The 144,179-nt window shown below is 36.0% G+C and overlaps 3 protein-coding genes across 5 annotated transcripts; all 3 read right to left on the bottom strand.

Moving 5' to 3' along the window:
* Positions 1 to 32,901: 32,901 nt before the first annotated feature.
* LOC127851389 (stimulated by retinoic acid gene 6 protein-like) lies at positions 32,902 to 75,828 on the bottom strand. 3 transcript variants are annotated; one of them, XM_052385139.1, is made up of 18 exons: positions 75,677 to 75,828; positions 68,943 to 69,084; positions 68,534 to 68,619; positions 58,073 to 58,200; positions 54,070 to 54,190; positions 52,841 to 52,901; positions 50,553 to 50,702; positions 47,288 to 47,373; positions 46,881 to 47,028; positions 45,022 to 45,094; positions 44,502 to 44,577; positions 43,820 to 43,901; positions 43,381 to 43,429; positions 43,046 to 43,163; positions 42,655 to 42,771; positions 38,701 to 38,864; positions 37,865 to 38,038; positions 36,896 to 37,539 (listed from the first exon to the last, which is right to left on the bottom strand). In XM_052385139.1, the coding sequence occupies exons 2-18, from the start codon at positions 69,075 to 69,077 to the stop codon at positions 37,190 to 37,192; spliced, it is 2,118 nt and encodes a 705-aa protein (XP_052241099.1). In that variant the 5' UTR covers positions 69,078 to 69,084; positions 75,677 to 75,828; the 3' UTR covers positions 36,896 to 37,189. The 3 variants fall into 3 exon arrangements, with proteins under 3 accessions (XP_052241101.1, XP_052241099.1, XP_052241100.1); XM_052385140.1 differs by lacking the exon at positions 75,677 to 75,828 and adding an exon at positions 73,150 to 73,491; XM_052385141.1 differs by lacking the exons at positions 36,896 to 37,539; positions 37,865 to 38,038 and adding an exon at positions 32,902 to 33,108.
* Positions 75,829 to 132,657: 56,829 nt separating this feature from the next.
* On the bottom strand, positions 132,658 to 138,302 carry LOC127851017 (uncharacterized). The gene is made up of 2 exons (XM_052384444.1): positions 138,128 to 138,302; positions 132,658 to 134,239 (listed from the first exon to the last, which is right to left on the bottom strand). The coding sequence occupies exon 2, from the start codon at positions 134,204 to 134,206 to the stop codon at positions 132,971 to 132,973; it is 1,236 nt and encodes a 411-aa protein (XP_052240404.1). The 5' UTR covers positions 134,207 to 134,239; positions 138,128 to 138,302; the 3' UTR covers positions 132,658 to 132,970.
* On the bottom strand, positions 134,748 to 136,857 carry LOC127851229 (uncharacterized). The gene is made up of 2 exons (XM_052384845.1): positions 135,499 to 136,857; positions 134,748 to 134,942 (listed from the first exon to the last, which is right to left on the bottom strand). Exons 1-2 carry the CDS (start codon positions 136,855 to 136,857, stop codon positions 134,748 to 134,750), a joined length of 1,554 nt encoding a protein of 517 aa, XP_052240805.1.
* Positions 138,303 to 144,179: the final 5,877 nt, after the last annotated feature.

Raw genomic sequence — 144,179 nt, forward strand, 5'->3', positions numbered from 1 at the left:
TATTAATATTAAAATTATTATTATTCACACACAAATATAATAATCATCCTCATTATTATTATAATTATTATTAGTAGAAGTAATAGTAGTAGAAGTAGTAGTAGTAGTAGTAGTAGTAGTAGTAGTAGTAGTAGTAGTAGTAGTAGTAGTAGTAGTAGTAGTAGTAGTAGTATAGTAATAGTAGTAGTAGAAGTAGTAGTAGTAGTAGTAGCAGTAGTAGTAGTAGTAGTAGTAGTAGTAGTAGTAGTAGTAGTAGTAGTTGTAGTAGTAGTAGTAGTAGTTGTAGTGGTAGTAGTAGTAGTAGTAGAAGTAGTAGTAGTAGTAGTAGTAGTAGTAGTAGTAGTTGTTGTAGAAGTAGTAGTAGTAGAAGTAGTAGTAGTAGTAGTAGTAGTAGTAGTAGTAGTAGTAGGAGTAGTAGTAGTAGTAGTAGTAGTAGTAGTAGAAGTAGTAGTAGTAGTAGTAGTAGTAGTAGTAGTAGTAGTAGTAGTAGTAGTAGTAGTAGTAGTAGTAATAGTAGTAGTAGTAGTAGTAGTAGTAGTAGTAGTAGTAGTAGTAGTAGTAGTAGTAGTAGTAATAGTAGAAGTAGTCGTAGTAGTAGTAGTAGTAGTAGAAGTAGTAGCAGTAAAAGTAGTAGTAGTAGTAGTAGTAGTAGTAGTAGTAGTAGTAGTAGTAGTAGTAGTAGTAGTAGTAGTAGTAGTAGTAGTATAGTTATAGTAAAATTATCATTATATTATTTTTTTTATTTTTTTTATTATTATTATTCTCGCAATTAGAAACTATATCCGATCTAAGATACAGTGGAAAGAATCCTATTGGGAAAAAATCACATGGGATTTTTATCACTATTAAACCCATTACAATCGAATAGATTGTTCATCATTTTATGTAATATTTTGTTCCCGGATGCCACGCGAAATAATCGCGCAAAATAAGAACAAGATTGTTTTTTCAAATTAACAAAAGGAAATTGTTTCTATCAAACAAAATTGAACGAAAATCAACATTAATACTTTTACAGTGCTTACAGTCGAATCCAATCAGAAAAGTTGGAAAAATCCCATAGGAAAATTTTTTCCATAGGAAATCAGAACGAAAAATCTCATGGGGAAAAGGAAAAAACCCACGGGAAGAACAACTTTGCAATAAATTCCTTTGTTAAAAAACGAATTAAGAAGCAAAAGTAATCAATCATTAATAAAACAAATTAGACATTCATCGCGTACCTTATCTCAAAGTTTTTTTCCGGTGGCCGGAAAATATGTTTTCATTATTATTTATTCATTCATATGAAATCGAACGCTTGCAAGTCTGTTACTTGTCAGGAATAAGTTATGCAGTATATTAATATTTTGCAACGTATATCAGTGGGGGTTTCGGGATATTTTTGTTTACGACTTTGCGGTTGAAAACATTGTGTTCTTTGGAAAAAATACCCGCACATTCTATTTATACTTGTAAGCACGTTGTTTACTTTTAAATCAATCAAATTCACAGCTAATTAATTTTGCAAGTACACTTAATGTCAGGATTCATCTTAAATTGTAAAATTATTAAGCGCATTAACAAGTGATTTTATGTGCATATTCGATGGTTGTCGGGAAAGAATTTTCAAGCATCGTTTATTTCCTTAGTATGTAATACCATTTGTTACGTTATGAATATTCTCGAACATCATCATTGTGTCACTTAGATCTTACTTGTAAATACAGTTCTTTGAGAATATACACGTATATTGCTATGTAGCAATACACGTTTATAGCTATGTAGCAGTACACGTTTATAGCTATGTAGCAATACACGTTTATAGCTATGTAGCGATACACGTTTATAGCTATGTAGCAATACACGTTTATAGCTATGTAGCAATACACGTTTATAGCTATGTAGCAATACACGTTTATAGCTATGTAGCAATACACGTTCATAGCTATGTAGCAATACACGTTTATAGCTATGTAGCAATACACGTTTATAGCTATGTAGCAATACACGTGTATAGCTATGTGGAAATTCACGTGTATAGCTATGTAGCAATACACGTTTATAGCTATGTAGCAATACACGTTTATAGCTATGTAGCAATACACGTTTATAGCTATGTAGCAATACACATTTATAGCTATGTAGCAATACTCGTTTATAGCTATGGAGCAATACGCGTTTATAGCTATGTAGCAATACACGTTTATAGCTATGTAGCAATACACGTTTATAGCTATGTAGCAATACACGTTTATAGCTCTGGAGCAATACACATTTATAGCTATGTAGCAATACACGTTTATAGCTATGTAGCAGTTCACAAATTGGTGAAGCTATTATACATTAAAAACTGATTTTATCGACACGCATACAAATAGACCGTGCTCTATGAAAAACAGGTGTAATGCATGTGCGTTAAGTGTCGTCACAGTCCGCACAGGCTAATCAGGGAAGACACTTTGCGCTTTTATGATAATTTTCGTTTTAAGAAAATCTCTTCATAGCAACAATCAAGTTTATGCGGAACGTGTCGTCCCTGATGAGGCCGTGCGGACTGCACAGGCTAATCTGGGACGACACTTTAAGCACATGCAGTAAACCCCATTTTCACAGAGCGCGGCTTAATTGCTAGACAGAATATATGTATTTCTACACTTTTGAAGGAAAAATAAATGTAAATATGTGTTCATATATTCATCAAAAATTGTTCACAGCGTTTCATTGATAAAATCGCACTATATGGTCTCTTTGATCTGAACCGTTGGGAACCAAAACTGAATGTATTGTCGTTGGTCCACATATCATTACTTAGTATATGGGAAGGTTTTTTTACATGTTTGTAACTAATAACCAAAACTGATATAATTGATTGTTAAAAAAACTTATTTAAACTATAGTAATTTCAATTTTTGCAAAATAATATCAGTGTCAAATTTGCTTGTCAAATATCTCTGTTATATTAACAACAATTTACACAAACAAAATAAATTAAACTTTATATAAAAAAGCATCATCTGTTTATCATATCATTTTTGCTGAGTTGAATCGTATTCGATATTATATTAATTTGAAAAAGTCGATAACTAAAATAAAGATTCGATTATTATGTTACGTGCAAAATAATCAAAATACAGACCACTTAATTAAAAAAAAACAATGACACATCATTGGATCATTAAAGAGATATACTATATTGACATAATGCTGTGACTCCAAGAATACTGATAAAACAACTGATATGTGTAGCTTCATGAATACTAATGTAATATTGCCTGAAATCAAGCTTACCAATCGGCATATAAATCGTTCCGCATTTCGGAATGACCATAGTTAAAGACTGTGTGATGCAGCCATATGATACTATGTACTAGTAAATATAAAAGATTTATAAGACATATGACACACAATTCACGCGGTGAAAAGTGAATAAGGTATCATATCAAGTTTGTGTAAAAAATGTTATTAAACAGGTCTTCGACTCTTTGATAACTCCACGACTTTGGAGGTAATGTGGAAATGTGTTCATCTTTGAACTGTTTTTATTGCTAACATCCATAATATGAATCCAGCGCACAGTGCCAGTCTGAAAATTGCGGCTCGAGATAGTGTTTACCAGTACTCACTGTTTACTTACTTTTAATGTTGATCATACATGTAACAGTATTATTGATTATTTATATTAAAATAAAATTAAACAAGGATGAAGAATAAAATTAATAACAATATGGGTAAGCACGTAGTTTAATAGCCCCTTCCACCGTAAAATGAATATTATGACGACATATTTTATAGACGGCTGATAGAAGCATTTCCCGAGTAATTACAACTGCATTCCGTAACATACATGCTATTTAATTATAAAATCGCTGACTGTCAGTTTAAGAGAATAAAAACGCCATGTTTGGCGTATATGATCACGCATGATATGTTAGGTGCTCTGTATAAAAGCGTACATTAATTTAAAATTAAAATCAATATTGTATATAATACGAATAGCAATGTCACGATTAAACAAAGTAGTTTTTTTTTTAAATACGCACTCAAACTGCATTCTGTTGCATTAGGTTTTGATTTCAATCAGTTTTTTGAACAACATAATCAATTTGGGCCGTGCGCTGTAAAAGAGGGTTTGCTGCATGTGCTTAAAGTGTCGTTCCAGATTAGCCTGTGCAGTCCGCACAACTAATAAGGGAAGGCACCGCTCATATGATATTTTTCGTTTCAAGAAAGTCTCTTCTTAGCCAAAATCAAGTTAAGACGGAAAGTGCCGTCCCTGATTAACTCGTGCGGACTGCACAGGCTAATCTGGGACGACACTTTACACAGATGAATTAAACTCCCTTTTCACAGAGCGCGACTCAATTATATTATTTTTTTCATAGTCCAATAAATTCGGATTAACAGCGGCAAGGTCCAAATGTTTCGCGTACGTAACATTATAATATGCCTATCAATACTATCTGCTGTGTATTATAATCGTTCATGTTCACGTGTGCGAGCTACTCTCGTTTATTTGAGACTTACGCCCACAAAGTAACGTATTTATTCTCCTCATATGGAGATAGTACCAGTCCACACAAAGCCTTTCCTACACTATTTGTTAGACAAGTGGATTAAGTTCAAGATTTACATTGCCAAAACGTCAATTGTGCATTTTCCTATTAAAGGAGTTTAGACATTATGAGTTGCGTTCTGAGGAAACTGGGCATAATGCATGTGCGTAAAGCGTCGTCCAAGATTAGCATGTGAAGTCCGCACAGGCTAATCAGGGACAACACTTTCCGTCTAAATATGATTTTTGCTAATAAGAGACTTCATTTAAACAAAAAATGTCATAAAAGCGGAAAGTGTCGTCCCTGATTAGCCTGTGCGGAATGCACAGGCTAATCTGGGACGACACTTTACGCACATGCATTAAGCCCAATTTTCTCAGAACAAGAAACATATAATCCTCTACATGTTACAATAATACACATAGAATAGTAGAGAATCGGGGTAAAATGGACCGTGTGCAAGATGGACAAAGGGTAAATGGTATTTACAAAAATAATGCATTAACTCAAAATTAAGTCACTTATAGCATGTTTAAATAACATAAAAATTTTCGTATACTATGGATAAATAAAGCATATTATAGGTTACACTAGATTAAAGGGGCACATTTCCTTTAAATACTTATATGCATTAAATCAGTGCATTCTCATACGTTTCATTACTTACAGTTTATGTTTATGATTGGCCAGCTAATTGTAAAAAGGTTGGTATTTCAATATACAAATTACAATTAAATGTTCATTGTCGCATGCTAGCATCGTTTTATTAGACTCATATACCGTAACAGGTAACAGAGTCTCACTGTAGGGAAATTACTGTAGGGGAGTTTGCTGTAGGGAAATTTGTATTGAAAATACAATTGTCAGCCCGTCGAGTCAGAAAGGGCAGTGTGCTGCAAGAAGTGAACAATAAAATAATATATGTTTAATGTCAGTATTGACAGTCTAAAAGATCATATATATATATATATATATTTTAAGTACGTACTTGAATGTGTATACAATACTGAACCCCATTTTTGTTAACGATAATCGTGCGCTGACCCCAGGTCTAAAAATATTTTAACGGAACTGATAGGTAATAACTTTCTGCACATACTTGTTACAATTTTCAAACGACTAAACCATTATTATTTGTTAAGTAAAATATTAAATTTTATGACATGCCTCGTATATCAGAGTTACTGATCGCACGTGAGTGCCAAAGAATGCTTCACACAAATAACATGTCGGTAGCATGAAATGCATTCGATACAGAGTTATAAATCACTTTGGACAGCTAAGGAGTGCTACGCAAAAATTACTCGTCGACAACATCAATTATTTTTTTAAATCCAGTTTATTAGCAGGTAACGTGCATCAAAACTTCCCTGTCCGATATTTTTGGTAGTTTATTGCAATGTTTTTTTTTACTAATGAAACATCACATGGCATTATGTTTGATTAATTATTTAAGAAATTAAAAAAAATACGAGTGCATTCTCGATTCTTTTCCTACCTTTTTTATAGTCATTTGAAAAATTCATTTAGACGCAAATACAGAGAAGATACATGACGATAAATTTCTCTTCTGCCAAAATTAACTAATCGTTAATCGTGTACACGGATTTATTTGCAAGAAGAAAAAAACGTTTAAAGCTAATATTATATTGGATAAATGACAATGCAAAGACGTGGTTTAATACTAGCTTACACAAGCTCATATTGGACGACATTTTACTAACATACATTAAGCGCTGGTTTTCCAGAACGAATAATTGCAGTTGAAGCATGCTCGAATTTTAGTTAACGAGTGGTTTAATAAAAAAACACACGAATGTACGGGTAAAAAATACGTGTTTCTATGATCACGAGTACGCAAAATGTAAATTGCATATAAAATAAAAGAAAAATATAATTGCTGAAGAAAAGCTTGATTTTAATAATTTGTGGTAAATTGTAAGACAGAACGAACAATTAATACAATATTTCGATAACTAAATAATATTAATTAAATTTAAATAAAACGAATGCATTCATCATTACGCTATACCTATACTACCTCATTAATTAAGTTGAGAAAATGTAAGGCGACTTTGGTATTCAAAATCCACAGTTTATTATTTAAAGTGAAACTATACGTTGCCATTATGTTTTTCATATTTTGAAATTGATTAATAGTGTCTTCATTTAAACACATAACGCATTAACAGTAAAGTAATCATACATTTACAGGGAGATTACAATATTAATACTAACATTACTAGTTTTTGTGTACATGAGTGTGCAGCTACATACAGAAAGGCAAACGCATAGTTAACAAGGAATAAATGACAAGGTTGACATGTTTTCAGTGTAATGGCAGAAGTAATTTGATAAATATTAATAAAAAAAAAATAACAAGCAGTTTTTAAAGACAAGTTCATCCAATTAGCATTAAACTCTTGCTTCTGACTAACTTACAAGTCGGTTTATCTTTATTTTCATTATACATGATTGCCATCAACCTTTCTGTCCAGCTGCATAGCTCTTCAATCACAGGCCTGAAACAGGAAAGTATCTATAGTTATTGCTTTATCAGACACACTTTTTCAAAGGACTTTATTAAATTTCTAACTTTTTCACGATTTTATATATATGTATTATATATGTCATGAATAATAGTAATACAGTAATAAAACATTTTCTTGACAATTAAATCTGTCGGGGCTTTAGACTTATTTAATCTGACGTTTGTATTATATTATACACGTAGGATTTGGCACGAGTTTTCATATAATACCATATTTTATTAAACGAGTTTAGGAATTTAGCTAGTAAGCGAGGCTTTGGCGAGCTTACTAACGAATTTCCTTGACGAGTTTGATAAATATAGGATCTGGCACGAGTTGTCATATCATACCATATTTTATTAAACGAGTTCAGGAATTGTGTTAGTAAGCCAGCCTTTGGCGAGCTTACTAACCGATTTCCTGGACGAGTTTAATAAAATATGGTATGATATGACAACGAGTGTCAGATCTTTTTTATCACATGCGTTTAAATGAGCAAATTAAATAAATATTTACGTAAACATAATGATAAATTCGGAATGTTGTTTACATTTCGTGACGTCATTTGACGTTGCAACGTTATTTCAGCAAAATAACAAAAGGCGATTGGTCAATAAACGAAAACTAAGCCAATGAAAACGCTTAAAAATGTTGTATTACACATGTGTAATAAAAAAATACGTAATGGTTGTATTACATGGGAAACAGGGTATAGCATGTGATAAAATTTGGTATGATATGACAACGAGTGTCAGATCATTTTTATCACATGCTTTCAAATGAGCAAATTAGATTATTATTTACGCAAACATAATGATAAATCCCGAATGTTGTTTACATTTCGTGACGTCATTTGACGTTGCAACGTCATTTCAGCAAAATAACAAAATGCGATTGGTCAACTTTCAGAACGGACTCTCGGATTAAAACAAACCTTTTAAATAAAAATAGATTACTGTATATGGTGTTCTTCAATTGGAAAACACTCTATCGCGATGTGTACTGATGGTATTAATATGAACTTACATTTATATAAAACTGTTGCTGTATATATGCCTCGAACTGCAAGATTGGTCTTTTTATAACAAAACAACACCGTCATGTTCATCTGACGGTTGTTGTTAATGGTTATATATGTGATTAATAAGCTAAGTTGCTGAGTAAAAAAAACCTGCCTGCAAGGGTATACGCTTTCTCCAGTGTTTTCAAATGAAACGGAAAATACATCTTGCTGTTAAAACGTTTAATATCGATTCCATCTGAAAAGATTTAAAGCTTTAGCCAGTAGACACGTATTTCATTTGGATTCAAAGCCACTCTAGACCGCCCCCGTGTATAAATGCATTACGGTAGATTGTGGTCGTGTGCTCTATCGCCAGATGTCATCAACTGTATACGTTGACTGCTTTGTCAGGTAACTGCTAAAAGAAGAACCAAAATTAATTACTTTTTTCACTAATTAATTGCGTATCTCTTTAAGAGATAACAACGAGAGAAAATGTGTTTCCGTATCACCAATTAGACTTATCGAAATACTGACATTTGCTGTCATACACAGATATCATCAGCAATCATTTCATAACAGCAGTGAGTTATGCTTTATCGGAAAACAGTTCGTTAAACAAAAGGAAATCATATTACTCATGCGTTTGAACCTTGTTCATGTTATAACCTCGATAATAAAAAATACTTTTTATATTATATATATTATATCATGTATATATATATATAGGATCTGGCACGAGTTGTCATATCATATCATATTTTATTAAACGAGTTCAGGAATTTTGTTAGTAAGCAAGCCTTTGGCGAGCTTACTAACGAATTTCCTGGACGAGTTTTATAAAATATGGTATGATATGACAACGAGTGTCAGATCTGTTTTATCACATGCTTTTAAATGAGCAAATTAAATAAATATTTACGCAAGCATAATGATAAATCTCGAATATTGTTTACATTTCCTGACGTCATTGGGAATGCCTCGGCTTTTACAAAGCAAAATAACAAAATGCGATTGGTCAATAAACGAAAACTAAGCCAATGAAAACGCTTAAAAATGTTGTATTACACATGTGTAATACAAAAACAATATGTAATGGTTGTATTACATTGGAAACAGGGTATAGCATGTGATCAATACAAGTATTATCGAACCATTATTTTATATAAAGACATGTTGTCGTTGTCTTTAAAGTGGGTTGATTGCGGTATCAATAAATGAAATTTGTTGATTGTGAACAAGTGTTAACAATTATATGAATTACCAAACAGTACTTCCAACTGGATTATGTAATTGTTTTAAAGACTTTTAACATTCCAATAAATTTGGATGAACATAGAGAAACACCGATATTATTCAACAAAGGCTTCAATATTTCCGTTGAAATCCTCAGTCGAGTATTGTAAATAGCTATCACGTTTTCGAATTTTAAATATCATTGGTTTGCGTATTTTTTTTCTCTTTAAAGTGGGTTGATATTTGCTGTAATCATGGTGTGAAGATGAAATAATGTTGACTAACGAGCTGTAAAAAAAGAACGCTAAAGAAAATTACTTTTATTTACTGCATAGTTATTCGTTTAAAAAAAAATAAACATGTACACATGGTTATGTTCAAAAGATCTTGATGTTAAATATTTCACCGTATTCTTAGTAAAAAGGTAGTTTGTCCAGAGGAATATCACTGTATCTCGTGTATGGAAACAATTTGATCGATTCTCCGTATCAGTATTTAAAGTCCAATATCATTTAAGTTTGTTGATCGATTACATTTAGAATGGACATTATTTATGCGAAAGTAAATGTTTAACAGTGTTAGTGGATCGGAACGCGGCTTTGAATGAAAACGACTTGTGAAATTGAATCTGATTTGAGCAAACTGCACCAATCGAGGTGCTTTCTTTTTTAAACGGACCGGACCATAATTATTTTTTAACGTCCGACGTATCACAACAACGAATGTGTTTAGCATAGTTTATGAAGATTTGACAACACCACCACCCCCCTTGGTCGTAATGTTTTGCAACCAACCACAACCATTTTAAACTCCGATACCAATAGTTGGATCAACTTTAATGAAAATGGGACGTAACATGTGACTTTTATCATGTTTTATACTTTTTCTTTAATTTGAGCCAGTGACTTATTTGTTCTCTTATTACCCGGTTTTAAACTAGGCCGAACGGCGGCCGACGGACGATCACAAAAGCTCGAGATGAACACGTTGTGCTCAGATGAGCTAAAATTTCGCGGTGTCATTATGGATAAGGTGACTCACAACTGCTTAAATTGCTCGTTAATTGGGTACATTTGTTACAACATGTCATACACTATTTATTTCAGCGCAAGTTGTATAATACATTTGTAAATCGCAGCTTCACGTTATCGCAGCACATTTACATTTTATTTTTCTGGCATCTAAGAGAAACAATTAAACGGACAATACTATCGTCCTCTGAAGCAAATTTTGAAAATTTCCAGGAACAACGTGCTCACTTCAATCCTCGGAAATATACAGACAGCGGCCATTTAGAGTATAACAAAGTCCTCAGAAAAACAACAAATAATGTAGCTGCGAACATTTTAGCAGCAATGGCACCAAATGGTTGCTTTTTTTTCGAAGCAGATGTAGTGGTCAGAAGTATTTTCCATAACGGTATTAACGTGAAACGGGCGATAATGCGAATGATGATTTACATAATATTGAGCACCACGATGTTAACGAAATATTAAGAGAAGGGTTATAATACTCTCATTGTAGCGTCTGCCCGCTGCAACCTGACATACATACTCATCAAAGTGAACAATATTGAATAGTTTTCCGTAATAGAACATTTTAAATATAAAGGCGGATTGTGTATGTGTTGTGACATTGTAGGATATAGATAGACTCTTATTTTCCTCCGTTCATGAAGAGCATAACATATAATACATATTATAAATAATTACATACAATCGATTATATACACATACAAAAGATCAAAGTGAAGCAACTCAATACCTTATTTACAAAGATAAGTAACATAGAAGAGTATATATATAAATGTATCAATAATTATTTGGTCAATGACATAATCAGGTCCAATGATAATGATTTTATTTCATTTATTCAATAATACACACGCACGCACGCGCGCACGCACGCACCCGCACACACGTACAGGCACCATACAACACATACAACCATGACAAGAGAAAACAGATAAGGACAACATGAAAACATAACAATTTAAATATACACTAATTATATAAGAATACCTAGAATAATGCCGCATGATTAAACACCAATGCGCACGTTTATAGAGATCGAGTTTTAGTTTAAATACTATGATACTATGTATTCGCCTAGAATATGTCTTAACGCGAAAACGAAAGTAAAGACATAATTAGCGAACATATGTGATTTGCAAATATATGGAATTTTGACACACGACCAACTAAACACAAATCACAAGTGTTGCCTTCCATAGAAGACTTTTATAGCCAAACGTTTACAGTCAAAGTAGTTCCTCATGGGAATATCATATGTGTCATACACTACATATATACAATCAAATACGCATACAGATATTTGCTATATCTGCAATATAGTAAAAAGATCACATTCAAAAAGAAGAACAACACAAAACATCTGGACATGTTTCTGATCATTGGCAGCATCATCATTGTATTAATGTAGCAATTTGCAAATTGAGACGGCAATATCAAGGTGCAAAAAATGCTTCTGAGATGAGTCCAACTTTAATATGCTCACACATTGCTTAAAGGCACTGATCTGGATGTAGCGTTTAACGTCATCAATCCCACAAGTCTCAAGAATAAGTGTCCACAATTTCTCACGTTCGGCTTAAATAGCAGTACAATAACACAACTTGTGGATAATCAGGCTTCCCATTCCGAGATTACATAGTTTGCAGATCTGCTTGAACTGATTTGATATTAATAAGCCGATGCCATTCATTAGGGTTTTGCACAAAGCTAAGAGTTTCTTATTGTCCTTTGCGATTAACCATAAAGGGGATTAACCGTTAGTTTCAATTACATGCGCCGTTACGCGCCATGGGTCTCTATCTTTTAAACGTTTTACCATGTCTTTGTTGATACGTGTCACGATATTGCTTTCGATGATTTGCGTCCACTGTCCTTTGGAAGGGAATATTCCGTGTTCAACATATGAATGTAGATAGTTGGTAAGATTGTATCTTTGTAATATTTTGTACACGTCAGGTATAAAGCCGAAACATTGACGGTCTAAAGCAAGGAATCGTATAAGTCTGTTGTTGAATAGATCTTTTGCAAGATACTGTGGATTTAATCTGCAAATTCGTCCTAGTAATTTGAGTTTTTGACACTCAAGTATGTAAACTATTGGTATAGCATTAATTGTAATTAAACAGAAATCCGTAGAAATGCATTTCTGGTATCCTTGCTGTTCACATATATATATATATATATATATATATATATATATATATATATATATATATATATATATATATATATATATATATATATATATATATATATATATATATATATATATATATATATATATACATATAAATATGAAACACACTATTGCTTGTGACACTGTGATTGTCTACTTTTATTAACATTCTGGTAAGATTAAGAGGTACGTGCCCTGTTTACGTTGGATATGTAATGGTTAGATTGAGTACTACTTCAATGTACCACGGGTTCTCTAAAGTATACTTAAATGAACTCAGGGCACGGAAGATATACCAGCACGTAACCGGCATACTTAGACTGTACCCGAATTGTATTCGCGCCAAAAATACGATGCCGTAAAACGCGCCACGGAATACAAAACAAAATTCTCTTTGAGCAAAACCTTTCTCAACATGCTTTTTGCAAAAAGTAGTTTCGATAATATAGAGGCCATTTCACAGAATATTAATATTAACATGAACCGGAATAATTTGAAAAACCTAGCCATTTTAATATCCGGTTACGTTTCAGTGTTTTTTCCGTACCCGGGATACATTTAAGTAAACTAATAGTACCCGGGGTACATTTAAGTAGTACCGAGTCGACAATGACCAATCGAGCCTTGTTTAAAATTGCACTCTTCAAATAAACACATTGTTGTGTATTTTTTATTTTAATATTTCAGTATCATCATTAATAGCTATTATCTCTTTTATTTGGACAATATGTCATTTTAACATACAATAGTTTTCATCTAATAATTTACTTAATACTGTATTCTATTTGTTTCAGACTTCAATGTCCTAACATCTGACTTTGAAGATTGATATAGAATATGTTGAGTACAGTCACGGTTTATTCGATTGACTTAGGGCTGCTCTTCGATATTTCTTCGATTTGATGTATCAGTGGACTGATTATTATTCAAGTCAAAGTTAAGTCAAGTAATAATTATTTACAAAGTCGGGTATTTCAAACATGATAACACAAGCTCTGAAGAGCTTTTAAAGCCGACTTACACATTACATTGCATGATAACAACATGATATATAACACATACAATGAAACATAATTATAACATTCCTTTAGTTGAAAAACAACAGAGAACATGGGTTTGAATGAAGTATTGCTTTAAAAGACTAGAGGTAAATTAATATTACTTTAAATGACTAGCGTTTACATGTACTTAAAATATCAGACAAATTTAGTAAAACAGAGCTTAGTAATGAATTAATAAATATTGTACAAAGCATACACACATGAAAGGACAAACATTAAAATAAAAAGCAGTACAAAAAAGGAAAACCAAAGAACATAAAACACATTTAACATAACAAGACAACCCAGTACATAAAGGGACATATTATGAGCAAGCTAAAGCATAAGATAGCAGCTAACAAAAAATAATATAGAACATAAAATTCAAAAGCTATATAATATCATTAAGAAAACACAGCTAAAACGATGTTGTATAATTTTAAGAGTACAAATAAAAACATTAATACTAAAAACTTTGATTAATTACATTTCGTACACAAATCCATCTACGATACGCATGCACTACACGATTATAAGTCACTGTACGTGGTGCATTTGAAGTACCTGTTCACAAGACAAAATACTTGTTATTATTACGTTTGGTCTTTTACAAATACGTTTATGTAAAGTTTACTTTTAAACTGTTTTAGTATGCCAATTATCTTTGGAGGAGGAACGATGGTATTTGACATGAGAAAAATAAAGCTGCTGTTTTTGCTTCGTTCGAAAGTTTTGTTTTATTTTGACATTTGTTTCCAATTGCCGAAATATGAGTGTTTAAATCATCTGGTACATGGATACCTTTCTGTTAAAATCATGCAAGCATGGGTGAACTAAAAAAAATTGTACTGAATAAATTTTTTTATTACCGTGTCAAACAAAGTTCGTTTAGTTCCTTGTTGAACACTTAGGTCTCCTATGTGGTAGTTGGAGGTTCGAACACTGACTCAACCAACTTAAGTTAGCTTGAATTTCTCTTTTATGGGTGACACAATAAAATGTACACTATTCTATTGTCCTGCAATGATATGCAAAGGCGAGTCGTTGGCAGATCACATTTGTGGTGGCAGCGCATTAGCTTATAGCGCTTTGCGACTGCATGTGGTTTACTGTTATCGGACTGTTTGGATTTTCGTTGTTGCTTTCCGCGCATCGATGGTGAATCAAATGCATGATTTCTGAAAACAAAGAAATGTACACCCAAACATAATACAACAATGCATACATCTCACAATAATCAAAGCAAATTGTAAATTAATCTAGCGGTTAATTGGAATTTTAAAATTAGACATGAGGTACTAGTGATATGACATTTCATACATGCTTTAATCTCTATTGCGCAATACCTGCTTGCTACTATTATAAGCTTTTCTTACAAGAACATACGTGCGTTACAAATATCTGCGTTCAATGATTAAATTGTTTGTCACCCAGTTTCTAGAAACCTATACACGCATATTGTAAAGCACCTTAGAACATCGAGACTGTCCGGTTAGCGCAGTGGTTGGCACACCTAATCGTCGCTTCCGATGTATGTGAGCTTGTTTATTAGTAGCCATATCGGACTGGTTGGGTTGTTTGAAGGCAACTTTTCTGAATCAATCAGGCGCATCATGTTATAAATATTTCCCAAAAGGCCGGCTTCTTTTAGCTTGTGTAAAACTGACGGCAGCATATCAGTTAACTCTTTCACAATGTGTTCGCTTACATCGGCATTAACAAGTTTCCCCTTCGCATTTGGGAATGCAACTTTCCGTTTCCTGTGCGCCTTCTTCAATGACGCTGATACTGGTTGGGTTGCTGTTTTATAGAAGACTGGTGTAGATATTTTTAAACTTTTACCTGACTATGATATATGTTTGGTTCATCTGTTTTCGTTTGTTTTGAAAAACAATTTTATTTTCATATCGAATTTTGAAGTAAACCAGTTGCTGAAACGCCATTATGTTCCTTGAGCAATAGTATTTGACATTTTTGGTTTTGTTGCCATTTTTACTTCCAATGGTAGGCACATCCTGAAATCGCCTTGTTTATTTTCTGATCCTGTGCCGTTTCGCGTATTAGCCGGAATTGTACGAAAGTTTATGGTATTATCCGTATTGGTTAGGCACCGTGATCAAGGCGAGTTCAATCGACATGTATTTACCAACAACGTCGAAATAGCGCAATAAACTAAATTGCTTCAAAGGATTACAGCTTGAAAACGCCCGAATATATCATCTGTAGGGAAATTAAGAAGTTTTTTTTAGAAAACCAATCACACCTATTTTATGAAAATCGTTTTAAGGACCGACTTTCTTACATGTTTGTAAATATGCATTTTTGTTCAAACAATTATTTATGTAAGATAATGGTTAGAACTAACAAAATCTACACAAACTACGCAATGAACCTCTTCAACAATATAATTATAAAAAAGGTAGCTAACTTTTCAAATATAATATGGAGATATATAGGGAATAACAGGTAACTGCCTGATCTTTTTGTAATATATTAGGCAAGGCTTAGAATAATATAATTTTATTCGTGCCGAATACAAAAAGATCAGGCAGTAATCTGTTTTTCTGTTTATCATACCTCTTCGCCCTCGATTTTAGAGAAACAATGAAAACATCGCTATAAAGCTGCATTTTTAGCGGGAAAGAAAATGATTTTTGTCGTTTGACGTGTTAATAATGACGTCATGAGCACTTGCGTTTAATATTTGTAAAACGTGTTTTCGCTGTTTGTGTTTGTGTTTGCCGTCGGCGTTTATGCAAATTAGGCGTAATTTTCCCGACAGTTCATACACCGATGAAATGCGAAAAAATGCTGTTCAATTCTTAAATAGTTGATTCCGAGTAATATGACTTACCTCTTATCATCGACTGATATAAGAACTTCCTGTTAAACTGATATTAAAAAAATATATCATGCAGCGTTATATCTGGCAGATATCAATGCGGTGTATTATACATCTGTTTTATTTAACAACGCTGTGAATAAATTCACATCCCTTTAGCAAAGTAATGTGGTGTTAATGCCTGATGTATTTGAATCTGTTAATTGATTTTAACGTGTGTAAACACTTTATGTGCAATGTTTAAATTCAAAGATATTATTTCAATAGTAATAACTCCATTTACAAAAACAAAACACCCACACGACTCAATTTTCCCATAAAAACTATTAACTATAACGCTTATGGCACTTATTGCAGAACGTTGACTTATAATTATGTAAATTATAATGATAACATAATGGAAAAAAAAATCATTTCATAAAATATCGTAAATGTTAGTGATTTGCATATCACAAACGTTTGCTCTTCAATATCAAAGGATTCAGCAGGTGTACAAAAGGTTTTTATCTAGTAATAAGAGTAGAACATCACCAGAAAACGCAATTTCCTTGAATACAATATTGTTCGAACATATACACGTACTGCAATAATTAGTTGTCTTTCTGTACTACAGTTGAATGCTTTGGTGACGATACATGTACGAAAAACAAATAAAAACAGATAAGGTCACACCACCATCTTCATCATATAGATAATACTTATTTTTGTATAAATAATAATGATTACATAAAGGAGAAAAAAAATCAATACAAATTTTACCCGAACATGTTCTTGATTTGCATATCACAAACGTTTGATCTTCAATATCAAAGGATTCACGAGGTAAACAAAAGGTTTTGATCTAGTAATAAATGTTTAACATCACGATAAAACACAATTTTCTTGAATACAATATTGATCGAATATATATCAGCAATCCCATAATAAATTGTCTACAGTTGAGTGCTTTGGTGTCGATACGTGCACAAAAAAAACAACCACAAATATAACAAATAAGGTCTCAACACCATTTTCATAACATAGTTAAAACTAACTTGTGTTGACAGTTTGAATGAAATATTGCGACTTGATTGTTTTGTGGTTAAGCGAATTAGTTGCTGATATTGTTCAGAAAATATTTAAACTAATGGCGATGTGAATGTAACAAGGCGTCTCGGTTAGCGTGTCTACGTCAAAAATTAAACACATTAAACTATACAGACCGCAGCAAGTGCATCAATTTCCGGCGACTGTGCAGTCTGCATGCCGCAAACATTTAGTCTCAAAATAAAGAGACTTCGAGTGCGCATCTTGTGAGATTCATGAGCAAATGTGTGTGATCACTGGCATATTGCAACTCTTCACGCGAATACTAAATTGATCGGTCTTTGTTTATTTTCTTAACAAAAAGTATCTTCGTATAATGATATTGGGTCGCATCGTGCTTCAAACTTTAAACGAATAAAACAACACACAACATGCACACAAAGTTGATACACCCATAATGTTCCAACAACTTGTTTATAATTAAACACATGAGTACATACCTCTAAACTCTACAGATATTCAACATCATAAGCTTCGATGATTTAGCGAATGCTCCATTTTTGCCGCTAGTGTTGATAATATGTAAACAAAATGTTTTGACATTTTGAGTGATTGAGTTGCGAGGTGAAAATTGCGTGCACAGATCCATCTACGATACAAATGCACAACACACGAGTATTAGTCACTGCCCGTGGTCTGTATAGAAATACTTGCTTAACACATGTATGCCTTGTGGACTCTCCCATCCTTCAAAATTGGATCAATTTATTTCCAAAATAAGGGATGTCTGGTATATTTATTTCTTTATTTAGAATATTTCATCATGTGGCGTCTCATCTGGGTTTACGCTGTTTGCTAAGGCCTTTTTTCTAGACTCTAGCCATAAATGGGTTAACACTTTTAACTGCTGTAAATTAATAAAACTTACTTTTTGTTTACTTTCTCAGCATACATGTTGAAGAGTTCCTGTGCGAAAATGCATACCATATTCATATGCATGAATGCTACAATTATTGTGTGCTAGCTTTGTGGTGTTGTATGTCTCCATTTAGTGAGTTTTAACCCGACGCAATGGGTTTGTTATGGACCGTTCTAGCGCGACGATCAGTGTTTATTGTATATTGATTCTTTAAATATTGAACCGTTTTAAAGAAACATTGGTAATTGTTTTAAATATAAGACCATCATTAGCGCATTTTTATAATGTCTCTTTATTTTCATTATACAAGTATGTTCAATTATTGTCTAAGGTCACATCAACAATAAAATTCATACATGTGATGAGCAGATTTAACGGTCTAAACTTGGTCATGTTAGAGGAAAAGTTGTGTGGCGGCCCGGTGAGCTCAGTTAGCGAGGTGTCCCGGGTTCGGTTTCCGGACTGGCCGCACAATTATCTCACCCTGCGACATTTGGAGCACAACGGGGGACCGTGACGTTACCTGGGTATACTCCTACGGAGGCCCATTGTTAATTATATATCACCCCGAATCCCTGTATTCGAGGACAAATACATATTCAATTAGGAATGTATGTCACGTTCTGAACTTGATCACCTTAGGGGAGAGGTTGTGTGGCGGCCCGATAAGCTCAGTCTGGAGAGCGCTCGCCCTGTAAGCGAGGTGTCCCGGGTTCGAGTCCCTGACTGGCCGCTCATTTTTCTCAACCTGCGACACAGGCAATTTAATTGTGGAAACGTTTGCACTATCCCAGATGACATGGGGGAACGTGTTCACATGCATATATAACACTGAGTCTGTGACATTTTGCAACATTTCACAAGCATCCATGATTTTCTGTTAAAGTATTTTGAAAAACAATATTGATACAATTGATAAACGTGTAACCTACTATAATGAGATTCCGTGCTTGGTGGCTTTACAAAGTCTGTTTCATGTCAAATTATTGTAATTCATCAATATTCTGCAACTTTATGTCTGTTGGACTCTGTAATAAAGATAAAACCTCTCAAAATTTTTTTGGCTCGCCTATTTGCTTTGAAAATCCTTAGTGTCTTATGTTGTATTTTTGTGATTACTTAAGATGATAGTGATATTAGTTATGTACGTTACTTTTCACACAAATCAATGAGTTGGAACTTTTTCACTTAACATCGACCAAGACATTGTAGTAAAGCTCAAGTTCGACCAATTAAAACAAGAGGGCCATGGTGGCCCTGTATCGCTCCACTGTTTTTTTATGCGAAAAAAAGCGTGCAATGCGCATGGGTTGAAATGTACTCAAGCATGTGACTTTCTCTTTCTATCCCTCGTCCCACTGGGCGCTTAAAGTTGGAAGGGTGAGCATTTTTTATATATGTAAAACGTTACTACGGTGTTAACTAAACAGACTAAAAAGTCCGGGCATTGTCGCACAGGTCTTTTGCTTATAACGTAGGTACATTTATCTCTCCAAAAGATATTGTCGTTCTTTCTATTTCACATATTTTTAGATGCTGAAGATCAAATCTAAGCATGTTCTACAAGATTAATGAAAGTTCCTTCATTCAATCATGAATCTTTTTCCAAAATTCCAAAAAGTGTAGGTTTCAAATTTTCTGTTACTTATATAGTTCATGACATATGCAAAATACCTAATGACGTAGATCACCTGAACTTTACTTCATTCTTAAGGCATTAGTGAGTGTAGAAGGATTTTTAACGTGGTGAAGAAATTGTTTATTGTACAAAGAAGATATTTGCCTGAGGAAACATAAAGTTACGAGTTTTTCAGGTTCAAGAGGTGCCGAAAGGCAGTTGGAATGATAACTTTGTAGAGGTTGTTTGTTAAACAAAGTTAATGTTTATGAGACAACAAATTGAATTATAATTCATCAAGATGTTGCGATCATGGCAACACTACTTGCATATGGCGTGAGGTTTGAAGAGATATCATGACAAACAATAAGCTTGACTTAACTTTCCTTTACTTTTTCCATCTGACATTGGTTACCTGTCATGTTTGTTTTTGAAAAATACTAGGATTGCCATATATTGAAATAAGGTATCCGACCTTTTCTCTGATAGGTTGCTAGTAATAGACTTAGCGGCAGTCATGTTTTAAACAAGGGGATTGTTCACAGCATTGGTAGAATATACTTTTAATAGATACATCTTTTTTAAGTTGGATTCTCCTTACTTTTTTGCTACTGAATATTAAAATCACTTAATTTCAATGTAACAATTTGTTGTTAAGTTTATCTTGAACAAATATTTTTTGCAATCTGTTTATAAATCATAAAATGATGTCATTCAATTTTTTTTTCATAAATAGGGCCTATAATAAAAACAAAATTTTGAGAATGTTAACATAAAACAATAATACTAACCATTTGGTGAAAACAAACAAAACAATACAATTTTTTTATAAAACGTTATATACAAACAAGGTTAATGGACTAAATATAAACAAACACACTTGAGTGTTCTTCTTGTGTTAATGATGTATTAAACTGAGTTAAATTAATATATATATATATATATATAATTTGTTTATCTTTCAATATCTTGCATTTCACAATTTTAGTTCAATGCTATTTCAATTAACTGAACAGCGTGACAAACATCATAAAGCAGAATATGCATATGAATCTGATTATACACAGATCCACTATCATATATATCAAATCATGTTTGTCTATTTTCATGTTCGAAAGATCCTCTTCTTAGTTGTTTTACTTCGCGAGTAGACTGAACTCCCAATTTGCAAACAGAAACACTGGTTTCCGTGACACAAATTCACTGTGCACATTTCTAAACAAAAAATGTGTTTCTTGTATCTAAAACGTAGTCTTTTTCGTTGACAAACACATTTCATTATTCCTATCAAACTATATGATGTCAGTCGTTAATTCGATTGATATTTGTCATTTCAATAATCTTAATTTTCGTTTCACAACGGCGCAATTAGCATACGAAATACCAAACACATTTTATGAAACCGATTTTAATTGGAAGAAAGGGAAACGACAGCCAATTAAATCGATCGTTTTAAAAATGCTTAGGCAGAATCTACCAGTGTAAAATGCGGAGAGATTTCGCGGGCTGCGGATATATTAAGCATATGTTCATTTTTGTGACCCCCGGGGCAGGGTCAAATTTGACCCCAGGGGCATAATTTGAACAAACTAAGTAGAGAACTATTACATGTCACTACATACCAAATTTGGTAGCCCTAGGCGCTACGGTTATGGACAAGAAGATTTTTATAGTTTGCACAAAATAGGCTTTATATAAGCATTTGCTCAATTTTTGTGACCCCCGGGGCAGGGTCAAATTTGACCCCAGGGGCATAATTTGAAGAAATTTGGTAGATGACTATAAGATGTCTCTACATATCCAATTTGATAACCCTAGGCCCAATGGCTATGGACGAGAAGGTTTTGAAAGTTTTCACAAAATAGGCCTTATATAAGCAAATTTTCAATATTGTGACCCCCGGGGCGGGGTCAAATTTGACCCCAGGGGCACAATTTGAACAAATTTGAAAGAGGTTCACCCAAGGAACATTCCTGAGAAATTTCATCAGAATTGGACCAGTACTTTAGGAGAAGAAGATATTTAAAGAAAAATTTAACGCACGCACGGACGGACGCACGCACGCACGCACGACGGACACACGACCATGACATTAGCCTCGCTGGCCTCTGGCCAGTGGAGCTAAAAACGACTGCAGATACTTAATAAAACTGATTTGCACTTAATCGTTTCCCTGTTTGTTCCAAAAATTATATAAGAAATAGAAAATTAATTAACATTCATGCCGACAATGGCAATTATATTCGCGTGCAAAAGGAATGTGCAAACTTGGTATGAGTGAAACAATACAAAATACACACAGTGCACATGTTATGCAATTATTTTAAATAAATTTAACACCCAACGTGCACAAATTATATTTAGTGCGACCCATGCGAGGACCTGGACAAAACAGTTGATACAATAATAGCGTGTATATATTTCCAATATGAATGAACATTATAAAATGCAGTCTAAATATATTAACTGAAATCCTGATGACAAGCCGAGGTTGACAAAGGACTCTGAAGTAGCTTAACTGGCTAAGTACGCGGTATTACGAGAGTTTTCAGCGACTATAATTACGAAATAGATACTCAACGCTATGTAACGCTCCGAAGAATTCGAAGAACGTGTTCGGCAAACAGGAATGAGCTGATTTTATCGCGTTATCATCCAACGTTAATTAAAAAGGCATAACATAAACAATATGTATATTCCTTCAATACATTTAGGTACGTTGCATCATTATTTTAATAACTTCTTGTAAAGAAAAATCAGAAGTTAATATTCGCGGGCTATATTCGGGCGGGTATAAATAACTGTAGTTATCAATTATATTATTATTTTGAGATAGGGGACAAATATTTCGTGTTAAACTCAAAATAATGTATGATCTTGAATAACATCATAATAATTTGTCAGAAAAACAAAAGACAGTGGTATAGCAGTATGTTTTAAAATACTCGTGCTTTATTATATTTCTACCGTTATTCCTGGCCCTCGTTTATTCGACAACAAATTATGGAAGAAATAAACTCTTACTTACAGATACATTTATCGTTAAACCGATCAATTGAAGTAAGTATTACTTTCTTGAAAAGAGTACAGCGATGATTGGATCGGCACAACGTGTTTTTATCATAATCTTACAACACTGATCCCCGCAATTGAATGACAGACAGACAGACAGAAAGACAGACAGACAGACAGACAGACAGACAGACAGACAGACAGACAGACAGAAAGACAGACAGACAGACAGACAGACAGACAGACAGACAGACAGACAGACAGACAGACAGACAGACAGACAGACAGACAGACAGACAGACAGACAGACAGACAGACAGACAGACAGACAGACAGACAGGCAGACAGGCAGACAGACAGGCAGGCAGGCAGGCAGACAGGCAGACAGGCAGACAGACAGACAGACAGACAGACAGACAGACAGACAGACAGACAGACAGACAGACAGACAGACAGACCAAAATCAATATACCCCAGATCATTCGATCCGGGTGCATAACAACAAAAAATCTTATTTAATGTAGATTGTGTTTATGTTCTGTAAAGATTTGGGCAGGCAGGCAGGCAGGCAGGCAGGCAGGCAGGCAGGCAGGCAGGCAGGCAGGCAGGCAGGCAGGCAGGCAGGCAGGCAGGCAGGCAGGCAGGCAGGCAGGCAGGCAGGCAGGCAGGCAGGCAGGCAGGCAGGCAGGCAGGCAGGCAGGCAGGCAGACAGACAGACAGACAGACAGACAGACAGACAGACAGACAGACAGACAGACAGACAGACAGACAGACAGACAGACAGACAGACAGACAGACAGACAGACAGACAGACAGACAGACAGACAGACAGACAGACAGACAGACAGACAGACAGACAGACAGACAGACAGGACAGACAGACAGACAGACAGACAGACAGACAGACAGACAGACAGACAGGCAGGCAGGCAGGCAGGCAGGCAGGCAGGCAGGCAGGCAGGCAGGCAGGCAGGCAGGCAGGCAGGCAGGCAGGCAGGCAGGCAGGCAGGCAGGCAGGCAGGCAGGCAGGCAGGCAGGCAGGCAGGCAGGCAGGCAGGCAGGCAGGCAGGCAGGCAGGCAGGCAGGCAGGCAGGCAGGCAGGCAGGCAGGCAGGCAGGCAGGCAGGCAGGCAGGCAGGCAGGCAGGCAGGCAGGCAGGCAGGCAGGCAGGCAGGCAGGCAGGCAGGCAGGCAGGCAGGCAGGCAGGCAGGCAGGCAGGCAGGCAGGCAGGCAGGCAGGCAGGCAGGCAGGCAGGCAGGCAGGCAGGCAGGCAGGCAGGCAGGCAGGCAGGCAGGCAGGCAGGCAGGCAGGCAGGCAGGCAGGCAGGCAGGCAGGCAGACAGACAGACAGACAGACAGACAGACAGACAGACAGACAGACAGACAGACAGACAGACAGACAGACAGACAGACAGACAGACAGACAGACAGACAGACAGACCAAAATCAATATACCCCAGGTCATTCGATACGGGTGCATAACAACAAAAAATCTTATTTAATGTAGATTGTGTTTATGTTCTGTAAAGATTTGGGCCTTCGTATAAACGTTGAAAAGAAAATTAGATATAGAGGATATTTGTTGGATTCGGTTGATTATCGATTTTAATTCACGAGTTATCATAGAAATTATATTTTCACGAGTGGCGCAGTCACGAGTGAAAATATATATTTTCTATGATCACGAGTGAATTAAAATCGATATTCCACCGAATCCAACACATTTTCTTTTTATTTTATGCATTTTGTCACCGTTTATATACATTGTTAAAGCGTTAAACTAAAGAATTTCGATATGATAATGACGTCATTTCGTCGAAAAAAAATGTAAACAGTGAAAATTATCGATAATTTTCACTGATAATTTTCACTGTTTGAAACAGCTAGATAATCAGTTTTAATTTACTGATATTTCTCTATAAACCACCGAAAAGCATTAAATAAATAACAAATAACATTAGCTATCAAATGCACGTCATGTGATAAGGTTATTGTGATACGACTGTTAATTAATTCATCCTATATGGCGCCACCTCCTATCATAAGCGCCATCTCCTTAGCATTGGCTCCATCTCTTTTGAAAAAAATGCAAAAGTATCTCCTACGTCGGCAAGAAGTCTATATTATTTTTTGCATGCAGCATCTTATGTATGTTGTATGCAGACGTTTGATGCCAGTAGAGATTTAATTGGGTGAAAATGTTCTTGTCAAACAAGGAAAAGTCATCAAAATGCTTTTTAAACTTCGCAATGCCACAACTTATAAAGGTTCTCACGTTTTTAAATGGGTTGAGCATGTAATTGTCTGTACATTTGATGTTAACCTTAACGTTATAGTTGTATTACGGCTGTAGAACGTTATCTTTGACCATATTTCTCCTATCGAAAATTGATAATACACGGTTCATATTAGTTTGGTTAAGTATGACACGTCGATAAATAGAGTTGGGAAGTGCAATTCAAATGCCATAAGTTGACATCGTATTTATTTACTGTTTCTCGATGTTTATTGAGAGATTGCATGGTACCCGGCCTGTATTAAGATAGTTCGCCTGGCACTAACCACAATAATGTCGGAAGCGATTTATTTTCGGCAGTTTGGCATTCTGAAAAAACAAACAGGTGTTTATCAAGAAATCGCAAAGCCTTATTAAAATAAATATGCATTAGATTGTATAAAACGATGCTACGTGGCAAAGGTTGACCGGCTAATTCTTAACTCGAGGAGACCACAAGTGAAGTATGTATATTTATAATTTACTCATATAAAATATCCGCCAATAGAAACTCCACACAATTTGTGTCACATTTTTAAGAATTTTAAATCAATTAAACATTATATTAAAACTTCCGGTAAGATGCTTATTTGTTATTTTTGATTTTTAAACGCTTGATCTGTTCTATTATATGAGTTTACTTTCATATACATGGGAACTATTGGGATCGTATCATTTAACAAGCTAATACGCAAGAAGCCGAGATATTGAATATCCACTGTTTTTTCAATCATGATTCACAGCTATATATCAACATAGAAATAAGTTACGTTGCAACAGAAGATAAGCTTAAGCTTAGGCCGTGTTCTTAAAAACATGGTTGCGACTCAGTTATGATACTTACTTGTATTAACCTTGAGCCAGAACCATAAAATTAATTGGTTTGAAACAGTGATTGTATTGCATTTTTGGGGCGATTGCCGTTTGCACTATGCCCCATAGGTAACATAATATACGTATACCGAAGAATGTAGTCCGTTACTGCTTTTAACCTCTTTGCATCCAGATTCTGCATTCGCAAACAAAATAGATCCGATGAGCACTTTCCATCCACACGACCGTTTATCACGCGCGCCATATCTTTTTTGAGATGCATTAATCAATGAACAAATGCAACTTTCGAGGTGGCGCTCAGGCCCGGATGTTTTGAAATTTTACGGATAATTGTACAGGGTAATCAGGTTTAATATGTTTTTTTAACGCATTTCGCAATATTAAAGAAATCGGCCAATGTAGTGCGATTCAGCGATTATAAATTCATTTAAAAATGTACAGAAACATACAATCACAACCCGTTTGGAAACGTGTGGATCCTTATAAGTTGTGGCATGGTGGAATTCCTAGAAGCAAATCGATATTTTTTGCCTGTTTGACGAGCAAATTCCCTGCCAATTAAATCGCACATTACATAAAACGATTGTTTGAACCTGTACAAGTTAATGCTTGCACAAAAACATCGGCTTCTAGCCGATCTAATAGATAAATTTGCATTTTTCAAAAAGAGATGGAGCCAATGCCACGAAGGTGGTGCCCAGATAAGGAGGTTGCGCCAATGCACATTTATAGCTATTCTAAATTAAATATTTTATGATATGTTTTATATTATGTTTATAGGAATTACATTATTTTTTGTAAGTTGACTTCTTCAGCCCATTTGAGTCGCGTGCGTTTTTAATTATAAAAAGTAGTTTTCTAATAATGTATTGATGTATTTAAATGTTCGTTATTGTAAGATGGCAACATTTAACACGTATTATACACAAATGTTAACGGAAAAAGACCGAGCTTTCTTCATTTTGTTGGAGTTGATAGTGGGAAAAACAACATAAATGAGCCTAATTATGATTCGTTGACCTTGACCTTCGTATGTTCGTTGAAAAATAAATTTAATATAACAAATAACATAAGCTATCAAATATACGTCATGTAATAATACCATTGTCATACGACTGTTAATTGATACATTCTGCATTTGCGCCAACTCCTATCATAAGCGCCACCTCCTAAGCATTGGTTCCATCTATATAGGAAAAATGCAAAATGATCTACTACGTCGGCAAGAAGCCAATATTTTTGTGCATGCAGCATCAAATGTATGTTGTACGCAATCTTTTGATGCAGTTAGCGAGTTAATTGGGTGGACATTTTCTCGTCACAAAGAAGAAACTCATCGAAATGCTTTTGTTAAACTTCACCATGCCACAACTTATAAAGGTTCTCACGTTTTTAAATGGCTTTAGAATGTACGTGTCTGTACATTTTTGGACGAATCAATCTTCGCTGAATCGCAATCCATTCCCCGATTTGAAGAATAATGCAAATTATGGTGAAAAAAACAACAACATATAAAACCTAATAACCCTGTAAAATTGTCCATACAATTTCAAAACTTCCGGGCCTGAGCGCCACCTCGGAAGTTGCATTTGCGCATTTATTAATGCATCGCATAAAGGATGTGGCGCGCGTGATTAACGGCCGTGATCCATGGCAAAGTCTTTTCACTGTTGCATTAGAAGCCGAGTAACACGCAGTCCTCTTGGGAGGTGTATAAAGCGACGAAATATCGGTTCAATACTGAACCATCTACACTTAACCGATACAGCGCATTCATGTTCTTTCGTTTTAAGAAATCAACTGCGTTCGCGATATGGGCGACGAAATTTAACTACCACGCGCTACAGTTTTTACTGTCAAAGTAAACTCAATGTTCTCTGCGCTACAAAGTTTAAATATGACAATTCGCCCGTGCTTTTCATGCCAGTTTCGAACTCTTTCCTTACACACGAAATACATTTTGTGGTTGTCACTTTTACAGCAGCTAACAAGTTTGCGTTTATGTTTTACAAGTAATCAAAACAATCTGAAATATGTCCATTTAACAGTAGAACATTACCAACATTTATGTGTGTTCCCATAAAGTCGCTTTATTACCTACACTGTGTTGGTGTGACTTAAAATCCAGCAAATAAATTAATTGAATATGTATAATAATTGAAATAACATGATGTATAGAAGTCTTATGACAACGTTTGCTTTCACGAAATCTCAGATACATATAGCAATAAGTCAAGACTTAAACCTAAGTCACCAAGTCAAATGATAATAATAAAAACAGTGACTTGTTTTTAAAAGCAGCATTTACTTTTAACCCCAATAGCTAAATCATATATTAAGTTGTCACCCTTCCTTGATTCCATCGGTTTTATTCACCAAAGGTGATATGTTGGCATCACGGTGTATAGTGTTTTTACGACACCAAACTTTGAACAAAATCGCCCCACCAGTTCTTTAAGTACTTTGATTAAATGATGTGTCAAACGTTGAACATTTAGTAATGCAGTTGTTGTTTACAACATTTTTGACACATACTGCGCTCTGTCTTTTAGGGAATGTCGACATGTCAATTGAAATTTCAGTTATAATCGGAGAGACTTTAATTTTGTTCACATATATTTTAAGAGTATTGTTAAATCGCTATGAACTGGGTTTCAATTATAATGTCTTTCTGCATTGTGGTTTAATAATTATTAAAAAGTGTATAGTCTCCGTGGCGTAGTGGATATTGTGTCCGCCTAGCGAACGGGGAGTCACGGGTTACTGATTCTAGTTCCAGGAAACGGACTCGAAAGCGTTTAAGCAAAACAATGAGCTGAAATAAATACAGGTTTATCTATGTTTAATTGTAGGTTTATTCTAAACTTTATTCTCAAACGACTTGACAATTTTAAATAAGAAATTGAAAAGTTATGACAGCGTACAGAAGGCAGTCATAAGCGAATAAACACTTTTCTTCATAGTTCTTTAACATAAAGAGATCAATGAAATGATCATGACAGTAAGAGAAAAAGCAAATAACTTTGAAAGAGATTATACGCTTTGAATATACTCAATGCAATCCACCTCTACAGTGAATTCCTTTCAGACAAATTTTAATTCAAGCCTTACAGAAAATATATTTTATTTACAACTTCAATTGAGAGGACAAAACGTTACTGAACATGAGGCACTGCATTAGTGGGGCGAATCGTTGAAGTATTGTTTACAGTTACTTTATTCAAAATATCAGCACAACATAATGAAGTGATGTTCAAATTATCATTTGTTAAAATCACCAGGAAGTCTTATGAAGGGATGACCTTCAGAATAGTTCATGGCAGACAGCTCACGGACGCTTTCGAAGTGAGAATCGGAGTAAGGTAAGGCTGCTTACTCACACCTTTCCTGTTCCTGCTGGCAAAAGACTGAGTAATGAAGACCTCTACGGATCAGAAGCGGAATGGAATTATGTCGACGCTCAGGAAACAGTTGGAAGTACTCGACTTTGCAGATGATCTGGCTCTTCTATCCCACACCCTACAACAGATGCAGGATAAGACAAACATGATAGCGAGCAACTCAGCTTCACTGGACCTCACCATGAACAGAGGGGAGAGAAAGGTGTTCAAGGAAACGCATCCAACAACACACCCATCACAGCCCAAGGCGAGGCGCTGGAGGAGGTGGACAGCCTCGACAATCAGCTGAAGAACATCTTGGGATCAGGCGCAATTGACATTACAACCAAGACTCTTCAATACCATCGTGTAGTCAACACTACTCTATGGAGCAGAGACCTGGGGAACCACTGTCAACACCATAAAGAAAAAAAAGGTCTTGATTAATACCTGCCGTAGAAAGGTCCTTATTATCCGATGGACAGACAATATCACAAACGAAGAATTATGGAGAAAAACAAAGCAGCAGCCAGTTGAAGAATGAAGAAAACGTCCTTCAGAGACGTTTTCGGTGGGTAAGCCACACCGTTCGCAAGCCTTCATCAAATTCGACAAATCAATTTCTAACATGGAACCCCAATGAAAAAGGAAAAGAGGGCGGCCTGGAAACACCTTCGCATTGTCCTGGATGCAGAAGCTAAGCAAATGGGCCAGCTGCAGAGATTCACACAGAATCGTGATATCTGGATGAAAGCTGGTTGGTGGCCTATTTCCAAGGCAGGACCACATGCAAGGATGAGATTAAGATAAGGTGTTTGTTGGTCCACAACTTTTTATCAAAATCAAATACAAAAATACTGTTATTTTTTATCATTTTTTATAATCATCACCTGTAGCCTGTAATTAGCCTGTAACTAAGGAAATACCTGATATCAACCCATGCAAAAGACTTCGGTTCTCTGACAATTCCGATAAAATTTCCTTAATTCCATTTTCTATTCCAGTTAGAAATAAAAATTGCACTTCGAATGCTTTAAAAATATATACCTGAATAGGTTTATTTTACTTCTATATATAATTTTTATACAAAATTGAACGGTACATTACCAAAAAGTCGAGCTTGCATGGATTTTATGACGTAAGCGAAACACAACAGGTTTATATTTGTTGAAGTGACCTTTACTTGTTTCAATCCTAGTTATGATTGTTAAGCAAAAGCGCGAAACGATTCCAATTTCCGCTTTTCCTTGATCTTGTCAGCATATGATGCCAAACATTTCAAACGGCTGTTAAGATTCGCCGATTACTATAGGGCTATTACTGTTAAAAAATACTCGAAAATTAAAAAAAATACACAGATTTCTTCACTTTTAATAAAAAAAAATAACCATACTGTAAATGAAGACGTCTCAATTTAGTTATCATTTTACAGCTTTTCAGTCTTTTCAAAAGAGTGTGAACGTCAATATTATAGAAGTAAAATGAAGAAACATAAGGTACGGTTAAATCTTTATGAGGTACAGAAAATTAAAAAAAATTACCAGACTTCATGTGCTGTAAGTAGTTGCAATGATCAATCTCCCAGCTAATTACTTCCTGTGCTTTTTTTCGCATGCATAGCCTCTAAATAAGTTTGCCCTTATTTTATTGTAGCCATAAAAAACAAACGCAAATTAATCACTGTATCACTTGTGTTGAAAATGTTTGTATTCATTTAAAAAAAGTTAAGTTATCTTTTAAGTGACCGAATATGCAGAAAAAGAGGCTACTTGTGTTGAAATCGTTTTAATTCATTATACACAGTCCATTCAACTCTTAAATTGAATTACACGGCCGAACTAATGGACGGTTTTGCTTTTTTCTTGGCTAATTTATTTATGCAACGCAAACAAAGTGGCGCCAGTGACTAACAGCAGTGAATTTGTAAACAGGATGTTGACCGCATCGTAGTGGAGTATTTAACACCGAATGTTGTTTAAGAATTATGCGAATAAACCATGGTAAAGTATAGTTGTAGTTCTACATGAAGAAAAATGCATAGCAATAGCAATAGTATTTTGATAAAGGACAGAATCGTTGCTTACCTTAGATTGCAATCTACCAATTTTCACGCAGCTTGATTTTATTCCACTGCGCATCCGCAGTTATCTGTGTTTTTCCGGTTTATCATAGGGTTTGCACAGTACTGGCTATATTTATTTAAAACTTTAAACGACGTTATGTACTGATGTTAAGATTCGTAAAATGTTTTTTAACATAAAAAATGTGTGAACAATTCTCTTTACAATAATATATATATATAAGTTCTCAATTCCAATGGACACACGTGATGAAATACCTTTGGAATACTGTTAATTTCCATGATAATAAAAAGGGTCTGTACAATTGTGTTTATTCGTTAGTGGCATGTTCAAAAAACACCAGTTAAGCCGTTTTCTTTTTCTCAAACGTATCAAAAAATATATACTGGTCTAAATAAAAATAAACATAAAAATAGTGTGTGTGTACGCAAGACTTGTATACTTTATATTTGTTCACTTTATGTTATATTGATTGAACTACTAGTGGTGCATTTAAATTAAATTAGGCTGTCCCTCGCCGCTCCAGGTCCAAGATTCACTGGAATAAAGTGTAGCCGGTACGCGGTCTCTGGTTTTCAAAAATATCGAAGACTTGTGACTGATTAAATGTCCCAGGCTGAAACACATCCCCGATTCTAACGCTAAACTTGATTCATAATAAACAAAACCAAAGTTATTTAGGGTTGCAACGAGTAGTCCGAAATCTGGAAAGTTGAAATGTAGCTTGTATTTCACGTCAAAATCAATCGCAATGACTTGTTAAAATTCCGTACTTTGCTCTGTATCGATTTGCATCGGTTAATATACATATGAATCGACATTAATAATTTGAGGTCTTTATCACAACTGACCGTCAAGTTATTGTTTATTGGCTTGTGAACAATACTGTCTTGAATTTCTTGGATATTGATTTTAATAGTGATACAAAATCTTGAACAGTATTTTTATACTAATAAAACAATTTTAAATGAAGTTTATGCAGCACACACGATTTAAATTTTAGCATCACTCATGAATTACTTACTATCAATTTGTTTTTCATTTAATATCATGCATACTTTTATATATAAAAATTATAAGAAATTAACTCGAAGGCGATTCGATTGTATATTATTCTCAGCTGGATTGAGTGACTCGCATATTCCATATGTGCCATAAAAATATCGTATGCTTTTTTTCTGTGTTGGTAAGATCACTAAATAGCATTACAATGAACACAGTAAGTAATGCGTATTTACAAAAGTAAAGTTTGAATAAACACATTTTCAAATAATGGATTTAAAAAATTATCCTGGTAAGGAACGGAGTAGTATACAATAAAAATTAAAAAGACTTGTTTGAGCACCATCAGAATATTCGAGCAGTGTATTGTGAATTTTATTTACAAGTCCATCAGAATCATTACACGTTCATGGATATTGATGGTCCTGCTTCTGTGAACTTTCAGGGAAAAAGTTAATTTTGACCAAATAGGACATTAACCGTTTCGATTGCCGATTTTCCAAAGAAGTCTTCAAGAGATTCCTCTGCGGTTGGCTCCCGCTCCGTTCATGGCCTGCACGCTCCAGCTAAAAGCATATTCAAAGGGCAAATCAGTTTTATTTATACTTACTTCAAGTATGAAGGCAGTTCGTGGAAACACCATATCGTAATTATGCTGATCAAAACGGATCTTATTCTAAATAGTCCGACGCGAGGAAATTGAATAAAGAATGTTAGTATGTTTTAGTTTCTTGTTTCATGCTTACTTGTGACGAAATGGTGTTAAACAGTATTGCGTCGCTTTTTATTTCTCCCGTATACATGTATTTTCGCATAACGGAACTCTTTAAGTGTGATTTGAATGTGTCGACAGAAAACTGCGTGATAATCAAATATGTTGATAACATATATTATAATTAACTTATAATAAGCCTTTTGAGGACAAATATTATGTGATCTCCCGTAGTATAACTTTTATCTACGAACACTATTGTGTGGTCAACGTGCACTTAATAACACACATTTTATGCGGTGGATATGCGACTATCAAGTAAAAACCAGAACAATAAAACCTTGTTAGAAACGTAAATTTTCTAACTTTATTTCATTGAAAGGATACGCCATAAATACTTTAAATATATTTCTTGCTTCTAATAAGTTACTAAAATTACTCAACAAATGAATTCTTGTTGCGAACCAATCGACTGCAGCGAAATTTGCATTTTTGGTGTAGTTTTGCAAAATAAATTTGTATAGCAGAATGCCTGAGATAATCGATTTCTCATACTAAGTTGATAATCATTCGTCCTTTCTCTACAATCATCTTTTTACGTTTATATAAATACGCATGTCTTCGCTGTAGTTTTCAATAGAACGCAATATCAACTTAGCATTTTATTTTAACACCATGTGATAGAGAAGAGTGTTTAAACGCGTTTAAGTATAGTTGGCTGGACTGATGTAACACTTGTGGTATTGAGCTCTGTTACTAATAAAGTGCCACGTTGAGCAAACGTGTGTACATATTTCGCCAAACTTCATGAACATCTGGGTCCGGTTTAATGAAAAACTACAAAACCCGACTGTAGTCGGTTGACTGTGTGGTCGACCGACGCTCGTCGGCCGCCAACTGACCATTCGTCGCGTTCAAGAAGCAAGTTGCCGCGACTGTGGTTGCACGACGGTGTGGTAAGTCTACTGCGGTCGTGGTAGTCGCTATTTTTAGGAAAATCACCACTTCTGCCATCAACATCCGACGGCGAAAATACACGCGCAAAATTGAAGACGAAGACAGCACTGATTCGGGTCAGTGCCATTCGTGGTACAAAAAAGAGATTGGTATCCTTTTAGAGCTTGGTATCGAGAACAAAAACCTGCTGGAGGGAAAGCACGGGCCATTGGTGACCGAGGCAAACAAGCGAAAAAAAACGGCAGGAGATTGTGGCAGCCATAAACGCGCGTTGGTGGAGTTGATGACAGCAGGCAAATGTAAAATAGCTACTGGAAATAAAGAGGAATACACTTGACTGACCACTCGTCGCGTTCAAGATACCAGCAGGAGACTCCCAGACAGTCTGAGACGGTGCCAAGACCGCATTGACACCTGCAGGCTACTCCCAGACAGTCTGCGACGAAGCAAGACAGTTTCCCAGACCGGCGGAGCACCAGCAGGAGACTCCAAGACAGTCTGCGACAGTGCCAAGACCGTCTGGGTACCTGTACTAGACTTCTATAAAGTCTGCGACGGTGCCAGACAGTCTCTCAGACAGGCGAGGCACCTGCATAAGACCCCCAGACAGTCTGCGACGGTGCGAGGACAGTCTCACAGACCGGCGAGGCACATGCAAGAGACTCATAGACAGTCTGCGACGGTGCCAAGACCAGCTGAGCACCTGCAGGAGACCCCGAGACAGTCTGCGACGGTGTCAGAAAGTCTACCAGACCGGCGATGCACATGCAGGAGACTCCTAGACGATCTGCGACGGTGCCCAAACCGTCTGGGCACCTGCAGTAGACTCCCAGACAGTCTACACCGATGTCGTGACCGTCTGGGCAGCTGCAGTAGACTTCCAGACGGTGCTAGAAGTCTCCCAGACCGTCAGGGCACCTTCAGTAGAATCCCAGACAGTCTCTCTGCGATGGTGTCTGCGATTGTGCCAAACAGTCTCACAGACCAGCGGGGCACATGCACGTACATTATACAACGTGCCAAGACCGTCTGGGCAATTTCAGGATATTCCCAGACAGTCTATAACAGTGCCAGACAGTCTCTCACTCCGTCGAAGACTGTTTTGGAATCTCCTGCAGGTGCTCAGACGGTCTGTGCACCGTCGCAGACTGTCTGTGAGTCTTCTGCAGGTGCCCCGACGGTCTGGGAGACTGTCTGACACCATCTGGGTGTCCCCTGAATGTGCCTGGGTGGTCTTGGCACCGTCGCAGACTGTCTGGGAGTCTATTGTAGGTGCCCAGACGTTCTGGGAGACTGTCTGGGAGTCTCCGGCTAGTGCCCAGACAGTCTTGGCATCGTCGCAGAGTGTCTCTTGCAGGTGCCCCGACGGTCTGGGGGAATTTCTTGCACCGTCTGGGAGTCTCCTGCAGGTGCCCTGACTGTCTTGGCACCGTCGCAGACTGTCTGGGAGTTTCCTTCTTGTGCCCCGACGATCTGGTATATTGTCTGGAACCGTGTGCGAGTCTCCTACCGGCGCCCAGACGGTCTTTCCACTGTCACACACTGTCTGGGAGTCTCCTGCCGGTGCCCCGACGGTCTGGGAGACCGTCTGGCGCCGTCTGGGAGTCTCCTGCAGGTACCAAGACGGTCTTGGCATCGTCGCCGACTGTCTGAGAGTCTTTTACAGGTGCCACGGAGGTCTGGGAGACTGTCTGGCACAGTCGGGATTCTCCTGCAGGTGTCCAGACTGTCTTTGCACCATAGTAGACTGTCTGGGTGTGTCCTTCAGGTGCCTCGCCGGTCCTTAAGACTTTCTTGCACCGTCGCAATATGTCTGAGTGTCTTCTGCAGGTGCCCAGATGGTCTTGGCGACGTCGCAGACTCTCTTGGAGTCTCCTGTAGGTGTCCAGCTGGTCTGGTAGACCATTTGAAACCGTCGCAGACTGTCTGGAATTGTCCTACAGGTTCCCAGACGATCTTGGTTCCGTCGAAGATTGTCTGGGAGTCTCTTGGCACGGGTTTTGGGTGCCGACAAAGCGTCAAGCGACGAGCAGTCGTGGTGTAAGGGGTGGACTGCGGTCGCTCGACAGTATGTCGAACAACGCGCGGTCGACTGACGATCGTCGCTCTCTATTAAACCCGGTAATCGTCGCACGACGATTATTCGCTGGTACAACCATAGTCGCCAGACAATGGTCGCTCTCATTAAACCGGACCCTGGCAAATCAGCTCGATTTATTTTAAGAAGGTACACTTCACCGGTTTATAAAAAAATGTAGGTATTATAAACAAATCATAACATAACTTTTAGTTGGTATCATAACATGTTAATATGGCATGCAAAAACTTATAAATATTATTATAGGAGTTAAAATGTAAATACATAATATAATAATCGTAGCATATTAAACGGTTTCTTCCAGTTTAAAGGTCATAAGTATTTGCTATGTTTTATTAGCTATGTGTTGGGTGTTTTTTTTAATCTCCACTGGTATAAGTTTTTATCTTGTCAAAATTACTGTACAAAAAAATATTGTTGTTCAGTGTTGCAAGTTTATATTATTTAAATATTGCAATCAAGTATAATTTTACTTCGTTTTCCAATTTAATGCATCAAAATTGAGAAGAATTTAATTTATTTTCATGTTACACAACCACTAAAAATGTAAAATGTCACACACATAAACAAAAAACAACAACACATATTTAACAGAAGAACTTTCGTATTTGTAATTTGACATCATGTCATTTGCTCAACTAATTGACTGGCTGTATCCACACGAAATACCAACAAGTGTAGTATTATGCATGTGTTTGTACGACGTCGAATTTATTTCAACCAAAATGCACCATCATGATGTTATAATAAAGAAAAACAACACCCACTCGTATGGTCTCGGTGCGTTGCGTTTGCAAAAACCACTTGCATGTAAGTTTGTATGCGACAATACGTTTGTTTTTAAAGGGATACATTTACAATTAAGAAGAAAATAGCTGGCTCAACCATGGCTAAATTGCCTCAACAATTGGCTAAGCGTATGCAATAGCACTGTATTTTCTGCATACCACATTATACATAACACGATCACAACGATTACCAAAACGTCGGTGGCAATATTGGGCGGAAAACTAAATTCCCTGCATTTCGCGAATTTCCGGATGACGGAGTCCAGAATACCACGCGTATCCGAAACAATGATCTCTCTTTCCTCAGACTGGCATCCGGACAGGGTAACATTTTTGGGGTTTACAGCATCTTCGCTTTTCCCGTGCACACGGTACTTATGAATATCGGGATTTTTTATCAATGTGTATGCGAGATCCCAGCGGCGTTTAGCAAGAGTTGTAGCTGAAAATATGAAACGGCGAATACCTTATGGTGTTCAAAAAGCCTTTATTTTGGAGAAATCTGCCACGTTTTAAATGTTTTCTGCGTTATAACATTATAATTGAAGACAAAATGTTTATTTGTGTTTTGTATGATAATACGCATTTTCCCAAGTAACAGACAAACCTCAGTTATGTAGTCAGATGTAGCGTGTTATTGTAAAAGGATTTGCACACATGCATATAATACTATTATTTTGTATTTACCTTAACTTATGTAACATACAACGCTATGTCAAAAATGTCAAGCATCATTATCCAACATGTCTCAGAATAAATAGACCTACTTCGACCGAATTGCGAGCTTCCTTCGATAAGGGCGACAGTTTGGTTTTCCGTTACCATTTCATTCGATGGCGCCTTGGAAGCCACGGAATCGTGTACCAAGCGACAAAATACACGTATCACAGGATGGTTGTGTGAGACGTGCAACAGAATCATGCTGATATAGCTTTTGTAACCTCCAAAGAACAGTTTATTTAGAATATATAAAACATAATTAAAGTTAAGGCAGACAACTACACATTTAATTATTGATTTCTTTCGTTTTTTTGGTGCGCGTTTGTTAAACAACTCGGGCTTGATTCTCATTTTTAATTCATCTTATCACGGTTTAAGCATATTCTGCTGAAACATGTACTTATGGTTTAATACTTCTGTATTCAGATTTTAGTGTTTTTTTTTGCGTTTTATTGACTATATTTACAAATTTAGGTCTGTTATTTGTCTCTAAAGTTGGTCAATGAATATCATGTTAGAACAAAAGCAAAGTGTACGATTCGTACTTAAACAAGAACTGTCACCATAGGATGACTTATGCCCCCTATAAACGCTTGATAGAAGTTATGAGCTTTTTTCGAAACCTACACGCAGATTATGAAACCTAAACGCGGACCCTAAGTTCAAGGTCAATGTCACAGTGGCCAAAATTTGTGTGCGTATGTTCTTGTCCATATACACATGCATGCCAAATTGCTATCTGAAGCGACAGTTATGAGCATTTTTCGAAACCTAAACGCAAAGTGTGACGGACAGACGAACAGACGCACGGACGGACGGACGGACAGTCCGTTTACTATATGCCCTCCTTCGGGGGCATAACAAGTTATATCTACGAGCTTACATTCATCCTTTGTTTCGTAGCCAGAAAGTAACAAACTGCGATCCATCCGGGCAATTAGAAACACTCCGTAGAAAAAGCTGACGAAAATTCTTTTTAACACCCGTATCAGTCCGATGCATGCGTTGAAAAATACCATGACGAACGCGAAAACGTCATACGCCACCCTACAAAAAGATCACAGATGTAATCTTTCGAAACATGTCTATTATAATCCGACAGAATGTGAAATAGACCCGGACTTTCTTTGTATAGTAAATGTTAAATGGATGTTTGGTTGGAAACATATTCCCAATAATTTCTCTGAATGATGCCAGGCTTGTATCATTGAGGGTTTTGAGAAATTAAAGATGGCGTCGTCTTAGCATTTTCATCTTTTTTGTGATAAAACCTTGTAAACCTAAAGTAGAAAGCGGTTATGAAGGTTAATGTATTGGAAGTTAGTTGATCGTAAAATGAGTCAATATTGTACACAAGATGGCTGCAAATAGTGTCGCTTATGCAAATAATTGCGCTTAAAATTCTATTCCACTAGATTGGATCTGAATGTCATGCTATACAAACTGCAATAATTATCTTTCTGAATGACATTTCGTAAATTCTTACAGACATTATATATTATCCACCTATTTCCCTTAAATGTATTATTTTACCTATACATAAAGAGACTAAAGGCAAGTACACTTAAAAATCATATTTAACATTCACATGTACTACATAGTAGATTTTACACTAGTTGTGCCAACATTATGTACACATATTCGTTCAGCACAAATGATTTACATGATAATTTAATTCAGCTCGGGTAAGCATGGGCTACATTGAATACGTTTTTTCCACTCGATATATTTTATAATATTCGTAAATAGGTATTTGAGGGTCTAGGGCATCCCACTCCACACCGCACATAGTTTTAAAACAATTGATGCATATAATATTAGACATGTTATCTGCAATAGATTTTACATCACATTAAGCTAACATGAACAATATTTGTGTGGGCATCCAACTCCACACCGCACATAGTTCGCAAGCAATGTTTGTATAGTGTAAAAAATTATACACAATTGATCATCAATAGCTTTAACATCATAGAACAATATGTGTTTAGAAAATAATTGACAATACATGAATTGTCAAGTCTCTATGACAGCTACTGCAAAAGAGCAAATAATAGTTCCGTATCTTTACGTTGACGTAAATCATTTAAGCAGTTTCATTTAGTACATGATAATTCAAGACCAGGTATTATTTAGCTGCATTAAACGTGGGTTTAGTTTTGTTCATTTTACAATTGTAACTAAACATTTCGATAAAAATAAACATTACATTTTAGAGTCCATTTGTGTGTGCGTGTTCCAATACAAAGGAAAAAAATGTTGTTATAAATTTATTGACATGCTTACGTTCCCTATATAATTGTTCTATAGTTGCACATTCTGTTTGACAAAAGATACAGTTGGCTGAAGTGTCAATTCCAACTTTGAATAATAAGGACTTTTTACCTATGATTCTATGTTTAATTGTATATTGTAAGTATTGTTAATTGGTATGGTATCTCGTGTGACATGAAAAGCATAGAGGAAATAAGTCGCCATTCTTTTGTTTTAATACAATTAAACATAGTCGATCATTTATATATACATACTGGCGTGGACTTCTTTTCTAATTTTTGGTAATTATATCATACATTGGTTCTTAAGCCTTTACAGTTTAAATGAGTAGTTCCAAGTGTGTTATTCCTCTTGTATCTTGTAAATGCATAAATAAGCTTTGAAAAAATAAAAAATTTGGTTAGAAGTAATACACTTGGCATTTTTTAAAACTGTAAATGGTTAAAAGTTCAAAATTGTGCATCAAGTTCCCAACAAAATGAATGCCTTTGTCTAACCAGGATTTACAATAAAACACATTTGTTATCAATTGTTATGTCTGGGTTATAGAATAGTGGATTCTGAAGCCAAAGCTGGTTTTGAAAAGGTTTTGTTCTACTCAGTTCAGCAAATGATTTCCATATATATTCCCAACATTCATTTTGTTATTATTTAAGTTTTAGGATAGTGACTGCCACGTTTGAAAATTTTTGAAAATCAATCAAACAAAATTTAACAGAGCTTTAATCTTTAAACCTCCTTCTGTATATTCTGTTATTAAACTATTTTTGATAATTCTAGGTTTAACATTCCACACACAATGAAAAACAGTTCATTGATATCTGTCAACAATCCATGTGGAGGCTTTGGCAAAGATACAAAGACATGATTTAACACCGGTCATGCTAAAGTTTAAAGAACTTGAATTTTTCCTATCGATGTTAAATTCTTTTAGACCTGTTTTTTTTAAAGCCTTTATTTTAACAATTTCATCCACGTTATTAAGTTCTAATTAAGGTCAACTTGAAATTTTAAGCCAAGCATTCAAATGCTTGATTTAGTTTTCATCTAGGTTCAATCTTATCGGAGATAATCTTGTTTTTACTTTCGTTTTGTTGAATTGGTTAATCCTGAGTAGTGTGAAAAGTGTGACAGTACAACTAAAGTATCATTAAGAAATTCTGCAGAGCCATCAAGAAGTATAGAAGTGTTATCGATAAAATTGTAAATTTGTATTCTGCGTAATTAATTTTGATTTCCCTTAATTTTATTTTAAACCTTATTTAAGTAGAAAATATTTTAGCGCAAAGTATGGCAATGTAGCAACAGAGCGAATTTCCCTGTCTTCTCCAACGTTGTATAGGGAAACATGACTTAACACCACGTTGCGTGTCAGCCGAAACTCAGTCTTATACAATGCATTAAAGCATTTTATAATGTCATGACACCAATTAAACCGTGATAGAGACTGATTTACAGTCGAAGGCCTTCTCAATTTTGTTAGCAACAACAGACACGGAATAACAGTTTCATCTGTGTAATTTAGTATATCGTAATGAGCCTTGTTTTCTCTCCTATGAACCTACCCTTGATAAATCCAGTGTTATGATCACATCTATATGTAGTTTTAACCTGTTTGCAATGCATTCAGAACCGATTTTATATACAAAAATAACAACATTAATGACCGCCAGTTCTGCAAATGGTTTTAGGACCCATCTAGATTTTGCCAGCCGTTTATGATACCATCTCTATTTTGTGTGTAATATAACATTAGTGTACACTCCCTTATTCATATATAAAAAGTATACTTCTATCAAAATGACATTATAATACATACTATTATGCATTTGTATATGATAAACCAAATAAGACTGAAAATGGCAGCAATCTTGGACGCCATCTTGATTTTCACAAAACCCTAAATAGTGCTAGACAGGTATAATTTGGAGTATTTATCGTAAACATGTCTACTAAACAAACACTAATATTTACTATACACCTCATGCCGGGTCAAGAGAAAATGGCCACTTTTCTGCCGGATAATTACGATGAATATTTACTGAAACATATTGTCAAAATAAAATAAACAAAACATAAGATACTATCCTATTAATATTGGACACATTATAGCTCGACTTACTAGACAAAGGTACGTAGATTTACGTCTTTTGTAATGGAGAAAAAAACGAGATGAAAAAAAAAGAATTGTCGATGTTACCCAATGTATTTTAGTTTTTGCTTTCATTGTTTAAGAACTTGAATATATCCAATTATCAACGTGTAAGAACAAGTAAGGAAGAAACAAAGCATAAATCGCCTTAAAAGAAACAAAATTTGCGTACAATGTGCCTTAAACTTGCACATATTTTGACATAATTTGCTTTTAAGATTGACATCTCATCTTCATGATAAATGCTATAATTTTTGCAATCGTTGTAACAGATTTATATTATTAATAGTGCATGTGCAGTTCTTTCTATGATACAGACTACCACTACTACGTGTATAGTTTTTTAAAAGTCATTTCAGGAGTCTTCCATCAGCGCGATCATTAATACCAGTTGTTAGATATTATACGCACCTGTTTCTGATAGCAAGTGGCCTATGGTCATCATGGATGTTGATTCGATCTTGCAAAAATATCTTATTAACCAATTCCACCTGGACTTTAAAGATAATCAACAAACTGACCGGGAATCTGTTAAAAAATATTAATATTTATTTTAATAATCTATATAAAAAAATCAACATTCGAGGGTTATGTTGTTCATCTTACAATCAAGGTGACCTCTCGAGTTTTACCTTAATCACGCGTTTACGTATGCATGACAATATAGGTTGCACTAAAGGACACTATTTAAAAAACACCATAAAGGTAAGACTTGTGCACATGAACGCAATACGGATATATATTTACTGTTTCAAATTATGCAATATATTATTCATATATTTTCAATAGAAAAATCGCTTACATCAACCAGAAAAATTCTGGCCAAAGGCTATGTAGTTCCCCCGTTCTATCCAGCACAGTTAATACCAACAAAGTCATGAATAGCGGCACAAAGAGGACGAAGAATGCCAATAGGCTGCCTGGAATGGCCCATTATCAAATAAGTTTCTACACCACTATTTGCCACATTTAAAATACACGTATATTTTAAATAAAGCAGTCAGATTACAACTGTACGAACAGGCTAATTTTAAATAGTTTGTATGCATATTGCAATCTAAGAGCTATTTATGGATTTAAATCATTGTTAATCTCTGTGCACAAAACTATTTAAAACAATACATAATACATACTTACCCAAAAACGAACCGACTAGAGAGAATCCGATATATTGCAAACCCTGAACCTGCAATACATCAATTAATGTGTATTACATACATGTACAGCATAACACACCATGGATTAATATCAATAAAAGTGCGCGTAATTTACAGACTTTTGTGACCAAAAAAAGCCAACCGAAATATCTCTGAGCCAAAATTTCAATTCAAATAACATATCTGAAGAATGAAAGCTTGACTTCTATTTTATTTTCAAATTTTAACGTCTTAGCGATGACAAAAATACAAATTTTATGCATTTTCACCGTAAATATTTGAGCAACGTGGACGAATCGCTAACAAAAATGCTTTTGTGTAATAGTACATATCGATTGGAAAAGGTTATAGTACATAACAGATTGCGATGTGTAGTGGAATTTAAACAAATACCTTAAACAAATAATACTTTCACTTACCACATGCATTTGAGGAGACATATTCCTTAGCGACTCGGGGATGAAACTTCGGTCTCCTCTGTACAGACATAACATGTCGCGTCTACAAAACAGTTGTGTGCTATGAAATTTGATCATACAAGGTGACATGTTATTAAAACATACAGCAATATAGCTGAAAAAAAAACAAAGCTCGATAATTACAAAACACATTTTCACGTTTAGAAACGCAACCTGTAATTAATATACTGGGTCATGAGCTAACGAAACCTGGAAGAGTGCGAATACAGAATGTTATACATGAAATCTAACATGTTTGTAGTTTTAGAGAAGAATAGATGTGCTCATAATGGTTTTATTAATAATAAGTTCGTATACATAAATTATACGCTTAAAGGGGCATCGAGTTTGTTATTGTAAGAAAATAAAATCAAAATCGCAAATACACAACTTCACAACAAACAACATGCATGCAACTCATTATGTTTACATGTTCAAAGTGTATGAGAACTTCTCCGAACACATTTGCGTTTACGGAGAATGCAAACTTACAGACGCCCATAGGGAATCTGGTTTACCCCCCATTTTTCTGGTTACCCTCTTCTTTGTAGCGGTATAGCATAGATAAATAAGTAACACAATGCAAGCAATATTTCTGCACATGCACAAGCTTCAAGTAGATTATATGTCGAATACAACCAACCTGTAGTTCACAAGCATCACATAGACACATCGTATCCCGCTGATGAAATTCAGCAGTGACGCAATTACAACAGCGACTGAAAGTGCGACATAGCGGGGAGTTTTGACAAAACCATGTAATTATACAGAATACATGTCAACGTGTACGAAAAAAGACTATATTGATAGCTTCATCCTTTTACAGTAAATTTAGACAAGATGTTGATATAAGGTAAATGTTCATACATGCTCTTGCTATAAAGTTCAAATAGACATGGAGTACATTATTCTGATAACGACTCTTCTGTGATCCATTAATATATGTGGAAATCTCGCGTATATTTGCAACGTCGGTTGTAATGTTTTTTTAAGACACTGATGCTTAATAAGTGAGTATCGGAGCACTGAAAATATTGAGGAAAAACATGTGTGTGTATTTTGTTAATGACATATTTTTGGCTGCGTTCCGTATTCGACGGTTTCATCGACTATATTATTGTAAATAGAGGTATGTCATAAAAAATGAAAAGTATTCGTATTACCTGTCCTTGTGTGTTCTACAGTGGGAGAGTTTGCTTTCAACGAACATAAGACGACTGCGAGTTTTATTGTATTCTACAACATATAAGAGGCAGTATTAGGTGCATTAGTTTTTATATTTGAACTGATTACATTTTTACTCACTTATGCAATAATAATAATAATAAATATATTGTTTTTGAAGTGATACTAATTTAGACATTTGATTATTAAATCGACATAATTTATGTGATAATGTTTTAACAATTCACAGGATAAGTTTAAAGTGGACATAAAACACACCGAACGTCCTGGTGGTTAATTCGCCGTTTCCTCAAGGAGTTATAGCATGTATTTTGTCAGATTTGATCTTGTTTCAAGGTTGAACTTGATTTCAAGAGCATAATCAATGTCATTAATTGTGTGATATAGATCTTTTATTAATTTAACAAGGATTTTTTTCCGAATGCAACAGTAAGCAAAAATCCAATGATAAATGTAACGTAATTAACTAAGCAATAATACTTACAATGATCATGACTCGAGATCAACACTTTTACTAGTATTGTAACTATAATGACATAATCCCGAATGCGACGTTAAGCTTTATGAACTGGTTTCTCAACAATACAAGCTTCCCATCTATGAAGTTTTTGGGAGACACACCATGTGAAAGTCAAATTATGCCCTAAACACAATTTCAGCATGAACATTAAATTTGGCGATAACTTTAAAACTATAATAAGAGGGGTTACGGTTCTGATGCACGTCATGCCCCCTCTTAGAAGCCTACATACATAAACTTCGAAGTTGATACTTATTATTATTGAAACATAAACTCCGATGAAAGGTTATTAATAAAAACTGATGACAGGAAATGAGGTTGAAATATATGGAAGCTTTAATTATGGTAATTGTGAACTTAAAATCCTCTCAAAGAGACATACATATATATGCTGTTTAAAGCTGATACATTTACATGTTTAAGATAAGTTCCAGAAAATTTGAAGTTCAAACATGAGCAAAGCAAAATAATAATAATACATGTGGGAACACAAGTATAGATTACGAGTCTTGTTAAATGCGTATCACTCATGGAGAAGTTGCTTACTTGCAAGCTTACATCTCTTTTACTATTTGTTTAAATGAACATGCAAGGAAAGAGCATGTTGTTATAGAACGAAATTTGAAAAAGAAAAATTGCTATTCTAATTTGCAATGTTGGTTGCAATTTCACGTGTTCGTATCATTCGGAATAAAGCTTACAAGTTGAATATTCATTGTTGAATATTGTATGAGAATGTATCCGGACAAGTTTTTTTTTCTACATTCAGACGGACATACATACATACATAAAGACAGACAAAAAGACAGACGGACGGACGGACGGACTGACAGACACACATACAGACATACAGACGGACGGACGGACGGACGGACGGACCGACGGACCGACAGACCGACCGAAAGACCGACCGACCGACAGACAGACAGACAGACAGACAGACAGACAGACAGACAGACAGACAGACAGACAGAGAGACAGACAGACAGACAGACAGACTGACTGACTGACTTACTGACTGACTGACTGACTGACTGACTGACTGACTGACTGACTGACTGACTGACTGACCGACTGACTGACTGAATGAATGAATGAATGTTTAATGAATCAATGTACTTACGATTATATTTATTTTACCAAATTTATTAAAACGAATCGAATTCTATTTACTAAAAAGATAAATCAATAGATAACATACTTTCAACGGAGAGGAATGCAGACTTTCAGTGACCAAAACGTAACAAAATAATAAATTAAATTACAAGAATCAATAATTTATTTACGGTTCAAAACAAACCATAAAATAATACTTAGGATGAAAACTACAAGAACAGAGAAGAGGGCTGTTATCTTGATGGCGATGGGAAATTTAAAACCAGTCACTGGCTTAAAGAAGTAATGACATATTTTCTTTCGGCAGTATTTATGTAAATGATATATTTTCTTTCGAACCGATGAATTCCTGAAAAAATAAACGTTTACTTATATTTGAATTTATTCTAAACGCCTTTTATGTAAAAACTTTCGAACTCAAAAATAAAACAAATTAAATAACACTCTTATTTAGCACAAATTTCGGTTATAGCATGTATAGCATCTAAAAATTAAAAAAGAGAACTACTGATATTAAAATTAATCTTTGGCATTTCTTTTTTGTCAAAGATACAAAGAGAGCCTACGTAGATGAGCCGATTAACAGGAATCGAATTGCTTTTTAATACCTCTCATCGCTATGCCGGCCATTCTTCTGGTTCAGCAACGCTTTTACATACCGCAAATCGCAGCCGTTGCAAATGTTACGACTGGCCTAAAACAAAAATAACATTATTTACTTCAACAACACTTTTACATGTTAGCAAAGCGAATTATCCCTTTATTATTTATATTTAAGAACAGTTATTAAAGGCATTTTTTATAATGCGCTGTAATAATCATATAATAATTTAATTAGAATTTCGAGAAAACAAGAAATGTGTTTGTCGGAAGCACTATGTCCCCTTTTGCGCCGCTTTGATTAATTTTTTGACCTTTGACCTTGAAGGATGACCTTGACCTTTTACCACTCAAAATGTGCAGCTCTATGAGGTACACATGCATGCCAAATATGAAGTTGCTATCTTCAATATAGCAAAAGTTATTGCAAAATGTTAAAGTTGGCGCAAACAAACCAACAGACAGACAGACAGGACAAAAACAATATGTCCCCCACTATAGTGGTAGGGGACATAAAAAATTGAACACTAGAACTGTGTCCATAACACGGACGAACCATTTTATTAGCATTGTCTATGATGTTACATAATATATAAAATCATTTAGATCTTTTAAAGTTTATAAGCTTATTGTCTGAAAAAAATATAAACAGATCATGACTTAATATTTTATAATTGTTTTAACTCATTTCAATATACATTGTTTATAAAGTTAGTGAACGCAAATCTTTTGTTTTGTACTAGCAGTGATAATTCCGACCACACCCAGATTTAAACCCCAATCAAGGTATTGATTTTAGGCCTTAAAGTCAATGCAGTTTCTCTGTTCATGTTCAAGCTTACATTTAAAAGGGACTTTTATAGTAAACATTGTGTTATGCCTTTGATAAGTTGAGGTCCAGATAATGTCTACTGCATTAAACGGATGTGGGTGTGTTTGTTTTTTCAGAGGAATTGAAGAGTGAAGTTAAACATATCATTTTATTTTATGCTTTCAAGTAGTTTATTAGGAATTATATGTGACTTAAAATTAATAGTCCACTGTTTTAAACATTGAAAAAAAAACAGTCAAAAATATTGATATTTTTCACTGTTTCAGTTAGATACTGGAACTACTTCCTCAATAACCCCATGGAAAGCCCCAAATTTCAATTTTCATTTCAGGGAAGGTACTCATCTTGAACCTGAGATACGCATTTACCTCCCTTATACATAATTATTTCGTCTGCTTAACTCTTTACAACAACAATGGATTAATTAGAAAGCAATGAAATAAATTTTCTTTTCTCAAATATCTTTGCCTAGGATGACTTTGTTAATGAAAATAATGAACAGCGCTTCAAATCACAAGAAATCGCATCAGCAGCACAAACAACAGGAGCAGGTGCATCAGTACCACCACGACTGGCACCAGCATCAACACAGTTAGAAAAAGAACAAAACCCAACAGGGAGTCAGGAAGTATTTAAAAGTAAGCAAACACTCTTAAACAACAAGGTTATTGAATTAAACCGCAGCAAGCACGTGCATTAACAAATGAACATATCGAAGCTATTTACGCAGCTAAAACTCTGGGAAAATGGAGCCCAACAGCTCTATTACACTCACTGTGGCTAATATGTACAACCCATTTCGAGATGAGAACCGGCAAGGAAATTCACACCCTCTGCTGGGGTGATGTCAGCCTTGGAGTGGATTTTGAAACTGATGAAGAACTTATCACCTTCGACAATGATCGTAAGACGAAAACCCGTATTGGTGAAAATCTTAAGGATATAAGGTGATTTTTCTTCTTTAAAATCTTTGAATACAAACATCTGAATTGATCATTTATTTAAAAACTGGTACCGTTTATAAAATATATAAATGGAATTTTTCTTAAGTCAAAATAATACAAACAGGGATGATATATTTTTCACGAGTGAATGAATAGAGGATATTTTACAATATAATTCTTATTTGTATTAATCTACAATAGACTTCACTTTTGGTGGAATATTATTTAATTTTAACAAAACATTGCATGCAACACACTTTTTAACCATTCATAGGAACGTCAAGCAAAGGGCATGTGCAGTTCCCAAACAACCTGACAGAGACCCGGTGCATCTCTACAAGCTATATGCCGGTAAACGCCCTGTTGATAAGATGACAGAAAACAGCCCCTTCTTCTTAACTCCTGGCAACAAGACACAGCAATACTAGTTCAGGAAGTCAGCCATGGGAATAAAGAAGTTGTACAGCATAATGACCGAGATAAAAAAAGATCCTGGTATTCACGAGCCAAGAATAACCCTATAAAGGTCAAAACCCTATAAACTACTGGCATAACATGACTAAAAAATAAAATAAAAATCACTTACCGTCCATATCGATTTTATTACATAGGTTTTGTTTGTCAAATTTACATGCTACAAAACTCTCAAAATCTTAATTAATAAAATTCCCTGTACTCCTCTACTTTCCGGTTCCATTAGATCCAGTACTGGAAAAATCACAGTGTATTTATTGAAGCGTTTCAAGAGCACACACAACGAGTACAACTTATATCTTGTGTAATATATTATGTGTACAGTTGAACTGTGATTTTATTTTTACCATAGAAATACACTTTTTTCAGTGCAAGAAAGAACTTGATTCAGAGGCTGAATGACGAGAATGTTCCTGCTCATCAAATAATACAGATTTCAGGGCACAAAAATATATGCAGCTTAAATAATTAGAGCGGTTTGAACAAGGAACAGTCAAGGAATATTTCAAAAATACTTTCTCATTCAAGCCAGTCAGTTGAAAAGCACAACCGAACTGCCACCGCGTCAGCCAGTAATGTGTTATTAATCCAACAAGTCTAGAAATGTTGTTCTACATTGCGAGCACTTTCGTTACTTTGAATTTAGTTAAATACACAAATTACTGCCCCGGTATATGCCATATAATTAATTTCATAATAGTTTAAATTGAACATTTGTTTGTTCTAATATTTAATGTATAAAGTAACTCATTTGAAATAGATATATGTTGCATAAAACATTGATGTTAATACACTTTTACATTTCCTTAAGATGTGAGATATTTTCTACTGTATTACGTTCCTTGTGCGTTCTAAAAATTGGGGCACCCCACGGCAAATTGGGAAAATTAACAAAACTACAAAAAAGCTTAAAATACAAAGAAATATTGTTGGTTTCGGTAGCATATCGAATTTAATTCACTAGTGACAAACATACTCTATGTACTCGCTACTAAGCGTTATATTGTATAGTATTCATGATACCTCTTCTGATAGTGTCCTCGTGAACCGTTTTTTCCAGTAACACTTGATCAGTCGCCAACTAAACTTCGCGATCAACAATGTGCTGCAAATCATTGCCGGAAGATCAGGGATAATAACGTGTTCCAGCGGAAGATAAATGTTTGAAATCAGCTGAAATAATAAGCATTCCGTTAACTTTTGTCCACTTAATTCGTGGACGTTCGATCCTTTAACTATACAAGCATAGTGTATAGTGAGCGACCAGTATATTATAAAAGCATTATATAAACAAGAAACCGTCGGAAATGGGTGATGCTCCCCAAAGGTTTTTTGTCACAATATTGCACTATATATTCAGATAAAAGGAAACGTCTTGAGGGCACAGTAGTTGGGGGGACAAGAATTATTTTATTTAAAATTTCAAAGGGCCATAACTCTGTGAAATCATCCGACCAGATCCCGCAGATAATATGCACATCTCCTCTTGGTAGTGAAGCTTCCCATAAAGTTTCATTAAATTCCGGTCATTAGTTGCTGAGCAATAGCCCGGACAAGAATGGCACTATATGTACAGTTAATGGATAATTTCAAAGGGCCATAACTCTGTGCAAAATCATCCGGCCAGAACCCGCTGTTAATATGCACATCTCCTCTTGGTAGTGAAGCTTCCCATAAAGTTTCATTGAATTCCGGTCATTAGTTGCTGAGAAATAGCCCGGACAAGAATTGCACTATATGTGCAGTTAATGGAAAATTTCAAAGGGCCATTACTCTGTGAAAAATCATCCGACCAGAACCCGCTGGTAATATGTACATCTCCTCTTGGTAGTGAAGCTTCCCATAAAGTTTCATTGAATTCCGGTCATCAGTTGCTGAGACATAGCCCGGCCAAGAATTGCACTATATGTACAGTTAATGGAAAATTTCAAAGGGCCATAGCTCTGTGAAAAATCATCCGACCAGAACCCGCTGATAATATGCACATCTCCTCTTGGTAGTGAAGCTTCCCATAAAGTATCATTGAATTCGGTCATTAGTTGCTGAGAAATAGCCCGGACAAGAATTGCACTATATGTACAGTTAATGGAAAATTTCAAAGGGCCATAACTCTGTGAAAAATCATCCGACCAGAACCCGCTGATAATATGCACTTCTCCTCTTGGTAGTGAAGCTTCCAATAAATTTCATTTAATTCCGGTCATTAGTTGCTGAGAAATAGCCCGGACAAAAATTGTGCACGGACGGACACACGGACGGACAGACAAAGCGGCGACTGTATGCTTAAAAATAAGCTTAAAAATATGAGGATTCGAATAGACGTTTGCGAATCGTGCGGAATGAGCCAAAAATAGAATGTTTTTCGAACCTAATCTTACATTAACTCTATAATTATATCGTATGTGAATCATGTGAATAAATACAATTGTCAAGCAATTCAACAAATTCATGGTATCCCAGTGTCGATTCGTTTTTTTGTGTTTCGTACTAAAATTTGTATGACATTGATAATAATTTTTACTATAGCAATATAATCAAGATAACGATTATATTCGATCGATCTGGCTGAATTGATTGGACACAATATATTAAGATAATATTGTTAAACTAAACCGATCGAATAAGCACGTGCTAAACAAAGCGAACGTATAATTATTCATCGTATAGAAAAGGATAAAAATCAAGATACATATCACTGTATTATGACAATAAAAATATATCAAAACACTTCTTTTGTTATGTTTTAATACACATAGTTATATTATAGACTCGGGTGGAAGACGAATTTCACACATTTTATAGTGTTCATTGAATTAAAAAGACGCCCCACTAAATTCCACGAAGACCGAATGCCACAACATTTAAACCACGTTCGTATTGTATATTGAAATCTACCGCTACAAACTTAATAACAATTCAAAAGCGTTCTTAGTCAACAATGTTTCAATTTATCACCCACGAGTATCGAGTATTAATCGTAAGTAGTCACAATTAGATCGAATAAACACTAACATTGACAAATACAATTACCCACGACTAATATTTTAAATTCATAAACACAACTCACCTCCTCATCATGTAGAACAAACAACTAATAATGGTTGATTAAAATCTGACATAAAATGGAAAAAGCGAATCTCTAACCAACTAACTAAGCAATCAACAAATAGGGTGACACAAAAGTAAAAGCACACATTCAAACTAAACAAGATTTGCGGAGATGTTAATAGTGAAAAGAACCAAGCTGGCCGCGTCTTAAAGAAAATACACTGAGAAACGTTATATATTCTAAAGTTACTGATGGATCTTACTTCGGTAAGTCTTTGAGTGCAACGTATAATCAACTTCAATCTGTAAATCTGGTATATAAGCCTGAAAGCGAGGAAAACAAACATGTATGGTTATATTAGCTGAGTGTTTATTATTAACGCACAAAAACGCGCTAAAATGTATTTGTCTCACGTGTGATCTTTTAAATTCGAAATATATAATGCAACTATACATCTAATATACACTCACAGCACTTTTCTTCTTTAATGTACCTGGAGTAAAATGTATTTAATATCGCAGAGAAGAACAGTTTGATCATATTAAATGATGCCAGGTAAAATGTTTATATTGAATATGTATCGTATCTGATAATGGATTGAACAAGACGTCATGTTTGTGAAACACCCGAAAGTGACTACTAAGAGCTAACTTAATATTAGGCCAAGTTATGACCCATCCCACGATGTGTCGAGAATTCGTGAAGGTGTAAAAAAAAACGGTTGGGGCTAATAAATGCTTACTTACCATCCTGCAGAAATGAGCTTCCACGGAATGGCCACTAGGTGTGTCTAGAAGTTACTCAGCAGAAGACTAGTAGGGGCTAACTTACAATTCAGTCGAGAACATCAGCCCCTTTATGACCCCTTACAAGTTGGTTCGAAAGGTCAATGCAGAAGGGACATAAACATATTTACTTACCGGTCGGTCGACTGGAACATCACCGTAAGTATCCCTTCCTAATTTTTATGAGGGATCATGTTGTAGGGACTAACTCGAGCACACTATCGTTCGACCGAGAACAGCCAAATTATAACCCTTATGACGGTGTTAATATAAATCATGCCGATGGGAATAACAAGGGCGTTGCTACTATCCGGCATAGTAGAATAGCCCCGTTATAGCTCTTACAAGGTTTTAAGAAAGGTCATGCAGTAGGGACTTGCAAGGGCTTACTTTCCATTCGTCGAGTAGAACAGATCCAATATGGTACCCACCAAGTTGTTTAGAAGTGTCATGCAGTAGAGGACTAATAGAAGCCTACTTAACAGTCAACCAAGTAGTTACCAGTTATCCGCCGTCGTCGACAATCAATGCAGAAGGGGACTTACAGAACCCCTACCAGGATTTGTTGATTTGTGAACGTAAGAAGGAACAAAGTAGGATTTGCTTACCAAAAGGTCGAGTAGAGCAGTCATGTAAGGCCATATATATTTATTTAGACTAGTCATTCATATAAAACACCGGTTTGGAAAATTAAGTGCTTCTTTACCATCCGACCGAGTAGAAAAGCCCCGTTATGGCCCCTACACGGATGTGTCGGGTGGTCATGCAGGCAAACAGTGGGTAACAAATCAAACTCGTCTCCAAGCTCAGAATGTAAACCATGAAAACTTCAAAACAAAAGACTCATGTGCAATATAATTGCTTACATTTCGAAGACAAGTGTACAATAGACAAGAGAGCCAAGATGGCCCTAGTTCGCTCACCTGAGAGGAGTCAGTTCATTCAATCTTTACCAAACATCAAACTTGACCTAGATATTGTCCAGACAATATCATCATTATTGAAAAAAAAATATGGCATATGGAGTGATTTTGTTTTTGTAAGATTTGACCTGGTGGCCTATATTTTGAGTTGACACCCCTTACCAAACATCAAACTTTGCTTACAAAAATAAATATTATGATCAAGATTCATAAAATCTGAAACAAAATTGTGACCTCTAGAGTGTTTACAATGATTTTCTATAATATCATAAAAATTTGGACAATCTAAGGGCAATAATTATGGCATTAATTATGTTATATATATAAAACCAATCTTTTCACCAAGTTTCATGATGATTGGGCAAAAAATGTGACTTCTAGAGCGTTCACAAGCTTTTATATAAATAAAAAAAACTGACCCCCCGCCGGCCATGTTATTCAACTGACCGGAAACATTTTCAAACTCAACTCTCATATCAAAGAAACAAATTTTCTGACCAAATTTCATGAAAATTGGGACAACAATGTGAGTGTTCACATGTTTTCACTATATACATATAGAAAAAAATGCCCCGCCCACTGGCGGCAATATTTTTTCACCGAGCTGGACCATTTTCGAACTCGTCCCAGATATCAATAAAACCAAAGTTTTGACCCACTTTCATGATGATTGGGCAAAAATTGTTACTTCTAGAGTGTTTACAAGATTTCTCTATAGCCCAATAAGGGAAACTGCCCCCCCCGGCAGCCATGTTATTGAACTGACCAGAATCATTTTCGAACTCTACTCTCATATCAAGGAAACAAATGTTCTGACCAAATTTCATGAAAATTGGGCCAAAAATGTGACTTCTAGAGTGTTCACATGTTTTCACTATATACATATAGAGAAAAATGCCTCGCCCACTGGCGGCCATGTTTTTTCACCGATCTGGACCATTTTCAAACTCGTCCCAGATATCAATAAAACCAATGTTTTGACCAACTTTCATGATGATTGGGCAAAAATTGTGACTTCTAGAGTGTTTACAAGGTTTCTCTATAACCACATTAGGGAAATTGCCCCGCCCACTGGCGGCCATGTTTTCAACGGACCGGAACCACTTTTGAACTCCACCAACATATTATTAAGACAAACATTTTGACAAAGTTACATGAAGATTAGGCATGAAATGTAACTTCTACAGTGTTTACAAGTTGTTGTTTTTTTGACCAAGTGACCTAGTTTTTGACCCGGCACGACCCAGTTTCGAACGCGACCGAGATAACATTGGGACAAAGCTTCTGACAAAGTTTCATGAAGATCGGACAATAAATGTGGCATCTAGAGTGTTTACGAACAAATGTGGACGGACGGACGGACAGACGACGGACAAAGACTGGTCACAAAAGCTCACCTAAGCAATCAGGTGAGCTAAAAAGATGCAATGATTATAATGCACACATGTCAGATGGATAACAAAGTTATAAGGTGTTCAAACATCTACATGATAAATTCCATTTTTGATTGATTAAATAAGAAAATTCTATCAACTTGACCATTATATTGTTTCATGATCCTTGGCGTAAGCTTTCTTGAGTTATCATCCAAAACCCATTTTACTGTGTCAAGTAACCGTGACCTTGACCTAGTGACCTGAAAGTCAATACGGGTCATCTGCAAGTCATGATCAATGTACCTATGAAGATTCATGATCCTAGGCATAGGCCTTCTTGAGTTATCATCTGGAAACCATTTTTCAAAGTTGAAACACCGTGACCTTGACCTTTGACCTAGTGACCTGAAAATCAATAGGGGTCATCTGCGAATCATGATCAATGTACCTATGAAGTTTTATCATCCTAAGCATAAGCGTTCTTGAATAAAACAATTTTACTATTTTGGGTCACCTCAATGAACCTATGCAGTTTCATGATACTAGGCGTAAGCGTTCTTGAGTTATCATCCGGAAACCATTTTTCTAAGTTGAGTCAACGTGACCTTGACCTTTGACCTAGTGACCTGAAAATCAATAGGGGTCATCTGCAAGTCATGATCAGTGTACTTATGAACTTTCATGATCTTGACATAAGCGTTCTTGAGCTTTCATCCGGAAACCATTTAACTGTTTCGGGTCACCGTGACCTTGACCTTTGATCTAGTAACCTGAAAATCAAGAGTGGTCATCTGTGAGTCACGATCATTGTACCTGTGAAGTTTCATGATCATAGGCATAAGCGTTCTTGAGTTATCATCCAGAAACTATTTTACTATTTCGGATCACCGTGACCTTGACCTTTGATCTAGTGACCTCAAAATCAATAGGGTTCATCTGCAAGTCATGTTCAATGTACCTATGATGTTTCATGATCCTAGGCGCAAGCGTTCTTGAGTTAACATCCGGAAACCATTTTACTATTTCGGGTCACCGTGACCTTGACCTTTTACCTAGTGACCTCAAAATCAATAGGGGTCATTTGTGAGTCATGATCAATGTATCTATGAAGTTTCATGATCCTAAGCCTAAGCGTTCTTGACTTATCATTCGGAAACCATCTGGTGGACAGACATACGGACCGACATGAGCAAAACAATTTACCCCCTCTTCTTCGAAGGGGGGCATACAAATGTGACTTCCATAGTGTTCGATCACAAGGTTTGACCGAAACCATTTTTTAACTCAACTCTCGTATAAAAAAACAACAAATGTTCTGACCAAATTTCATGAAAATTGGGCCAAAAATGTGACTTCTAGAGTGTTCACATGTTTTCACCGATCCGAACCATTGTCGAACTCGTCCCAGATATCAATAAAACCAATGTTTTGACCAACTTTCATGATGATTGGGCAAAAATGTTGACTTCTAGAGTGTTTACAAGGTTTCTCTATAGCCTAATAGGGAAAACTGCCACTATATACATATAAAGAAAAATGCCCCGCCCACTGGCGGCCATGTTTTTTCACCGATCTGGACCATTTTCGAACTCGACCCAGATATCAATAAAACCAATGTTGTGATCAACTTTCATGATGATTGGACAAACATTGTGACTTCTAGAGTGTTTACAAGGTTTCTCTATAGCCAAATAGGGAAAACTGCCACTATATACATATAGAGAAAAATGCCCCGCCCACTGGCGGCCATGTTTTTTAACCGATCTGAACCATTTTCGAACTCGTAAGAGATATCAATTGAATCAATGTTTTGACCATCTTTCATGCTGATTGGGCAAAAATTGTGACTTCTAGAGTGTTAACAAGGTTTCTCTATAGCCAAATAAGGAAACCTGCCCCGCCCACTGGCGGCCATGTTTTTCAACAGACCGGAACCACTTTTGAACTCAATCAAGATAGCATTAAGGCAAACATTTTGACAAAGTTTCATGAAGATTGAACATAAAATGTGACTTCTACAGTGCTTAAAAGGTTTTTCTTTTTTTTGACCTAGTGACCTAGTTTTGACCCGGCACAACCCAGTTTCGAACTCGGCCGAGATTTTATTGGGGCAAAGGCTCTGACCAAGTTTCATGAATATGGGACAACAAATGTGGCCTCTAGAGTGTTTACGAGCAAATGTTAACGGACGGACGGATGGACGGACGGACGTACGACGGACAAAGACCGGTCAGAAAAGCTCACCTGAGCAAACAGGTGAGCTAAACAAGCAATAACATAAAAAACTAGAAGAAAACATTATATTACATATTCAAAAAAGACAACACAACAATAAGCGAAACACATAACCTTCAATTTCAAAAGTGTATCCTGCCATGCAAGACATATATAAACAATTTTGACAACTTACTTTTTGCCCAAATGGGGAAATTTACGGCGAATGAGCGCTGGATTACCAGTACGATGTGTGTGGTTACCGCACCGAATGCAAACAGGATGCCCCACGTGTTTCTACGCTCATCTAGGAAGCTCAACGGTCTTAACATAATTGAAAACACTGTTTCCCTGAGTTGTTTGATGATTGATTTTATTCAAATCGTTATGTTATGTAGACGGGTTTTAACGGCGCCAATAATTATACCGACTGAATGTGAACTCAAACGGTTTTTTGGTTTCAGACAAGTAGAAATTTAAAGTTGTTTTACCTATATTAGTCAATGTTAAACTGGACTTGGCCACTTTTACTAAAGGAGCATGATGAGAGCGAATTGTGTAGAGGACCTCTGGATAACACCATATACTAAATATCAACGTTATGTTCAATGTGATTTTAGGTCAGGAAGATTTTAAAAGAAACCCTTTTATACGTCAATATAAAACTGATTATTCCCCGGGGTAGGGCCTGTTTGATCCCAAAGGCGTTATTTGAATCAAAACTGTGTAGAGGACCTACAAATGATGCTCCATACCAATAATTTTAGCTTTGGGCTTTTTAGTTAAATACATTAAGAAGATAAATATTTTTCCCTTATAAGTCTACGTTAAACTGGTTATCCCCGGGAAAAGGTCAGCATTGACTCGACGAGCATATCAAACAACAATCTACACTCTTTCTTATTAAATATACATATTCTTGTTGTTCTTATGATTAGAAGCGAGAGTGTTTTGACGTTTTCAAGTTTTAAACAAATGCACCTAATTCATCGATATAAAGAATATTTTAGATGGCTGCCCAATAAAATTTCGTCAACTTTTGCCAACCGGTTAGCTTAATTATGGAGTTTAAAAAAATGTTCACGTCGTATTACTGATTGACTGACTGACAGTCGGGCGACTGACATAATTGTATCCAAATAAATCAAACGTAGTAAAAGATTAAACTTGAAGTTAACATGTGCATATACACATTTGTTTATAGTTATTTAATGGTGATACTGTATATGAATTTAATTATTGTAGCATTATCATAATAATGATCATCATCCAAATCATTGTTACCATCATGTCACCGGAGAAATTCGCAGACAATCCCGGATCTTATCCCGGGGCCCATCGCGATCAGGGCTTGTACTTTCCGGCCGAAGGATGAAATTACCACCCATGCCGGTTTCAAACAAAACGCTTGTATACGTATTTGCCCTCGAAATTTAATAATAAGATTCGAGGTGTCATACACTTGGACACAGTTCGAACAATTTTTTAAACTAGTCCTGGACTTGAATCCCCTGGGTATCAAGGCAGCCTAATAAACTGTTTTCTTAAGTTTATGCTATGTGATTTATTCAAGCATGATGAATATTTAGCAAAAAGCATCCCGAAGATGTATTTAGGCACGCTTCATACAATATAGTGGATTGCAGTTATAACACGTTTACTTTTAATGTGCCGTAATGAACTAAAACAAGTAGATGCACACACATGCAGCAATCATCTACAACCAAAATAGCGTGTTTCGTACAATATAACGAGTTAAAAGACAGAACAAGGGGATATGACGTTTTTTCAAATTAAAATTTTGAATGTAATAAAACAAGATAAGTCGGGGATCTTGCCCGATTGGGAAAGTTGGGGAATCCCCTTTCGACTTGCCCGATCGGGAAATATTGATTGAAAAATTGCCCGATCAGGCAAGAAACCAACCATTTTTCATATACTTTGACAAAACGTGTCCGGGCATCACACAACTCATCCAAGGACAACTTAAATAACTGAATCCAATCTTAAAACAATTATCTTAAATTTGATTCTTTTAAATGTCGTTGTTAGTCAGATATTCAAGCCCAAAGTTGAGCAACTTTTAGCATCTATCAACATTTTTCGCACTTGCCTGTGTTGAACACAAACTTGACAGAAGAAGCAAGTAGGCGAGGTTACACCAAAACCACCAATTATGTGACAAATAAAATTAAACTTTGGAGAACACATCTCAGAAAATATGAGGAGTACTTGTTGTCGCTCAAGATGCATGGCAAACTTACAACTGTTCCAGCTGACATCATGGACCGGGGATTGTTGAATTTTACAGACACAGCCATTGAAAACAGAAACAAATGCATGATTTCCTTTATTGCATGTGGATATATATAAAGTCCTTGCAAGGGTTAACGTGTATGTGTTACTATTAGTGAAAAACAAAGTGACGAGTCCATCCAAATACAAACTATGGACACTGCTCGGAGTATTATTAGTAAGGTAACAGAAAACATAAGTGATATCACTGTTCAAGATTGCTTTCAAAATAAGTTTAGTTTGTATAAATCCTTTAATTATTGTAGTGGCTTGCAAATTAAAGCAGTTTTTCTCCCCTTAATTCCTTAACATGGCCCATTTTGCCCGATCTTCTATTTCAGGGAGCCATTTCGCTCATTTTTTAAGGAAATTTATCAGGATTTTTCTACGTGTAGGCCAATACCTTTGTTATCAATGTTAATACACAGTTGTTTGAAATTGGACTTTGCATTTTTTTTTCCAATTTACTTACCCTATGTAAGTTCACGCTAAAATATACAAAGCTGCTCGGATAGTATTTTGCTGCTCACAATGTATCGGGTTTCCTGGGGGTGATCAGCGAAATAATTAAACGGAACATGTTGTCGAATCCGTAGTTTTTACCAAAAAGACAGACAGACACGAACTCAAAACTACAAGTTACTTAATGAAAAAAAATTGTTATGTTCATTCATGACATTAGACAAACACAATACTAGCATTATAAAACATAAAAAGGTGATCAACTTTTAATTATTGTGTTACTGTATCAATGCAATAAGGAATTTTAAACAATCCTAGCATGTAAATATATCGGTCCAATATAGGGATGATATCAGTTGGCGATATACGTCCGATTTCTGACCGGTATGGTCATATGATGGAATAATTTTGAATATATTTGTCAAATGTAGCATTTCTGCCATATTGTAACAAACTTGCTCGTTTAGGAAAGTAATTTTCAAAACAGGAAAGTAATAAGATATATCTATAAGTTTGTATTTTTGGCAGCTTGCTCCTTCGGGAAAGTTTGATTCCAAAACGAGCAAGTGCACAAAATGTTAATAAATATTGAACTCGTTCAACTTTGAGTTTGAAAATCTGAAAAACAACTGCGCTTTCCGAAAATTGCGACGGTGCAATGTCAGATAATTATTTCAAGATTGAATTCATTTGATCAATGTGATTCTTGGATGTTTTCTGTCATGCCTGAACACTATACACCAACCCACATGGAAAACAGAGCACATTCTATTGCTCGTTCAGGAAATTCAAATTCAAAATCGGCAAGTGATTAATAAAAGTAACCTCGACAACTTGCTCCTTCTGGCAAGTTTGTGTTCAAAACAAGCAAGTGCGGAAAATGTTAATAGATGCTAAAATATGGAACGGTATTTAGGTAAAAATTACATCATTCGTGGTGAATATTTACATTATTACTGATGTTTATTCTAATATGCTTCATGGCAATTCCAGCATGCTTGTTGTCTCTTCGATTATACTTGATGATTGTTGCAACATTACATCAATGATCATTGATGGTGAATATTTACATTATGTCTGATGTTAATTCTAATATGCTTCATGGCAATTCCAACATGCTTGTTGTCTTTTCGGTTATACTTGATGATTGTTGCAACATGCTTGGTGACTATCCAATGATTGTGTGTTCATTATTCCTGAAGCAAGTCATAATCGGCTTTGCCACTAAGCGTCATTAACAACGGCAGTTAGCAACAGGCAGTAAGCAGAATGCAACTAAGCAGAATGCAAGTTACCAAATTATGACAGCAGGTGGCGCACGTTTATTTTCCGTATGTTGAATAAATAAATTTTCGGAAAAAAAAGAGAAAACATCCGAACCATTTTGACTACTATACTGAATAAGCTGAATTAGTTCCTTTTGTTTTATAATCTCAATTAAACTAAATACGTTTATTATTGCCATTAAGACCAGTAGGCCTACACAAAAAATACTGCCGTGAATGTTTTTGATATGTGTAAGTTGCAGTTGGTTCTCAAGAAAATATATATGTATTTTATTCAGGGCATAACGGAGCTGATATGTTGGTGATGCTGGTTTTGACACCCGACGCATATACATTTATGAAAGAAAGGCTTCATGAACGTTGACGTCGCTCTTGGCTACCAGAAAAATTCCCACGCACGGATTTCAACCGTCATTGTTTACAATAAATTAAGAGCACAAGTACTGGAATTGGTATAGCGTTTTTTAAAGGTGTATGTCAAGCGAGTGTGACGGGAAATCGGGGCTTAATGTATTTTTTTGTTCAGCTCTATAATATTTATATCAAATCTGTATGAAAAAATGTCGGTGAACATTAATCCGTTGTTTATTTTTGAAAATATTGATGCCTCATTAATTATGGATCTAAAACGGAGCGTTAATCCGCATACAAAAACACCGGGCATATTGCATATTAGTTCGGAGAAATGAAATTATTTCGAAAGAAAGCAATAAGAGGTTCAATTCTATATGAGCAAGTCTCACTGCGCTCGAGTACGCTCTTACTTCTCGTATATAGTTTACTCTTGTGAATCTTGGCAAATACTTAGTGTTTTATTTTGCTTAATCTAAATTAAGTCATGCATCTTTATGTACTTTAAGCAGCATAGCATGACTTCCAAGTGACCAACAGCTCTTTCATAGGTAGAAGAGATTGACACGAAATACCTACAAATCTATAATAAAGTTTATATGTGCACTTCAATATTATAGTTTTATAGCATTTTATGTGGTGCAATATAAGTGTACTCTAGTAAATTTGAAATTGCATAATCGATTTCCTCTCAACATACATGCAGAGTTCCAGATCAGCAAAATCTTGGTTTACACTCTATTAAAAAACCCAGCCTTAAAGTGTATTATTAATTCCATTTTACCGGTAAGTATAATTGTTGGCACATCAGCATTTAGGTTTATAGTCTAAGAAGAGCTCATGACAATTGCCAGGTTACAGCAGACTTTTTGCGAAAAAAAGGTCCAGATAATGGGAACTTTAGGCTTTTCGACTGTTTTAAAGATGATCTGTAATTCATAATAACGTTAAAGTGCTGTTGATTTCATAATTTTAATGAGGGCCTAGACTAGTGAGAACTAATTGATGAAATGTTTACATTATATGCATTGATATTGAGTTTAACGCATGATCACAAATTTTGAAATCTTATTTTATTTTTTCAATGTGTAACCGTACGCACAGAATTTAAGTCTAATTTGTTTACTAAATTTAATTCATTTTTACGACTTAAAGCGTCTTATCTAGAGCTCTGCATACATGTACTAGTAGCATATATTGAAATATATCCATAGAGTTTCTTTGGTTAATGAAGGTAAATTACTGTACAAAAATTATGGTTAGTCCTTAAAAAACAAAGTTACGTCTACAAACACGCGGTTAATTTCTGTTCAGTAGCAAATATCACACAAAGGGGCGCAACTTCTGCTATAACATAAAATTTCCGTTATACGCCGTTAATTTCAGTAGTCGTCCGTAGCATTTCGGAACGACTGTCAATTGACATCATTGTGTCATATAAAGAAGTGAAACTCCAGCTGCTGGAGTAGTATTGAATTATTATTATAAACAATTAGTAGGTCCTTTATTTAAGGCAAGTGACCGATTGCCCAAACAGTAAAAAACAGCACAATACAAAACAACATAAACACAAATAAGATTAAAGCTGGGGTCACCGCCTTGGAACGGTCAATGCAAAGCATTGGGGATTTAAACCGGTTTTGGAGCGCTCAACCTCACACTTGACCCAGCAATATTCATAATACATTTAAGTGTAAATAAAATTTAACCTCATAGCATTGTAACTCAAATTAAACAATAATAAAAGTGAATTAAAACGCATCCAATTTAATTACCATTTAAATACTCAATGGTATTGAAGATACCAGAGCAACAGAGTTACAACTTTTTGAGGAACGATGGAATGATTGTATGTTGCTTTGTGCTTGGGTGAAACTCACATCTTGCCATCGCGTTCATTTGTTCAACGCATCAATGGTTGATTCCATTATGCACTGCGCCTATTGCACAAGTCTCACTGCACAAACAAACATACACATACCCAGCATGCAAATTACGAAGAAGAATGTTGCATCTGTACAAATGAATGATAACATTAAGCAGAATGTAAACAGACATTGGTCATCAGGCAAGAACAGGTGTCTTCATACAAATTGAAAGTACCATCAAGAATCATGACACAGTCATAAAGAAGGATGTATTGTATACCTAAATACCGTTCCATACCAAAATGTGCTCAACTTTGGGCTTGAATATCTGACTAACAACGACATTTAAAACAAGAGGCCCCAAAGGGCCCTGGGTCGCTCACCTGAGAGACTTAGATGGAAAGAAACAAAGATTAAAACTCTTCAGAAAATATTTTAAGTTATTAGTATGACAAGACTGACTTTAAAAATAAGGTGTTCCAAAGTATTCACAATAAGCCTATATTACCACACACACCCTGGCGGCCATGTTTTTAATATCCAGATTAAAAAAAATATATATATATAAGGAAAATGCTTCTTACAAACATATAGAGAAAACTGCCCCATCCCCTGACGGCAATTGTTTTCCACTTATCAAAATAATTTTCAAACTCATCCGACATATCAATAAAACCAATGTTTTGACCAAGTTTCATGATGATTGGCCAAAACAATGTGACTTTTAGAGTGTTCACAGGCTTTTTCAGTATATAAATATACGGAAAATGACCCCCCCCCTGGCGGTCATGTTTCTAGATGGATCAAAACCATTTTTGAACTCAACCGTCGTATCCAGGAAACAAAGGTTGTTAACATTGTTTTGTGAAAAAAAAAGGTTTGCTGTTTCGGTTGATATATACATATACCGGTATGCGCTATCAGAAGTTTTGTGTGTGTTTAAATTTTTTGAAATAGACATTTGTTACCCGTTGCGACAAAGCTATTATTTTGGATAAAAGTAATACGAGGACAGTTATTTAATAATGAGCATCAGCAAAAGAAAATGGAAGTGCATTTTTCAACAAATTGTTGTCCAAATTTGAGACCATGAGATAAGCATCTCAGCTTCTTATAGGGGATGACTGTTCACAATCTGTTTAGCAAGAACACTTTTAGATACTGAAAACGAACGTATTTGTTCAAGAGGTTGTGTTTTTGTAAAACAGTTTCTGCATAATTAAATAAAATATGTTGAAATGTTATCAGTTATAAAAAATAAATGAGTAAGAGAATATGTACAGCTACTAGAATTTCAATATTGATCTTTTATAGAACAAAACATCACTTGATTGTTCTTATAGTTATAAATGTGTGCAAATATAGAAGTAAACTCGCGCAAGACATTTGAAAATGTATCATATCAAAACAACTATCAAATTATTTGTAATTTAAATGCACACTAAATCTGTAGCATAAATACATTATTTTTGCAAAAACTAATGCAAATCGACATTTCTTTAAACAGCTGTTTGTGATTCTTAAAAGATGTGATAAGTTGTTGTTTTTTTACTACCAAATTGTTCACATTTTTGACAAAGTGTTTTAAAACAACTGGAACAATTTTAGGACTCACCTTGCATTAATATTTCCAACTGAAACAACAATAAAACCTGCTAAAATCACAAATCTTTCATAATCACACACACACACTACTGACTAACTGAAATGTGTAGGGGTAAAACATTTCACGTTGTAATGTCTTATCTATCTAAACTTATAAATGGTTTCCATCTGACATCAACACAAAGGTCTTTGATGAAAGTGCCCAGTTAATTGGGGTCAATTTCCAGGAGTGTTATACAATTACCACCTGGCAACAATGCAAGCACAGGTATAAATTAGTTTTATAGAGAGTAGCCTAGGATAAGTGAATGAAAAGTCAAATAAGATTCATATGTAACACTGCTTGTTGTTTTATTGGTTTTACCACTATGTTAAATTTCTGCAAAGATATAGATAACAATCATAAGTAATGGCAAAAATTAATTTGAGTAATGCAATAATTATTATTAGATATTTGGGGTGTGGTTAATGTTTCTGAATCCATTACCAGTATCATCATAATCATCATGATTATCATCATCATCATCATCATCATCAGCATCATCATCATCATCATCATCAGCATCATCATCATCATCATTGTGCACCAACATCCGCATTACAACTAGAGTGTTAACATGGTTTTAATATAGTAATATTATGAAAACTGCCGATACCCTGGCGGCCATGTTTTTCAACAAACCGTAACCATTTTCGAACACAGCCAAGCTATCAATACAACAAATCTTCGGACCAAGTTCCATGACGATTGGGCTATAAATGTTAGTTCTAGAGTGTTAACAAGGTTTCACTATAGCCATTTAAGCAAAGCTGCCCCGCCCCCTGGCGGCCATATTTTTCAACAGACCAAAACTATTTTCAAATTCACCCTAGCTATCATAAAAACAAATGTGCAGACCAAGTTTCATGAAGATTGGACAATAAATGGTTTCATGAAGATTGGACAATAAATGTGACTCCTAGAGTGTTAACAAGGTTTAACTATAGCCATATAAGCAAAACTGCCCTGCCCCCTGGCGGCCATGTTTTTTTACCGATCCGAACCATTTTCAAACTCAACCGTCGTATCCAGGAAACAAATGTTCTGACCAAATTTCATAAGGATTGGACCAAAAATGTGACTTCTAGAGCGTTCACATGTTTTCACTATATACATATAGAGAAAACTGTCCCGCCCCCTGGCGGCCATATTTTTCACTGGACAGAAACCATTTTTGAACTCAACCAACATATCATTAAGACAAACATTTTGACAAAGTAACATGACGATTGGGCATCAAATGTGACTTCTACAGTGTTCACAAGGTTTTTTTTTTTACCTAGTGACCTAGTTTTTGACCCAGCATAATCCAGTTTCGAACTCGGTCGGGGTATCATTGGGACAAATGTTCAGACCAAGTTTCATGAAGATCGGACAATAAATGTGGCATCTAAAGTGTTCACAAGGCAAATGTTGACGACGGACGCACGACGGACAAAAGGCGATCACAATAGCTCACCATGAGCACGTTGTGCTGAAGTGAGCTAAGAACAAATGTTCAGACCAAGTTTCATGAAGATTGGACAATAAATGTGACTCCTAGAGTGTTAACAAGGTTTAACTATAGCCATATAAGCAAAACTGCCCTGCCCCCTGGCGGCAATGTTTGTTTTACCGATCCGAACCATTTTCAAACTCAACCGTCGTATCCAAGAAACAAATGTTCTGACCAAATTTCATGAAGATTCGACCAAAAATGTGACTTCTAGAGCGTTCACATGTTTTCACATTATACATATAGAGAAAACTGCCCCGCCTCCCTGGCGGCCATGTTTTTTCACCGATCTGGACCATTTTCGAACTCGTCCAAGATATCAATAAAACCAATGTTTTGATTAAGTTTCATGATGCTTGGGCAAAAATTGTGACTTCTAGGGTGTTCACAATTTTTCCAATAGCCATATAAGGAATACTGCCCCGCCACCTGGCGGCCATGTTTTTCAAAGGACCGAAACCATTTTTGATCTCAACCAATATATCATTAAGACAAACAATTTGACAAAGTAACATGAAGATTGGGCATCAAATGTGAGGTCTACAGTGTTCACAAGGTTTTTCTTTTTTTGACCAAGTGACCTAGTTTTTGACCCAGCATGACCCAGTTTCGAACTTGGTCGAGGTATTATTGGGAAAAATGTTCTGACCAAGTTTCATGAAGATCGGACAATAAATGTGGCCTCTAGAGTGTTCACAAGGCAAATGTTGACGACGGACGCACGACGCACTACGCACGATGGACAAAAGGCGACCACAAAAGCTCACCATGAGCACTTTGTGCTCAGGTGAGCTAAAAATCTCTACGGTCAAATTTAAGATAATTGTTTTAAGATTGGATTCAGTTATTTAAGTTGTACCTTTGATGAGTTGTGTTATGCCCGGACACGTTTTGCCAAGGTATATGAAAAATGGTTGTTGTCTTGCCCGATCGGGCAATTTTTCAATCAATATTTTCCGATCGGGCAAGTCAAAAGGTGTTTCCCCAACGTTCCCACTCGGGCAAGATCCCCGACTGATGATATGAAATAGGACATTCATTTATATAATATGACACTTCTATTTCAAGTATTAACTTGTATCTTGTAAATAGTATAATACAAACTGTAATCCTGCTCTTCGTCAAAACAATGTGTGACTTAGTGTTGCTAGTGTTTAGTACTGTGATAGTTTCATTCGATAAACATTCATATACAACAACTTATCATATATAGTTTGAGTTCAATTCATAATAGAAAATAATATTTAATTCGTACCTTGGTAGACCAGGTCTACCATTACAGCAGTTCATGCAAACATCGCGCCGTTTGTCCAGAAAGGCAAGAATTAACAAAATGAGAACCTAAAATCAACACAAATACACAAATAAAAAAGTAAATAGCAGGCAGGTATCAAAATCATCTGAGTTATTATGAATGTACATGTAAGTTGCAAAATAGCTTATTTATGAATCCTTTTAAAATTGAGTTTTCTTACGAAATATAAATTAATAAAATGATAACAATAACAGGAGTAGGAATATAGCTCACTACAATTCATCCAGTTTGGTATAACGAACGATTCTACTTTTTAACCCGGAATATATTATTGTTTTAAAGAAATATGTGCATCCTTCTTTACAAATTATATTTATATGATAATGTATTAATAAAGAATATATATTACAGAAGGAATAATGAACCAGTGCGAATCGACGACTGTCGGCTCGTGTTGTAACCTCTCCTTACACTGTAAGAATTCCGGCGGCCACGATGTAGACACTCCTATTGTTGATGTGGCTGATACGTTGTCAGCGTCCATATCTTGGCTAGAGTGTACAAAGGCAGCAAGCAAAGGGATTAAAGCTTGATCGCATTATAAGGAATAAAGTGAGAAAATAATAACGAATGAATAAAAAGCTATATTTAAGCATTTGAGGATACAGTATTTGAAATATAATGACGTCCCAATGTCGATTTTTGCTACCTTTTCGAACATAAAGAAAAATTGTTTGAATTGGATGAACACCTCGCATCATTCTATTTTTAACGTGGGGGTATAAATAACTTTCAAGAAATGAATTGTACAAGTCTGTATTACAACTTTGTATTAAAAATCATAAAGACATATTTGTTTGGTTTAGAAAGAAATAACGAAGACGTATCCGTTGACCATGAACTGTATACAACTGTTTATTATACAGAACATCTTCAGACATGTATCCTAACAATCAGTTCTCGAGAATCAGTATCCTTTCATCATAACTATTAAAACATGGAACTTTAATCAAGGTAACTATTTGTAGCAGTAAGCAGTTAATATTAATCTTCAAAATGTCATTTTGGTTAAAACAACAGTGTTATTTTAGTATTATGTGATACAAATATAAGTCGTTTGATCAGAAGTTCTTCATGCATTTGTCCATGAATTTGCCGTTAATCAGAAACCCTTTATGCATCTGTCTGTTAATCAAAAAAGTCTTCATGCATCTGTCAGTTAAGCACAAACTTTTCATTCATATGTCCGGTAATCACAAACTCTTCATGCATGTGTCAGTTAATCAGAAACTCTTCATGCATCAGTCAGTTATTCAGAAATTACGCATGTATCTGACCGCTTATCATAAACACGTATGCATCTGTCCGTTAGTCACAAACTCTTTATGCATTTGTCCGTAATTAAGACTCTTCATGCATGTGTCCGTTTATCACAAACTCTTTATGCATTTGTAATTTAATCGGAAATTCTTCGCGCATCTGTCCGTTTTTCACACACTCTGCATTCATCTGTCCGTTAATCTAGAAAGTCTTCATGCATCTATCCTTTTATCACAAACTCTTCATGCATCTGTCCGTTAATCACAAACTCTTCATGCCTCTGTTCGTTAATCACAAAATTCCTTATGCATCTGTCCGTTAATCACAAACTCTTCAGACATGTGTTCGTTCATCAAAATTTCTGTATGCATATGTCCGTTAATCACAAAATCTTCATGCATCTGTCCGCTAATCAAAAACTCTCCATGCATCTGTCCGTTTATCACAAACTCTTTATGCATCTGATCGTTGATGACAGATTCTTTATACATGTGTCATTTGCTCAGAACTATGGCAAACAAGAGTATTTTTTATCAGATATTGGATCATCATGGGTCTTGTTATCAGATGTTTTATCAAACAGAGTCTTTTGATCAAACATTTTACAAAAATGTTTATTTAAATAAGATATTTAACAAACACGTGTCTTTTGATCAGATATTTTACGAAAAATGTGTCCTTATATCAGATTTTTACAAGATTGTGTTGTATTTATTAACCTGGGTCTATTGATCAGATATTTTCCAAAAAAGAGTCGTTTGATCATATGTTTCGCAAATATGTGTGTTTTGATCAAATACTGTTAAATCGTGTGCCTTTTGCTCATATATTTCACAAACATGTGTCCTTTGATTAAATTTTTGACACAATGTGTCTTTTATCAGATATTTTAGAAACATGTGTCTTTTGATCACATATTTTACATACATTAGTCTTTTGATCAGATTTTTGGCAAACATGTGAATTATGATCACATATTATACAAACATGTGTCTTTTGAAAAAAAACTTTACAAACATGTGTGCCGTATAATAAAATATATTTTAAGTCAGTGTCTTTTGATAAGACATTTTACATTCACAAACATTTCTCTTTTGATCACATACTCTGCCAATATGTGTAATTTGATCGGAAACTGTATTAAAATGTTTTCATCGATTCGCAACGTTACAAACCCAGAGGGGGTTATCACGTGACATACAAGATGGCGACGTCCATGCCGAGGCACGTATTTTTCGTCGTTTTATACCCTTTATTACTTGTATTATTTTTTTTCGCTCACTTTCCAGCCATATTAGGAAGTAAGAGGGTGCGAAATTTCTTAGCAGGATGACCTAATTAGGGCTCCACTAAGAAAATTTGCGGGGAAAAAAGTCGAGATATCAAGCGAATTTAAATACGAAATAAACGCGAATCACCTTTTTACTGATATGGCTGGAAAGGGAGCGTCATTTAAAAAATAAACAGAAGTAATAAAGGGAATAAAACGGCAAAAAATAACTGTCTCGGTATGGACGTCGCCATCTCGACTATCACGTGATTACCCCTCTGAAACCTTTGCATTCTGTTTCACAATTATGCAAATATCTGTAACTTAACTCAAATTCTCAACACATATGTTAGTGTTTCAGAACACCTGGAATGTATGCCAGACATTTTAATGCGGCCAAAATGTCTCTTAGTTGTGTCATATGTTCAAACCTTTGCCTTTTGATCAGAAACATGAAATTGTAAACGATTGCATATATATATTAATGTATCTATTTATATGCAAGTTATCGACAGAACTATACTAATTATACTTCAAATATTGAGAAAATAACAATTATCAAATGGTGCTTCGCACACTTTTAACATTACAACTCAAAAAATAAGTAAAAGAAATAACTCTATTGCAAGTTGTCTGATTACGATAAATATTTCTTTTGTAAAGTAAGTATTATTCAACGACGAAAATAACATTTAAAACACATGCTTATAAATTCATCTTGCTATACCTTATTTAAAACTTTATTACAATCAGCATAAAATGATAGTAAAATATACTACTCATGAGTTTATACATTTTGTTTTCTTCATATATATCTAACAGTTTAAACAGATTCATGAACAAGTTTTCAAACAAGTTTTTAATGGATAGCTATCTTTTATACAATTAGCCATCGTGTTTATAGATTTTTCTATACGATTGTATTGCATTCTACGGGTACACTTTTCGTTTGGCAGTGGCTGTGTACACTGGGGGCTGACGAGGTCAAAGCGTAGACCGTTTCGCTACGACGTCGGGTATATGTTTTACTACGAAAACATTGTTTAAATACACATGACATAGAGAACGGATTAGTCGAAAATTGTGTTTAAAACGGGTAAGATTATGCTTTTCTAATAACAAAACTCTGAATTTAAGCACATTGACATTTCATAGGTCTGTTACATCAAATTATAATCCAAGATGTGTCTGGTTTATGCGGTTAAACCTGAAATATACCGCTGATTTATCAAACCGAAGTCAAGTTTAACTTAAAAAATGCAATTAAGGTTTACAACTGTATTTAATTTTACAATATCCATATTGATATATGTATCATTAAGCCACTGGTGTGTTTAGAAATGTGTAGGTTGACCCAGTTATCAGAAATAAAGGCTAAATATTATTAATAGGCATGATCATGTCTCTGACAGTATACGTATATGCCTCGCTACGACAACGCTTTAGCGTGTATGCGTTTCTCACAGAAGACGTATTGGTTATCTCTCAAAGGCAAAATAAAGAACAGTTTTGTTTTTTAATACAGAGTCATAAAGTGGTTGGATGTTTCCTTTGAGGAAGAGGTAGTAACAACGGCACAACATGACCCGAGACGCACAGTCGACATGGAAATGCACATTATTATTATATAATTAAATTCACGACTAGGCCAAAGGAAACGATTAAAATCGAACATCCATATATAAGATGACAGTTGAGAGTCGAGAACCTAATGTCGTCGGTCTCAATAATAATGACGCATCTTCAACTTGTGACAATCCCATGTACGTTCATTTTGATAGAAACCGACGATAGGTTTTCAGCATATGGTACTCTTTATCAAATAACATTCGATTCTCGTTATCCCCAACTCGCTTATCTCGAAACTCTGCTTATGTCAAAGTAAATCCCATGTCCCAACTTCGATCATTATTGATCTCATACGGATTTTGATTTTTGCATTGTATATATCATAGCGATTTTCTTGAAAATCGGTTATCGTCAACTAATTTTGAGATGAATTTCATGTTCGTATACATAGTTTTACCTGTAAAATCCACTCCTGTAACAGCCGTAAGGTGTGGAACGTAGGACCCCAATGGCACAAATCCGCAATTGCCTAATCAATATATTGTTGTAAAGGTGTGGCAGTGGGTTTCTGTCACAGGTTATTGTTTACTGCGTACATAACGGCCGGTAAATTAACATCGTGTTACAATGCGATTAAGGACCAGTCTCACTATGATGCCGGCGGAGCCCCAGTGCGTGATCAGGCATCTACCGGGATGAACCGGGGCCCTACCGGGATGAACCGGTGCTCCACCGGGATGAACCGGTGCTCCACCGAGATGAACCGTGGACGACCGGGGACAACCGGGGCTCCACCGGGAAAGTATTAAAATGTTTAATACCTCCGGGATGAACCGGAAGTCATCGGGTAGGACCGGCAACGACCGGCGTGGCACCGGGAACAACCGGGACTGCACCGGGAACAACCGGGACGGCACCTTAGCTCCACCGGGGCGCCAAAACACCCCGGCAGAGCTACGACAACGCCCCGGTGGAGCCCCGGTGAATGCCGGCAGAGTCCCTTTATAGCTACGTTACATAAGTAAACCGGTGCTCTGATGGTGCCGTCCCGGTTGTTCCCGGTGCAGTCCCGGTTGTTTCCAGTGCCAAGCCGGTCATTGCCGGTCCTTCCCGGTAACTCCTGGTTCATCCCGGAGGTATTAAACATTTGAATACTTTCCCGGTGGAGCCCCGGTTGTCCCCGGTTAAACCGGGGCGTTGCCTCAGCTCTGCCGGGGTCTGAACCGGTAAAGCCCCGGTGAGTGCCGGTGTAGTGACGGTATACCGGGGCTCTGCCGGGACTCTGCCGGGACTCTGCCGGCTTTCACCGGGTTCAACCTTTTCGTTTGGATGTTCATGCGCACAGTGAAGCACGGCATCTTTTGCAGTGGGAAATGGCAGTCTGCAGTTACTGCAAACTGCATGTGATATGTCCTGAAATGGATACAGTAACTTCGTTGAGCAACCTATACATTATATTTGTACTTCGTTGCGCAACCAATACATACTCTGTGCGAAACCTATACATAAAGCGACTTGTAATTTCGTTCGAAACAAACCATTTGAATGATTAAAATACATGTTCGTAACCTGTTTTGTACTTTGAAATGTGTAATGTACACTGAATCAAAGTAACATGTAGTTTTATTTAATTTAAGTTACATTAATTGGCTATTTTAACAGAATAACCACCTAATGCATTGCTTCAAATCAAAATATTTCGATTTTAGCTCAAAATAAACTTAAAGGTTGCAACTATGCGCATTTGTTATTAGTTTTTATTGATAATAAGTACCTACCATTACTGGATGTTCCGTTCTCTAATCCATTAACACCAGAAAAGATGAAACTCGCCTGATTAAGTAGTGTATTTACACAATGTTTTCGTAGTAAAACATATACCTGACGTCGTAGCGAAACGGACTACGCTTTGACCTCGTCAGCCCCCAGTGGTGTAAAGATAGCTGTGCTGGCTTAACACAAAAAGCGCCCAGTGTATGCACATACATGTCGGCATTTTGAATGCAATTAAACAATAAAAACAGCAATTCATTTTTAATTACATGATTTTTATTTGAAATTTGCAATACAAATAATATAATATCTTTATGCATGAATAAGTCATCAATTTGCAAATAAATATAATTAATATGAATGCAATATTGACATAAACTGCCTTCCATAATTTTACTCACAACCGCTTATCTCTTACGTGCTGTGTTGTATCAGCAACCGATAGAAATCTATACACTTAGCAACCCCTCTATATTCGTAATCATATTTAACTTCATCGTATCACCAATTGTGATAATGTTTGGTTTATCGGCATATACGGGATGCTTTCCGTCGAATTCAATATCTAATTATGTGTATGGTACGACGCATATTATTAGCTTGTTAATGGTTTTACATTCCATTATTGTCAAACAGGTCTGGTGATATTGATACATCAAAACGTGAATCATGATCGAGTAATATATATACTGCAATATATAACATGATACAAGTGCAAACATGTTTTTACTAAATAAATGTTTACAAATGAAACCGAATTACGTAAGAACGATGAATAAAAGCATTATATGTTTGCCCCCGCGAAACAAAATTTTCTGCAGCTGAAGTTTTATGTGGACAAAGTGCATATTTTGTATATAATTTTACAGTAAAACTGTCGATTTTAAAGCGCACAAACTGAGCAAATATAGTGCAATATAAATATGCCCCATGTTGTAGCGAACTTACACATACACCAAAGATAAGTGTAAGGGGAAATACGCAAGACACAAAGTGCATGTAATGCGAATGTATAAAACATGTATACATAGATACGTTTTATTAATATTACAATGTCACAAAGCTCTAAGAAAACTCGTCTTTTAAGGAATACACGTTAAACGTTTCAAATAATTGGCTTCGTAACAACAAACATAAAGTTATAATGCACTAAAATGATAACATCAATACACGTTATTTTGAAATGAGACGATAAGCAAAATAAAACTGACCTGTAGTGCTTTTTGTAATCCGCCGATGCTTAATATTACTATCACTCAAAGGCTTTTGCGCTTGCGCTAGTTCTTATACCGAAGACGGTAAGGCCATATTCAATAAAGATGAGCATTACTTTATCAATTATCAACGATGTATGGTTCAAAGTGTAACGTCCAAACACGGTGTGTTGCTCTGCATTGTTATTTGTAGCTGTGAAATTTCGTGTGCCATTTAATTGAAGTTTGTCGTTCTTACGCAATTTATATCCATATGCCACATTGCCCTGATATTGATGCGGTATTACAGTGAGTAACGTTGCACATTGTCGTGCGTCGTTTCCATGGTCGTAGATTTTAAATGAATGTGGCGGTTTTGCCTTCGACGAAAAGCCCATGCTATTTGTATAAATTGATCTTTAATCAGTTTCGCGAGTCTCGTTCAATAATGCGATATTGTATTCTGTATTCAACGTAAAACACTCGATAATAACCATCAACATACTAGTTATGTTTTGTTTCAATAATTGTGGCTTATTTTAAGTAAGACAATGTGATACATGTTTTATAATGTTTTTGTCAATCTATATTTATGGACTTCCTGGAAGTAGTACGATATTTTTCCTAAAATTTTAAGGTACTTTACCGAATTATAAGAACGGAAAAATTTATTGCTTTGCGTTTTCCTGACGTATTGAGTGTCTTGTGTATTGTTTTGTTTAGACATCAAATGATGATAAAATGCCGTAGTTTAAGTTATATTTTACATTCTATTTCCTCATACCATGTTTCAAAAATCCGATTTAAAATATAAACGAGAACACATATAATAGAAAAACATAATAAAATTGATTCCTCGTATTAAAAGATTATGGTATCCAATAACAGTAGCCAGCGTAAAACAATTGCGCAAATCACAGAAGTTATATTTTGGGGGCATTGTTTATTCGGAGATTTTGTAAATGTATGTTATCCTAATTAATGTAGACGACAGCCAAGTTTCTGCTGTTATGTCGCCTGTCAACGATTTCGTCATTACCTTGATTCAATTCACATCAATAACGACGGCGGCATAAACCCGTTTCGGTTTACTGCAAAGCCGTGCGGTCTGCAGTTTTGGATTAATTGTCAGGGGTCATTGGTTTCTTGTGGGGCTAATTTCCAAAAAACACTCAAGCAACCTGACCATGTCAATAGCGCTCCTCACCGCAGACACCGTAGTTTAAGTTATTGCTGACTAGAAGTTACAGTTTCGTCTAAATTCCATGTCAGAGGACATTACAATTTCAAAAACTAAAATATTTACAAAGCGAATGCAATTGTGAAGCTACCTGATTATAACTTATCCTCGAAAATCATCAATTACAACAGATTGTGAAAGACATCTTTTACAGAGTGTAAACCATACAAGACAGACCAAAGTGAAACGTAATCATTCTTATGGTTAATGTAAACACCAAGATCGGCAGTGACAACTAATGATATGAGGATATCATGGGGAAGCAAGGCCTAGGCTAGAGCGACAACGGTAAGATATGTGCCGACCTGTGCACCACAAGTAATCTGGTCATCAAAGGAAGTGTTGTTGTCATTTAATAAAACGAAACATAAGGCAACATGAAAGTCACCACACTGGCCAACAAAGATTGACCATCTTTGCTGTGTCAGGAAGTTTCGCCGCTTTCTTCGGGATGTACGCTTCAAGCGAGGCGCAGACGTCGCTTCGGAGAATCATCTCCTTGTCGCCCGAATGAAATTTTACTTGGACAAGATTTGGGAGTCCGGCCAACGCAAGCTGACAACACCACTACGCTTAAAGACAGAAAAAATCAAGAAGAGTTCAAGGTCACTTTCTCCAACAGGTTTCATGTCCCAGAGGTGCTGCTTGAGGGAGAAACGACAGAGCAGCCGTGGAAGAAAGTGAAAGTGGCAAAGACATTAAAATGCTAAGAAGTACTGAGATCCATGTTGTAAACCCTCAATTATTGAATTAGAATATAATCAAAGACGATTCAGAGAATTGAGAAGAGCAGAGAAACAAAGAAAGTGTCTAAAACAGGAGAAAAAGAGCAGCAAAAGCACAATATAAGTAAACATAAGGAAGCAAATAGGAACATCAAACAAAGTATTGAGCCGAAATACCAATAACAATGGCCACCGAATCGGAGGAGGAAGCACATCAGATCATAACCAAGAACCTGACATTTATAACTAAGAGAATAGCAGGAACCTTTATTAAGCTAGAGAGTTGAATAAAGAGCAAGAACGATGGAATGATAGGAAGCGCAGCAGATGATGTGATTCTGCACTTGCAGAAGCTACTCACCAGACAAGCTCCTTTCTCATTGAACCCCTAGGAGATACTTCAAAAAGCGATCTGACAATCCAAGGCTGCGCTCCCATGAAGGAGGAGAAAAGCAGTACAATAAAGCAATAGAATAACGGAATGCATGCAGGACCTGATAGCTTACTGACAGAAGCGCTGACGGCTGACGTCGAGACTAGTGTTGAGCAACTCTACCTGATACCAGCAAGATATGGAGAAAAGAAGACATACCAGAAGCGTGAAAATTGGGATATTCCATCAAGCGCATAAAGTGTTTGTCAACGATCTCGCTCTTCTCTCTCAAAACAAACAGCAGATGCAGGAAAATACCAACATGGTAGTGGACAACTCTGATCGAATTGGCCTCATCAACAGAAGAAAGAGAAAGGTGTTTACGACAAACGCTTCCAATGAATCACCAATTACAGTCCAATGTTAGGATCAGGAGGAGGATGTGGACAGCATCACCTATCTCGGCAGCATCCTGGACAACAATAGAGGAACAGATGCATACATCAGAACCCGCATTGTTAAGCACAAGCAGCCTTCCTGCAGCTGGATTCCAGAACAGTTGACATCACCACAAAGCGCAGGCTCTTCATTACCAATACTCTTCTATGCAGCAGAGAATTGGAGTAAAATTGTCAACATCATAACGAAAATCCTCATCATCTACACCTGCTTAATAAAGAACATCAAGATACGCTGGTTATACAAGAACACCAACGAAGAAATATGGAGGGGAACAGAGCAACAGACCGTTGAAGAAGACATCCTTAAGAGACGTTGGCGACGGATAGGCCGCACCCTTCGCACGACTGAATCTCATATGACATTCCAGGGCAGCAGTGCAGAGAACGAAAGGAATACATGGCGTTGAGACCTGGATGTAGATGCTAAGCAGATGGGCAATACAAACGACAGGTGGAGTGACATGCCCAGAACTCAGACGCCTGAAGAAAGCTGGTATACTGGTATACATGCTCCAGTATATATACCTGTTACAGGTTAATTGAGACATAACAATTACCGTTCATGGCCTTCTGTTCTTTGTTACAAACCAAGCAGCCTTCAAACATACTGCGGGCCTTAACAATCAAAAGTTATAAGCACACTTCCTTAAAACCCAGTTATGTTCCTGGTTATAGTCTACTTGTCACACGTCTCCATATATTGGGTTCTCTTTGGTCGTTTTGGATGGTATGCACGTGTGCATCATAGTGACCTTTGCCAAGTGACAATACGCGCTCATCACCGGATGATTGCGGGCCCCTTTCATTAAAATCATACAGATGTAGTTTAAGCAGCATGTAGTTACACCATCAATCACAATTTATTAATAGATTAGTGTTAACAGAGTGGTAGAATAAATAAGAAACTATATGCTTGATGACAAACAGAATTAGATTGTAATGTTTCTTATTATGCGGCTGTGAAACGGCAAATGTTTATTAAGAAACTCAAGATTAAAACATTCATAGTTAAAATTCGACTCTTACAGTATTAACTTAAATATTGGCAATATAGATCCAACCATACTTTTTCATCCAAAGTATTTATTTACAGATGTTTCTGTACAACAGTGTTTGCTTTTAACCGTCCAAGTTGTATCATGCAACAATAATTTATAGATGTTTTTTTGAATGACAGTCATTGCTTATCTTGTAAGATAATTGTTTGTACATATTTTTGTGAATAGCAATACTTGCTTTTTGCGAACGATCGTTTGATCAAAGCAATTATTTTTATTCACAAAAATATGTTCTTATCAACATTGAAACCCCCACGAAGCTTGCTTTTGCAAAATCATATATCATTGCAAAACTTCTTCTTTCATCGTGTAAAAAAGTGCGACTGAAAACATCTTCCACGGTTTGTTTACGTTATTTTAACATATAGTATCTCACACTTTTGCATAAATGTATCCTTCCATGTCATTACGCATCCCGTTCATGTTTTCGTTTAGTGTTTTGTTGATTAGGACACAATACTCGTTATAAGTACAATGTTTTTATCGTTTAATTCAGCAAAAAACAATGCTTTTATCGTTTGTTTCAACAAACAAATGAAAAATTAGACAATCGTTGATCACTTAGAAAGGAATTACTTTCCCAAGGCGAATGCTTGGTCAGTGTGAAACAAAAGTATGTCATAAAAACTGTGTTAAGTTACAAAAATAAACACTCAACCCTCCGTTTATAAGTGAATATGTTAATGTAGAACTATCTGCAACAACACAAATGAAGCACCATTAGTTGTTTTAAGGCAAACTAGATACAACTTCTGATCAAGTATGGTGAAGATCGGATGAAAACTACTTGAATAAGAGAGCGGACAACATGCTCAATGTTTAAAACGTACTAATTGAGCCCCGTGACCTAGCTTTTGACCTGCCATGACCCATGTTCGAACTCGGCCTAGTCTTTATCTAGATACAACTTCTGACCAAGTTTGGTGAAGCTCTGATGAAAACTACTTGAATTAGAGAGCGGACAACACGCTGAATGTTTAAAACGCACTAAGTGACCTCATGACCTAGTTTTTGACCCGGCAAGGCCCATGTTCGAACTTAGCCTAGACATCATGTAGATACAACTTCTGACCAGGTTTGGTGAAGATCGGATGAAAACTACTTGAATTAGAGAGCGGACACCGACCGACCGACAGACAGACCGACCGACAGACAAGCTCACTCCTATATACACCCCTAAACTTCGTTTAGTGGGAGTATAACAACTAAACACTGGTAGATATCAGTAATACTTTGTTCACGCCTTTATTGTTTAAGCTCAAACACCGCTGGAGCAAGTTTCGCTAGTATATACTTTACGTATTCATACAAAGTTAACAGCCTTCTGTTCGCTCAATTCTATTTTATATCATTTGAAAAATGCTTTATTGAAGTTTCATGAAGATCAGACAATACATTTAACTTCGACAGTGTTAACATTTTTTTTCTTTAATGTTTGACTTCACATGAATCAGTTTCAGACTCAGCTAAAATATAAATGGAACAAATCTTCGAACAAAGTTTCATGAAGATCAGAAATAAATGTGGTCTCTTTAGTGTTAACAAAGTAAATGTTGGCGCTTCACGACGAACACAATGTTATAAGAAAACCTCATCCATACCCTGTTGTTGTCAGTTAAGCACAAAAAATACAAAATCATGGCTATGTGTGTATGCTAAACTTTGTTAACATGTACTGATAGACTAAAACTTTGTCACTTTGGGTAGTCTTGTTTTTATTGCATTCTTGCCCAGGTCAATACACTTGGAGACTTTTCTAACGCAACACGTGTTCAAATCAATACAGCTTCCTAATTTTTGAAATGAATTTTGTTAAAATTTAGACACAGAATAATTCAACACATATCTGATCATTCCCTTAAATTTAATTGAAATTAATAAACAAAAACTATATAAACTATATCAAATTCTCAAAATCGTATAACGTAAAATAATAACGATGTGAAAAGTCACAAATAACACAAATACAAGTTGCTTATAGCTTGAATGTGCCCCCATGACTCTTAACAGCGTGTACACATCCCTTCCTCATTACAGTCACATAGTTAACAATAAAACATTGCGGGTTGGTATGCCACTTTTCAAAATGGCCTGTCCTAATTCATGCGGAGTGATACTTTTCTAACGAAACACTTTTCAAGCATAAATATTTCAGTTATGAGTAAAGGTTTTGATTTTTAATTGTACATGTGATCATTTTTATTCAGTCGGTGCAATCTACTGAAAAAATCGTTCATTCGTGATGATCGGACGCTTAAGCACGTGGGGTAGGTAGCCTGCCCATTTCGCGGTTGCGTTCCTGAGTATTCATACGAGCTACTGTTTGCTTTATTTCATAATTTTATGTTTTCCTGGTGTAAGAACCCACCTAACAAGATGAAATTGAAATAATGTTAGAAATTTTGTCAACGATTTCAGACGAATTCATTGAATTATTCTTATAGATAAGGATATCGGCACAGGCTGCAAGAACAACTGTCTTTTATGCGCTAAAGATTTTTGCAAATGTATTTCAATTACTTGAGATATTTGCGAAAAGTAAAGTTCTTAACGGTGCGTTTACAGTATGTCCTGCCCGTGTTTAAAACCCGAGAAACCCCGTTGATTCTGCACCATGAATACATCATATAAAGAAAGAAAAGTACCAGTATCTAAAATACCTTGCACTGCCTCATGAGATGTATTCTTATCAAGAAAATATTGGCGGTATATGTAGAACTATATATATATCTATACTATGTTAAGAAATATGTTGGATTGTATTATAATTTGACTGTAATGAATGATTCATTTCATACGAGTAAAGAAAAACAAAATTTGGAGAATGTTATCAGCGAAAATAAACATTTATATCTTGATCTTTATTTAGGTAAAAGGCTTCTTAAAGCAGAAAAGGTAATTGAGAAAACATCAGGTTCCTTAAAATAACACCAGGGAACTGATGAAATAATGCGTACAGCAAATCAACTCCTTGTGGAAGAAACAGTAAAATGTGACTTTGTATATGATAATCTCATTCCTTTTATTTTTCCTTGAGGCAATGCTTATAATAAAGATCGATATGCGACACTGGGATGTTTTTGCACTGACGTTCTCCACACATAGTGTTTAGCGGTATTGTATCAGTTAGCACGAGCAGTTCAGATCATACACATTCAACAGGGAAAATATATTGCCCTTATATTCTGATATTTAGAACAAACTGTGGGGATATTAATTTACTTATCTGTGCGTAAAAAGATTAAAACTATTAAAAATAGATTGCCCTTATATTCTGATATTTAGAACAAGCTGCGGAGATATTAACTTACTTATCTGTGCGTAAAAAGATTAAAACGATTAAAATAGATTGCCCTTATAGTTTGATATTTAGAACAAGCTGCGGGGATATTAATTTGTTTATCTGTGCGTTAAAAGATTAAAACTAGAAATGGCGCGGCACCAGGCCGACGCGTATCCCCACGCCGCATGTTTGACCAAGGGAGCACCCCAGGGTTGGTAATGGGGCCATGCATTGATGAGATTGACCGTATTGTCATAAGAGATGTTCAGTATCAATTGGAAGTGAATCGGTGTAGAAATGAAGAAGTAAATGTAAAATAACATTAAACAAGAGATGCTTTTGTCAGAAACACAATGCCCCCTCCTGCGCCGCTTTGATTTATTTAAAACAAAACTTTTGCCAAGCAATATTTGTACACTACCGACTCCATCATTGTCAATTTTTTGTATTTGTTGCCATAGCAACCAGAATTTTTGACATATGAACAAAATGAAATGACGTGCATAATGTCCATATTGCCATCTCTCCATGTTTCAAGTTTCATGAAAAATTATGAAGAACTTTTAAAGTTATCGCATGATTCCAGAAAAGTGTGACTAACAGACTGACCAACTGACAGACTCACAGAGCGCAAACCATTAGTCACCGTTAGGGGCAAAAAAAATCATTTGGCAGGTTCATTACTAACCTCCCTTTAAAACTTATTACTTCCCTTGGATTTGCTTTTGTGACCTTTGAGATTGTCAGAAACACAAAGCCCCCTCCTGCGCCGCTTTTATTTATTTATTTATTTTTTATCATTTGGCAGGTTCATTACTTACATCCCTTTTAAGCTTATTACTTCCCTCCCTTGAATTTGTTTTTTTGACCTTTGACCTTGAAGGATGAACTTGACCTTTCACCACTCAAAATGTGCAGCTCCATGAGATACACATGCATGCCAAATATCAAGTTGCTATCTTCAATATTGCAAAAGTTATGGCCAATGCACCATACCGGGGGCATAAAAATGAGTGAAAATCTCTGACCCGGCCCCACCCCAACCCCCATTACTTTTTCCCCAGGGGTCAGATTAAAATTCCAAATAGTTCAGCGTCGCACATATGCTCATAGCTACCATGTGTGTAAGCTTCAAGGTTCTAGTGCTTATAGTGTAGGAGGAGATAGTGGCCAGGACGGACGGACGGACGGACAGACAGACAGTTAGACAGACGGATTGCGGAGATAACCACAATATCACCACTCTTTTCAAAAAGCGTGGGGATAACTATTAAAAATAGAACCTTGGTTCATATTATACCTCATGACATATAAGAAGACTATAAAAACTAGTTGTGAAACTCGATTCCAAACCAAAGCAGAAACAAGGAACCGTCGGAGACGGATGATGCTCCCTTAAGGTTTTTTTGTCACAATATTGCACTATATATTCAGATAAAAGGAAACGTCTTGAGGGGCATAACTTTGGACAAAATAATACGATGGATGGTTTAGCAACTTAAAATTTTCAAAGGGCCATAACTCTCTAAATAAATCATCTAACCAGAACCCACAAATAACATGCGCATCTCCTCAAGGTAGTTAAGCTTCCCATAAATCTTCATTGAATTCCAGCCAGTAGTTGGGGAGAAATAGCCCGGACAAGAATTGCACTATATGTACAGTAAATAGAAAATTTCAAAGGGCCATAACTCTGTGAAAAATCATCCGACCATAACCGGCTGATAATATGCACATCTCCTGTTGGTAGTAAAGCTTCCCATAAAGTTTCATTGAATTCCCGTAATAAGTTGCTGATAAATAGCTCGGACAAGAATGGCACTATATGTACAGTTAATGGACAATTTCAAAGGGCCATAACTCTGTAAAAAATCATCTGACAAGAACCGACTGATAATATGCACATTTCCTCTTGGTAGTGAAGCTTCCAATAAAGTTTAATTGAATTCCGGTCATTAATTGCTAAAGAATAGCCCGGACAAAAATTGTGCACGGACGGACGGACACACGGACGGACAGACGAAGCGGCGACTATATGCTACCCCCCCCCCCAACAAATTTGGGGAGCATAAAAAATGTATGAAAAAAACATGGGATAAAAAATAACAAATATGTTTAGGGCAATACGTGCATACACGTATGGAGTAAAGAACCGTCTCCTCTTTTAGGAACAATCGTTGTCGATTTAGAAACGCCAAGCGGATTGTTGATAGCATAACATGATCTCGTAGGTGGTAAGTTTGTAGCGTTATTCGATCTGAACAATGACGCTTAACATAGATACCGTTTCCATTTTATTTTGCTCCATAAATCCTTTTAAGTCCAGATCCAAATCCAATATTTAATCACAAGCTACGAGCGAACTCCTAAGCGGGGCGTCGCCTAATACCGCAAGAAATAGCTTAATTACATATTTGCCTGTGTGCGTTGTACTCACTTTCTATAATGCAAGAAGTGAAAGTTTATATACCCATTTAACACTAGACGCTTGTATGTAATATAAGGAAAAGTCCAGCCTATAAAGGAAAGAGTTTAATTAATACATGACATTCTGGCCTAAGCAACTGACAACATGGGGAAGATGGCTGGGTACATTAATAAGTAACTTGTTATAAAGCCGGCCACACCATGAAATAGTTAAGTTTGTAAATAAATGACCTTCTCAAATGCTAAGTATGTTTAGGCTATTATGTCACAAGTTGTTCTGCATACGAGTTGAGAGCAGTCTTCTTTATAATCTAATAAAAGAGACTTTTTACTAAAAATATAGATGTATCCTTTAAACAACGTTTGATAGTGATAACATACAGCGTGATAAAACTCATTCAAGTAAACATCACAATTTATGATGGCCATACTGGCTTGAATATCTGGCGTTTCCAACAATGCTGGAGGTCAACTGTTTTAATTATCGCCACGCTCCGAATTGGAGCGGGGGGATTATGTGGCTATTTCCGCCGTCTGTTCGTCAGTCTTGGCCACTTTCTCCTCCTACACTATTAGTCTAGAACCTTGAAACTTAAACACATGGTAGCTATGAGCATATGTGCGACAGTGCACTATTTGGAATTTTGTTCTGACCCCTGGGTAAAAAGTTATGAGGGTTGGGATGGGGCCGGTTCAGAGATTTTCACTCATTGTTTTAGGTTATTTTACATTAACTTCTTCATTTCTTAACCGATTTACTTCAAATTGCTATTGAACATCTCTTTTGACAATACGGTCAATCTCAACTATTCATGGCTCCATTACCAACCCTGGGGCGCCCCGCCAACAGACCACGCCCGGCCGCGGCCGCGCCATTTCTAGTTCTCATGTTTGTTCTATTCCTAAACTAAATCTGCATGAACATTGTACGAAACGGAAGAAAATATTAAACCAATTATTAGTTCAGAAAAAAACCGTCCTGTTTTGTTTGAAAACGTTAAGTTTTTCAAAGAAGCAAAATTGCTGTAACGACTTTAAAAAATGAGTAAACTAAATATTAATATATTTATCATTACAAAGAAGTTTGTAAAGCGTTTAATCAAGAAATTTAAGAGGAAAGATAACGTATATTACTTGAATAGCGTTTAAAATGCGCTGACAATTTCGACAGCATGAGTGATGTAGTGCCAGCACATGGGATATTTCTAAAAAGGGTCGATGATTCAATCCAGGTGAAAGAATATTTTGAAACGTTTCTCTTGATATTATATTTATTTTATACTTTTTAAAACATTTATTTGTTTGTATATTCATGTTTTTTGTAACAACACAAATCAGTGAACAAATCTCTTCATAAAATGTACACATAAACAGCTCTAAATACCATGTGAACAAGCAAATTCGTTGAATTGATATCCCCCGCCAATATGCTTCTGGACAAAGTTATATTTGACACTCAAAAAAGCATTTTTATAAGATACAAAGGGCCATAACTCCTTTATTATCCAATGGTGTACAATGCCATTTGGCGTGCATAAGCCTCTTATCCATATATATACTCATACCAAGTTTCAATGAAATCCGCCAAAGCACTTCCAAGATATGGCTCCGGACACAAAAAAGCATTTTTCCAAGATACAAAGGGCCATAACTCTGTTATTAACAGATGGTGTACAATGCCATTAGGCGTGCATCATCCTCTTATCCATATATATACTCATACTAAGTTTCATTGAAATCCGTCAAAGCACTTTCAAGATATGGCTCCGGACACAAAAGTGCCAGACGGACGGACGGACGGAAAAACGCACAGACGGACGGAAGGACGGACGGAAGGACGGACAACGCCAACACAATATCCCTCTGCCTATGGCGGGGGATAATAAATGTGACGCATTACACTTTGTATAATGTACATGTACATTGATAATAAAGATTGTATGTACATTGTGTTCTTATGCGAAAATTATTAGTAGATAAATTTCGTTTTCAGCCGTTGTCTTATTCATAAACTGTCAGAAAAATATCTGCGTATATAAACATAATTATAAGATCATAGATTTGCAAAAAAATATCTAATTTTACATTGTCGTAGCGTATGATATATAGAGTCTAAACTACGAGTTATGCATATAAAGGCATCCCCGTTGAATATGTGTCTTTGTCTATCGCTACTGACGTCGGTTAGCGGTGCATGTTTTTGATAGTTTAAAATCCTTTCGACGTAAAAATATTATAGATTCTTAAATCAGAAAAGAAAACAGCATTGTGTTATAACTTGCCAACGAAACAAGTATTCCCAAAACTGGGCCAAAACAGGTAGAATATATATAGCTTGCATTCCATTGAGAAAGCATATTCGACTTGTGCTACATTTCAGATACTTGTATATCCAATATTCTTAATGGATTTTAACGGTGTTTAATTTAAAAGCAAAATCATAGTTTTTTCAATATCATATGAACAGTTTCCATGACGATAAAATAAAAATACATATACTTTTTATAGCACTAGCAACATATTTGATGTAAACATACATGTTATCTAAATTTACTGAAAGTAAAATAGGCAGTTAGTTAAAACACGATATCATTGCCATGCTAAGAAAAAGGGATCTAAATCTCGGTAGCCCGACATGAGGCAGTCGACTACGGAATCCTGCTAAGGTAGTCGTCTATTCATGTATCGATTTTAAAGTCGATAACGCCACAACACTATGACGAAAAAACTCCACCACGACAATATGATGACGAAAACGATTAAGTGTGATGATAGCATCGCTACAGTGGGATGACAAATACATGATACTACGACAGTCTGATGATGACACTGCGATATAATATCTTCACCATCGTGCTGTCTAGTTTTCCTCATTTCACGGATGTGTTGTCGCGTTATCGTAAGCGTATTGTCACCTTCTGGTGTGTATGCATTGCTTGCGATAAACACAACGACCATCTGTATGAAGTATTTTTACGAATATGACAAGAACAGGCATCATTCCCGAAAACGTGTGTAAACTGCGCATTTGATGCGTGTAAAACGCAGCGGTATTGGCACTGTATTATTCACAAAGTGAATACCAAGTGCATTTTCTGTTAAAAAAGTGTCTTTTTCTGCATTTTTCTCAAATAATACACTTTTCGAGTATATTAATGGCGCATTTGTGTATTTTTAAGTGTATTTTCCAGTGGAACTAATACGCTTAAGTATTTTTTTATGTTAAGTGTACTAAAAGCATGATTAAAGTGCACTATCACGCTTCAGTTTTATTTGTTCCCCAAAAAGTGCACTTCAAGTGTATTTAAGTGTATTTTAACTGCGTTAATTTACTTAGTTAAAAATGATGCAAAATGCATTCAAGTGTATAGACAATCCCAGAAATTGATAACTCCCGGATTACCGCCCCTGAATACTCGCGCGCGCCTCCAAAACGGAACTGAAGAAAAAAACAGGGACAAAACAAGAAGGCGAAACGATTTTATCGAATATATTTGAAGATTTAAATAGTTTCTGTTATCGATCTGATAATCAAATAATAGTTCGTGTTTTTTAAGATCAGTTATTCCGTAATTAGTAGAAATAAGGTTCATCTGCATTCACTTAAGAGTAATAAAACTCGGCATTAGCAGGGATCGACCTGTTTGTAAAGGTCCCTGGCAAGAATAAGGTATTGATTGTCATTAAACATGTTATTTAAAGGCGACATGTGATATGTTATCTTAATTACGGTATCTACACATGTGCAGACATGTAGCGTCACGGGCATACCCATAAACGCTTTTCATCCACACTTGGGACATCGCCTTCCATTGGGCGGATTCGTTCGCTCCTTTATCGCTGATGTTTTTTTTCAAGACCTTTCGCTAATAAATATTTCCGGACCAATTTTAGAATCACAAACTTCATTTCGGCTATAGATTTTTATATTTCCTTTAAAATGACACTTACAAAGGAAATATTAATAACGAAGTGGAAAATGTTTAGACAAACAAAATATGTACTATTCAATAAAAAAAGTCGGCCTCGGTCTTTAATTTTACAAGGTTTCTTATTGAGAATTTCCGGAATTATAGAAGTACGGCATTTTATAAGAAATAATACAGGCTTAAACAAAGGCAGATATCTACTTTTCAATATTTTTTTCTACCTCGGTCTGAAATCTTTCGAAGTTTCGCCAATTAATATTTTCGGCTTTATTTACGCTCAGATCAAAACGTTTACTTCAGACTTTATATATTTCTATAAACCTATAATTTTGATTGAATAATTTTATTCCATAAAGAAATCATTAAATTTTATACAAAGGCATTACTGAAAGGTATCTTTAAAAAAGCAAACTTGGCCTTAAACGTTACGTGTTGTCACTGAATATTGTTGCAGGGACACATATTTTATAAATCTATCGTGTATATTTCTTATTTAACTTATATTGATTAACGATGTTTAACAAATCGAGACTTTGTTTCAATTGTTTTCAATCCTACTGTGCGAAGTCATTAAGTACTGTTTATTGGAATAAAGCGGGTGTACACTATGATTACGCTGTAATCTGCCAAATTCTTCAGTACCGTCAGGATCAGCGGGTCACGTGATAGCCAATATAGCGGCGGTCAATTTATCGATTCTGGGATTGTCTATTATTTTAGTGCATAAATACACGTGTAAGACTATTTGTCTGAAAAATTCACGCAAGTGTATTTGTTAAACTAAAAAATACGCTCTATTGTATTGGTGAGTGTATTAGTGCACTTAAAATTCACTCAAGTGTATTTTATAAAAATGTGCACTATTTAAAAAACACACACACTCTAGTGTATTTGTAAGCGTATTAGTGCACTTAAAATTTACTCAAGTGTATTTTTAAAAACACAATGAAGTGTATTTTATAAAAATTGTGCACTATTTAACAAAAGTAAGCTCGAGTGTATTTTAAAGCGTATTTGTGCACTTAAAATGCACTCAAGTGTATTTTAAAAAAATGCAATGAAGTGTATCTTTGAAAAATGGGTATTTTAAAAATAAATTCATTTGGATATGAAAATTGGGCAGTTTAAATATGAACTTAAACAATAACAGCAAATAATTTGTGTAAATAACATACTTATAAACATAAAATAACATCTCTAAATAAAATTTTCTCTTCTGATGGCCACATGTTGTTTCCAAATAAAATCACTGCATGCATGCAGACTGCATTTTAACAGCATGCCCCCTGTCCCTATACTTTTGGATTACATTGTTCCTTACAAAGAATGCATTGAAACAGATGAAATCAATCAGAAAATTCAAACGTCGAAATTTGCGCCGCCTATGGATGATTGAAAAACGACCAATCAAAATCATGTTTCGAAATATGGTAAACTTTCGTCGATTACATAAATCTACGAGTGTTTTTTTTTCTTTAATGGTTTTATTATTTACGGGCGTAACCGAGCCTTCAAATTGAATAATCGGAACTAGGCGGTAATAAACGAGTAATTACAGTTGACATTCATTTCTTTTTGTTTCTTTTCGAATTTTTTGTAATATTAATTTGTGCTAGTAAAAACATATATTTGACAACGTAAACATATTGTTTTTTGAAGAAAACCACCCGATGCGCATAAGTAAATAAAATTCCCCATGAGTCTCGAGCCGAACGACAATGTTACTTAACTAAAGGTTAGCGAACGTAGTCGGAAATACAAGATTTTGTACGTGTCTTATACTTAGTACATTTTTCTTAAGATCGCGGACATTCGGAAAACGAATAGTGTTGTCTGCGAAAACAATGACAATAACAATCAAATAAACAAAGGATATTATATAATTGATGTGAATATAAATGAAATGCGTGTGTCGATGAACGAAGAAGAATACGTTCTAGAAACAAACAACATATGTTTATTATCGATTTACACAGTTAACGTGTGTCTAGGAAACAACCGCGTTTTAACTGGAAGGTCAGCCGCGTGGCTGAGAAAAACCGTAGACCCCATTTGTAAAGAGTTAGGATTGTAGATGACAAGAGTTATGTGTGTGTACTACAAATCGTTCTCTGTCATGCGAGTTACCGAAAACTGTTACACTACAAAATAGCCGAGGATGTGATTTTTGGTTCACTTCAAGAATGCCTTGAAAGCCTTCGTGATCACGAAATAAAAACAAACACAAGATATGCTGTTGGCTAATTTAGTACCGGTAGGTCACCAGCAGTCAAAATACATTTATTCATATCAAGAATGAAAAGATTTAGTTAAAACATGTCAGTTAATTGTGTTTTAATTTTCCAGCAGTCAATATACTTCATTTATGAACATGAAAAATGACAAGAGTTAGAAAAAGCACATGCTTTAATTGTGTTTCTAAGTGCCAGCAGTCAATATACTTCATTTAAGAACGTGCAAAATAACATGAGTTAGAAAAAGCATATACTTTAATTATGTTTTAGGTCACCGACCTTCAATAGTTTTCATTTATTCACATGCACATTGACAAGAGCTGGAAAAAACACATACTTTAACTGTGTTTCACGGTTGCAGCAGTCAATATACATCATTTATTCATATCCAAAATGACAAGAGTTAGAAAAAACACATGCTTTAATTGTGTTCTACGGTGCAAGCAGTCAATATACTTCATATATTCATATTCAACTTTCAAAATGACAAGAACATAAACATAAACTTTTTCATTAAGTAGATTATAGCTTGTTATATAGCAAACATATGGTAAGAGTAGAAACATAATCATTTTATCTATATGTTCTTGTTAGTTTTTGAATCAGGCTCAAATATTGTTAACTAGAAAAGGGTACATTGGCTGAATGGGAAACAGTTAATCAGCCTTGGATTTAAAGTGTACATTTGTCATCATGGCAAAAATTACCGACCAAACAATAACTCAAGACCTCCAAAGGTAATTTCTTAGTAGAGTGTAAACAATGTTACACTATAAAGCCATTTAAAGCCATGTTTTTCAACAGACCCTAACCTTAAAGGAACTCGGTCTAGATATCTTAAAGACAAAAGACATTACGTATATGCGTAATTGCGTGAGCTGAACAGAAACTATTTCACCGATGAATGTGTTTATCTTGTGTATATCCTATTTACCATTCTTAGCTCACATGTGCACAAAGTTTCAGGTATTTGTCCGTCGTGCGTCGTAAGTCGTGCTACGTATGTAAAAATATTGCGCATGCGTCGTGCCGACTAACAAACTGTTTTTACTCTCGTCAAAATTTATTAAAAAACACTAATCTTAGACTTCAAGGGTTTTTTTTTTTCATGTTAAATAGGTAGTTATCACGAAATATTGGCTACTTGCCTCCGTTTCTGGTAGTTATAACATTTTTGTGTGCATTACAGATTTTCTTCCAAGTGACCGTGACCTTTGGTAGCCGCCATTACAGACTTGTTTTGAATTTTGCATACAGGTATTTTGATTCATTTTACAGCGTTGCTGTTCTTATTCTTGTTTATTTTCACTTCAAACAGCAGCCTCCCCAACCACCCAAGGCCCACTGATCGTCCAAATAGTATCCTGCCTGGAAATGTTCATATTTATGGTTGTTTACTGAATTTTAACAAGTGGCATATTCCACAGAAATGACTCGTAATTCATCATTGCTGTACTTATGTATTTTGCTTCTCTCATTATCAAATGACATAGAGACAAACCCGGCCCAGAATACCCATGTGGTTCATGTGGTACTGACGTTTTTGATAATGATTTAGCCATAGAGTGTGGCACTTGTTCTCACTGGTACCATATAAAGTGTCCGAATGTTGATAGCAATACATAAAATGACCTAGTAGAATTAGATAAGTTTTTTTTCGTGGGTATGTTCGATATGTGATTGTCATAATTTCTCGAGTAGCTCATCGCACTCGTTGTCGTCTCTCTCTTCCCATAACAGGTTTGAACCACTAAATGATGATTCACAGACCAGACGGACTAAAACGCAGACGGCCACCAAGCCTGGGTAAATAAAAACACCCTTTAAACAGTACCCAAAATTAAAAGTTATATGTATAAACCTTCAATCCATAGCAAATAAAAAAGCTGAATTCTATGCCTTATTAGATAATCATAAACCGGATATTGTTGTAGGTACGGAATCCTGGCTGACCGAAGATTATAAAGACTGAAATTTTCCCAAAATCTTTCGGTTACACCCCCTTCAGAGAAGACCGAAGCAGCAAAGGTGGAGGAGTTTTAATTTTGTCGAAGGACACTATTTTGGCAACTGAACAGAAACAGCTAAAAACTAACTGTGAAATACTCTGGATGAAAATTCATTAAACCTCCTGTAAACCTTTATATTGCAGCATACTTTCGACCAAAATAAGCTGATCGGAAGAATTTAGGAAATCCCTAGAGCTAACCTCCAACTTGAAAGGAAATGTTTGGATACTCGGAGATTTTAATTACCCCAAGTTTTCCTGGGATACAGAACACAGACCCACAATAAAACCTGGATGTAGTAATGTAAACCTCTATGATGATTTTATTGATTTGCTTGCAGATTTTAACCTTACTCAAATGGTGACTGAAAACACAAGAGGAAACGACATCTTGAACCTTTTCCTGACCTCTAATCAAACTTTTGTTAACTCTTTAAAGACTCTTCCAGGCATTTCAAACCGTGATATTGTATCTTTTATTTCAGATCTAAAACCAAAATTAACAAAACAGAAACCATGGGTTTTATCGCTGTATAGAAAGGCAAACTGGGTTTCCTTCAAAACCCACATGAAAGGAGTGATTGACAGGGTGCTTGAAAAAGGTGAAAGCAGAACTTTGGTCAATTTTTTTCAGATGAGATATCAACTGGTATTAAACAATTTATTCACTCAAAAACTATAGGTACAAGAAGATCATTACCATGGATTACCCAACCAATAAAACGACTAATGAGAAAAAGAGATAAACTTTATTTCAGACTCAAAAACAATGGAGCTCATAAGACCAGAAATATGTTCCTAAATATTAAAAACCTTATCAAACGAAATACCAAAATTGCTTATAATAAATATATCGAGTCCATTTTAGGCATTGAAAACCCTGACGCCCAAGAAAACAGATCCAACTTTAATCCGAAGAAACTGTATAGTCTCTTAAAAAACTCCAAACAAGACGCTCAATGTATTTCTACTCTTTTTGACAACGTTTCAGGAAAATCAGCTTCAGTGAATCAAGAAAAGGCCAATGTGTTGAACCAACAGTTCCAATCCGTTTTCACACCTATGTCCCCCTTACCCTTTCTCATGATTATCCTTTTTCAGAAATCTTAATGAAATTTCATCTTCATCTTTCAGAAAATTTCCAACAATGCAAAAGATCATAGTCAGTGCCAATGGGGTACAGAAGTTGCTATCCAATCTTAAACCAGACAAGGCAGCAGATCCAGACAAAATCAAACCACTTGTTCTAAAAGAATTAAGTTCACAAATTCCAATAATAACACTCCTTTTTCATAAATCCTCTGTTAAAGAAAGGAAACACAGCAAATTACAGACCTATCTCTCTCACCTGTATTTTATGTAAATCCTTAGAACATATAGTTTCTTCTAATCTTTCAGCTCATTTCAATAAATATGACATACTTTATGACTTACAGCATGGTTTCAGAGAAAAGCGTTCCTGCGAAACACAACTTCTACAACTCAATGATGACCTGGCACGAAATATGACATCTGGAAAACAAACCGATTTAATATTGCTTGATTTCAGCAAAAGTTCGACAAAGTGAACTGCTTTTAAAATTACAGGAACATGGTGTGGATAAAGATACTTTCTCATGGATCAAATCAATCCTTAGAGGTCGCACTCAACGGGTTGCTCTAGAGTGAGAACTATCATTCGAGGTACCAGTGACATCCGGGGTGCTTGGTCCGTTACTTTTTCGTCTCTATATAAACGACTTACCTAAGTCTATTAGCTCTCAAGTTCGCTTATTTGCAGATGACACTGTCGTATACCTAACAATCAACGATATGCATGACTGCCACACTCTACAAGAAGATCTAGATAAACTAATGAAATGGGAACATCTTCGGGACATGGAGTTCAACCTAAGTAATGTCAAGTTTTAAACATAACCAGAAATAAATCAAAATTCTCTTTTAATTACAGGCTCCACGGACAAATATTAGAAACTGTTGACAATGCAAAATACTTAGGTGTGGACATTTCAAAAGACCCTTCCTGGAACACCCATATAAAAAGTAGGGATGTCAACGAATATCCGAATATTCGGTCACGGACCGAATATTCGGATACTGTTTTCCTAATCGAATATTCGGAAGAAAAAATAAAAAAATCGAGTAATTTCAAAGACTTTGTATTCGTAAAATTTGCTTCAAACATTGTCAAAAAAGTTGTTCCGCGTGCCATAATGTTTATTCCGGTTGGCGCGATAATGCGTCGCTATGGTGATGACAGTATACCGGTCATAAATCCCGCTAACAAAGCCAGACACTTTGTGTCAAAATTATGATAGGTGCAAATCGCGTCGGCAATCAAAACACCGACCTGCACTTGATCCAATGACTCGAATTACATTTAAAATTATCAAAGATTAAATGAGTAAAGGAAAAGCCAACTTTGTGTTGGCAATTAAAACACCGACCCGTCTTGATCTGATAACTCGATTTCCATTTAAAATGATCAAAGATTAAATGAGTAAAGAAAGAGCCGACTTGGTGTGAACAAAACAAAACAGATCGTATGGTTATAATCACGTTGTCCAATCAAAAAAGCTTTTAGAAAATAATTTACTCAACCTCTAATGAATATTTGCGTATCGTATGGTCCAAACATTAATTAATTACTCAATATTAAATCAGGTATTATACTTAAAGAAATGTTTTTGGTATTGCACCCTCATTTAATTGAAAATATTATAATTGCTACACGCATTAAGTAAATATCTGTCCAAGCAAAATGCCACCTACGCCTTCCGCTGCTTGGAAGTATTTCACGACATCATCCGATAAGAAGTCGCCAATCCAAGTGTCTTTTAAGCGTGGCAATTTTAAAAGACTGACTGTTAAGTCTGTTAAACAGGTTCAAAGTAAGTTGTGGCTATGTACATAATTCGTTTAAGTTCAGCTTTAATTATATGTAGATCTAACTGTTTTGTCATGTAATTATTTTGTCGTCATGTTATATTATGTTTCTCGTTCTATTGTTGATGTACGCTATTAATAGTTTAAAAACAGTTTTTGTCATTCAATTTTAACAATAAAAAGTAATCAACAAAATCAGCTTCGAGTTAGCGACGGCAACGCTGTGTCAATATTTAGTCACTTCCGGTGAACTTCCGGTAAAAACGAAAGTAGAATTCATGGAGTAATGGTACGGTAAACAAAATTGACTTTTTTCCGCCAGATGTTGACCGAATATCCGAATATTCGTTCGGAAGGGTGACCGAATATTCGAATAACGAAATCAGTATTCGTTGCCATTCCTAATAAAAAGAATTACAAATGACGCTAATAAATCTCGTGGTTTTCTCCGCAGGAACATACAGACGAGCAATTCCAACATTCGCCAGCTCGCATACAAGACCATGGTTAGACCACAGGTTGAATATGCTTCTTCCGTATGGAGCCCTCACACATTACAAAATATACAAAAAATTGAAAATGTACAGCGCCGAGCAGTCCGCTCGGTCAAACATAACTATTCCCCGTATGACAGTGTCACCTCCATGCAACAGGAACTTGGTTGGCAGACCCTACAAGACAGACGAAATAACACTACATTATTTATTTTTTTCAAAATTGTTCAAGGTTTAGTGGCTGTGCCCCTACCATCATATATCGAGCGACCCACCAGATTCACTCGTCACATGCATCCCGTCTCCTACAGACAGATCCATACTACTGCAAATTATTATAAGTTTTCATTTTTTCCAAGTGCTATTGTGATGTGGAACCACCTCCCCGCCACTACAGTTTTACATCCTGATCTTGAAGGGTTTGGGCAGTCCTTGCTTTCCCCTTCTGCCCCTTGAACTCTGGGAGACATGTTTTATCAGTTTTTAACCTTAAATCACTTCACCTTTTAATAAATCTAACATACTTTTAGCATTCTCACTTTTTCACTTTTAACACCTTTACCTGCACTGAATGCACACCTGTCGATAATACCCGAAACGGGAGTATGAAACCTTGTCTGGTGGATTTCTACCAAGATTTTCAAATAACGCCCCGGGGTCAAAATTTGAGCCAGCCAGGGGGGCAACTGTGTTTTCCTGATATGTTTATATTAAAAACGTTTTTTTTTTTCTCTCCCAAACAACGAGGCAAAGAGCAATTTGACATGAAAGATCATCTAGTGGACCTCCATCAAGATTGTTAAAATTATGCCCATGGTTTTAAAATTTACCCCACCCCTGGTACAAATGTGTTTGCACTATATATCTATATGGAGATAACTTAAAAGAACACTCTAGAGCATATATATTTTGCATGAAATATCATATAAAGGACCACTAACAAGATTGTTTCATCTAGATTCCTGATATCAAAATGTTACCCTCACCAGGGGCAAATGTGTCCCAACATGTTAGTAGTTGAAACTTAAAGAATCTACTTTGAAGCGGCAAGGAATAGATTTCCATTCTGTGGAAAAAATGTTGCCCTCTGTTTATATATAAGAGTACAATGTTATAAGAATTTGGTTTACAATGCTTTAGTGTTAATTAAATTTATTCCCAACTGGCGCATGCGTGCTTACAGGCCTTTAACAATTCCTCTTGTTAGCTCACACTATCACTCTGTGCTCCGGAATAGCTTTTGTGACCGGCATTAGTCATATTTGTGCTCGCACTTTATAAGACATCTCCTTAACTATAGCTTTGTCACAGACGTGACGTATACCCCCACATGCCGCATTGACACAGACTATTTTGCATGCTGTCTTCACAAAACAAGAGAATCTAATTTATAGAAATTTGTTAGAATTATAATGCCATTTTCATTTGGCCCGTTTTGACTTTTGAAATCTTGAATTCTTTCACAATTGACACGCCGTCCAATGACTGTGAATAAAGTTAATATACAGAGTCATTTTAAAATCTCATAATGAATGACATAGTTATGGCCCGGACAAAATCATTTATTGCTATTTTTGACCTTTGAACTAAAAGTGTGACCTTGACCTTAAAAAAATTCACCATTATTGTTTCGTGCGACACACCGTCCAATGATGGTGAACAATCGAGCAAATGATTTTTAAATCTCACAATGAACAACATAGTTATGGCCCGGACAATCTCATTTATGGCCATTTTTGACTCTTGAACTGTAAGTGTGACCTTGACAATATCGACGTAATTCTTTTTCCCAACACACCGTCCAATGATGGTGAACAAATGTGCCAAATGATTTTCAAATCTCACAATGAACGGCATAGTTAGGGCCCGGACAAGCTCATTTAAGGCCATTTTTGACCTTTGAACTCAAAGTGTGACCGTGACCTTGGAGATATCGAAGTAATTCTTTCGCGCGACACACCGTCCAATGATGGTGAACAAATGTGTTTAATTATTTTAAAATCTCAAAATGAATGACATAGTTATTGCCCTGACAAGCTCATTGATGGTCATTTTTGACCTTTGAACCCAAAGTGTTACCTTGACCTTTGATATATCGACGTAATCCTTTTGCGCGACACACCGTCCGTTGATGGTGAGCAAATGTGCCAAATGAATTTAAAATCTCATAATGAACTTCATAGTTATTGCCTGGACAATCTCATTTAAGGCCATTTTTGATCTTTGAACTCAAAGTGTGACCTTGCCTTAGAGATATCGACGTAATTCTTTCGCGCGACACACGGTGATGGTAAACAAATTTGCCAAATGATTTTAAAATCTCAAAGTAAATGATAAAGTTATGGCCCGTACAAGCATTTGACCTTTGAAATCCAAGTGTGACCTTGACCTTTGAGATATCAACATACTTTTTCCACACGACACACCGTCCCATGATGGTGAACATATGTACCAAGTAATTTTAAAATCTAACAATTAATATCAAAGTTTTGGTCCAGACAAACTTTCTGTTTAAACACACTTAGTGACCCCGTTACCTAGTTTTTGACCAGGCATAACCCATATTCAAACTTGACCTTGACATCATCTAGATACAACTTGTGACCAAGTTTGGTGAAGATCGGATGAAGTTTTGGGACAAACTGACAGACCGACGGACAAAGTGACTCCTATATAGCCCCCATTACCAATGGTAATGGGGGTATAAGCAGTGGGCTAATGTTGGTGAAACCCCATAGGAATGATCCTTGAAAGGACCCCTAAAATATGGAGCTTTAAATACGTGTTATGTGGAAACGTATTTACTATCTTTAACCAACATCTCCTCATAAAGCAATATGCTTAAACTTTATAGGAATGATTCGTAGGTGTAGCCTTAAAAGTTATATCAATCATACTGAAGAAGTCCACTGAAGAAGTAGTTTACAGGATCGACAAATACATTTTGAAGGCAAGAGTTTCCAACATCTCCTAAACCATTGAGTGATATTTGATCATACTTGGCAACATACTCGTGTTCCCCGTTCATGCTAACTATTTAGAATATTCTCAGCACTTTCATGTTAAGTTTCCTATCACACATGCTGTAAGAAGGTTGCATAGATACAAGTAAACTTGTCAGTGTCGCCACATGGTGCTGGATATTAGACCTGTTAAACAGTTTACATATAAACATGATTAAGATTACACATTTTGGTAATTTTCAAGGCCAAAACATCCTTACTCAGGGCATGTAATCAGAGTTCTTAAACTCTAATGCTTACTTAAGAACATGTTCAATGATGCTTATTCAATGTGCGGGAACAAAAACCGTCACGTGACCACATATGCGAACGACCACGGCTATTTTACAGACAAAACGTCAATCGAAGGTATGTTTTCTTATATTTTCTCCGTTTTAGCAGAACACGTGTCACAATGTCTTGGCGCACCGTACGCAGTGCGAATTCTACTTTTCATTGATGTATTGCTCATATGTTTAGGTATAATACTTTCTGAGAACATTCAAAGACAAATATTGAACTCGACGATGCAAACGACCACATATTTTTATTAATACCTGTGTTTGTTGTTAAAGCAATTAAAACTAAAGGCTTTATTAATGTCAGTATGTGTAATGTTTTCAAACACGACCAAATATTAATCAATATCTCAATATTATTTTTTTATTATTTAGAACGACCAACATCATTTGTTTTGAAATTGGGGAACGACCACACTCAAGTTACAGGCGAACGACCACACACTGTATGCTTGACACATGTTTGCATGTTATGAAATGTATATTTCAGATGGATCACTCAAACTCAAAGATATGCCGCTATTGTGGCAATGTTCTTAAAAGCAAGTCGTCTCTGCGCCAGCATTAGATGAGTCACAAAGGGATATACCTGCTGCGATTAAGTGTAATTCAGCAAGGCGAATCTGAACAGGCACAGGTGCAATAATTTTGTAAATCATGTATTGAATTATGTTTGTCAGAAAGAATAATTTATACAAAATATGCTGTTAAGTTCTTCTTTTTATTAACTAGTATATAATGCCAAAAGTCTTACTTGCTTATGTTTGTAATGGGATCAACACCAGGGCATAATTAGCAGCTTGAAGTAATACTAGTTCAATTTATTTGATTAAAACTAATTGACCCATTTTAAAATATTTTGACTAAAATAAGAAAATTGAGAATGTTCGTATATAATTAAACGCTATTAAATGGTACTGATAATTATAATTTTATATGTCATGTACATGGTGAAAAAAGGCATTCGTGTGTATCAAGTGCAGAAAGCGATTTCCTATAAATACTGACCTTCAGAAGCACATGCGGTGGGAAAAGGGGCAGACAATTTGTAAGAGTGCAAGACGTTATTTTTGTGGATGCAACACTATTTTATAGGACAAATTGGCGGCTTATACAGTTTTATACAGTTTTAAACAAGATATGTGTTTGTCAGAAACACTATGTTCTGCGCCGTTTTGAAGCTATATATTTGACCTTGAAGGATGGATGACCTTGACCTTTCACCACTCAAAATGTGCAGCTCCATGAGATACACATGCAAGCCAAATATGAAGTTGCTATCTTTAATATTGCAAAAGTTATGGCAAAATGTTAAAGTTGGGGCAAACAAACACACAAACAACCCATCAGACAGGGCAAAAACAATATTCAGAGTAATGCTCCATGAAACTAGGCGACTAATTCGAATATCTACATCTAACACCTAATCATTGTGTGTGATCAATGTGTAGTCGGAACACAATTTTGGCATAACATTGTTTTTCACCAGCTTAAAATCAGCCATTTCATGGGTATTTTTTTCATCTTTATTTACGAGTTGTTTGCTTTTTTCTAGTGCCATAGTATTTGTTGTTAATTGGTGGTTGTGATAAATCATTTATAAAAACCTTGTTCTTTAGTTCATGTTTCGTTTGTTAATGTTTTTTATGCGTAAACGATGTTGTAGATTCATAAAAACAGTTTATAAAATTTGTTATGCTCATTTGAAGTAAAAATGAGTCACATGATACAAAAACCTGATTAATACAGATAATAAACATTTCTAGTAAAAAGTTTCAACACAATTTGATTGATGGTTTGCTTTGTATTATATTTATGCATACTTGATGTTCCATATGGCGAAGTCATTAATGTGATGAGTTATGAGTATTTACACTCAGTGCTATTATTTTTATGTTCTGTGATAATGTGTTCAGGAAAACATAATTATTATACATTTTAGACTGACAGTTTTATGTTTGCAAATATTCGCACTGTGATCTTTGTCTTTATTATTTTTATAATAAATTGTTGATCTGAAAAATGTTTGTTGTAAATAAAATAAATGTTCAGCTTTGTAATAAAAAAGATACAAATTTCAATTCACAATTCAACACCATTGTAAATAACTGCATATTTCAGAAGACTTCCACCTCATTTATGAAAATTAATATGCATATATTAACACTTTTAACAAGTTAAGCAATATGTTGCGTATCTACAAACGCCACTGACGCATGGGATACGTATACAATATGTAGAAAAAAATGCACATTCAGTTGGTAAATGTTCGTATAAGTATTTACCTTTAAATGAATATGACATAAGCTGGTATGTATTCTATATTAATTACATTCGGATTCACCGTTTTGCTGTTCCAATATAGTACACAAAACACAATAAAAGTTAGATGACGTCTGTTAAGCCCATTTTAGAAGTAACCAGCATTTTGGATTCATTTCTTATAGCTTTTTCCCACCTAACACCAAGGTCGCCTTTTTGTACAAAGTTTCTGTCCGTATCAACGGTCCCGACTTTCTTCTTACTCCTTTTTCGATGATCAAAGAACTGGTGCCTGTAAGATTACATACCATATTGAGCTTTAATATTTTAAACACCAGTTAGCGCAAATATTATGATAAAATATATTACAACATATGTATATGGTTCGTATTTAAGTATTTGTAACTTACAAATATTGTTTAAGTTAAAGCAGTGCTAGCCTTTTTCAAAGTTAAACAATCCACGTGGTTTCCATTTGATATTTGTTTTGTCATAACGATCATAATTGAGTATATATGTACTTGTGGGATAAACAAAGCGAAGTTTGTTTTCATAGCCTACAGTTAGTCCAACAAACTTACTTGAAGAAAATATCAGTAACGACTGCTCTGGATCTAGATACGCATACCGCTCAGTTCTGGTCACACTCTGGTGGAAAATCCTTGGACTTCTCCGGCAGATGATATTTATGCGATCGTCCCGTACGGTATATACATGGTCTATCATAAATAAATATATTGTTATATGCATGGATATTCTATGACTATATACTAAATTATACTAACTTATACAAAGGTACTAAACAACACGAGTGTTTAATACTTTAGTGTGGTCGTTCGCATAAATGTATATTCCAAGTGTGGTCGTTCGCAAACGTATTTCAAGTGTGGTCGTTTGCACATTTATTTTTCCCCTTACAATTATACAATAGACAATGTTAATAACCTTCTTTAAACTATTTAGATTTCGAAGCTGTTCTGTTGATTTGTTTAGTATAGTTAAAAATTGACAACTTGGTCTTTTAAAAATGAAATGCATACAGAAACAAGACAAGTGGTCCTCTGCATCGTCGAGTTCGATATTTGTCTTTGAATGTTCTCAATAAGTATTATACCTAAAACTATGAGCAATACATCTATGAAAAGTAGAATTCGCACTGCGTACGGTGCGCCAAGATATTGTAACATGTGTCTGCTAAAACGGAGAAAATATAAGAAAACATACCTTCGATTGACGTTTTGTCCGCAAAATAGACGTGGTCGTTCGCATTTGTGGTCACGTGACGGTTTTTGTTCCCGCACATTGTTATTGACATTCATAATGATCACTGAACACCCTGATGTTTACCTAATGTCCGACTAAATTTAGCTTGTTGTGTGACAGTAGCTTATATTTCTAATATGAGGTTAACTTATATTAATTTCCTAGTTTTGTTAGTTATGTGATGAGTGGAAAGGCTTCTGTAGAGAGTGAGCAATTTGTTATTTCAAAGCAAAGCAAAATGGCATATAGTTGCTATGAATTAATTCTCTAGAGCTTGTTTTTACGGGGCAAACGCATTATGTCTACCCCATTGTTTAGGAATTTGCCGTCAAGCCGATAAAGCTGTACAATTTGAGTTTGCAATCATGTAAATATAGCTGTACGAAAATTGTTGTTACTGTTCAAAAATAGCAGACAAGAAAGTGAAGGTCACAATGCCCAATTATAATACATTTCTATGATATGACAGTTGTGTCTTGAGTGATAAATTAAGTCATTGACACTTTTATCTCAAGTTTGTTGTATTTTTTTTTGGGGGGGGGGGAGGATGGGCCATACATGTTTCACAAACATTTCTTGTTTACTCTTGTGTTAGCAAGATTGCTACAAAATTGTGTGAAACAGATGTACCTGGAGCAACAAAATCTTCCAAACCACATTAGTGATCAGATGAGTGATGTGGCTTATGGACTTGTTAATTTTTCAATAGAAGCAGCTGGACTTCTCTGAGACTTCCGTCGAGAACAGTCTGGACTGTGGACAACCTTCGAGATCTATCATATATCATAATTGACAGAGATGGATTAAGATCGCTTACGGAGGCATTGAAAAGGCTAGAGAGCTTTGTCCAAGGAACCTGTTTAAAGAACGAGGCAAGAGATAGTCGCATGCCGCACTTCAAGACAGAAGTTGCGTAAGAAAACAACCCAGATCAGAAAGGTAAACGACTGTAGTATGAAATACATACACGCGAGTAAGATTTGTCTCAATGATACCTCGATCGAGTTCGAAACTGGGTCATGCTGGGTCAAAAACTAGATCACTAGGTCAAAAAATGAAAAAACCTTGTAAACACTGTAGAAGTCACATTTCATGCCCAATCTTCATGTAACTTTGTCATAATGTTTGTCTTAATGATATTTGGTTGAGTTCAAAAGTGGTTCCGGTCCGTTGAAAAACATGGCCGCCAGTGGGCGGGGCATTTTTCCTTATTTGGCTATAGAGAAACCTTGTAAACACTCTAGATGCCACATTTCTTGTTCATGAAACTTGGTCAGAAGATTTGTCTTAATGATACCTCAATCGAGTTCGAAACTGGGTCATGCTGGGTCAAAAACTAGGTAACTAGGTCAAAAAAAAGAAACAAACTTGTAAACACTGTATAAGTCAAATTTCATGCCCAATCTTCATGTAACTTTGTCAAGAGATGTGTTTGTAAGAAACACAATGCCCTCTATTGCGCTGCTTTGAAGCCATATATTTGACCTTTGACCTTGAAGGAAGACCTTGACATTTCACACTGAAAATGTGCAGCGCCATGAGATACACATGCATGCCAAATATCAAGTTGCTATCTTGCAAAAAATATGGCAAAAAAGTTTTGGGCAATGTTAAAGTTTTCGGATGGACGGACTGAGGTCAAATATTTGAACTTTGACCTTGAAAGATGATCATGACCTTTTACCACTCAAAATGTGAAGCTCCATGAGATACACATGCATGGCAAATATCAAAATATCAATGTTATCTTCAAAATTGCAAAAGTTATGGGCAATGTTTGAATTTTCGGATTGACGGACAGACTGACAGACAGTTCAAATGCTATATGCCACCCTACCGGGGGCATAAAAAAAATATACTATAAGGCATCAGACGACTAACTTTGTGGGAAATGTGTTGCTTTTTAAGGGTTGAACTTAGGAGACATTCAAAGCGTTTGAAAGTGGAAGAGAAGAAAGGAGCACATGGTCCAAGGATTCTGTGATGATGCTTCAGGAGAAATCAAACACGTAAGAATCAAAATGTCAAACAGAACATAGGAAAACTTAAACTATTTTTGCAAATACAAGAAAATGGGTTAAAGAATCCGATCAATGCAGTGCGATTTGGCGTACCATTTGGGTCAAAAGTCATCAAGACCTACTAGGTAAAAAAGAGAAATGTACTTTGACGTACAATATTTACGAAGTACAAAAAATGTACTTCGAAGTACAAATATGAAATACACTTCAAAGTATTTTTTCTACGTCGAAGTACATGTTTGTATTTCGACGTACAATTTTCCTGAACAGTCAATCAAAACACTTGTCTCTTGAGCCGCTTTTCCTTCAGATTTATTGATAATAAATGTTTAAAATCTCTTTTTAAGTTGAGGACACAATTAATAAAAATATCAAAATTGAAAAAAATAAAAATAAATAAGAAATCTACTTGACGGTTTTTATTCTAAAATTGTTTTAAGTAATAAATATTATTAACTGCTGAGAACTGTCTAGTCCATTTCCGGTTTCCAAAAATATGGCGGACGTCGAAGGCTTTCAAGAAGAAGCAACTCGAATTATTCACTCTTTATGTAGAAATTTAATGACGCAAGATACAGATGCAAATTTGTGTAAAGCTAGTCTAATCGCTTTGACAGTATTTTCCCTGACCATTTACATAATTTTCGATACCATTACTTGCGGACCTTTTGTTTCTATTTGCCGACTTTGAATATAAACTGTTCAGTTCAGAAATTTCACCTCCCTGCCCTAACCTGTTGACCCACTGGCACTGGCCAATGACAATGTGACACATTCAAGGCCATTCACTGAACCATGGACTCTATATACACGGGACAGGCAACCCGCTATATACCTATATAAAGTCCATAAAACACTTGCCTCGACTTGAAAATCCGATAATGATTACCCGCCTCCCGACGAGAAATGGATTCAAATTTTTGTATGCGGTGCACTTGTCATTACTATACTATTATTTATGTAATAACTTTTGTTGATTTTATCTTTTCAGGACGCTGCAGCCTCTCGTTGGTTTCTTCGCCGCAAAAAAAAACAAACTATATAACAACCCAAGGCAGACAACTGTAATCAATAGTCGAGAGCAGATGGAGTATCTAGTTGTATTAGGCTTCAAACGACGAGCTGTTGCTAGTCTGCTTCAGCTGTCAGATTCTGTTATTAAGAGCCGCCTCAGGTATGTTATTCAGTCAATTGAAAAAAACAGTGTGTATACAGGGTGTTCCAAAAAAAGAAGCCTCTGGAAAATGTTTTTTTTAACAAAAGAGATACAGGTATGACCTTTTGACACATTATTATTGACTGTTAAATGGGTAATGGCTAGGTACCGTAATCACTAGGTGGCAATTTTAAGGAAGTGATTTCATTTTTTATAAAATGGACCCCCCATCCAAGCACTTGTGTGATGGATGGGGGGCATTATTGGAAATAAGACCGGAGGCCGAAAATATACAAGCATATCACTACAGTAACCAGTCTATTTCGCTTCTTTAAAGTACAAAATGAAATTTTGTGACGTATTCACACGTGACCACAGCTTTATAGATACCGCACCTTTCACGAGAAAACTCATAGGTTTTAAAGTCAGAATTTATATTGTCGTAAATTACTCAAACATTCAATATGGTTCTTAATCTACAAAGGGTGGGCACATAAGAACATAATTCTTCCATTCAAGGGTGTGTGCTTGTATATTTTCGGCCTCCGGCCTTATTTCCAATAATGCCCCCATCCATCACACAAGTGCTTGGATGGGGGGTCCATTATTTTCATAAGGCCTCAAGCCTCCAATATACAAGCATATTTAAAGAAGACAACATAAATAGAACAGACAATTACTCAGTTTTATCAATTTTATGTGTCATAAAGCATAATTCAATGAATGTCTACATAATAATGTAAACATATATACCGTATGCAACTATAACCGCATATATATCAATATTACATCCATATTATCTATATTAATATAGCATATAGGGTTTGATATATACACGCAGTTTCAATCCGTTATAACAAACAATCATAATAAAACAAACCTGGCCATGAATAATGTAATACTGATCCAAGTACATTGCATCCACTTAGAAAATTCTGGATCAATGTAAATACCAGTTATAAATTAAGTATCTGAAAATAATAAGATATTACTAAGGTATCCAACCAGAACAGAAAATTAATGTCTGCAAGACAATACAGCTTCACTAAATAATGTACTATTTTGTTGATTTATGTCATCACCCATATCTCGTAAATTCTTAGCAGTAGACCAATCTGCAGTTATCAAAATCTCAGAAGTTTTACATCCAACCATGGCAGCCGCCGAAACTGATGCCCCTCTATAAGAATGGGCTTTAAATGTGTTAACATTAATACCTGCCATAAATAAAACCTGTTTAAGCCATCTTGCTAATGTATTAGAAGAAACTGACTGATAAGTAAAATACAAAATGAAAAATTAAAAATCTTTTCTAAGATACTTGGTTATTGACAAGTAAGTTTTCAATGTCCGAGCTGGACATAATTCTGGCTCTTCATAATCTTTTAACTTGAGAAAATAATTTTTCCTTGGTTTAGAATTCTTCAATTGATCGCCACAATTGAATGTTATATCATTATTTACAAACACACACTTATTAACACACATAGATTTCAATGTCTGCACACAAGATGCCGTACACAAAGTAATCACACTAGTAACTTGCAAGTAAACATTTTTAATGACAAGCCATTCAAGGGCATCCATGTTGAAATTAAGTATACTACTTTACTAAGATCCCATGTTGTTTGATACCTGGGTTTTGGAGGATTAATATTGCACAAAACTTTCATAAATCTGTTAATAAGAATAAAGGACATATTGAATGTATAATCTATTATTTTTAATGTTTCTAAAATTACAGCTTTATGTGTGCAAATAACACTATACGATTTGTTCATGTTCTTTAAATAGAAAAGATAAGACACAATCACTTTTTTCAGTTGGACGAACTCGATTACTTTGTCTAATATTACCCCACAAACACCACTTTCTCCATGCACTGGAAAACTGTTTTTTGGTCCCAGTTCGCCAGCTGTTAAAGATATTTTTGGCAACATCCTCTCAGGAAGGCCTTGACTTTTGAGTATTGTCCTGATACAATCACCTCAATCAGTTGTAGATTCTTTCCCATTGGATTGAACGCCCAATTGTGTGGCAGTGTCAACAAGTCTCTGTTTTGGTATCCTGACAGGGAAACAGATTATACAATGTAATAACATTGGAAAACAGGTCTGGTTTGTCCAATATGGGCATGATATAAGAGCTTTATCAACAGATACTATCTTCATTGATTTTATTCAATATCGCTCCCATTAATCTAAAAGGAGGAAATATATATGGAATATATGTTGACCAGTGTAAACTAAAAACATCAGCACAAAGTGCATTGGGATCTAGTTTCCATGAAACATAATGTTACAACTGAGAATTTAGTCTCGAAGCAAATAAATCAACATTTGGTCAATATTTGTCTTTTTAACATCCATTCAGTAGTGTCTGAAACATTTCTGGAGAAATCAGCATGGATGTTTTCAACACCTGGTAAATAAAAGGCTGTTAAAGACAGCTTCCATGCAATACACCATTCACAAATTTCTTTTGTCAAGGAATCCATGTTTACTTTCTGCATACATCCTAAATTATTTATGTAAGCAATTGCAACCATCGAGTCTGATTGAATAGCAATGTAAATTTCGGATTGATCGAGATTTCAATGCAAAAAAACATGCAAGCAATTCCAAAACCTTAATATAATAATTTGTTTCTTGCAATGATCATCTACCACCTGACCGTTTCCTTTCTTGTACACAATATGACCCATATTCTTGATTAGATGCATCTGATTGAATCCACAAAGAAATAGGCTTTTGCCTATCATCTCCTTTCCATTTTTCGTTTGGACATTATCCAACCACCATTTTATTTCATTGCAAGAATCTGAATGAAACATGGTCATTGAATCGTAATCTGGATTTGCATTCAAAACTTGTACCTTTTGCAATTCTAAGTTCCTGTAATGCATTTGGGCTTCCATAATAGCAAAAATGCATTTATCAGCAAACCAATAAAAGATGCCAGTTCCCTAATTGGAACTTTGCTTTTTGCAAGTAACCTAGATGCAGACTGCTTTATTTTCTGTACTTTTTCATAAGGTAAAAATACCATAAATTTCATTGAATCTAGTATAAAACCAAAATATGTAATTCTTTGAACAGGAATTACGATGGATTTTTCATTGTTTATAACAAATCCCACCGATTCTAATAACTCAATCATGGTTTCACCATCTGTTGCACATAAATGTTTTATCTGTATTCATGCCAATCGAGTCATCAATATTATATTAGCATCTGATACTCCTACTCCAAAAAGAAGTGTATTCTGGCTTCAATACTTTGGTGAATACAAATGGTGCTGACGAGAGCCGAATAGAAGGCAGACAAATGTATACAATTGGTCTCTCCATTCAAATTGAGAAACTTTGAATATTCTTTACTTATGGGAATTGACCAATAAGCAGATTGTAAATCCAGTTTTTGGGTTGTATTAATTCAAGAACAAAATTCAAGGTTTCTTGTTTAAATTTCTCATAATATACAAACTCATTTAATTGTTTTAGATTTATGACTGGCCTAAACTTGCCATTTGGGTTTGGAACCAAAAATAAATTTGAAATGAATTCTCCATCCTCATATTCTGATCATTCAATCGCATGTTCATGTAACATGTCCAGGTAATTTTGATTGTACTGTGTTTGTTTCAAAATTAATATGATACCCTTGAACTGTTTGTAACATCCATTTGTCCGATGTTATTTTTGCCCATTTATCAAAATGCTATTAATCTTTCAGAATTGCTTACCTTTACATTAAATTTTGCGCCTCTTCTTTAGGGCTGAAGTTACTGTGCACGACGGTTACTTCTGTGCCGGTGTACTGGCATAATTATGCACGTGTCTGAACTGACCATACTGTTGTCTAGGCATTGTTGCTTGTCTGCCATACATGGGACCACTGCCATATACAATACAATTCAATTTTTATTTTAAGTTTGTGTATATATGACAATATAACATTAGCTATGTATAGCTATTTAGTTTACCGACATATGGAATTGAAGCTGTCCAAAGGACAGTCAATGAATCAGATATCAGTTCCTTCATCCGTGGCAACTTTGAGATATATCAGGCTAAACCAACTTTGCCTGGGACGAAATAGGGATCATGCCTGCAGTTACATAACCATTGTAGGGTCTTGCCCTGTATGTGCCTCTGCCACGAGATACTCGCATTGGGCCATAGGTACTAGCATGATTGGGTATCTGTTAGGATAAAAGAATTTGCCAACTCTTAACAGTTGTTTCAGTTTGTTAAACTCCTTTGTTATGTCATCACCAAAAAGGTAAGATGTGATAGGAGTGCTAATCTTGCATATGCTTGGAATAATTTGTTTTCAGAGAAGGCCTTAAGAGGTACCAGCGCCTTATGCACATGATGTTTGTCATATCCGAATAATTTTCGTCCGAATCAGGTTTGTCTTCGCCACTTACTATGGCTTCCGTTTGAACCGTCAAACTCGGCTGAGCAGAATTTAACAATCCTAAAACATTTCTTAGTTTAATTACCGAATCCTCATTCAACTTGTCTAAATCTATCAAATTACCGGTTTCATTTTTCTCTTTACTTTTCTACTTTTCTGTTTTCTTCGCAGATTTTTTCTTACCGGAAGAGGAAACGTTCGGATTACTATTATTAGGCTTTGTAACCTTGGAGGCTAACTTTTGGGGGGCCCTAGACAGGGAACAATTATCTGCCGATTTATGAGTAGGAATATCATCGGTTTCAAACCCAGAAAATTCTTCCGCATCAGATTGGACATCGTCCTTATATCATTTATCTTTGCTTGACATCGTCAAGCAATTTGGCAATGAAAATGGCACGTGGTTATATGCAACAAACAATTTGAAATTTATGGCTACAAGTAGCCCGTGCACGTGCCGTAGTTTATCAAACTGAAATAATAAAATATTTTCCGAACGCTTTCTGTATGAGTTCGCAGTTAGCAGGCACTTTGTGTATTTCAATAATGTTATTTACTTGGCACTGTTTTGTGCATGCAGTATTTATCAAAGTTGCCAAAGATTCAGTTATTGGGTTGCCCTTATCGGGAGCTTTTAATTTCGGCAAATCCCAAACACAGCTGTCAACTGAATCACCATCTTCATAATTATCATCAAATAAACAATTGCCAAATGTGTTAAAAGCCTATGAAATAAAACTCGTTTCACAAAAATACACGTGGTAACTAACCAAAAAAATGGACGACCGCGTCCTCGTATGTGTAGCTAGATAGGCAATCTCCACGCAGAGTTGTCGTTCCTTGCTCTCACATACAACTCTGCGAAATGCTCAGCTTGCCATTTTGCCTATAAAATAGGTAAAAACGAACAAACGCATTCAATGTATATTTGATTGTATATTTAAGATCGCATGCATTAAATTAAGTAATATGACTTTTAAATGTACGATAAATCTTGCAAAAGCTTGCGAGTTTTAATGCAACTCTTTGGAACTATTTTATTGCCCATTTACGCAGATGGAATCATTCCACGCACTTTACAAATGTAAACAATTGACCATAATGTTTATTGAGTGACGTTAGGAATTGCTTCGACGTGTGTTTGTATGTTGGTTTCTTAACATAAAAAAACCATATCAATTTTATAATAATGAATTAAGACTGATATAAGATATCATGAGATGAGATGGTTTTCTTTAATGCAGTGAATGCAATGTAACCGTCGTGCAAGAGATTGTTTAGTATACTGTAACCTCAATGATGAACGCTTGGTATGATCATGACATGAATGAGACGCTTTCATAACAATAGTCCGTTCTGAGCCCAACACAGAGGTGAATGTAATATAACCGTCGTGCAAGAGATTGCTAGATAGGTCGCTAAAATGACTATGAGTTTCCTCGTGCAAGGTGCGGTATCTATATAGCTGTGGTCACGTGTGAATACGTCACAAAATTTCATTTTGTACTTTAAAGTAGCGAAATAGACTGGTCACTGGAGTGATATGCTTGTAAATTGGAGGCTGGAGGCCTTATGAAAATAATGACGTCATTTAGTACTTCTTTTACAAATTAAAATCAACCTAAAATTCAAAATGATCGAACAACTGCAAGACTGGCTGTTTCTCAGATAATGCAAGTGTTGTATAGGGCATTTTATTGAAGATACTGCTAAAATTGTTGAAAAAAAGCTAACTTTGTAATGGACAAAAAGAGGTTTTACTGATAGATATAATCGTAATTCGGGAAGTGGTTAGTGGTCAAATATTTTAAGTAAAATATAAAACAACTCAGGCTTGAATATAAGAGACACAATTTCACCAGTAAACTAAATTTGTTTTTAACTTTGTCATATGGCTATAACAATTTTATAATAATGCAGCGTTTTGTGTAAAAACATGACAGGATAGATCAGGTTCTTGACTCTGTTTTACCCCTCTGACTTCGGTTTTTTTGGGACACCCTATAATTAAATGTATATGCATTTCAAGCATTGGTGCATTGTAAATTTGACGAACATCTCGTGGGCTCCACGCAAAACTATCGAAACTCTACTTTTTCAGTAAATGACTTTTTGACAGTTTTCATAGTATTTTAATGATATACATATACTGTAAAATTACTAGCACTATATTTCCAAACTTTATAGTTGAAATGCTGAAAGCTCAGAAATATGGTAACTCAAAAATAGCTGTTTTCCCTGCAAGACTAGCGTAACTTGAGTTACGATAGTCTTGCAGACACAAAGGGTAAAATACTTGTATAATTTCACTAAAAACTATCTTAATTTGATTTACGATAGTCTTGCGGGCATAAATGCAAAAGTCATGATAAAGATTTCATGCAAAACTATCGTAACTTGAGTTATTTTACATTGCAGGGGCTGTTAACATGTTAAAACTTAGTACTCAGATTATTTTTATCTTATTTTAAGCATGGTTGAAGAACTTCCTCTTGAGTCATCATTCAGTTATGACATCATAATTTCTGTGACATCATAATACTGAGTGAAGCAACATTTGTTATGCCGATATTTGATGTACATCATCACAATCAAAAGGTAAATCCTTTATTCCCATTATTGTTCTTCTTATTGTAACTCTTACTAAGATTCTAGATCCATCAATATGCTGTATCATTTTTTTTTATTTAAGAAGTTCTTTGGACTATTTTGTATAAAAGGTTATTATTTTAATACTATTACTTTGCAAACATTAAAAAAATATCAATTATAAGAAACAATATTAAATTTATAATTAATTATTCCCCTATTTGTGAATTGTATAATTATTCCATCTCAGATTTACAACATTGAAAATGCTCACTTTTCTAGATTGAAATCAACTTGTATTTGTTGACAAAATGTGCTGGGTGTTTAAACGGTATGCAAAATAGTACTGAAATTTTGTGTAAGATATTTTTTTTTTGTATTTGCTGAACAATCATTTGAGATTATTGCTTTGAACTTTCTCAAAAAGATTTATGTTTAATTTATATATTTATTTACTGAGTATTTACTATGTTTGGGTTTTTCCATTTGCTTTCATGCAATTAATTTTTTGCTGATTTTTTTAAAACTTAACTAACACAATTTAATGCATTCCTGGATGAAAAATATTGCCTTTTTAAGTTAATAAAAGAACAGGACATCACTGATTGTTACTTTACTCTAGTTTATTTATCTTTATACTATAAAATATTTTCCTGACTTTGGCACTTGAAACACATTTTCACAATTGTGGAAAAATAATTGTATTCACTCACAAAAATAAACAGAAATTTGTTTTATTTACTGACCAGAGTATAGTGCAAAATATTCAACTTCCAGGACAGCTTAAAAATGGCTTTGCAAGCTTCATTCCTCCAAGGTGATGAAAGGTTCAAAGGCAGGGGCAAACAGTATTGTGCAAACTAAGCTGTGGCTATCCAGTGCCTGTACGAGCTAGGTTTCCCATCATATTGGACTTCTGACAATCTCAACAATATATTACTTAAAGGAGATTAAATGAACATGGGTCTGTCAGAGAAACTTGATATGCAATAGTTAACTTTTGATGTTATCTCCAAATATGTTTGTAAATTGTCATTACTATTATATGGCTCATTGAATTCAACTCAGACAGAAGGGCCTGTTTATGTCCTTGAAGATGCGTTAAAACTATTGATGAATGATTACCAATGTGGGTGTACTATCGGCCAAAGTGTTCAGGCTTATTCTATGGCCTTAATGAAAGATGCTTGTTCGCACTTTACAGCCGAAATGACGTAAGAATGCTTTCAAGTTCAGGTGCTGCAACAATGACGAAACATAAAGACATACTTGCTGTGAAGCTGTTTCTACAGAATCTAGCTGCTTCCCCTAAACTTGCTAAAACACCATTCGAAGTGGCAAAGTTTTTAAACATTACTGACTCTGATCAGTGTGGTTTATCAGATTCTGACACAGACTCTGAGTTTTCAGGTTTTATTAACATCAGTGAGGGTGAATACACCTGTTAATTTTGTTTAGCTGAAAATGCTAGTTACTTTTTTCAGTTGTGTCAGATGTTTCTGACGAAGAAAACGAAATCGATTCAATTTCAATAATTCAGGATTCTGACATTGAAAACCTAGATGAAAGTGATTTGTTCATGAAGAAAATTAACCTTGATATTTTCCATGAATGTAGCTTCTCTAATGATACCAAGATGATAGTTTTGTTTATACAAATGAGTCTAAAATTAAGAAAAATGATGTTAATACTAATGCTGCTGATGATGAGGATGATGCAGAGGGCGATTGTTTTGATTATGATTCAAAAGATCCAGATTATGTGTTGGATAGGGATGATGATGATACTGATCTCCCAGTTATTAATCTGAAATTCAAAGGCAAAGGTAGACAAAATATCAGAGCAAAGCGGGTAAACAGACAAGGGGATAATGAAGTGGAGGTTGATAGTCGAAGGAATATAGTGCAATGGGGGTCCTTAGTCTAGGGAACATTGAAGGTGAGGTCAGCAGATTAAGGAATAGTACATTTGTGAAAGACAGCCATTGGAATAGTGAAGTGGAGGTCAGTATGTAAGTAAATAGTGGAGAAGGGGTTTCCCCTGCGGCATGAGGTTCATGAAATTATGAATGATTCATGAACTTTACAAATAGTTCATGAACAGCTCATGATAAGTTCGTGAAATTGATGAGAGCAACTTCATGAACTAAAGTCCATGAATTATTCATGAACACACATTCATGCACAAGTGAAGAATGGTTCATGAAGAAGATGGTTTAATAATTTATTCATGAAAGATTCATGATTTGGTTCATGAACTAATGATGAACGAGTCATGCACCTTAACAGATTATGTGGTTCATGAATAGTTCATAAGACATTCTTGACTCTGTTTTAAAGAACTAATGAGGATTTTTCCATGAATCTAAAAAATGTAAATAAGGCCAGAATTATTTTATAAAATGATTTTCGGATTTTTTTCCTAAAAGTGTGCAGTAGGAGGACGGAAAAAAAAGAAAAGATGGTGACCAAAAATGCACTATGTTAAAATGTTATGGTATGAAGTTCTACGTATATGTCATGACCTAAATAATAAATGTCAATGAAATTTATTATGTTCTAAACATTCTCATACAAATATTTAACAATAAACACATTTAATAACAGACCTGCATTTCATACAAATATAATTATAGTTGCATAATTTTCTTTTATCCGAAACAGTTTCTGTTACAAATGAAAATGCACAAACACGCAAATATGACATTTGCAAGCAATTCCTTTTAAGAACAAATTAACATCTGAATTAAAAAAATAATCTGGCAAAGTCAATCTTCAAAATAAAAAATCTTAATCTGTCATCCAATTCCCCATGTCACTGCCTAGGCACTTTAATATTCCTCTATTAAAACAACATCTTTTATATGTAATTTAAAAATGAAACACGCCACGTGTTGCTTGAGTATTAAAAGAAAATACAAACCAAAATCTATTAGTTACAAAATTAACAAGATTAAGCTTGATGGTTATTTACAATTGTAAAACGCAAAGCTGTACATGTTTCCCACTACAATCTTTATAGCAAAGAGGAACTATGTAGAGATAAAATAACACATTTTTTTCACAATATATGCAGTATGAAACTAAATTAAAATGAATACTATCAACTTATAAAAATACGCAGAAAACATGACACACAGCATAGCATGGAATTATTATTATCATCTTACAATGTTATTACCAAACAATGGTTAACATAGTCATGATCAATGACACAAGTACAAATCATTAATAGGCCAATGGGGAAATTTTGCACACATATGCAAAGAAACAATATATTGAAAACACATCATAGAGTACACAGTATATGTCTCTGTAACGAGCTCTTAATCTGCAGTAAATATTTACATTATAACTGAACAAGAATATCTGGATTTATTAAATCCAGCGGTCGGAGACATACGCCCCCCCAAACGTGACCTCGACCTTTGACCTAGTGGCCTGCAAAATCTTAAGGGGTCATCTGTCAGTCATAATCAATGTACGCATGAAGTTTCATGATCCAAGGCCTAAGCGTTCTTGAGTTATCATCCGGAAACCATTTTCTGGAGGAACGACAGACGGAACGACCGAATGACATGTGCAAAACGATATACCCCCTCTTCTTCGAAGGGGGCATAATAATGGTTAAAACGGTCATGCTTAATGACTCATGAATAAACAAATTAATATTGATGCAAATGTGTAGAGTATCACAAATAATAAAAATTTGTTTGCACTGATGTTTAAAGAACAAACAAAAATCAACATAGTTGAAAATGAAAGCATGATTTAACATACTTTAATAAATCAACAAACATTCATATTTGGAAATCATATTGCAATGACATTACCAAATACATGTACTGGTTAACATGGTCATTATTTATGACACATTATCAATCAATTATTATGCAAATGTGTAAATTTTCACAAATATTTTAATTCCCTTTAAACTTAGTTTGCACTTATATTTTAATAGAGAACAATAACAAAACAAATCAACATTGTTCAGAGCAAGATTGAACATACTTAAATCAACCAACGTTCACAAATGGCATTATGACCTCCCATTTTAACTTTTTCCATACACATTTAATACCCATATTAACCATATTGTTTTCCTTGCCATGAAACAAACATACACGTAAAATGGTTAAAATTTTAATTTAGGATTACAAACACCTTCAAAAGAAAATAAAAAATAAACACAGAGACAGGAACAAAACTTCACAACGCATAAACACCTTTAACACAAATATACGAATGATAATTACCATTTAAAATTTTAACAACATCTGATGTAGAACATTTTAAATGAATTGTCCACTATCAAAACATATTAAACAAAGAGCCTGGACTGTTATTAAACATACTTAAAACGGATATGTCTACATCACACTGTCTCCTAACTTTAAACGTTCTGCTTGTTTAATATAAACACTTTAAAAAAAGATATTATTTTTGCCTTTTTCAAGAACTAATGAAGAACTTTTCAGGAATCCGAAGAATTCAAAAAGGGTTCATGAACTATTTTTGACTTAGTTTATCGAAAAAATAAATAAAACTATACATGAGCCTGAACTATTCTATAGGGTAATATTCAAGGAAAGGTCACATCAAGAGTGTTTAGCCCTATGGAAAGCCATTTGTGTTCTTAGACAAAGACAAGAATATTCAAACTAATATCATATCACTAACCTTTAATGTACACAAGGTAATATGAAGTGGCACAAATATTTATTTAAATATTGCATGTCCGTGCTTGTTTGGTCTTTTAACAACAAAACCATCATCATTTTGTTCTGCATTGATACATACATAAAAAAAGTTTTGACAAACAGCACCAGCTAAAACAATATCTGTTGTTTCTGTGGCTAAAACTGGGACAACATGTTTGCCAGCTACGAGATCATTTAACGGATGTGTCAGCTTTTTATCCAAGCTCTCTACAATAGCATATGCAACATTTGAACAAAGTACAAAATATTTCACCAATCCTATTTTGTTGTTGTCATAAAGGACAAGTTCGCTTTTTCATCCTTGCATATGTAGCAGCATGAAACTTTCTTCCATTTATCATAATTCTATCTGCTTGTTTTATGCTTGTCAATTTTTCAATACCAAGTTAATCCCTTATTTCATCGGAAAGGTCACCCCTTTTTAATGTCCTTTAAACCACCAGCAACATAACAGTTCACTGCTTCATGGGTGACTTTCCACATCGTTGATTTATCTTTTTGTAACCCTACCCTATGAAGATGTGCTTGACATTCCCGTATTCTCATAACTTGCTTTAATACATTGCCAGTACCATGTACAGTTTGAAGCAACACAGCACTGCAGTCTTCAAATGAATAACAGCTCCACGCCCACAGTGGTCCAAGCTTTTTAACATAATATATTAATTGAGCACCAGCATTATGGACATTAATTCCACAAGATCCTCTGCCATAGAGTTTCTCAAAAGATTAATAAAACTTATCCAACAGCATTTCTGCTCTTTCTAGCGCGGTTTGTGTGATTTCATCGCCTAGTAAAATGTATATAGCTTCTGAAAGACAGGCAAAATGTACAAGGTAGTCAGGGAGAACACCAATCAAACCGAGCAGTCCATTGTGCAATAGCCAACTTTGCAGCTCAGTTGCTTTTAAGTGGCCGTATTTTTTTTTCCAAGTCTCTTGGCAATCTCTCAATGTACTCAGGGGGTTTGATATTTTACATTTTTGCTGAAATATCTTTTAAATGCTTTCCAATGAAATATTTCTTACTATTTTCGGTAGAAGAAAACCATTTACTCAACAAAAGTGTAGTTATACCGAGTAGAATCCCATGCATGTAATCAGGTACCATTCCCTCTACTAAATCCAGAGATAAGTGAGGCTAAGCCTGACACACCTTTGATTCGCTTTTTTTCAGTAGCGTCTTGCATGTTGGTTTTAACTGGTTGACTGTCTCTCAGTGGAAAAGTGTGTTCACCTCTATAAGGGTAGCATCTTAAATAGCCCTTTCCGTGTTTCACACTTTCTCCAGGCTCCTCACATGTAATGCAAGCATGTGTTCCGTTGAAATAGGTCATATTTAAAATTATTACCTGATGTCTTATATAAATGATAATTAATTATTTTTTGCTATTTCCTCGTCGAAAAAGAAATGTGCAATGTTTTAAACTGTTACCGGTGAATATCGAACTGTTGACCGGTCAACAGTTTGAACTGTTGCCCGCTGGAATAATGACGTCATTTCGTCGAAAAAATGACGTCATTTTACAGTTAAACAGTCAAGATTATTTATTTTATCGATTTCTGTTGTGTGTAAATAAAAATTTAGTTTGCTGTTATATCTATGTTGGAAATTTGATCAGGTAATAAAACACTTATTTTATGGATGCTTGGTGAACAGTCTAAACTGTTGTCCCTCGGTATCAGGGCTGACATCGGCCTCGGGCAACAGTACCAAAGTCATCCCTGATACCTTGGGAAACAGTTTTGACTGTTCACCGCGCATCCATGAAATAAGTGTATACTGAAGCATTTGCTGGTAAGTCTAATGTACCGCATATAACAGCAAGTTTAACATTGAATATTTCATCATCTATTTCAATATCAATGCCTTCTGTATACAGTCTGTTCATCTGCTCACTAAAGATGTGCATGAACTGCTTAAAAGGAGTTTTACCCTTACGTTGCCAAAGACCAACTAACAGCATGTTATCACGGGCAAACCTAGCCGCCGGAGTCAATTCATTGATGGCTAAAAAGATTTGCCATAGTTCTACATGAGAGCAAGAATAAAGATTCACGCCATCTGTGTTAAAAATTGCTGTTATGTTATTATTGCCACAAAGAAATTGTTTATTTTGAAGTAATCTTTGATAGCACTCTCCATCTGTGATGTCGCTTATAACAGGAAAGCCTTTCCTATTTTGGATGACTCTTCTGCTGCTTTCAATATTTTGCCAAATACCTGAAAAAGTAAAACGAAGTTCAAACAATTTATTTTGCCATATGAGAATATCTCTGAGAAAAACAGCAGTCTTAATGTATCTGCGTAAAATGATAACCCTGATCAGCCTGTGCAATCCATATTGTATGTTCTGTTTCATGAAGGTCTTGCATAACGTCATAGGCTGCTGGCAAAATGTCATCCAGGATCAGCCTGTGGAGCCAGGACAAGCCTTTTATGCAAATGTAATAAGACTGGTTTTCTCAGAGACCAGGGCCTAAATTCATCATTAAACTCTGGCGCAAACTTAGACTCGACTCCAGACTCAAACTTATTGAACTCAAGAATGAAAGGTTTTGATAAATTAAGACAAGTTTAATTTTAAGTCTAGACCCCAAGCACGTTCTGTAATATATGGGTAAATGAACTCCCATTTTTTGCGTAAGTGACTAACTTAATCTTTTCGCTAAGAAATTTGAAGCAGATGCAAAATGTCAACAAATCATTTCAAGCAAATTCTACCAACAAAGTTGTCTGCTGCAAATGCATTAAATGCCCCTTATATATTAAGGGAAAGTATTCAACATTAGCCTAGATCTAACTAGGTAATCAGGACTACAATTGGATGTATATATAATGCAGTTTGCAAATTTGCATTGCATTGACACATTACCCCATTTTAGATTTTGCAACTGTGCAGTAGTTGAAGCATCAGCAGACGACAATTGTAGAATATGAAAAACAGCATATAAAATTTATAAAATGACACGAGAAATGGCTCCATAATGACGAGCCATTTCTCCTCTTGTCACGTTTCTTAAGTTTTTCTGCAAAAGGCGAGTCAAAATGAGTATATATGAAGTAAAGGGTTAAGGACATCATCTTGAACTAACTTGGTATTGAAATCTATGTTCAATGTTGATCCTTTAAAATTTGAACTAAACTAATTGCATAATTCATTAAATAACAAACCTGTGGACTGCAATAAATTCAACAACTGCTTTTCTGGGTCTGCAAACACAAATGACTGCCTCGGTAGTCTTCAAGCTTTCAACTGGTCTAAAAGCGAACCTTTAAAACGGAGTCCATCACAGTAAGGAGATGAACATTGACACTGATTCAAATCTTCAGGAAATGTCTTATTACAAATTGTGCAGTAGGAAATTTCTTTTATGTTATTTGTGTCTATGTATTCCAATATACGGTCATAATCAAGATGTGACAAAGACTCTGAATTGGGAAATAAACATTTCATAGTTTGTATTATATCTCTGCACACACTAGCTGATAAATTGTTCCTTAAAAAACATGATAACATATTCAACGCCTGAGATTCTTGTTCTGAAAGTGCTTGATCTTCACCACAATCCATGTTTTTGAACGATACATGATCAGTGTCACTGTCAGATGTGTCGGTATCAGACGACGTTTCACTATTGGAGGAGTAATCTGTTGTCATCAATGACTCTGTCTGAATATGCTGTTAAGTCAGGACATGCTTCAGATAAATCATCAGATGAAACACTTGGACAGCATAATGCACTGCTATTCATGTCCAAAGAACCAGGTTCATCTGAAATAAAATGTTAAGTACATTTGTTAATTAGGTAAAATGTTAAAAAACTAAAGGCAAATGACCTTAAATCCCTCTCCATTAAGAATCGGAACATTTTGTGATTGCTTTAAAAATATTAAAAATACAAATAAACAAAGATGGTCATTCAAAACTATGTCAAAATGAATTGTGTTTTTGGTCAACATTTCTTGCTGATCATTTAGAATAAGGTCCAATCATAGCATTATTAACTCTTTACACCTTGAGTTTAACAGTAGACAAATGGAAAAATGGTATCGATACTAATGGGTTTTAGAGCAGACAGGTTGTTGGAAATTCAAAATCTGCAGTTGAATAGCGAGTTTTCCGCAATTCTGACAATTTTCCACATTTTATATAGAGCAGTGCGCTCTCATGTCAAACTAGAGCTTTGCCACAGACGTGACGTATACCCCCACATACCGCATTGACACAGACTATTTAGCATGCTGTCTTCACAAAACAAGATAATCTAATTTATGGCGATTTTTAAGAATTATTATGCCATTATCATTTATAGCCATTTTGACCTTTGAACTCTAGAATTCTTTCACATGACACGGCGTCCGATGACTTTGAAAAAAATAATGTACATAGTCATTTTAAAATCTTATATTTAAAGACATATTTATGGCCCAGACAAGAAAATTTATTGCCATTTTTGACCTTTGAACTAAAAGTGCGACATTGACCTTGGAGATATCGACGTAATTCTTTCGCGCGACACACCGTCCAATGATGGTGAACAAAAGAGCCAAATGATTTTAAAATCTCACAATAAACAACATAGTTATGGCCCAGACAAGCTCAATTATGGCCATTTTTGACCTTTAAACTCAAATTGTGACCTTGATCTTGGAAATATCGACGTAATTCTTTCGCGCGACACACCGTCCAATGATGGTGAACAAATGTGCCAAATGATTTTTAAATCTCACAATGAACGACATATTTATGGCAAGGACAAGATCATTTATGGCTTTTTTTGACCTTTGAACTCAAAGTGTGACCTTGACCTTGGAGATATCGACGTAATTCTTTAGCGCGACACACCGTCTAATGATGGTTAACAAATGTGCCAAATGATTTTAAATTCTCACAATGAACAACATAGTTATGGCACGTACACGCTCATTTTTGGCAATTTTTGACCTTTGAAGTTTAAGTGTGACCTTTGAGATATCGATGTAATTCTTTCGCGCAACACACCGTCTAACGATGGTGAACAAATATGTCCAATGATTTTAATATCTTACAATGAATGACATATTTATGGCCCGGATAAGCTCATTTATGATCTTTGAACTCGTAGTGTGACCTTGACCTTGGAGATATCGACGCAATTCTTTCGCGCGACACACCGTCCAATGATGGTGAACAAATTTGCCAAATGATTTTAAAATCTCACAATAAATAACAAAGTTATGGCCCGGACAAGCATTTGATCTTTGAACTCAAAGTGTGACCTTGACCTTTTAGATATTGACGTACTTTTTTCACACGACACACCGTTTCATGACGATGAACAAATGTACCAAGTCATTTTAAAATGTAACGATAAATTACATAGTTATGGTCCGTACAAACTTTCAGTTTAAAACACACTAAGTGACCCGTGACCTAGTTTTTGACCTGGCATGACCCATATTTAAACTTGACGTAGACATCATCTTGATACAAACTTCTGACCAAGTTTGGTGAAAATCGGATGAAATTTCGGGACAGACAGACAGACAGACAGACCGACCGACCGACCGACAAAGTGATTCCTATATAGCCCCTATTACCAATGGTAATGGGGGTATAATGAGTACTGTCCGATATAAGAAAAAGCCAATTCAACAGCAGAGAAGACTCGGAATACAAAGATCATGATGCAATCAATAGCTCACCATTGCAACTTAACACTCAAGCTTTAAATTGCTCATAATGGGATATTTAAATTGCTGCCCCAGTCTTTACTTACTTGGGTTTATTTGTGGCATGATGTTCTTTTCAAATGACGTGGTATTACACTGCTCTTTCCTTACTTTTACAGCATCTATATTCATTTCTTCATCTATCTCCTCCTCTATTTCTTCCGCATTAACCTCTACAGTAACATATGGAAATAAAAAGTATAAATTATTGCTTAAACTATGACCGCTTTCAAGATATTTTTACTTGCTCAAATTAAGGCATTAACATACAACAATTGTATTTTATGAAAAACGACTTTAACTTTGTAGTTGAACACAAAACACTGTGACAAAAGAAAGAATTGCTTCTTAGGAGTTTTCTTGAGTAATTTTTCTTCTTAGGTCACAATCGTTTATAAACTTGAGTATTTATGGAGTAAAGAGTTGACACCAAATAGTATGCTTGGCGCTTTCAAATACAATAATGTATGTCAAATAAGTTTGCCAAATTTTGGAAGAAGTCGAGTCCTGGCCGGGAAAGCTCAGAGGCATTATCTTGTTACCACGATCTGGAGGTCGTGGTTTCAGGTCTTTGATGACCTAAGCAACTTGACAACACATAGACTCTTCTGATTGCGTTACACCAAAGGCTGGTGAAGTGTATAACTGTTTGGAAGTACAGTATGGCAAATCTTTTTATACTAAGGGCCTTACTCTACCAAAATTGGTGTGTGCAACTTAACACAGATACCTCCCAGAAAGTCAACAAGTTGCTTGCCAACAAACTGAAAGTTAAACAAGAGCGCCGCATGGCGTATAAATGACGGGCATATAAAAATGCCACATTATGTATTTCCCATCCAATGATGAGCTTGCAAAGAAATAAATTGACATGCATGTACCTTTAGGTTCTTGATTACTTGACTTTGTTTCAACGTCCACATTGTTACAAGCCTTAGCATCACAGTTTGAAGTGCGACTCTTCCACCGTCGCATTGTACGGCTAGGAACGCTCATAGATTTATCAAACTGATAAAGCTTTTTCACTCTCTTGACTGGTGCTACAAAATACAACATGATTCAATTACAATAGGTATGCTTGTCTCTATAACTCCATTCTTCAATGATTTCATTGTTTTAGTTAAAAATCCATAAATTGGCATACAACAAAGAAATAAAAAGGCAAGTTTATGTTTCAGAATAAGATCTATCATCTATCATCTTGTGACACCGAACATGGTATTTTCACTGGTGACTTTGCCACTCATCAAATACTATGTTGTACACAAGATGAAATATCAGGCCATCTTCCCCTAAGTGTACACATGTCCTCTATCAGCTAAGCCAAATCAATATATATATATATATATATATATAAATAAATGTATAAAATCTCAAAACATGTGCTGGAACAAGTATGTTATAATAAAACATTTTATTGTGCGACGATGCTCCAGAGGGGCCCAGCACTTAATCCGGAAGAAGAAGAAATAAATGTATATATATTGGAACTGTGGAGGACCATTTTTCAACATTTTAATCAATATTCATGGTTCTTTTTACTCTGAGAAATAGCCCGGAAAAGAATTGTACTACTGGATAGTTTCAAAGGGCCATAACTCTGTAAAAAATCATCGGACCAGAACCCGCTGATAATATGTGCATCTCCTCTTGGTAGTGAAGCTTCCCATAAAGCTTTGTTGATACCGGTCATTAGTTTCTAAGAAGTAGCTGGAAGACAATAGTTGATCACGGAGGGACGGAAAGACGGAAGAAGCGGCGACTATATGCTCCTCCAATTTTTTGTTTGAGAGCATTATTTATTTTATGTTGTTGGTACTTAGTCACAAAAGAATGACCCTTAGACCTATTGAAATACTTTCACTGGTGAGTACCAACAGCATAGGATTTAGAGTAGAAATAAAAAACAAAGTATGGGTTAAGATTGTTTGATACAAAATATAAGATGTTTGAATCAAGACCCAAAAGTGTTCTCTCAATTACTAACTTTCGTATCCGACTACTAGTGCTATCCGAATTTGCATACATTTCACGAACGCTGGCTTCTGTCAGCACCAGTTAAAAAACTTTCATTAAAAATGAAACAATATTTGGATTAGCTTGTAGTACACACTTTCATTGAATTGTGAATATTTATTTGACTTGCAACTCGTCTTGACCTATGTAGTTGTAAGTTGTTGTAAGCAGAAATGTTCGAAAGTTCTTATTTCTTCGTCGAATCATTATAGGCTACGAAAACAAAATGATGCTTCGTTTTGTTTTGTTTTATTTTCGAACGTGATAGGTTGAATTAAGCAAAATCAATGTCACCCGCATAAGGTTGTAATGCCAAATTATCTACTTACAATATTCGTGAATATGGTGAAGGTGGATCAAAATCCTCTGATGCCAATGTTCTCTTGCAAAGACGACATACGTATTTCCCATCCTCTTTGTCGTACAATAATTCTTTCACATTTCCTTGATTCATGATGTCTGTTGAATAAGCAGTATGCTTTTTTCTTTCTCCTTATTTTAAGTTTTTGTCAATTCGCAAATTTCAAAACACGCGTGTAAACTAATCTCCATGCAGAGTTGTCGTTCCTTCCTCTCAAATGATGATATTTTTGTATTATATTATGAAATATAGTTTCATTTTCTTTTAGATTTTCAAAAAAAGTGTATAAGTTTAGGTTCATAATACAAAAATAAATTACCTTAATTAAAAACAGTAAATAATCGTTAATTGTGCCAGGTGGCTCGGCTATCATGACGTATTGGTAATAACGGCGTGGACCAGCATCCTTACCGAACTTTGCAAAACGGAATAGAGATGAATAAAAGGTATGTGTGTGTTAAAATTAGGTTAATTTATTAAAAATATTCATTGTATAATGTGTGTTGTCTATAATTTTGCCTTTCTATGTATTTTCTAGCAAGAAATACTCATTTATTTCCCGTCAAGTTTGTGTAGTGTTTTTGGCGCAAAAATGTTTAAATTGTTTTGTAGAACTGTTAACAAATATTTTGCCAATAGATCTACCGTATAATACAACACAAAAGGACGTTACTGAACAGTTAAAAGGTGCCTTCACCGCCGCAATATAAGTGAAATACTGTTGTAAAGACATAAACTCAGAATCGTACTTTAAGCAACTGCGGAAAGCGTCTGAATCTTTCTGAACTGTTGTTTTTGTTAATGTTTAGTTTCATTGACATTTATTCTATTCAATAAATGCTTTATTCAAATTGCAGTCTTTGGTTTTCAAAGAATATTAATTTGTACAGTAATTTACGGAAAAAGACACAAGTTTATTTTTCTGTTACAAAATCCGCATCCGAATTTTATGTCCGAAATTTACGGAACTCCGGAAAGCGTCTGAATCGTTCAGAACTCTTACCGGGTATTTTTGTAAATGTTTTGTTTCCTTTACATTTATTCTAATCAATAAGGCTCTATTCAAAATACAGTCTTTAGTTTTCAAAGAATATTTTTTTTATAGAAATTACAGATAAAGACGTTGTTGTTGTTGTATCTAATTTTGGTGTCGTTGTCGCCTGTGGTCTCAAAGTGGTGAGACGACTGTTTAAGTCGTTCGCATCTATGTGCTGTAATTTCTCTGGTTGCATTTTGACATGGTACTATTTTATTTTTTTATTTAATTAATATCTAAAGTCTGGTTGTTTCCATGATAAATTTGCCAAATGAATTAAACAAAAGTTTGTATGTTACAAAATCTGCATCAGAAAATTATATCCTAGAGCTAAATTACAAGCAAATCTTTCTTAGACAAAACTTTTCCGAAGTGATCTTAAATTCAAATGTTTTCATTGGTATACAATAAAGTCATCATGGGCCTCTTGTTGCCACAACGGTTTATGAAATTAGTCTGCTGCAAGATGCCCAATTTTAGCTCGGCTGTTTTCCGAGAAAACCCGAGGTATTGTTATAGCCAGCTCGTCGTCCGCCGTAGGTGTCGTGCTAAGACCTTAACATTGCCTCTAAAACCAAAGTGCTTCCACCTACAACTTTGAAACTACATATGTAGATGCACCTTGATGAGTTCTACACGCCACACCCATTTTTGGGTCACTAGGTCAAAGGTCAAGGTCACTGTGATCTCTAATATAAAACTTTCATATAGGCTCTAAAATCAAAGTGCTTTCACCTTCAACTTTGAAACTTCATATGTAGATGCATCTTGACGAGTTCTACACGCCACACCCATTTTTGGGTCACTATGTCAAAGGTAAAGGTCACTGTGACCTCTTAAAAAAAATCTGACAAGCTTTCGCAGCCGAGCTTGGCACCCGTTATGCGGTGCTCTTGTTTATTAGTTAAGCTGGTAATGAGTTCTAACAAATTGAACAAATTTGCTTGTTTTATGCTTCATATAGAGCAAAGATGTCCATGTTAGTTTACTGGTATGAGGAACACAAGTGGTCCGTACTACCACTTTCAACAATTGTGGAACCACAAAAAGCAGATACTGATTACTGCCTTATTTTCACCAAGATCAAAAACAAAATACCCTGGACTAATTATTAAAATATCAGGTGAGTTGCAATGAATCGTTTGTAAGTATTGTCCATTTAACTCTTTACAACCTGCAGACAACACTTATTGTCTTACAGCAGACTTTAAAAAAAAGTCTGCTTTTATGATAATCTCGTGAATATATTAAAAAAAGCATTGTGGCAAAGAAGAAATAATAATTGCTTGTGCCTAGCTTATCACCTTTTGACATTATGCTTTTTAAAGTTTGTCTGCTGCAAGATACAAAATGCGTTGTAAGGAGTTATGATTTTAATAAACTGTACTATTTTTTTTGTCTTGCAGCATACAACTTTAACAAGATGTGTTTGTGAAACACTATGTCCCCGTATATTTTGACCTTGAAGGATGACACATGCATGTCAAATATAAAATTGCTAGCTTCAATATTGCAGAAGTGACATTACATGAGCAATTTTGACACATATATTTTACCTTGAAGGATGACCTTGACCTTTCAACACTCAAAATGTGCAGCTCCATGAGATACACATGCATGCAAAATATCAAGTTGCTATGTTCAATATTGCAAAAGTACTCATAAAATGAGCGATTTCGGCCACATATATTTGACCTCTGACCTTGAAGGATGACCTTGACCTTTCACCACTCAAAATGTGCAGCTCCATGAGATACACATGCATGCCAAATATCAAGTTGCTATCTTCAATATTGAAATATTGCGAAAGTGTACATTAAATGAGCAATTTTGACCCATATATTTGACCTTTGACCTTGAAGGATGACCTCGACCTTGACATTTCACCACGCAAAATGTGCAGCTCCATGAGATACATATGCATGCCAAATATCAAGTTGCTATCTTCAATATTGCAAAAGTTATTGCAAATGTTAAAGTTGGCCCAAACCAACAGACCAACCAACCAACAGACCAACAGACAGGGCAAAAACAATATGTCCCCCACTACTATAGTGGGGGACATAAAAAGCATTTAGGCCAACTGAGAAATTACAACAAAATAAAATCAAAACTTTAAAGATTTTTCTCATTTGTACAAATTTAAAGCTTCTTTTAAGTTGTCTAAATGTTTCATAACCTATAAAGACAAAAGGCAAACCTACCTACTTTCATTTTAATTTATCATTTGTCCATAATATAAATCTGGTTCGTCGCCTTTACCAAGAATAAGAGACAGGTGTTGCTTTTCTGGAGGTTGCGGAGACACCACAGTCCTCATCATTAAGGTCATTTATTAGAACTCTATTTAAACCCTGATAGTATTTATACTGGAGGGACTACGCCATGGTGTTAATACAGAACGGGACTACAGGAATGCCCCCTGTCTGTCTGTTTTATTAAATCTGGATTTTAAAATCTATATATGCTAGGTTGATGAAACTGTAACTTGGTATACATATACTATGTATTATAGTATGCATATAGTATATATTTATAAATCAAGAGCTCATTGCAACTTGTTTTCAATTTGTTATAAGAGTTTACCAAACAACTTACAATGCTTGGTCCAATTATCGAGGGAATTTCCATCACTGAAATCGATGAGCCACATGATATGTTGCGATTCTTTGAGGACCAGGAACAAGATGGTAATATATCTTGGGATGTTATTTCGAACTAACCTGACACAAGATGCCATTTTCAGCAGTCAATTTTTTAAAACTTTAAAAAAAAGAACATTTGCTTATCATGAGGCAGATTTGACTTTTGCAACATTGTTTTCAAAACTTAATATACTCTTTAATTAGTTGAGTAGTTATTATTAAGAGATTTCCGGGAGATATTATGTTTTTTAGTCATCTGCTATATAATAGAGGCAATTTCTTAGAAATCGACCCCTGTGCTGAAAAGAAAAAATATATCAAGTCATTGCTCCTTTTCACATTATCTTCAAAGATTAACAAAGATGTTTGCTCTTGAAGATGTGACAAAAGGACACAATTATTTTTATTAAAAAAGGTTATGACATTCATAGCAGAGGATTCTTAACGGGTCATAATGTATCCACTTGAATGAAATAGATACTTGCTATTTTTTTCAGCACTAATTAATTGTCTTATTACATTATTCGAGTTGAAAACTTTTTGGCAAAAGTAGACATTTCACTTGACTAGCAATTATTTTGTTACAAAGTTTTTAAAACTTTTCTCCTACACGTTATCTGCATAAGGGAAAGAAAAGAATTAATTTCTTGCAACTTTTAATTACCATATATGGTGAACTGAGGCGAACAATATTTGCATCATGCGTCTTGGATTATCTATAAATTAAAAAAAAATCATAAACCATGTCAAAGTCTTGATTATTTGCTTCAGATAAAGTAGTTGCAAGTCCTGAGAAGGTAGCGACAGTACCTGGGCCAGTTGGAATACCTGAGGCGCCAGCAGTGATACATGTATCTGAAACTCGCATACCGGTAGCAAAAGTACCTGGGCCAGTTGAAATACCTGAGGCGCCAGCAGTGAAACATGTATCTAATACTCGCATAGTGGTAGCTAATGACACAGGCAAAGGTAATAAGCTGGATTGCATAAAAAATTCCCAGGTAATGTTGATGACTTGAGTGTTTTCTGTCTGTCTTGCGTCAACACATAATTTAAAGGACATTTAGTCTCAACCTGACAAAACAATAGTGAAAAATTCCCTTAAAAAAATCTGTCATTATATCAACATCCTTTACCCTTTCACGTACACAAACAACATTCAGCAGACAGCTTTTGAAAACATTGTGACAAATAATGTTCATAGTGCTCAATAATTAACAATTTCATCTTTTGTCATGTTCAACCTTTATAAAACAAAATTGTTTATTTATTCATAGGTAGTCATCATGTGCTGTTGTTCCAATGGCTGCTGCTGCAGATTTCTGTAAATATTGAAAGGGTTTAAGAGATATTTATTTACGGTGAAATACAATGTACTTAACAAGGGCTGTTTGTAAAACATGCATGCCCCCCATATGGGCTGTCCGTTGTACTGGCAGCCATTGTGTGAATACGTTTTTTGTCACTGTGACCTTGACCTTTGACCTAGTGACCTGAAAATCACTAGGGGTCATCTGCGAGTCACGATCAATGTACCTATGAAGTGTCATGATCCTAGGCAAACGCGTTCTTGAGTTATCATCCGAAAATCATTTTACTATTTCGGGTCACCGTGACCTTGACCTTTGACCTTGTGACCTAAAAATCAATAAAGGTCATATGCGAGTCATGATAAATCTACCTATGAATTTTCATGATCCTAGGCATATGCGTTCTTGAGTTATCATCCGTAAATCATTTTACTATTTCGGGTCACCGTGACCTTGACCTTCGACCTAGTGACTTTAAAATCAATAGGGGTCATCTGCGAGTCATGATCAATCTACCTATAAAGTTTCATGATCCTAGGCATATGCGTTCTTGAATTATCATCCGAAAATCATTTTACTATTACGGGTCACCGTGACCTTGACCTTTGACCTAGTGACCTCAAAATCAATAGGGGTCATCTGCGAGTCATGATCAATCTACCCATGAAGTTTCATGATCCTAGGCGAATGCGTTCTTGAGTTATCATCCGGAAACCATTTTACTATTTCGGGTCACCGTGACCTTGACCTTTGACATAGTGACCTCAAAATCAATAAGGGTCATCTGCGAGTCATGATCAATCTACCCATGAAGTTTCATGATCCTAGGCGTATGCGTTCTTGAGTTATCATCCGGAAACCATTTTACTATTTCGGGTCACCGTAACCTTGACCTTTGACCTAGTGACCTCAAAAGCAATAGGGGTCATCTGCAAGTCATGATCAATGTACCTATGAAGTTTCATGATCATAGGCCCAAGCGTTCTTGAGTTATCGTCTGACAACCACCTGGTGGACGGACGGACGGACGGACCGACCGACCGACCGACCGACAGACCGTGTTGCGTATGATCGTATAGTGTTAATAAACTATGGAATCGTGCGTTAGGTTCGACCTTTTAATAAACGTTAATACGAACTTGTATATGTACAACATAAGAAATGACGTCGATAGTATACATGACGTCGCGTGCATGTTAGCGGATAAACGTCAACGTTATGAATTCCCGACATATTCCGGGCCTCGAAATGATATAAAATCTAACAACAGAAAATATAACATGAAATTATTTTAACAAGTATTATTAAATTAGCGTAAGTCTCTGCTTATCACAATAATCACATTAAGTCTCTATTATCACATTATATAAACAGTCTCTAGATATTGTTTTCACATTCTTCAATTGGATAAAGTTTCACGATTGGTCGATGAGTGAGTCCATTTTTTTTTTGAACTTTCGCCGAACGAACGAGTCCGTCATTTCCCGGCACGAGTTCCTCCACAACGGCCAAGCGCCATTGCGTCCTCGGGCAGTCATCTTGAATCTGTACGACGTCGCCTACTGATATCGTCTGGTTGTTATTTCCCTGTACTTGACTTCTTTCTCTGAGTGCCGTCAGGTATTCACGTCGCCATCTTTCGCGGAAGTTCTGTATGAGTTGCACTCGTCGAATACCTTGCTTCACAAGCGACGAACGATTGATGCAATAATCTGCTGGCAATGTCGCAGGCTCGACAGGAAGTGACGTTATCCGTCTTCCATATAGAAGATGGGCAGGCGTCAATGTTTCCGGCTGTCCTGGCTCGCCGGAAGTGACGTAAGTAAGGGGTCTGTCGTTGATAACGGCTTCTGCTTCAGTGACAATAGTCTGTAGTGTTTCATATGTCACGTACGCTTTACCAAGTACCTTCTTCAATACATTTTTGGTGAGACCGATCATTCTTTCCCACCAACCCCCAAACCAAGGGGCTCTTGTAGGGATGAATTTCCAATCGATTAATCGGTTGTTGAATTCGTCACGCACCACCGCAGATTCACACAAATTATTTAAATTTCTAGCAGCAGCCGTGAATGTCGTGCCGTTATCAGACATCATAATTTTTGGTGTTGATTTGCGACTACAGAAGCGCCTAAATGCAAACAGGAATGACTCCGCCGACAGATCTGGTACCAGTTCCAAGTGAACGGCTCTCGTACTGGCGCAGGTAAACAGACATATGTATGTTTTCATGTCGTTTCCGTTAGTGTCACGCACAGTAAGAGCTCCGGAATAGTCAACACCTGTATACGTGAACGGGGCTACGTCTGACACTCTTGTCTTCGGTAACGGAGGAGGGTCTGGTGCTTTGTATGGTCTACCAGAAACCTTTTTGCAGATCACGCACTTTCGTAATATCGAACGAACGCATGGACGTATAGCTGGTATCCAGTATTTTCCTCTCAAAAGTGTTATAGTTGAGCTGGGTCCGGCATGGTGTAACCTCTCATGGGCGTCCTTGGCTACCAGGTGCGTGAATGCATGCTTTGCCGACAGCAAAATCGGATGTTTCGTCTCTTCTTCTAAGGCTGCATTATGAATGCGTCCACCACAACGAATCACATTGTCCTTCATGAAAAGCTTAAGCTGTTTAACAAGCGGCGATACCTTCTTGTTATCTGTTAAACACTGGATTTCTTCAGGATATGATGTCATCTGGCAGGTTCGAATGCATGCTGTTTCAGCTTCTGTCATTTCTTGAATGGTTAGCTTTATGCCTGCTGGTTTTCGTCCATTGCGACAATAATGAATAAATCGCAGAACATAGGCAGTCACTCTGATCAGTTTCTGAAACGAACTGAATCTTTTCACGTCAATAAATTCTTGCGAATTATTTGTTGCCGTTACTGTTGCAACAGTAACCATGTCACTCGTCGGTTGCCACTCCGACCAAGCATCGGGTGTAGAAATCCACGTCGGTCCTTTGAACCACAGTTCACTCAATTGGAGTTGTGATGCTGATAACCCTCGTGTCAATAGATCGGCGGGATTTTCATGAGTCGGGCAAAACCTCCACTTCCGGTTCTGAGTCAAACTTTGTATTTCTGTCAGTCTGTTCTGAACAAATCGTGGTAGCGTTTTCTTTGATACTAGCCAGTGCAAAACGATCTGGCTATCAGACCACAAGTACACATCGGAGAGTCCTGTCTGTTGTATGATATGTTGGCACAGACGGGCACCTGTCACTGCCGCCATTAACTCCAATCTCGGTATGGTTAACTTTTTCAACGGTGCGACGCGATTTTTTGACATCATCAGCGTGGTCTCGAAACCCCTGGAAATGTATGCTACCGCGCCGTATGACGACATGCTGGCATCACAGAATACGTGAAGTTTTGTTTCAGCAATGACGTCATGGTTGCCATGAAGTAGCTACGTCGGAAATTGATTTTGACTGAAGAATTCAGGTCCTACGCAACATTACGCCATTTTTCTTGTACATCCATTGGTAATGGGCTGTCCCAAACGAATTTCTGTTGCCACAATTCTTGAAGAATAATCTTCGCCCTTACTGTAATAGGACTCAGTAATCCTAGCGGATCAAATACTCGTGAGATTTGTTGCAAAATTGCACGTTTGGTAATCACACCTTTTGTTTCTATCTGTCTTTCCGCAAACGTCAATGTATCTTCTTTACAAATCCATTGCATTCCAAGAATTTTTGTGCAAGTGTCCGTGTCTAGCAATTTTTCTTCAGACGCCTTAGCACGAAGTTGTTCACTATTTGAGTTCCAAGCACGTAGATTGAAACCTGCCGCTGACATCAGTTTTCTCGAAGTTGAATAAAACTGAAGTAGATCTTGTTCATTAGAGAAACTTGATAACACGTTGTCAACGTACAAATCTCTTTTCAAATAATCGGTCACCCATTCACTACTGTTTAGTTCAAGATTCTTGCGAATTGTGGCACCTAAAATGAATGGCGAGCATGTTGCACCAAATAGAATAGTCCTGAATCTATATGTGGTCAGTGGACTGCACGGGTCACTCGGGTCACTCAACCACAGGAAGCGCGTGACGTCTCTGTCAGATTCATGAAGACCAATTTGTAAAAACGCCTTCTCGATATCAGTGGCTACCGCATATTTGTGCATCCTGAACCGTAGAAGAATCCCCGTAAGGTCATTCAATTCAGGTGGGGCGGACATAAGACAGTCGTTGAGGCTTGGTTGGTCACGAGATTGGCGACAACTGCAGTCATATACGATACGTATTGGTGTAGTTACCGAGTCCTTTTTCACTCCATGGTGTGGAATGTAATGCACTGTGTGTTCGTCTTCTTGTTGGTCAACTTTCTCAATGACACCTCCTTTAAGCTGATCGGCGATTATCTCTCCATACGTCTTTAGCACTTCCGGTTCTTGAGATAATCGGCGTATGGTAGCCTCTGTCCGTCTCTTGCATATATCGTAGTTGGTTGGTAGAGTTGGGTGGTAATCTCTCCATGGTAATTTTGCCACATACCGACCATCTTCGAATGAAATGCTGTTGCACATGTATTCTTGAAGGTTACCGGAAGTACCGTCTGTTGACTCTTCTGAAGATATTCCCATAGACTCAAGCTGCCAAAACTTCTCCATTTCAAATGTACTTGGTGGAGCGCTGATGACATTCAGCATGTGTAGGTCAGTGGTTCGATGTCCTGATACCGGAAGTGGTCCCGACAACAAATAACCAATCTTCGATTTCACCGCTGTTGGTCCGTTGCCTCTGATTACTCGGTCTTCAACTATATCCCAATAATAATCCGCACCAACCAGAAGCGAAATTTCAAACAGATCGTTGTTGTGTTCTGTGAGCGGATGGGCTAATTTCAGACCTCTCAGATAATCCAAATGACGTATTTCTGTGGGTATGTTCTGTAATGGCACTGCTATCGTTGGCACTACAAGAACTTCCAGTTTTATCAAATCCCTCGTCTCGCTTTTCAGGTAAATCTCGCTTGTAGGTATGGACCGAACCCCTTGTGACATTCCACCAAACGAAGCCAGAGAAATTGTATCATGTCCGGTAACAGGGAGATGTAGAACCCTTGCGAGGTCCTCTGTAATAAAGGATCGCTGTGCGCCCTCGTCAAGTAAAATGTTGGCGGAAGAACTATGACTTTGGGATAGAACTTCGGCTACAGCAGTCTTCAATAAAACGTTTGTTCTCTCATGGGAGGCAGTGTGTAAGATTGCACTGTTGGTCATAGCCGACTTGAAAGGAATGGCTTCCGGATTCATGGACGAAGCGGGTGTCGTCTTCTTTGTGCAAATGCTGCTGTGGTGTTTACCTTTACAATGACGACATCGAAATTTAGATTTGCAGTCCGACACTTTATGGTGGTTCAGGCAATTGAAACACAAGCGTTTGCTTTTCACAATGTCAATTCTCTGGTGAATGTCTATAATCTTGTTGCACACCTGGGGTTGATGATATTCACTACAAAATGGACATATCAGCGGTTTGACATTACTTTTCATGGGACGGCTTACCTCCCTTTTTGAAGCTGTGAGGAATGAGGCAGTCGGGAGATGAAATTCTTTATCGTTGCTATAGCCGGCGTCCATGATTCTGATTTCCCGCCCGATGGCCACACGTAGCTCCTGAAGCTTCCACTTGTCATCTCCGTGGCTCCTGATAAGGTTGCGTCGCATATCCGGTTGGAGCTTTTTCATAATGATTGGAACAAGTAGATCTCCGAACGAATCTTGTGACTGTCCCAGTGACTCTAGACCCCGGATATAGGTTTCCATTTTGTCATGAAATTCACGAATGCTATGTACGGAATTGCGGGGTGGCGGAAGTTCTAATAATAATGTCATGAAGTTATCAATGATTTTGTGCGTCTGCCCGTAGCGTTCCCGCAATAGTTCGATCGCATTCTGGTAGTTTCTGCCTGTCAACGGAAATCCACCGATCGCCATAGCTGCGCTCCCTTCAATTAAAGATCGAAGATACGAAAACTTCTGTACATCCGTGAGTATTGGGTTCTGGTGCACCGCTGAGTCAAATGAGTCCCAAAATGTTTGCCACTCGCTTATGTTACCACTGAAAGTAGGCAATGTCAGTTTCGGAAGTTTCGTAGACGCAGTAACGTAATTCCCTCTATTAGATGTTTGGGTTGGAACACGTTCCTCTTCCGGTTGCGTTGAATGCCGTACATCGCCCGTCGTGAAATGATTTTGATTTGCATCTCTTTGTTCAAATGTTGTCTCATTTAATGTTTGATTTTTTCTTGACATCTGTGTATTTTCATTTCAAGTTCAATGGAATATTCCTCACTGTCGAATAGTTCAGTTTCTATATCTCCGAGGTCTGCATGGTTGATGATCTTTACATTCAATCCTCTGATCGTGTGTGTCTTCTCTTGAATGATGTCCAGTAGTTTCTGCGACTCGGAGGTTGAAGAAATTTCTTCGAGTTTCTCAAATTGTTTCGCTATTATTCGACGCTGAGCTGCACGCAACGAAATGAGTTTGTTAAGTTGCATTTTTCTTTTAGGCACGGCACCAAAATGTTGCGTATGATCGTATAGTGTTAATAAACTATGGAATCGTGCGTTAGGTTCGACCTTTTAATAAACGTTAATACGAACTTGTATATGTACAACATAAGAAATGACGTCGATAGTATACATGACGTCGCGTGCATGTTAGCGGATAAACGTCAACGTTATGAATTCCCGACAGACCGACATGAGCAAAGCAATATACCCCCTCTTCTTCGAAGGGGGGGCATAAAAATGCAGCAACCCTGGACAGTTTTAGTTCACCTGAGCTTGAAGAGCTCTTGAAGGTATTTCAAGCTCAACGTGAAGCTAATAAATTAATCATCTTGTGAAATCTTCATTATCAAGAACCTTTGTCTAATTTGAAAACCCAGAATAATAACGCTAGTAAAAATAAGTCTGTATCATAAATTGAACAACATTGTCTGTCCATTTGTGTCCGTTATCAAAGTACAATTTAATCTAATTTGACAGGTATCCTTTGTGTCATTGTGACTACTTATAATCATTTGTGTTTTCAGCTCAAGACAACTTGCAGGCAACACTCTCAACAGATCATTACAGTAGTTCGAGGTAAACAAGTTAAATGTTGCCATCGCTAATAGGTACCTCACCATGCAAGTTCATCTGTTTCCCCCACCCCAAATTATAGAAATTAGCTAAACATTAGGAAATATTAATAATGAAAAAAAATGAAGTTACTTCAATACAGTTATTTCACTTACAATAACTGTAGATTTTTGTGAGGGAAAAAGCAGGTAAATGAAACCCTTTCCCTAGTAAAGACAACTTGTGAACATATTGTGACAAAAGAACAAATTACTCATTAATTGAAAAAATTCACTTTTTGTCACAATGTGTCATCCTTTATCAAACAATTACATGTTTCTAGCTATTTCATAGGTATTTTTTGTAATTTTGTGTTGATTTGTCAATGGTTTCTGCTGGGGGAGCATATTATATATAATAGTCACAGCTTAGTCTGTCCATTCGTCCTTCCGTCTGGTCAATCCTTGTCCGGGGTATTGTGGGAAAATAAGAAATTGCTCATATTGAGCAATTTCTCATATTCCCACAATTATTTATAGAGTAATCTGCAAAAACTCAAAAAATCTCGATATTGTTTGGTAAAGGGTTAATATCCAAACTCAATACATATTTTTAAGGGTGAGAGGCTGAAGAGGTTGGAAGACGATTGCAGCTATCTTAGAAAGAAATTCAGAAAACTCGAAGAGAAGGTTGCAGCATTACAATCCATTAAACCAACGTCAACAGTAGCCGACAAAGAAAATGATGCAGAGGCAATTTCTGCATTAGTCTGCCACTTACCTGCAGAGACAGAAAAGCAAAAACAATACATAATAAAAAAACTGTTATATTCCATTTTTAGTAAATTCGACATGAAAAACTGTTCCAGTACAGGGACAGTTACTATCAAGTGTAACGAGGGGAAAGCTAGACCACCATTGGATACAAAAAAGTTTGCATTGTTAGAACATTTGGTGTTAAAAATGATCAATGTTTCTATGAAGTTGCATGATCCTAGGCGTAAGCATTCTTGAGTTATCATCCGGAAACCATTTTACTTTTTCGAGTCACTGTGACCTTGACCTTTGACCTAGTGACCTAAAAATCAATAGGGTCATCTGCCAGTCATGATCAATGTTCCTATGAAGTTTCATGATCCTAGGCGTAAGCATTCTTGCGTTATCATCCGGAAACCATTTTACTATTTCGAGTCTCTGTGACCTTGACCTTTGACCTAGTGACCTGAAAATCAATAGGGGCCATCTGCCAGTCATGATCAATGTACCTATGAAGTTTCATGATCCTAGGCATAAGTGTACTTGAGTTATCATCCAGAAAACCATCTGGTGGACGGACCGACCGATGGACCGACATGTGCAAAACAATATACCCCCTATTCTTCGAAGGCGGGCATAATAATACAATACATGTGTGTATGTACATGTACACGAAATTTAGATACTTATGGATGTATTTATCATATATTTTTCATCAAAATTGAATTGTTTACGTTATACATAATGAACCTTATGTCAAAGTTGTCCGCTGTACAATTTCTCCAATCCAAAACGGATTGACCTACATGTCGTTGCAAGTTAAGCAATTTCAGCCAATCAGCACCATCAATTAAAGAAACAGTCAACCAATAGAAAAACTTCTTTCTTAGCAATTTTATATATGAACAGATTTTTGTGGAGTATTTCTTTTTAAATATTTTTCGGCGTAGCTGTTTAACGTCACTTTTGACCTTAGGTGACCTTTATGTTACTTTCATAAAATGCCCGAGGCTACCAACGAATGAATACACTTCATTAAGTCCACTGGCTGATTTGAGAATACCACCAGAACATTGGAAACATGGCCGCGTCTTTCTAACACTGTTTTACTGAGTGTTCAGCGTGAAACAATTTTATTTCTTATGAAAAGGCATGATAGATAGAACAGTTTTACACTCAACTATTCACATCAATACAATTTGTGCGTAGATTCTAACCCTTCGTCAGTTCGCAGTTAGTGGGTGTGAATGTCAGAGTTTATATACAGGTCATGGCTGGCTGCGTCTTCACGACTACTTTAACGGTAGCAAGCATATTGCTTGAACAGGTTGTAACCAGATTTGGAGTACCTCGAATCATTCACTCAGACCAGGGTCGACAGTTCGAGAGCTTGCTGTTTACAGAAATATGCCAGCTGCTACAGATCGACAAGACTAGAACGACACCTTACCATCCACAGTCTGATGGTATGGTCGAACACTTTAATCGAACACTAGTGGCCATGCTTAGTGCGTTCGTGCAAGAAAATCATGGTGACTGGGACGAACATCTACAATATGTTCTTATGGCATATCGTTCTACCGAGAATGAAACCACTGGGTTTTCGCCAAACAGCCTCATGTTGGATCGTGAGGTATCCACCCCATTGGACCTGATGTATGAGATGCCTGTAAGCTTCAAGAAGACACCTGTGAACCAGTGGGTGTGGGAGGTTCAGGAGAGGATGGAAAAAGCTCACAGTCTGGTTCGCAAACACACAGGACTGGCCATGAAGCGACAAAAGGTATGTCATGACGCAAGGGTCTCATACGAGTCTTTCGAGTGTGGGGAAAAGGTATATGTTTTTTTTCCGGTTAAGAAGTCGGGTTGCATTTCAAAACTAACTTCGTGTTGGCGCGGACCGTTCGAGGTAAGGGCTAAATTGTCACCTTTGCTGTACCGGGTGAACTGTGGCAAAAATAAAGGTGAGCAAGTAGTGCATTGCGACCGACTTCGTAAGGTAAGGCCCCAAATCCTTGATGGTGAAATCGAGGATAATGATGGGGGCCCCCAAGATCTTCCGGTCGTATGCAAGGAGGATATGGAGGTCCCCAATAACAAACGTAGTCGGCGGAGACCGGTTTGGGCTGACGACTATTTGTTATATGCTTTCAGGGAGATGCATAACCTGAAAACAAGACCAAGAACACAAACAGTGACGCTGGTGTGCCCAAAATGCAAAGAGTCGTGTGAGGACTCCAGCACGTACTCATATCATATTCGTATATGCATGGAAGGCCAAACAGGTTGCGACAAGTGTCGTATGGCGTTCAAAACAAGGAAGACATATCAACAACATGTACGGCGAGTCCATCAGTCACTGGAAGAAGATTTGCTTCAAGAAGATCCGGGAGATCTAATCGAAGACCCAGATTTTGTAACTGCGTCCGTGAAGCCAGTAGTGGCCGAGGAATCGGCTACCATAAAGGTGCAAATGGAGCCACAGAGCCAAATCAAAGCGCCAGCAGCAGTTGTGGATCCAGTAAAGTCAGAAAAAGATCCTGTGCAGTCAGCGAAGCTTAATGAGGCACTGGCCTGCCTCAAAAAGCCAACACAGCCGAAGCTGTCTGGGTCTGCTCCAAGGCCGACCGCGATACCAGAAAGAAAAAGAGAATTGAAAATTAACGTGCAAACATCTTCCGATCTGGGATTTCTAAAGAAGAGAATTCTCGCGACTGATGATGGACAAATGGTATTCTCAAGTAAGACCATCAAAAAAAAGGGAGTTGGGCGAAGCCTCCATACGTCTCGGCGATATCTGCCAAGATTCCGTAGACCTCCATGACGTGAATCTTGACTTTAGTCAGGATGGCCTGCTTGTCTCAGCGATGTATACACCGGAATACTGAGAAGTGTTTTGTTGTTTTTTTAATCTCAGGGAGAGATATTTATATCACAATTATGTGTGTTCATCATGCCATTGTTTCTTGATGCTTTCATTGTGGGTATCTTTACTTTAAACTGTTGATCTGGGAATGATCATGTAGAAACCATGACTGTCTTATCATGTTTTAAAATGTTGTTACTTTTTTTTACAAAGTTGTTGTACTTGTTTTGTACTTGGATAAGGACTATCCTACCTGTTAGTTATTTGAAGTTAATAAACCTATTGATGCATATATTTTTTATTTAAAGAATCATGAGGGGACTCATGTCTAATCGGAGGCGTGGGTAGTGTAACGAATGGTTTCGAGACGAATCGGCCTTAATAGAAACGGTTAGTAACTTCCCTTCAATTGTCTTAGGCTTCATTGGTTACTTCCCTTAGTCGTAAATTTGTCAACTTATATAACTTGGATGAACTGACTTCCACTCACAAAGTAGGCAATATTTTTGCTTAATTGCCATTAATAAACTCTCGTAAAACATATTTAATGTTGCTAGATACTTCACCAATGTAGTATGTAATATCTGCAAAATCATATGAATTTATGTTAATACTAAAGAAATATGTGATCGGTAAACTCCGTCAATTACGAAAGGCTTTCGGAAACGTTAGTAGTTTCCGGTTCCAGTTTCCAAGTCGTTCGCTAGGTAGCGCTCTGTTTTCCAGTATATAAAACGGCTGCAGATCGACAGGTGAGTCAATTCTCTTGTGGATGCGAGCAGAACAAGATCTCAAGTAGAAGGTATAGTACAAAATAATAGGTCTGTAGCATTTGGGAAATTACGTTAGATGCAAGCTTCAAACGATGCTGCCCGGGCTGCAGAGTGCCTATTGTAGAAGTTCAGAGGATTAGAGACGACAAAAGCGCGGTGGCGGAAGATAACCGAGGGCTTGCAGGTCGTGGAGTTATACCTTCATTGAAGCCGGAAATTGTGGAAGACAGAAGCTCCGTTAGAACAAGAGTTCCCTGTACGTTGCAGTGTAAATATTTAAGGCGACTCAATTACTCTTCATTTTCCAATCATGAGGCAGGTAGCCTGAGAAAAATTAGTTATAATTCATTGTTATTTGTAATCGGCCTTCCGAGGGTTTCAGAAGGGTTTCAGAAGGCACATCGTCATTGTGAGGCCACCGAGCGCTTTGTCAGGAAGTCGGCGGCTCGCGTTACAGATGGATGGTTGGATTTATATATGAAATGACCAATAGCACAAGAGCATAGCAAATTCACATTATTAAAACATACAACAAACAACAATGTATGCTTTTGTAAATAGCCATGTCATTCAACATTACATGTGTATCAAACCAACTTGGCAAATAATACGAGTCTAAAAACACTTCAGTCAGGCAAATGTTAATTCAATGGATAATAATTCACCATTTTAGAAGTATAAGTATGTAAACTGTATTTTTGTATTTGCATTATTGTTAAGAATTTAATGTCTCTTTACAGGAAGTGCTCCTTTTCAGTCAAAGTATGACATCATTACAGAGCTATGATGTGTGTCATTGGAAAAGACAGTGTAACCGTGACAGGCAATGCTCCATTAAACCTGGACAGCACCTATTTACAGCTAATAGGGTCAAGGTTAATGATCAATTCATTAACACCTTATATGCAATAGCTTAAGTAATTTCACACACTTTCAAAAACATTACCATTGAAAAATTCATTTTTTACTACACACCTACACTCACAAACACCCAGCCAAATATGCTATATAAAACTACAAAATTAAGTGCATGTTTTTCCTTGAACATCTCCATTATCTCAAAACATGTCTTATTTCTATTGGAAGCAAAAGATCCAATGTGCAATACTGT

The sequence above is a fragment of the Dreissena polymorpha genome, chromosome 11 (assembly GCF_020536995.1).
Source record: "Dreissena polymorpha isolate Duluth1 chromosome 11, UMN_Dpol_1.0, whole genome shotgun sequence".
In the NCBI taxonomy this organism is placed as follows: Eukaryota; Metazoa; Mollusca; class Bivalvia; order Myida; family Dreissenidae; genus Dreissena; species Dreissena polymorpha.

Bases quoted from the DNA above. Each gene is read 5' to 3' on its own strand.
- LOC127851389 (XM_052385139.1), bottom strand. From the start codon at position 69,077: ATGGACGCTGACAACGTATCAGCCACATCAACAATAGGAGTGTCTACA. The intron at 45,095-46,880 runs CTAAGTATTATT...TATATGTTGTAG, and splicing joins CTGTTCTTGTAGTTTTCATC to AATACAATAAAACTCGCAGT. The intron at 38,039-38,700 runs GTAAGCTCGTAG...TGTTCTTTGGAG, and splicing joins CTACGAAACAAAGGATGAAT to GTTACAAAAGCTATATCAGC.
- LOC127851017 (XM_052384444.1), bottom strand. From the start codon at position 134,206: ATGAAGGACAATGTGATTCGTTGTGGTGGACGCATTCATAATGCAGCC.
- LOC127851229 (XM_052384845.1), bottom strand. From the start codon at position 136,857: ATGAATCCGGAAGCCATTCCTTTCAAGTCGGCTATGACCAACAGTGCA. The intron at 134,943-135,498 runs GTGACCGATTAT...CTGTGATGCCAG, and splicing joins AACTAAACAGTAGTGAATGG to CATGTCGTCATACGGCGCGG.